The sequence below is a fragment of the Periplaneta americana genome, chromosome 13, assembly GCF_040183065.1.
Source record: "Periplaneta americana isolate PAMFEO1 chromosome 13, P.americana_PAMFEO1_priV1, whole genome shotgun sequence".
NCBI classification, from domain to species: Eukaryota; Metazoa; Arthropoda; class Insecta; order Blattodea; family Blattidae; genus Periplaneta; species Periplaneta americana.
Window position 1 is genome coordinate 168,295,102 of NC_091129.1, and position 144,179 is coordinate 168,439,280.

Sequence of the window (144,179 nt, forward strand, 5' to 3'; positions counted from 1 at the left end):
CACGTGCATATCTTTAAGTGTTTATTATTTTAAAACACGTTGCAATTGGCTCCTACGCCCGAGGTATAACCAAACCTTCCGCTACATGATGTCCATATTGCACCAGTTTTAATTCGGTTAAGGAAATGCAAATTAAACAAAATGTAGTGTACAGGAGGACCTCACAGGGACACAGGAACACAGATAGATGCAATTTGACGGCAGAAATCGCGCCGGACCTGCAAATTGCATCATCTCAACCAGCAGTCAATTTAAAACAAAGTGGGCTCATTTTGATTGTTTGGCTGCGGGGTAAACTAAACTGCAAGCAATGCTGAAGATCCAAATGAAGTTGACAGTTTGAAATGAAATTATAATTAAAAATTACGACTACTAATGAAATGAAAAATGAAGCCTAATAACATTTTTATTGTTTCATTATCAATTGCCCGGGGCGTGCACACATGCAGCGACGAGAGGGACTACTGTCGCAGCACGTTAAAATGGACATTTCACCAAAAACCGGTGTCGTGTGCACACGGTACCTACAGTAATGCGAGATTTCGAATGCACTAAAATATCGTCAGGAGAATATGGAGTTAATACGGAGCTCCTAAGCTTTGGATCTCTTTGCATATACGACACGGATCTCTAAAACCGGAAGTGTAAGCGTCCTCGAGTACAAGACTGCCAACACTGCCCGGCTGCTAGCGAGCTACACAGTTGTTTTCTAGTTTATTCGCAAGATAATCGTCTGCCTGATTTGGTCTAAACCGCCTTTGCTTTTCTCTGAAAAGACATACTTCACGTGTATCATTCCAGAATAAATTAAGTCGTAGGTAAGGAATATCAATGATGATTCTTTAGACAACGCTCTAGACCAGGCCTGCACAAGTTTTGCGCTCTCCGAGCCGGCTCACAGCTCATGAGCGGAATGCAGATATTAGCTGCGCTCTGTATAAGGGTGGACTGGAAGAAGGGGTGATCTCGTACAAAATATACACAAAAGGAAGTACTATTACGAGTGCTTATGAAATGAATTCCAGTTCAGTGTTTGCAAAACTATCTTGCACTATTATTAATTAATAAAGAAATATGTATTTTACGAAATAATAGAAATTATATAGCTACTTAAATGTATAATATCTTTCGTTATATTTTTATTTATCAGTACATCAAAACGAGGTTTTATGCTGTTGGCAGCTGAAAGGAACAGTAGCCTACTGATCGTAATGAAACATCAGTTACAGATGTTCGATGTCTGCCTTTATTAAAGTTGATTATAGAAAACAGTTGCTCACAAATATGAATGTTGAGCCAAACATAGCAATCATTTTCACAGTCAGCATGTGTAGTCGTGGATATTATTGCTCATGTTTAGTCTTGTAAAACTCAACCAGGCTTGTAGTATTATTCAAACGATCTTTAGCCCTTAGGTCAAATTGAAGATCAATAAGTTCGAGCTGTAAATCGTTAAATGTTAAATGTTATGTTCCGTCTTTTAGATTCCTCCATACTGTACTGTAGCAGTAGGTAAGCAACGTGAAACAGTTACTGAGAATAGGCCTACACACTGCACTCCACTAGATAACTGAGTGGTCGTTTCCCTCTCCTCTACCTACAGCAAGACTATGTCATTCTGACGTATCTTCCTCTCCGTTTCGGCGAGCGGTAAACTCGGCTCTCCCGCTCCGAAGGAGCTTGCGCGCTCGTTGAGCGCTGTTTGTGCAGGCCTACTCTAGACAGACATAGGCCATACTTAAAAACAACTTTTTCGTGTGACAGAAGTTGAAAACGTTTGCGTACTGTACTGCTTTGGAAATCATGACACCTATTCTTGTAGCATACAAAACTTCCGTGTGCAGTTGGTTTAAAGGAGAAATTAGTGTATTATAACTATTATTATTATTATTATTATTATTATTATTAACATTATTATTACTACAGAGGCTATCTTTCATTTATTTTTTTCTTTTGAAAAAAAAATGCGTTACCTTCAAATTTGTAACGAACTTTTCCATAGCAATAGCTTAATATTAAACGGCGATCTATAAGTAAAAAAAAAAAATTAGTAACACTAAACAATTTAATCGAATTAACATTGTACAAATACATTCATGAACACATAAAACACGAAACAGCACACTGAGCGCTGGACAAGAAACTGCTTCTGAATGCATTGTTGCGGCGTTTTGCACCGTAGACAGAGAAAGCATTCGTTGTCGCAATTTTATTCTACTTTTGAACTACGGTTTGGCGACATTCCGTACACTTCAGTTGGCAACAATGCTTATAGTGTAATTTTGTCTACCGTAAAGCTTTAATGCTCATCGGTCTATTTAAGCAGAGTGAGGTCACGATCATCATCATTTTGCATTCACCGGCACGTTGTAATATATTAGACTTAAATAAATAAATTAATAAAAAAATAAATCGATGAAAAAACTAAATGAGTAAATGAAAAAAATAAATGAATAAACGAAAAAATAAATGAAGGAAATGAATAAATGAAAGAAATAAATGAAATATAAAATAAATAAATAAATAAATAAATAAATAAATAAATAAATGGATGAAAAAACTAAATGAGTAAATGAAAAAAATAAATGAATAAACGAAAAAATAAATGAAGGAAATGAATAAATGAAAGAAATAAATGAAATATAAAATAAATAAATAAATAAATAAATAAATAAATAAACAAAGAAACTAAAGGACCTAAATGAAAAATAAATGAGTGAAAAATAAAGAAATATAAATAAAAAATAAATGAAAAATGAAAAAAAGAGATAAATAAATAAATAATAAAAAATAAAGCAATAAAAATAATAACAATATAAAATACAAAATAAATTAATAAATAAAATTGAATAAATAGATACAGTATGTAAATGAATAATGAAATTAAATAAACAAATAATATATAATAATAATCCATGGCGCTACAGCCCGTGAAGGGCCCAGACCGGCCAGCCGGCTGCTGGCCTCACGCCCACGTGCCGAAACAGAGGTGGACGATCATCCAACCCGAATGGAAGTATCATGTGGTTAGCACGATGATCCCCCCAGCCGTTATAGCTGGCATTCGCAACCGGATTTCGTTACCTATCGTAGCTCCCCAAGTGCATCACGATGCTGGGTGGGCACCGGTCCCATACACTGGCCGAAATTTCATGAGAAAATTTCTTCCCTCATGAGGACTCGAACCAGCGCGCATTCCGTAGCGCGAGCCCTAGGCGGGATGCCTTAGACCACAACGCAACGGCGCGGGACTAAATGAACAAATAAATCAATAAAAAAATAAACAAAAGTTGGTCGCATTCAAGTACCTACATTACTGCAATACTGATGATAAACAGGTTGAACGGGTGTGGAAAACTGGATGGTAAACGTGCAAAATAAGAAGTAAAGCTTTACGTTAAATGAATCGGGTTAGCGTGTTGCGTTAAATAGTTTGTCGTTACAGGAGAGCGACGGATTCTTAGAACATCAGTTAACTGACGTTAAGAGTTTTACCGTAAATGATAGCAAAATCTGTCTATTGTTACTAATTGGAAAGTATCTATGTGTCCTGGACCTTTATTGCCTATGCTTACTGCATTGGTATCTTGCAATACATTAACGTGTTTGTAAAGAAATTTTATGCCACAAAATTCTAGATTTTTACTAGGTATATGACACTCCGGAGGAAATTAAACGCAGAATAAATATGGGAAATGCCTGTTATTATTCGGTTCAGAAGCTTTTGTCATCTAGTCTGCTGTCAAAAAGTCTGAAAGTTAGAATTTATAAAACAGTTATATTACCGGTTGTTCTGTATGGTTGTGAAACGTGGACTGTCACTTTGAGAGAGGAACAGAGATTAAGGGTGTTTGAGAATAAGGTTCTTAGGAAAATATTTGGGGCTAAGAGGGATGAAGTTACGGGAGAATGGAGAAAGTTACACAACGCAGAGCTGCACGCATTGTATACTTCACCTGACATAATTAGGAACATAAAATCCAGACGTTTGAGATGGGCAGGACATGTAGCACGTATGGGCGAATCCAGAAATGCATATAGAGTGTTAGTTGGGAGGCCGGAGGGAAAAAGACCTTTGGGGAGGCCGAGACGTAGATGGGAAGATAATATTAAAATGGATTTGAGGGAGGTAGGATATGATGGTAGAGACTGGATTAATCTTGCTCAGGATAGGGACCAATGGCGGGCTTATGTGAGGGCGGCAATGAACCTCCGGGTTCCTTAAAATCCAGTAAGTAAGTAAGTATATTTTATTCTACCGCATTATTGTTCAAACAGCCACAGTTTCTAACATTGTAACTGGATACCTACCGTGTACTTTGCAAACTGCGTTTAAACATAACCACATTTTTAGCCACGCTTTGGATAGCCCTAATCCTGTAAAAACTGGACAGGAAAATATGGCTATAATTTATAATACGCACTTACATCTGTAAGATAATCATTGTTTTTATAATAAATGCACGTATTTAGAATCATATGACGCGCACCACTGAGTTATGTAGTAGTGCCCTGTAATGTTGGAACTTGAGGGGCAACCAAGACATCACAAACTTCGTCTCATTTCATATGAGAAACTAATCTCAAGATCTGTGCTAAAATCCTTAAGCGGTTAAAACACAAAGGGGTGGGAGTGCAGGACAGCGAATATCTTATTACATGTGAAGCAAACACTACGAGTCTCCTTCTGCAGAGTGGGCATCGAACAGCAAATATCGAAATTCGCCATACTTGACAAACCTCAACTAAACATAACGTCTGTAATGCACCATGATGTGTGTTATTGAGGTCTGCTACAAACGTCTTCAAAACCAGCAGAATCATATTGCAAACAGGTTGCCTTTTTTAACGCAAGTACGTTAAGTTTCTTGCAAATTACTGCAAACGTGTTTCCCCTTGCAGTGAATACTAAATTCGTAACTTACTGCATAAATTTATAGACTAACTGTGCGTAGGTGAAACGTTTCACCGATACACAACAACGTTAAATCATTATACTTGCAATAAATAATACAATACAGGACGTCAACGCTCGACTTACCAGTGAATTGTTGTTGCAACTCGTTTCTACTCAATGGTCACACGGAAAATCACCATAAAACTTACACAAACACATCCGATACATCCGTCAGCACAAAACGAACTCAGTAATTCAAGGGAACTAAGCGAGATGTCTCTGGGTGGGTATCGGTTCCTTCCTATTGGAAGTTCGTGAGTACTACTGACGATCTGCAACAGGGTAGTTATAAATCTACTCCCTACATTTCAGTTTATGCTATTATTTAATTTTTCAAGAAAGAAAGATAATTCGTATCTTTCATAACACTACTGGAAAACAAATTACTGGAATATGACTTCATTCTGATAATTTATTCTCGTTTTTCTATAAAGTGGTTTCCATGTAAAAATAAGAAAACAGCACATTCATGACAAAACTGTTTCGTACTGCAAGGAATCTGAACTCGATACTTTGAATTATGCCTCGTGAACTAAAACCTAGACATTTGCAGATCAACTTAGGCCCTACTTTCATTTGCTTATTCATGAATGTATTTACATTTTGTTAATGAAGTAGTAAAATATATTGAATGAAGTAATGTGTGTCTGTAAAAATTATCCATCTTACAAATTGTAGATGGATGGAAGGTCTTTGGCAAATATTTAAGGTTGTGTGAAAATGGTTAATCATATCATAAAATATTAATATAAAAGTAATTATTTGCAGCATCTAAATAGCCACCGGCGTAGCTCAGTCGGCTAAGACGCTTGCCTGCCGATCCAGAGATACCCTCGGGCGTAGGTTCGATTCCCGTTTGGGCTGGTTAGGCCTATCTGGATGGGTTTTTGCCAACAGTAAGGCGAATGTCAGGTAATGTATGGCGAATCCTCGGCCTCATCCCGCTATCACCAATCTCATCGACGCTAAATAACCTGGCAATTGATGCTGCATCTTTAAATAACAAAATAAACAAATCAAAATTCTTAATCTCCCGAATCCTGAGAGTATATTATACTATATCATATTTCATACAAGATGTATGTGGAGAGACCCGGAGTATAGTATAATATACCTGCATTTGTGCCTTAACTGTAACCTGCAGAATTTTCCCAGCATATTTCCTCATTTCAATGACTTTTTTTTTAAGTGTAGAATTATATTTAACTTCAAAAATGAAACAACAAACGAACCGTTCAGAGCAGAAGTGGTGTAAGTCAAAATTAGGTAATGAGGTTTAAAGTAAAAATTCTGTAAAATACAGCGCAAATATAAAACAGTTATATTACCGGTTGTTCTGTATGGTTGTGAAACTTGGACTCTCACTCTGAGAGAGGAACATAGGTTAAGGGTGTTTGAGAATAAGGTGCTTAGGAAAATATTTGGGGCTAAGCGGGATGAAGTTACAGGAGAATGGAGAAAGTTACACAACGCAGAACTGCACGCATTGTATTCTTCACCTGACATAATTAGGAACATTAAATCCAGACGTTTGAGATGGGCAGGGCATGTAGCACGTATGGGCGAATCCAGAAATGCATATAGAAACCCTCATTACCTATTTTTGACTTACACCACTTCTGCTCTGAACGGCTCAAATGTCTCAAGACTGAGGAGGTTAATGCAGTAAGACAGCCGTGGCGAAAATGTGACTCGCGAGCACATTGTGGCTCGCAATGATAGCTATGCATTTCCCTTGTTTCCTACCTCCCCCAACCCCCACCCTCTCACTCACTGGAGTCAAACTCCGTTCCATTTGTATTTTTCTCTGACCTGCGAGTGGCGTATCGTCGCAATGTCTCTCTCGAAACCATGCACCCCTACAAAAACGAAAGTTTCAAGTAGAATGGGAGGACGCAATATGATGAGAATATTAAATGTATGATTTGTTTACAAGTATTACGAGGAAAACGGTTGTATAACATAAAACGGCATTATACATGTTACTGATGAAACATTAAAAGGTTAAGTGTTGTTGTTATTATTATTATTATTACTATTATTATTATTATTATTATTATTATTATTATCATCCGAAGCTTCGTTCTTTCGCTTGCTCTGTTGAAGCCATGTTCGCTACAACTTACGTTTGTGAAAAATTATTTTCAACAATGGAAATAGCAAAAACCAAATTTAGATCACGACTGACAGACAAATACCTTCGTGATCAACTACGACTGGCAGTAAGTAACATAATCCCTGACTTTGAAACTCTGTCGCAGAGACATTCTGAAGACAGTTAATTTTAGGTTGTGATAATGTGTCCTACGTTTTCTCATTCATTTCCATCTTCGTTACACTTACTAAACATTGGTTTGTAACCTAGTATAAAATATTATATTATTTAAGTGCTTGACGTAAGGAAAATGAAAATCCGTTAATAAGTCAGATAGTAGCTTCACTTCCCCTTCGGGTGTCCGCCTCCCTCCATAGGTGCTATGCACGTTGCAAGTTACACAGTGGCTCGGCGCACGATCACATTTTCGCCATGGCTGCAGTAAGAAATATGTCATGGACTCATGATTGTGAACAGGATGTTATCTTACATTTCTCTCCCTTCACGTAAACTTTGTCGATCCTTCCGTTGCTATGGTTTGCAGTCTTAGAGCTCATGTCAGATAAAATCGTTCGCAACAGCTTGCGAGATCAGCTGAAAGTCATTATGAATATTTTCCTTCCTGTTTTTTTCTATTTTCAATAAATTACTACAAGACTAATGGCCATAAAGGTGTACAGCACATCCTTGAGACAACACACATTGACATATAGCGCGCAAGGAAGGAAATTAATGTCATTTCGACTGGAAGGTACCTGCCACCCTGGTTGAGTGCAACGAAGCAGTAAATCACGCGAATCTATTAAATATCAAAGAGTGACTTGGTGAACTAAATCACCGTCCGCCGCGGGTCGTAATTTGTGGCCCAGATCGTCGTCGCTGTTTACTGACTGCGCCGAAGTCTTCATTACGCCTGCTCATGAGCCGATGACAATAATGGCTGGCCGCCATTAAGGCAGCATGATTTACTGCAGGCCACACCCGCCAGAGCGCTCTGAGTAATACACATATTTTAAATTGAATCCGGATATGAAGAAGGGGCCAAGTCCACATTAGCAAGTGCTTAGCAAGCCATTTTAACTAAACAAGTCCAGCAAATGTACTGATATAAGAATATGTTTTATATCGCGTCCAAAACTGCTTTCTTGCCGACATATCCACCCTTCCACACATCTATATACGGGCTATTCCATATGAAATCGATCAGTAAAAAAACCTCGCATTCTTTTAATACTCTAGTCCACATCTGTGGAGTAACGGTCAGCGCGTCTGGCTGCGAAACCAGGTGGCCCGGGTTCGATTCCCGGTCGGGGCAAGTTATCTGGTTGAGGTTTTTTTCGGGGTTTTCCCTCAACCCAATATGAGCAAATGCTGGATAACTTTCGGTGCTGGCCCCCGGACTCATTTCACCGGCATTATCACCTTCATATCATTCAGACACTAAATAACCTAAGCTGTTGATAAAGCGTCGTAAAATAACCTACTAAAAAAATTTAATACTCTAATTTTTTCCCTATTTATACTAGGTGCTGAGGATAATCCATTTTCAAAAATATACTATCGAAAGTCAAACGGTTTTCGTACTATTGAGCGACAAATTCAGCGTATTTTATAAAAAAAAACAAGCCTCTTTCAGCGCTCAGAACTCTGGAACCATTTACTGCTGAACATTGAACGAGAGCTCATTTTGAAGCTGACATTTGGTAGGTTATGTTAAGAAGTAATCCTTATTTCTATTGTACACAGAGAGACAGATAATCTGATTTTACTTACTTTTAGGCTTTTTGCCTATTTGAAAAAATTTAAAAAATATTGAGAAAAAACCTTGCATTATTAAGAGGGATTCGGCATTGTTTGCTTAGTGGTACGGCAATAAGTTTCGAGGGTATTAAATAGATTATTTTCACACGCCTAGACTTGAACGGCGCAGTACCGCATGCACTGGTCGAGAGCTGAAGATAAGCGAGCGTTGGGCGTCATTTTACTCCTGTGTTTATGAAAACTTGTGCTATGCGCTACTAGAAGAAACATCACGTGTTTGTCTCCTGGCCTTGCTTGTCTCGGCTACCTCAGCTGGTTACTTCACGCGCGTACTATTTATTTCCTTTATTTGATATTTTCAATACTTTCTTATCAACGGTACACCAGTAAAAAATATGTGTTTATATGTACTTTCAATGCGGAATCTAACCATATATTTTAAAAATATTTTTTCGTGGTCAAAGGGTCTTAATGAAGAAAAATCTAAATTTCTTCATTTCCATAAAAAGTAAGAAAAACAGTTTACATGTGAATATAAACTTTAACTTTTCAGCATAAAAATAAACCATGATTTTGATCATTGGGTGAAAAGGTTTCGGAGCCACAATAGTTTAAAGTTGCTAATTTTATGAAAATACGATAAAAATTTAAATATTTTTAATTTAAACACTATGAAGTTCTGATGCCTCAAACTTTGCACAAAGCATTGTATCACAGTTGTCAACGGACAGAAAAAGTTTCATTGTATTTAAAAATTGCAAGGTCAATTTTCTCCATATTTCGGTCGATTTGAGATGGAATAGCCCATACGCATCTGCAGGTTTTCATATTCTTACCGGAATTAAATGTAGGCTATATAGACATTTACTTCGACGATATCAAACGTGATGTCGGATTCACATTACGAATGAACACACAGGACGTAGCAAAGACGAACCCCCAAAATATTTTGCCCCCTCCCCACCAAATTTTAAAGCAATTATCTCTGTTTGGATTAATGTGCAAATTTAAAAAGAACTGTAGCGACCTATTTGAAATAAAATATTTTTAAAATAAAATAATGTTCGTGATTACTTGAACGATTATTTAGTTCATTGAATTTTTTAAATTACGTTCATTATTTATTTGTTTGCTCATAGTTCTGTATTACTTACTTACTTACAAATGGCTTTTAAGGAACCCGAAGGTTCATTGCCGCCCTCACATAAGCCCGCCAGCGGTCCCTATCCTGTGCAAGATTAATCCAGTCTCTATCATCATATCCCACCTCCCTCAAATCCATTTTAATATTATCCTCCCATCTACGTCTCGGCCTCCCTAAAGGTCTTTTTCCCTCCGGTCTCCCAACTAACACTCTATATGCATTTCTGGATTCCCCCATACGTGCTACATGCCCTGCCCATCTCAAACGTCTGGATTTAATGTTCCTAATTATGTCAGGTGAAGAACACAATGCGTGCAGTTCTGTGTTGTGTAACTTTCTCCATTCTCCTGTAACTTCATCCCGCTTAGCCCCAAATATTTTCCTAAGCATCTTATTCTCAAACACCCTTAATCTATGTTCCTCTCTCAGAGTGAGAGTCCAAGTTTCACAATCATATAGAAGAACCGGTAATATAACTGTTTTATAAATTCTAACTTTCAGATTTTTGGACAGCAGACTGGATGATATGAGCTTCTGAACCGAATAATAACACGCATTTCGCATATTTATTCTGCGTTTAATTTCCTCCCGAGTGTAATTTATATTTGTTACTGTTGCTCCAAGATATTTTAATTTTTCCACCTCTTCGAAGGATAAATCTCCAATTTTTATATTTCCATTTCGTACAATATTCTGGTCACGAGACATAATCATATACTTTGTCTTTTCGGGATTTACTTCCAAACCGACCGCTTTACTTGCTTCAAGTAAAATTTCCGTGTTTTCCGTACATAGTTCTGTATTACAACTATTATTCTTAATTACTTCATACTTTGGAATATTCTTCAGATCAATTATTTTTTTTAAGTGTTATTTTCTGTTGTGAGCGGCCGGGTAGCTCAGTTGGTACAGCAGCTGGCTACGGACTGGAAGGTCCGAGGTTCGATCCCAGGTGGTGACAGGATCTTTTCTCGTTGCCAAACTTTCAGAACGGTCCCGAGGTTCACTCAGCCTCCTATAAAATAGAATACCGGGTCTTTCCCGGGGGTAAAAGGCGGTCAGAGCGTGGTGCCGACCACACCACCTCATTCTAGTGCCGAGGTCATGGAAAGCATGGGGCTCTACCTCCATGCCCCCCAAGTGCCTTCATGGGATATTAAGCTGATACCTTTTACCTTTTATTTTCTGTTGTTATTTTAATCAAAGGCATCAAATATCAAAGAAGCACAGTGGTGACGCAAATAAGAAAACATTTTATGCAGAAGCACGATAAGCCAAAGTCTTGCATGTTGCAATTTATTAATTGTTATTTGCGTTACTCAAATAAATAAAATGTCATGTCACATAAAGAAATGATATTTTGCCTGGTGCTATTAATTTTAAATTTGTATCTTCTGTATCAATTCAGATCTCAAATTACCTTTCGTCTCATTTCTCTTATCTATACTCTAACCACGACGTAAATACCAGATCACTTATCTGTGGCACGCTAAGTATACCTCTTCATAGAACATCTTGTTATTCATCATCTTTTACAGTATCCACCTCGCGTCAATGGAATTCCTTGTCACAAAGTATTAGGGGCTGCAAGACAATAAACACCTTTAAAAACAGCTTAAAAGATAACCTTATTAGCATTTCACTCCAATCATACTGATTTAAACTATCACTGACTACATTGTTACTTTTTTCTTTAGACATCATCCTGATAGTGCTGTATTTTCAAAATTGTCTCATAATAATCTCTTTCTATTATCTAATATTATTTGACATATATTAACATTCTATGTATTTTAGCTTAATTCTGCTACACAGTTTATTTCAGTGTTTAATTAATAGTTCATAGTATTTTGTTGTTTAATTCGTAAATAACTCTTGTATACATGTAACTCTAATCTAAATCAAATTGTTGAATTCTTTGTAAGTTCATGCATATGTATATACTCTTTTTGCTGGTTGAGTGGAAGAGAAGGCCTTACCGCCTTAACTCTGCCAGGTAAAATAAATCATTATTATTATTATTATTATTATTATTATTATTATTATTATGTTTAATATAACCTACAAATAGAAAATTGCCTGCTCTCTCTCTCTCTTTTTTTTTCGATCAAACTAGCCAGAACATATTTTCATAATGACTTCAAAACAGAAATGAATCCTGAGCTTTTTCTGAGAAAACACCAACACCATCCTGAAGGTCAGCCACAAGGAAAAAAGGTGGACGGACCTTTGAAAACTTCCAAGGACTTGGGTGCACAAGCTGAAAGCTTAGTGCTACCCAATGCCTGTGTCAGTTTGCCCAGCATTATTCAGGATACAGAAGTATCAAAAAATCTTCAGACACCCGAAGATATTAATAATAGTGGCCATACTCAACCTCATCTTTCTGCCTGTCCAGGCACTGTCTCAGAAGGCTATAGCTGGACTTTTCTGCATTCTTGGTGTAAGGCATGGGAGTGGCTTGAGTTATGTTATAAATAATGCTGCATATTGCTTTGCACGCAGAAAATTTTCCTCTGGACACTCTCAGTCAGCATTTATCAAAACAGAGTTTAGGAATTGGAAGCATGCAGCAGAGGAAGAAAAAGGGTTGTCCAAACATGCAATGCTAGAGGCCCATAATGTTGTAAATAAACCTCTACAGCAAGTGAAGAGAGCAACTATTTAAAATCAGGTGTTCGTTAACTTTGTGGAGGAGAACAGATATCACATTCGTTCTATTGCCGACGTTGTTCAGTTTCTAGTGTCTAATCAGCTGTCATTTAGAGGTGACAAAGGATGTGAAATGTTAGGCAACGATTCCAGTGGTATCTTTTTACAGCTTTCTGAATCTTCAATGAAAAAAGATAAAAGACTTTCTGAAATAACAAAAAATACACCTCAAAATGCAAAATAGACTAACCCGGACATTCAAAATGAAATAATTCATATTGAGATTGAGACAATAATGGAGAAAATTATTTGTTTCGTTACTGGCTGAAGATCTTACAATTGCTCTTCGATATATTACGTACAACATGAAGCTTTCAGAAAGATGTACAGTTCTCCAACCAGGAGATCAACCGTGAAAGAAATGTACTTACTATTGCGTCATCTACTGGAGCGAAGTAGATACATAATATTATCGTTATAACGTCAGTTTAAAAACCATGCGCTCTCCTGCATATGTTATTTCCTGTATGGAGGGATTAAAAGACCAGGAGATTAACAGTGATCTAATTTTGTAACTAAAGTAGTATAAATATGTGTGCATCAATGTTATTGTTTCTGCTGTGAGAGCTAGCCATAGAGATACGAGTACCCACGTGTGTGACCTTATTAGGGCATCTTATAACATCAACATTCATTCACAGCATTACCCCGCTTCGTCTCATTCCGCAGAGACTTTTTCGTGGTTGGAGTATAGTATTGCCGTTTTAGGATCTCAAATCTCAATATGAAGAGAATAAACTTGCAAATATTTTGGAGATATTACGTGAAACAGAATTCAATTTGGGCAAAATAATTTCACACTCATATGATGGTGCATCAGTGATGAAAGTTAGGTCTGGGGGTGTGCAAGTTTTAATTTAAAGAGCTCTAAATCGACACATCCAATTTCTTCCTTGCTTCATTTAGTTATTGTTAATACAACAATTGGAGCGTTCACACCTGTGGAGTAACGGTCAGCACGTCTGGCCGCGAAACCAGGCGGTCCGGGTTCGATTCCCGGTTCGATCCTGGCCCAGGAGATGGCATTTAAGTGTGCTTAAATGCGACAGGCTCATGCCACTAGATTTAGTGTCATGTAAAAGAATTCCTGCGGAACAAAATCCCGGTACACCGGCAACGCTGATACAACCTCGGCAGTACAAGCGTCGAATGTGAACCAAGTGTCAGTTGTGCCATAGCAGAGAGCTTCATTAGGAAGGACTGCTGGAGCTGATTAAGGCTGCAGACTGCGTGCTCCGGCTCCAAGACGCATGTAAGTCAGATTGATACAGACGCTGCAAGAAGCCCGACCTCTGAGTCGAAATAACACACCTGTTATAATGGGCGGTCATTAGTCATGCCGAGGAAGAACGAAGCCTCGCCATTTATATGCAGATAAGAGATCAAACCCATTCGTCAGCTGTCAGCTGCCACCTCCATCATCGTCAGCGCTGACAGAAGCCCTGTTATTCTTCCAACAACAGGATGTGGCCAACCCCACCATTTCTGTTTTGTCAGTACAATACATTATTAATAATCATCTACAGGATGAGGCAGGCAAAGACCCTCTAGTTGTGTTTCCTCAATGTAATATGCAACAAGATCTCGATAGGGACTTTCGTATAGAATACAGGGTGATGCGAACAAGTCATGACATGTATTGCTGTTAATTAATACATCTAAGTCTTTATCTTTTCTCAGTGTCATAAGATCTCAGTTTCTGTCAGATGCGTTTCCAATTCACTGTGGGCTAAAGCAAGGAGATGCACTATCACTTTTACTTTTTAATTTTGCTCTAGAGTATGCCATTAGGAAAGTCCAGGATAACAGAGAAGGTTTGGAATTGAACGGGTTACATCAGCTGCTTGTCTATGCGGATGACGTGAATATGTTAGGAGAAAATCCACAAACAATTAGGGAAAACAAGGGAAATTTACTGGAAGCAAGTAAAGAGATAGGTCGTGGAAGTAAATCCCGAAAAGACAAAGTATATGATTATGTCTCGTGACGAGAATATTGTACGAAATGGAAATATAAAAATTGAAATTTATCTTTTGAAGAGGTGGAGAAGTTCAAATGTCTTGGAGCAACAGTAACAAATATAAATGATACTCGGGAGGAAATTAAACACAGAATAAATATGGGAAATGCCTGTTATTATTCGGTTGAGAAGCTTTTATCATTCAGTCTGCTGTCAAAAAATCTGAAAGTTATAATTTATAAAAACAGTTATATTACCGGTTGTTCTTTATGGTTGTGAAACTTGGACTCTCACTTTGAGAGAGGAACATAGGTTAAGGGTTTTTGAGAATAAGGTGCTTAGGAAAATATTTGGCGCTAAGACGGATGAAGTTACAGGAGAATGGAGAAAGTTACACAACACAGAACTGCACGCATTGTATTCTTCACCTGACATAATTAGGGACATTAAATCCAGACGTTTGAGATGGGCAGGGCATATAGCACGTATGGGCGAATCCAGAAATGCATATAGAGTGTTAGTTGGGAGGCCGGAGGGTAAAAGACCTTTAGGGAGGCCGAGACGTAGATGGGAAGATAATATTAAAATGGATTTGAAGGAGGTGGGATATGATGATAGAGAATGGATTAATATTGCTCAGGATAGGGACCGATGGCGGGATATGTGAGGGCGGCAATGAACCTCCGGGTTCCTTAAAAGCCAGTAAGGAAGTAAATGTCATAAGATCAAGTTGTAGATTGAATAAGAATCAAATACATTATCCGCCCGACCAGCACCTATGCCGACAGAAGCTGGAATGAAGCTTGTAGGCTGTTAGGTAAGGGATAGTCATTGAAACTTCGATATCCTCTCACACCACACACGGAACTGATGTCTTATTAGCATTACGTTATTTAATGATCAACTGAAAGTGACAGACAAAATAACTTTGCAAATATACACGCGATGCATCTTATCAAGTACTAATTATTCTTTAAGGCGGCGGTTCCCAAACTTTTTCGACTCGCGAAACCCTTCCACAACGACCTGAGTTGGGTGAACCACTGACTTTCAAATATACATACAGTAGACATGCATAAAATTTTATTCCAAGCAAAAGGTTTAATAACCTTAAATTAACTTAACCCTTAACGGTTAAAACCTATAGTTACTCTATTTACGGCTTAAAAGTTACACAACGTGTAGGCCTAGTTGCAATAATAAATACAAGTTTTCATTGTAATTACTCACCTCTTCCTTGCAATTCAGTGAGAAGGTTGCGCCTGCACAGAGCTTTGAGTATTGCTTCCAGACCATCTACAAAAAATGTTTAACATGCAAGCAATGTAGTACAATTCCATTTTCTTTGATTGTTATTGTTTCTTTCTACACTATTTTGTAATTTCACTTCTAAATATTATTCCACTTCGATAAAACGTTACCGCAGTGGCAATTTTATAAACATTCGTTGAATAAAATCAGATTTTATTGTAATTTGTTCTGCACTGGTTCCGATAACTAGACTGGCTGTCTGTTTCATTCTCTATTTTATTCCACAGATCCTACGTTACCTTTTGAAGCTTCAAGATACGCAACAAGTCAAGACTTAAACAATTTTTTTCCGAGATGAAGTGTGGCATTTATTGTGAAAAGGCCTGCAAAATGGACTATAAACTTTTAACTAAAACTAATAACGGCACATTTTAAGTAAAAATGTTGTTACATATGAATGCCACAACTGCCAAGCAAACCGCTCTCACTTGTTCTGTTATTTATCTGTAGTAATGTCACGAGAGGTCTGAGATCTGCCGATAAATCCACGAGCGAAGCGAGTGGATTTATCTGGGAAATCTCAGACCTCGAGTGACATTTATTAGGACTATTTCGTGAATAAAATAAAAATGTAAATAATATATCCCTAAAATTCGATCACAAAATGTTAATAATTGTATATTTACGAATACTTAACCTATTCAGACATTGTGAAGTTGAAATACTCGTAGATGAATATCGATTATGCAATAAAGAAATTCGATGTTATTAATCAGTAATGCCAATTGCGAAAAGCGAAATACAGATTTAACAATGTTAATTACATGTACTGCACTTTTCTCTTTTTATTACAACATAAATACATTTTCATTATCTGCTGAAATCATAATTTAATTTAAAATTTTACAATATAATTATAGTAACCTAATTAATACATTAATTAAATGAAGAATTGTTGAAAACGCATTTATCTAATCTGAATGAAGGAATGCAATTTTTTTCAAATTGCCTACAATGGGCATGGAATTAGAAGATGAAGATGTATTTTATAGGCTACAATAGGTAAGGTTACCTGTGTGAGCAGGACCAATGTCAGCTGTGTCTTATTTCGACCGTTACTACGTGCTACAGGAAAGCATTTTTTATAGCTCGACAAATGCATTCTCGCTGTAGTGTGTAACGGAACTAAAGCTGCATCTACACAGTTCAATATTCCAATCGCGTATGCGTGCAATCTGGGAAGAATATTGAAAGAATCAAGTTTAAAACGTACGTTAAATTAAGATGCATGAAGATTTTGTGTCTATATTGTGCGTTGTTTTGAACTTCGTCTTCACTGCGTAAATATATTAATTAATATTAAATATTAATCTTGCATTCATTGCTTTAAAGTTGAAAGAAACGTTTAACCGTGTAGTTGCATCTTAATGTATTCATGATCATCAATTTACGGGGAAACAGTTGGCGACAACGACTAAACAAAAGAACGACCATGCGATAAATTGATAGCGATAAATCTAGCTGCAAAAATTATCGCAAAGTCTGACTGTGATTGGTCGGAATTCAAAATGTCATTACACTTCATTGGTCGAAAATGGAATGACGTCATATAACGTAATAGTCATTATAAATATCTCGCTCTGGCTCTGATCAGGGATCAGACTAGGCCATTTTCGGCTTTCTCCTTCAAATTCTCTAGAGTTTCTTCAGTGTAACAGCGAGACTTGGGGTGAGACAAGTGGCCAATAGGTTTGGAGCTCACATATTCTGTTTTCCTTAGTCCCGAATTTCCTTAAAATCAGTAGATTCTCCAAAGAGCCAATTGGCCAGAGTCCTGCATTGAGACAACTCTGCCTGTGGTTTTCCTAAAGTGCTAAGACAAAAAAAAAAACGCTATGAGCTCTAAAGGAAATGGGCCACGGATCTACATCCCCTCCCACAAGCATTTTTTTCATCATCATCATCATCTCCTTCATGGATTAGATCATTACTGATCTGTCCCGGCTCCAAAGTCTAGTTGATCACTCCATCTTTTGGTTGGCCGTCCTCGACTTCTGTGACCTTGAGGCTTATAATTTAGGATCATATGGGGCAGTCTTTCTTCATTCATTCTGCTGACGTGTTCAAACCATTTATTTCTATATTCTTCTGTTTTTGTTACTATGCTGACTATTTGTAGTTCTTTGCGGATATCTTCATTCCTTTTCTTGTCTAAAAAAGTATTTCCTGCTACATATCGAAGAAATCTCATTTCTGCTGCTTCCACTCTTCTTATCACGCTTTTATTAAGGGTCCAGCATTTCGAGCCATACATCAATACAGGTAAAGCTAAAACGTTATAGAACTTGAGTAGAGTTTCTCTTCTGGTTTTCCTTCTTAGTGTTGTCTTAATTGTACCACAAATATGTTGAAACAGATTTAATTTTCTGTTAATATCCTTTGTCCTGTCATTTCCTAGGAAAACCCCTAAATAGTTAAAATCAGTCACCTGTTCTATTAAAAGATTATTCACTACTATTTTGGCTCTTTGACATTTTTTTCCAAACAAAAATATTCGAAATAGGAGTCTTGGCTTTGGATTTTGCATATTACCCTTGGTACTGCGGCCCCTTTCAATGTGCAGATTTACGTCTCCTCCCAATGCTGCTCCGTAGGGGGGAACTGACACACTCGAGTAGGGGCCCGGTTCGATTTTTAGATACTGTTTTGGGAGACAGAGACACGACATATTCACAAAAATTTTTATTATATGAAAGAAGAATTCCGTTGACTCACACATTACTGAAATAGTAGCCTAATGTTTTCAATCTCCCTGCTAGTGTAGTACCTGGTGAACGTGGGTTCAGTAAACTGAAGTTAGTCAAGAATCACTTGTGAGCACGTTTGGGTCAAGGAAAACTCAACAATCTGACAATTCTGTCCACTGAGTGTGAGCTGGCTTAAGATGCCGTCTGTTTCGAAACCTCAAACACCAGAATTAGAATATAACTGAAGTAGCCTACTTCTCAAGAGTTTCTATAAATAAGATACTTCAGTTAGGATAATACTGTAGGCCAGTGATGTCAAAGCAAGCGCATTTTTCTGACCTTGATGTCGTGCGCGGGCAGCAAGCGCTAAGTATGGAGAGACGAAGGGTTATGTCTATGAATAAGCAACCTGTTGGATTAAGAAAACAGTGGTGCACAAACTTCAAACGGAACGTGAAATTTTATGTCGTTATTTTTATATGGCTTCTTTCTGTTTAATATTATCTATATTGTCTGCAAAACAAAAGTACTAACACTGATTTCTTAATATTGCACTTGTGTTTTAAATCTTAATAACATAATAGAGAGTTAAGAAGGAATATTCACTTAACTTCCATAGTAGTATAATATTATACTGTATTAAGTGAATGAAACACATCATTCATAAAGAAAGTGATATTCCAAAGAAAGAGATTGAGTATGACATGATAAGTTGGAATTTATATCGATGGTATCTTTAGCCTTACAAAAGTAATCAATAAACTAATCAAAACAATATTACAGTACAAAGCAAAGTTGCCTACGTACTGTATCTGTTTTAAGTGTAACTAATATTACATAACAAAACTCTTATCGCATTATGCTTTTAAGGTGATATTTGTGAGCAACTTCCTATCATCAGAATATTAAATTATTTTCTCGAAATCTGCTGAAGCTATGGAGCTGACATTTTTACAACACATGGGCACGTATCTTTTGCTTATGATGTAACAGTAGTTGCTTTCCTTACGAACAATTTCCATGCGAAAATTTTCAAAATTTTCAATACACTATCTTCAGTAATAAGTATATACGGTATATTATATTTATGAAAACATTCTGTAAGGCTACTAAATAAATAGGCCTATATCTGAAACGAAAAGTTGAGAAAATATTTCTTTTGAATAAAAAAATCAAACTTGTGAAAAATGAGCATTAAAATTAAAACTTACATTCTTATAATGCACTTATACTTCTCAGGCAAATGTAAAAAAATTAACATGGATACAGTTTTAATAAGTCCTCTTCCCTTTAGCCATTGAATCAGTGCTGGCCATCCCTGAATATAGCTCGACCAAGCGGCATATACCACCTCTTTCGTCTGTCAATTTCCTTTCTGCTGTAAAGCGCTCAGGCTCTCCTGGGCTCTAAAGCGCGCGCTTGCTCCTGTGGGCATCAATTTACATGCCTGTTCTATGCGATTAGAGACTAGCAGAACGCTCTGTTCATACAGACAAGGAAATTTAGAATATTGCGTTACTGGAATGTAAACAACTGCGGAAGGTAGAAATGGATTCCTTTGGGCAGAGCCCGCAACAAAGGTCAACGACACAGAGACGGAGGAGAATGTAACAGGTCGGGTAGGAACTGAGAGTCTTTCATAGGGGTAAAAAATGAATTGTATCACAGTGATGATAAGGAGGTAGGCCACGATAGTCCAGGAAAACAGGAATGCGGAAGGATATGAAGACGAGTAGAATGGACGATCGAAGCCTTGTATACAACTTTCTTGACGCACTGGAATACATGGGAGAGAGTAGGGGAGTATGTTCCAGAATGAATTAAAAGAAGATTCTTCCAATAAATGTGTTATAATTTATTATTTTCATCTTTGCATCACCACTGACTTCTTCAGAAAAAACAATCAAAATAAGAAGGTAACAATTAAAATACACTTTAGTATGATTTTCAAATTACAAATATTCTATAATAATTATAAGAGAATAAAAACGAAATCGGACTAGCTAGACTTACAACAGCGTGACAGAAGTACACTTGAGAACGGGGCCGAGTTGTAACACAAGCGCAAGACAATCCGAAACCTCTACTTGAATTGACAACACTGCTCAACTGTATACTGATGTCCGTAGCAAATCAATACAACTATTTTCAAGTAAGAATATTGTAAGTTCAAAATGTCTGGGATTCTTATGTTGTCACGTATCTTGAAATGTAAATAATTTAGAAACTAAAATTATTGTATGAAATTTCAGTCACTACGACGATATTCCCTGTTGACTTGCAGTTTTTTCCCCCCCATTTACAGCGATAGTAACTGCATTTTGTGCGAGATCGTGCGTATTTGCTTGGTTTCCGCACAAAACCAATCCGCGGAAAGTCTAACATTCCACATTCAGTATTCCCAACCTAACACACATATCAATTTCCCTCTTCTTACCGCTTAAGTGACATATTGATTTTACTGCTTTAGGCTTTTAACATTATTTTTAGAGACGTTCAATATAGTAATAATTATAAATTGCAAACTTACCACTGCAATTTCACCTAAATTGCACTGTCAATTATTGTTTTTAAATATTTGAAAAAATTAAGTAAACTCTACAACTCCATCAAAGTTACTGCATTCGTGATACAAGTAACATTAAGGAAGCCGTGAAAAAATCAACAAGATTCCAGACTCATCATAGACTGGGGGGGAAAAAAAGACAGACGTATATCACGGCCTGCTGGAGTATAGTAAACACAGAAAACATTTTAAAGCAACAATGTTGAAGATAGATATTTTTGTTTTGTAAATTTGCCGTCATTGAACAGAAACCAAGATGGAGATTTCATTGCAACTAATTAGAAATTCCTCTTTCAGGTATGTAACAAACGATCTTCGCACAAAATAATGTACGATCCACGAGCGGTATGTTTTCTTTCAATTCTCGGAAATTAAAAAAGCTCAACTACGTTTCGCTTTTTCAAACGTTTCCTCGAACATGAAAACTTCAACATACCGCTCTTGTAACGCATATTACTATTGTGGGACACGTGTTCTCTATGAAATGAAGTCAAGAAATGTGAAAAATTAAACCAATGTGGAAGAATTAATTATATTATTCATTCTAGTTAATGATTCAAATAGTTAAAGTACGTAGGATATGTATATTTGAATGTATGTAGGCCTACGTACGTACGCGATTACAAGCTTCATTTGTAGGAAAATAGTGTCAAAGACGGTCAGAAATTTTACCGATCGATCTGCTTCCGTGTGCAGTGATTGCTGTCTTGCTTGATTTGTGTTACAAAGCGGCCGTTTGTGTTACATCGTACACAACAAGGATTGAGCATGTTCCAACGCAAACATCTGTAGGCTCGAATGGCGTTCTGTACTATGTAAAATAACAACAATTTATTTATTTTCAGGTCTGAGGTTGAGAGGACAAGCAGAATGTGGACGAGGTACGACTTGAACCGAAAGTAATCGTGATATTAGAGAATACATACAGCAGCTCGGCTTGATATCTGAAACCACACGCAATCTAGAATAAGTCTTGAGTCCACTCAGAGTTCAAGCGAGTCCCAAAATATGGCATCAACATCAAGATAAAATCCTTCAAATATTTTAATTAGAAAGAGATTTTACTTCGTGAGTTTAACAAAAACATGTATGATGTAGACATAATAATCAATGTAACAGGCTAAATCCTGAAATAAAACACAAAGCAACAGTTTGGATTCGTCAACTCACACGAGATACACAGTCTTGAGTGCCAGGCAGAAATATTTAATTCACATTTTTGGCTCTTTTTAGGCCCACTGAAGATTTCTGCCTTACTGTGGCAGGTCATATTGCACTGTTTACCTTTTCTGTTCTCTTAGACTGCAGTCTCAGAGTGGACTGTCTCTAGTCTCCACGTTTTATAGAGCCATCTGTCCGCATAGCAGGAAAATTCGTAGAGGAGAAATAGCTGGCCGATAAGTTAACGGTTCCTTCGTGGCTAAAACAAGTCACTGTCATCAATGTAACTGCTTGATTTTAGATTATAACATTAAAGATGATGCATAACATCAAAAGAAAATGTATTCCAACTCATGGGAAACAAAATGGCGTGTACAGTGATGTGCCGGACTGACTAGCGCGTCTCTTGCCGGGAGTCGAGTTCGGACCTGTGCATTGCAGTACGGTGCAGCCAAACGAATTCTTTGGAATGTGAAGCCCACTTGCTTGAAATCCGTGTCGTGGAGAGCTGGACTTGATGACAACGAGACGTGAGAGTTACAGACGTGAAGACAGTCTTCAAAGGGGAACACAGAAAAAATGTATTTTATTTAAATTAATATCTTGAACTTTGGCTACACGTATCAAACAATAATATACAGACGGCCGTGTGCACCAGTCAAATAAATAACTTTTTACAGGGACTCGGTACGTCGCAGTCACACTCACTCACGCGATGCTATGTACACTCGGTTACAAAACCTTCTGCTCCCAGGCAGTCTTTGCGCAGACTCAGGGGTGCATGCCCGACGCCGCTCCCAGGCGCTGGCCGTACAGCGAGTAGGGTGAGAAGTACGGCGGCAGGCCCGGGTGCGGGTGCAGGGGGAACCCCAGCGTCGAGGGGGGCAGCAGCGGCGGCTTGCTGTACGGGTGGTAGCGCGCCGTGGCCAGCGGGCTGAGCGGGGGCGTGGGGTAGGTGCGGTGGAACAGCGCCGGGGGGCTCAGCAGGGCGTCGCTCGCGGACCCCAGGCTCGTGTGCGTCCGCAGGTGCTGCAGCAGCTCCTCGGAGGACGCGAAGCGCTTCCCGCAGTAGGCGGCGTCGCCGGCGATCCAGCTGCACACGTAGGGCAGGTGCGACGCCGCCGCCAGGGCCGCGAGCTGCGCGTGCGCGTAGGCCGCCACGGCGCTCTGGTGGCCGGGCAGCAGCTTGCCGGCGGCGTGGTCGCACTGGGCGCAGCCCCCCGGACACGCGGAGCCCGCGCCCTTGGCGCCCTGCGCGGCCAGCAGGTGCGAGCTGAGCTGGCAGCCGCTGCAGTAGGGGTCCCTGCACACCGGCACCAGCGTGTCGGCTCCCGACGGCGTCTTCATGCGCGCGTACCCCACGTAGGGGCCGAGCCCCCCCGGCTTCAGGGGCTGGTGGGGCGCCAGGAGCGAGCCGGCCATCACGTCGACCGGGAAGTGCGGGGGGTAGCCCCCCAGGTAGCCGGGCTTGAAGGTGCCCAGAGGCACGTCCTTGAGGGCCGGATCCGACGCCGCGCTCGGCGGCAGCAGCCCCGCCGCGTAGCCCACCTTGGGGCTGGGCACCGTCCGCGAGGCCGACGTCACTTCCGCCGCCTTGCCAGAAGCCTCCTGCGCGGGGGCGGCCGCCGTGGCGGGGGTCTTGCGCCCCACGGTGGCGGGGGAGGAGCGCGGCGACGAGGCGCTGTGGTTGCTGCTGCAGCGCCCCGAGGTCGAGCCCGGCGTCGTGTTGCTGCTGCCCTTGTTGGGGGTGCGCACCCGGATCCCGGACGACGCCGAGCCGCCCCTCTCCTCGGGGCTGCCGGTCTTGTCCCGGCCGCAGGACTCGTACGGCTTGAAGCTGGACTTGACGACCACGTCGCACACGGAGTTGCTGCCCACGGACGACGCCGGCGACGCCTTCTCCCGAGGAGTCTCTGCCTTCCCGCTCTTCGCGGGCTTCTCCAAGGGCGGGATCAGCGGCTTGGAGCTGGGGGTGTCCGCCCCGATCTGGCTGCACGTCTGCGCCAGCAACGCCAGGGGACTCTTCTTCGCGTCCAGCTGCAACAACAACATTGCACAAACATTATAATGCACATTTAGTATTTCGTAAGTAGCAGAAGGTAGAAACTTTGGGGCTATACAGTGCGGGTAAAGAAGTTTAATTTTATGCAGTTTTCCTATCAGAATCTTCATTACGAAAATTCTGACAAAGTGACAAGGGACTCTCTTAAACAAGTTAATTCCATCTAATGAATTTTATAATGACAGTACACTATTGTTACTAGTAAATACGTGTTGTAACCGGTTGACATCAAACTATAATAAAAAGTAAAACAAATAATGTATTATACATTAGCCTTGAAATTATTGTTTATTTCAGTGTAATCACAAAGACCTCCTAGACCAGGGCTGGGCACATCACGTGATTCTGAGAAATGAGAGCTGTGTGCTTTAAAGATCGGTTGTTCCGAGCGCTGTGACGTATGCATACTATACGTCATTCAGTGTCGGTGCAGTGGTGACTCTGCGAACTTTGAGACGGAGCTTCCGCTCATACACTAAAGCGTCCCTCTACTCCCAATGCTTTTAATGTATCATGGGAGGAGGAGTTCTTTTACGTAGAGAGCAGTGGATTAGCAAAGTGTTTAATTTGTCATAAAACACTCCAACTTATTAAGAAGAGTATCTATTTGATATTTATATTGCATTATAAGTTATTATACATTTAGTAATATATAATTTTAAATTATACAAGTGTTATGTTATATCATAGTATAGTATATTACAGTTTATGATATATCATATCATATCATATATCATATCATATAAAGTTACATATTATGTTATGTTATGTTATATTACATTACATTGTATTGTATTATATCATATTATATTACATTATAATATATTTTATGCTCGACCATGCCGAAATGTAGTAATTATACACCTGGTAGCAGACCTTTAATGCATGTCATTAAAGTACACCTACTCATTAAAGGTCAGGTCTTTCAGCCAATGACGACTCAGGTTACAACTGTTCAGCCAATGACAGGTCACCTTTCTACCGTTATAAAACCGCAAGTATCGATTATTCTCGGATATGCAATCGAAAGAGAATTAGCGAAAAGTCACGGAGGCTGGAAATCCAATACTGTCGCAGAAGGTTATGTTCTGTTACTATAATAATTAGCGTTAATTGTAAATAATATTCAAATAAATTCAATTTGTCATCTCGTTTTTCAATGTCTAATTTTATTTCAATGTTATCTCTGTAGGTTCTTATGGCCTAGCAAGGTCAATGTGGACATCTGTTCCTCGGAAAAAATCAATACTTTCGCGTCTGCGCACATCTCACAATATACGGGACATTGCTCAAAAATTAATAATATCAAGTTATAAATATGGTCGAGCATAAAAAGTCGTATGAATCTCGCCTATAATGGTAATTAAGAAGCTCGTATGAAAATTATGAAATTCGCTTGCGCTCGTTTCATAAATATCCATACTCACTTCTTAATTACCTTCATTATAGGCTCGTTGCATAATGTACTAATATTACATTATATTATATTGTTGCAATCCTTTATTACATATGTTTATATTATTAACACCCTATCATTATGTAATTGTTAAAGCACTGTGCGTATGGGTTATGTAAATAAGCCTAATGATTTGTGTGTGTGCGTAGAGCGAAGTTTATTCCATTAAATTAATAAGAGTGTTATAAATTCTGTACTGTACAATGGATTGATGTAATATCCTTATAAACTATTATGTACTGACAGACTGAATGACTAGAACAACCGTGGCTCTTGTTACATTAATGCAGGGAAGGTAGCTGTAATGCGAGTCCGCCACTGCGAGAGCGTTCTGCTCTGGCTTGCCTTGAGGAGCGAGAGCAGCTCTGGCGGGCTAAATGGAGCCGCTCTCATGCCCGGGCCTGTCCTAGACATTACGGATTCATCGATTGTAACTGATCTTCCACAAACCCCACGTCTCATAGCCGCTGCTAAGCGGTAAGGCACCTGCTGATTTCTATAAACGTCCATCAATAACAGACATATTCGTACGTAGCACTAAGCCCGTCAACACGACGCACAGGTCGTGAGATTGTCCGTTGCAATCAACGAGTTAGATACTATAGAGAGGCTGAAGACCTCTGATAAGCGCTCCCTGCGGAGGCCAACAGTACTATGGATCGTTCCCTAAAAAACATGGCGGTCTATAGTACCTCCAGCCTCCGCAAGGAGTGCTTATCAAAGGTACACTGCAACGAGTTGGTACATGTATTATATTTTTCAGATACATCAATATTTAATTTAAACATTTCGCTATAGGTTTTGTAAAAAGCTGATTTATAAATGAAAAAGTAATAATTAAGACTTTAAAATTTCCAAAAATGTCTCATTCCCTCGGATTTAAATGCAATGTACCGTAAATCATAATATTCGTTGCTGGATAATTAAACCCTCTCAATACAGGTACCATTGCCCCAGAGAATTATAAGATAAGACGGACTGAGCATAAGCGAAGTATCTGTATTAATAAGTTTGTACCATCAAGAGTTTAGTATTTATTGTGTTTATAAGGGCTTACTCCAATTTTCTTTTTATTAATGCGTAGGGCTCTTTTTGTTAACAAAGAGGAAAGTTAGCACTTGCATCACACACAATTTGTCATTATTGTTGGAAATAATGTAAGAACAGTTTTATTCTGCAAAAGCCTCTGCCTAGTTGCGAGACACGTGTGAGATCAATATTTGTTTCAAATTATATTAGACTACATGATGTCTCCATCACGCGACAATATTTGTTTCAAATTATATTAGACTACATGATGTCTCCATCACGCGAAAAGAAGTGTAGCTAGCTGTGGCTCCTGTTGTTTCTGATAACAATGTTAATCGTAAGTATCTTATCGTTTCAATAAATGTGGTGAGTTATGATCACGAGTAACTTTCTATTAGTGTCATTCTTTAATTATTATGTTGCATGCTAAGAGGTTATTTGTAGTTTTAATAATTGCAGTTTTCAAAAGTTCTCTGTGTTAATTCCAATTTCAAATTAATTTTTCTCAATAACTTAATTACTGGATATTTTTTTTAATTTTCGCCACTACCTTTCCTATATTTTACTCCTATTAGTTACATACGTCGTCTCTCTTGAAATCACCTGGTGAGCACTGAATTTCGTATTAGGTTAGATTAGCTGTAATGTAATTAAATTTGTGACGAAGTCAAAAAATTATTTATTTTCCTTCTGCCGATTAAATTCATCCGTCTTTAGGTGCTTTGCTTTGGTAGCATCGAGTATAGCTTGTCATTTAATATCTGGGCTATATTTAGTGAAACTAATAAAACATAGGCCTACAGCTGTTATAAAACGTAAAGTTTTGTGTGTATTTTATTTTTTACTTATTAACATAGTCTTAATATGTAACTCAATTCACAATAATACTAACTTCATCACAGTCATTTCCTACAACATCCAAGCCACGCCCCTTTGTTTTGACTAACCGAAACATGGCGGACCAATGTTCAATTGTCTTCAACTTTCTGAGGTCTTTGTCCTCTCTATAGTATCTAACTCGTTGGTTGCAATGAACATCATCAACCTGCTTGTCATGAAGACTTTGCAGTGATTCACGGTAACAGAGTGAGCATGCGCATACCGATTGATAATAGGTTCGTTCCAACAGTCAGGAACCGTCCGCAACCATCGTGAGCATGCGCAGTACAGAAAAAGCTTTCCAACACAATCCGAACCGGAAACATGTACTGCAGTCAGGCGTTCCAGCAAGCTTTTGACACGGGTTCGGAACGGTCAGAAATAGTCCGTGGATTGAGGCATGTACGGAAGAGTACGCGAGACGCGCATGCGCATAAGCTCACCAACGTCTCCTAGATACCGAAGAAAGACATGACCGACCGTTCACATCATTGAGGTTAAAGATGAAAAGTGACAGTACAGACGAATAATAAAACTAGAGATTTAATTTAAATTTTCGCCAAAAAGAAAGGGAATGGAAATTATTTGGGTATTGAAACAGTTAATTACAATTTCAACATGCAGCTTTGATTAAAAATATAATAAATAACATACATTAATAATTAAAAAAAGAACTATTTTTAGATGAGAGTCCCCCAGTACACGACGTTGAATTATCGGAATTCTTGCCTTCCATATTTTGTCATCTTTTTATAGAAAATGATCGAAATTCTATTTTCTGCAATTAGAATTAGCTGCGAAACGATAATAATAATAAGCTTCCCGTTCTTAGCAAAGATGATCACAGTTATAGCATCTCTGGATTTAGTACATAACGATCCGCGAAAGCGTTCCAACAGCGTCCAGTCCAGTTTCAATCCCATAGCAGATGCTCAACTAGCGCATGCGCATAAGATGGTACAGGAACCGCACATGAACTGATCCATGAACCGCTTGTTGGAACCAAGCCCCTACAGTCTCGGCTGCGCGGAACGAGGAAACCGGGGCAAATTGAACGCTGCGCTTGCCGCCATGATGATGGAGAGCAGACGCATCATAGCAGTACGTAAATCGCGCAATTTAACTCTGTGATGATCTAAATTTGACAGATTATGTCCATTTTCGACGTTTAACGTAAAATTAGGACGAAAAAAATATATTCAAAGTTTCATTGATATGGGTCAGAGCATTAAAGGAAAGAAAATACGTACGCAGCAATTGATAGAAAACATGCTCATACATTCATAAATAGGCCTACGCAATACACATTATAGAATGTATAATTTTACTTTAATCAGCATATTCTTAGGTTTCAGAGAATGGAAAATTATATTAACATACATTACTCTTAGATCACAAGACGTAAATACATGCACCTTGATTACACAAGTTCTTATTATAATCAAATTCTTAAATGAAATAAATATGTGATGTTGTTAAGTTTTTACAGAATCGAAAATTATATTACCGGTACTTTTAGACCACAGGACATAAGTAACCACGCAAAATGTAATGCGCAAAGGTAGCAAAATTACATCGCATTTATAAGTAATTCTTCAATTAATAAAGGGAATGCTATCAATTATAAAAAATAGCCTACCTGTATCTAATACATTGCAAATAATAGGTAACATGAGGACCTAAAAACTAAACATAATCACATTATGTAAAAAAACATACTTTTTATGAGTGGATTTCTTTACATGATATATTGTTATTTTAAATAAATATATATCATTGCTTGCGGAGTGATAGTACGTAATTTTATGCACATATGTTATATCAATAAGATGATATTCCTTGCTTTTTTAATAATATATATCCGGCAAAATATAAACGGATTATTTGTATGTGAACTATATGCATTTATAACCCCCCAGTGAAAAATAATGCACTAGGAATATCTGCAAAAACAAAACAACAACAAAAATTGCTGTGCAAATGACAGCATAGACCTCTCACAAATATAAAGTAATTTTAAATAAGCACTTTAACCCAATTTGAAAAGCCAACATACCCCTTGATTCTTGAAAGGGGGGGGGGTAGGTAAATGCTGCGGCAGATGACTTAAAAATTGACACATTAAAATGTAAGATATTATAATAGGCCTTCATATAAATTAGGTAACTATTTACATTTATAACTACAATGAAAGATAATATTGGGAATGCCTGCAAAACAAATTCATGTGCAATTGACAATATAGATACCCCAAAAAAACCATTTTAAATAAAAAGATAACAACACAGGGCTACCTCTAAATTCTTGCAAGGATGGTTTCTAAGAGATGCTGCCAGATGACGTAGAGATTAACAATTACATTACGATTTAATTTATGTTATAATACTCATAGGTTTTTATTTACATTTACAATCCGAATGAAAAATAGATCTGGGAAATCCTGACAAGAGTGGAATAAATAAAAACTACATAGAAAAAATGAACGGTAACTAAGAAGTAACACAAAAAATGCACATGATAATATAGTTACATGCCTATCGATTCATGAAGAGGATGGATTTTGTTAGATGCTGCCTGACAATTGTTCTATGTAAATTAACGTTGTAAGATCTTGCTGTGTGATGGCATCTAATTTTAGTGTACATTTCAACTGTTAAAGATACAATTCTTAGATGTGATTGTCAGGAAACTCGTTTTCTAATACATGTTACTGCAGTTCAGGGAATATTTCATTTAGGCCTATGTTTATCTGTTCTAGAATAGTTCTCTTTATCTTTAGACCTACAGGACCTTTAAGTGGCATGCCATTTGTTTCCTTTAACAACTGTCTAATGCAACTTTCACATAATCTACAAATCTTTACGATGTCTGCTGATGGAATTGCCAAACCCCCATTGTCTTTTCTTAATAAAAACGCTATGTGTTTGAGGGATTTGTTGCTATACAGTGATTCCTCACATTGATGACAATGCTGTTTCTACCTATTTCATGGCGGCGTGAACATGCGCAGACAGGTTTCAATTTTGGACAGCACACCAGCGCTCCGTGTGAGTCTAGTATACTATATAACGTCTTTGGTTGGAACGAACCTATTGGATACTTTCCAAATGTTTTCCTACCGCAGCGACAGCTAGCTGTAGGCTATCAGTGGAGGCTCACGACCCACAGTTTCCCACCACTAAGTCAACGTCATTAGTAACTAGCTAACAAGTCGCAGTTGTACAAAACAAGGAGCGCTTGGTATGGAATACTTCTAATGAAAAAGAAGTCCCCACTACAAGACACAGGCACTAAATCTCCTCGCTGAAGAGTCTGAATCATTCAGTAGCTGGATTCCAGACGTTCCGAAATGTTCGACTACAAGAAATGGCGCTCGGCGAGGGAATTAATATAATTGAACTATAAATTAGCCTGTCGGGCTCGCTGATAAATAACGCCGCGGTGCGCAGTCAGCCATATTTAAATACGTATGACACGATTATAATCCAACCACGACTATTTCATGGCAGCGAAGTTTGGACTTTTCAAAAACAAGACTTGTCAAGACTAGACACACGAGAGATGAGTTCTCAGAAGAACAGCTGTACGCCAGCATCACCATGGCAACGCGTACCGCAAAACACGGCATTCCTCTGTGACTGGCATCTCAGTCCTGTTGTGGAGGAAATCAAGCCAGTGACGAAAACGTTTCACTCACTGTGACGCTATTACACCCAACTTACTTAATCGTAGGGTGCTGCACTGCAGAGTGGCACTTCCTCCCAGAAGAGTGGCTGTTGTGGTGCCTAACTATAACCGAAAAGAAAATGTCTCTGAAACATTTGACAGAAGGCATTAACTTGTTAACCGAAACGGATCATCAGGTCTTCTGGCCTAACAGTCAAGTACAGGGACATCATTTTATTTTTACTTCAATTTTTATTGTACCTGACTTTTTGAATGTACTTCACTCCCACCCCTTCTACAAATGGAGTTCAACCGTCCTCTACACAGATCCAAGACCGCATATACAGTCATAGTAGCCTTACGGTCATAGTAAACAGTACGTTCCAAAAATATGTTCGCGTTTTCCAGTGATAAAAGAGCTTTCAATATTGAATCATTTTCCATTTGCCTACGTCGCATCCCGGTTTCCCCCACCTGCTTCTATTCGCCTCTCTGTAAATGCCAGTGGCTGGGATGCCTTAGCTCTTTTCTGAGAACATTAATTTCTGTTAGGAATTGGACGTCTACGTAATATTATACCCATACAACTGTTTAAAATAACTTAAACAAAAAGGCCTCGTTAAGTAATTAACTATCACGTGATTTCCTCCCTTTCTGCGACGCTGCGACGTAACCACTTGGACGGACAGTAGATAGCAGGTCTGAGTAATTTTATCTTTTCGGATCGGGCAGAAGTGAAGATTGAATTTACAGTACGTAAGGTACTCTTTTATAGAGTAGGTACAGAATTATTTCAACATGACTTACTGATACGAAGTACGAACCTGGTAATTGGAATTACGTACAATAGTCTATAGTGCGATAATATGCACATTAGAACTGAAGCCTGTATCGAAATGAACGGCCACCATTTTCAAAAATGTGTGTTTAAATATCCATTTTATTATTATTTTTCAATTTAACTTTATTCTCTATAGTGTACGCTAATATGCTGTAGACAGTACAATATACACTCCAGTCCACACCTGTGGAGTAACGGTTAGCGCGTCTAGCCGCGAAACCAGGGTTCGATTCCCGGTCGGGGCAAGTTACCTGTTTTTTTTCCGGGGTTTTCCCTCAACCCAATATGAGCTGGGTAACTTTCGGTGTTGGACCCCGGACTCATTTCACCGGCATTATCACCTTCATCTCATTCAGATGCTAAATAACCTAAGCTGTTGATAAAGCGTCGTAAAATAACCTACTAAAAGAAATATATACACTGCATAATGAATACGTGCACATGGATAGCTCAGTTCGTGAGTAAAAATACTCATTGTTAATACTGTACTGTATTTTGATTAAACAAAAACCTAATGAAAATGATCAAACTCAAAATCGCGATATTTCCTAGTTTACGTAAATGGATGAACTACGTTTCTTCCCTCCTATACCTAGTAAAGTGATTTGTTTGTATATTACGCCAGTATCATCGAACGCCAGTTGTGGAAGGGGGTAGCAAACGGTGTTTCCGGTTCTTAATCGTTGATCCAAAGGTATAGCCAGGTTAATATTAGAAATGTTAGTAAAAATAAAATGATGTCCCTGTACAAAAAAGTCAAAGTTAGGTTAATGATGCTTTATTTATTTCTTTTTTTAACTTGGTTATTTAACGACGCTGTATCAACTACGAGGTTATATAGCGTCGATGAAATTGGTGATAGCGAAATTATATTTGGCACGATGAAGTCGAGGATTCGCCATAGGCATGGGCTACGCCACGCCAGTAGCTATATTTCTTTCCTTGTTTCTTATTTCTTAGTCAGAATTTAAAATGAGCTCAAATGCAAGGGTCCACAATATGCGTCCCTCTGTACTTTTAAGTTGTCATTTACGGTTGAAACCTGATACTGAGGAATAAGGTACCAAGGCTCTCGTAGGTTATGCTCTTTCAATGTAGACTACAGTTCTGGTCACAGAATGTCGAACGGCTGACAATTACCACGCCTATATGTACTGTACATCCACAACACAGTTTCACTTATGACTAGTATTCATCCACACTATGAGCACATTCCACTTAATCAAGGACATCTGCCACGCCAGCTTAGGACGAGCCTGTTCGCATCTCGTCTATCAGTGGGAACAATCTGTTTCAGAGGTGCACGCACCCTGGCGTGTCGTCACACGCATTGCGTTCGATAAAACGCAGCTTAGCAAATCACGCAAATCTATTAGCATCACAACAAAACTGGAAGCTGGGTGCAAAGGAAGTCCCCCACTCAAAAGTTGTGAAATTCTAGGTGATGAAAGATAGCGTTGCTTGGAATAAAGAATTAAATAAATAAATACATCATTTGGAATATGTTCCAGGAATAATTACAGTTGAAATATCCAATATACGTTGTCTATTATCGCGTACAGCTACCTTTCTTTTCCTGCCCTTACGTCATGACCAGGCTTCAAGATTCTGGATCCGATACAATAAGTTTACTGTGCATGCGCTATAGATTGTTGACTCGCTGCAGGTAGATAGAGATGTGTTGAGGTAACAACGTTGCTATTTGGAGTAGAGTACGGTAGTATGGGGAAAAACACACATATGTACATTCTGAAAGTAAATATACATTACACAATGATAATGTCAAAAGAATGTGAAAAGCATTTATTCTCCTGTCTTTTATAAGCATTTGTGTTTAATTATACACAGTGTTAATGGTGGAAATAAACATGTAGCAATTTTTTTTTTCATTTATCCTATTGGTTGTCTTTAGGAAGTGCAGTTACAGTACCGAATTGCAATGTACTACAAGATACATTCTCAGGTCTCAAACGTAAATCTTTTTCGGCTGTCTGCCAAAGTTTGTACTGTAGAAAGCTGCGCTCTACGTCGCATGACGTGATAGGAGCAAAACGAAGAAACCTAACATCATTGCAGTCTCTAAGAGACAGTCCTTTATTCTCGGGTGACTCTTATCCACTAATTTGCTGTTTATGTTACACAATTTTCCATATCCGTTATTTTTACATAAAATTGATTTCCACTTCTGTTTTACACGTTCAGTAACCGGTGTACTTGGTGTCTCATTAATTCTCTGCATTATTTTCTAAATTAATTTGAGGACTTCCGGCATCTCTTGCTCTGACTTTTCTAACCGTGTAATAGTTTCAGACACAGTTTGTATGAAAACCTAATTATTCGTCAGAACCTTCAAATCCAGAGCGTTTTTCTTTGCGTATTTGTTGGCATTCATTCTACAGTACCCCCACTGTACGCTTTACCACTATACTCAGTACGCCGTTATGCGGATTTCCCACTGAACTGCTCTATTGGATCCGAAGTCTCGAAGCCTGGTCATGACTCTGGAGGGGATTATGTTTTGATGGTCGAATCTACAAGAAGACAAGTTAGGTGTTAGTAACCTTAAGATTGCAATTAACTCTTCTGAATAATGAAGAAACCCGGTTTTACCCTTTATTAGCAGATAAATTTGTACTTTAGGTAATGAAAGGGGTGGAGAGGACTCTTTGGACAGAAAGTAGTAAATCTGTTAAGTGGCCGTCCAAAGAAGTCAGCGATGAGGAACAAGTCTATACGAGGGTCATCTTTCACACTCGTCTTGCTACCGTTACTACAGTGTTTTTATAATTTTAAAACTGTAGATATAGTATGTTGATCAATGTTGTGATTGGTGAAAAAAGAAGTTTCTAAGCCACTTTTTCGAAAAGAAACAGACAATTCAATAGCACAACTTTAGTCATCTACTGACGGAACATCTTGCTTCGTTATTGTAAAGAGGTTCCTTACTTACTGGCTTTTAAGGAACCCGGAGGTTCATTTCCGCCCTCACATAAGCCCGCCATTGGTCCCTATCCTGAGCAAGAGTAATCCAGTCTCTATCAACATACCCCACCTCCCTCAAATCCATTTTAATATTATCTTCCCATCTACGTCTCGGCCTCCCCAAAGGTCTTTTTCCCTCCGGCCTCCCAACTAACACTCTATATGCATTTCTGGATTCGCCCATACGTGCTACATGTCCTGGCCATCTCAAACGTCTGGATTTTATGTTCCTAATTATGTCAGGTGAAGAATACAATGCGTGCAGTTCTGTGTTGTGTAACTTTCTCCATTCTCCTGTAACTTCATCCCTCTTAGCCCCAAATATTTTCCTAAGAACCTTATTCTCAAACACCCTTCTCTGTTCCTCTCTCAAAGTGAGAGTCCAAGTTTCACAACCATACAGAACAACCGGTAATATAACTGTTTTATAAATTCTAACTTTCAGATTTTTGGACAGAAGACTAGATGACAAAAGCTTCTTAACCGAATAATAACACGCATTTCCCATATTTATTCTGCATTTAATTTCCTCCCAAGTATCATTTATATTTGTTACTGTTGCTCCAAGATATTTGAATTTTTCCACCTCTTCGAAGGATAAATCTCCAATTTTTACAGTTCCATTTCGTACAATATTCTGGTCACGAGACATAATCATACACTTTGTCTTTTCGGGATTTACTTCCAACCCTATCGCTTTACTTGCTTCAACTAGAATTTCCGCGTTTTCCCTAATCGTTTGTGGATTTTCTCCTAACATATTCACGTCATCCGCATAGACAAGAAGCTGATGTAACCCGTTCAATTCCAAACCCTCTCTGTTATCCTGAACATTCCTAATGGCATATTCTAGAGCGAAGTTAAAAAGTAAAGGTGATAGTGCATCTTCCTGCTTTAGCCCGCAGTGAATTGGAAAAGCATCAGATAGAAACTGGCCTATACGGACTCTGCTGTAAGTTTCACTAAGACACATTTTAATTAATCGAACTAGTTTCTTGGGAATACCAAATTCAATAAGAATATTAGACGAATTAAAACAGCACCAAATGTAAATGCATGTGACACTGCACTTTAAATAACATAGTTCTTAAATCACCGCGTCCAATTCGCAACTTCATCAAACAAGTCTCGTATTTTGTTCACCTGTGTCTGTAATTTGTGTTTGTCTTTTTATTTGTTACAATAAAATTTTCCTTCGAAGACAGTAAGTTTCAACGAGTGCAGTACCAAGACGGTCAGCCTAAATACAGATGTCGGAGGCGCAGATTGGGTTCTAGCAAGGAACATGATTTTTGAGAGAGATACAGGCAATATTTTCTAAACTATTGATCAAAAATAAAGCGCTGCATTCCTAATTTAGTCAGTCGTGCAGTTAGTCACTACTGCCACGAAGCCATTCTGTGGTTCGCATGGACGATAAGGCAACCTCAACATTGTGTGAAAAGTTGAGGCTCGCACAACAAAAAACGAGAACAGGAAGGTGGCTCCATCTCGTAGATAAGTGACAATCGCTTTGCTTTGTGCAAAACAAGTGACGACACCTGTCCGCGGGCCATTGTAGAACAGTGAGTGACTGTCGCCAGGTTCAGGCCGTGACGTGGAAAACTGCTCAACTGCCTTTTACTGAGCTACTTGATAGTAAATATGTGCATCTCAAGTTAGGGGCTTGAGTTCGAATCCCATATCATTCAACTCTAACAGTATCAGAAGCGCAATGAATTATCTCACCCTCGGAGTGGGGTGCGGCACCTCACTCACATAGCAAAGCAATTCACATTTATGACTACAGGCTTTCCTCCGAAGAAGCTTCATTTATCAAATGCAGAGGACATTAAATTTAATCTCCGCGTATTTCGGCGCTTGTAGCAGGATGTTCCACATGGAATGCATTCGTCACAATGTGAAGGAGTCATTATTATTATTATTATTATTATTATTATTATTATTATTATTATTATTATTATTATTATTATTACTTACTTACTGGCTATTAAGGAAACCGGAGGTTCATTGCCGCCCTCACATAAGCCCGCCATTGGTCCCTATCCTGAGCAAGATTAATCCAGTCTCTATCATCATATCCCACCTCCCTCAAATCCATTTTAATATTATCTTCCCATCTACGTCTCGGCCTCCCTAAAGGTCTTTTTCCCTCCGGCCTCCCAACTAACACTCTATATGCATTTCTGGATTCGCCCATACGTGCTACATGCACTGCCCATCTCAAACGTCTGAATTTAATGTTCCTAATTATGTCACGTGAAGAATACAATGCGTGCAGTTCTGTGTTGTGTAACTTTCTCCATTCTCCTGTAACTTCATCCTCTTAGTCCCAAATATTTTCCTAAGCACCTTATTCTCAAACACCCCTAATCTCTGTTCCTCTCTCAAAGTGAGAGTCCAAGTTTCACAACCATAAAGAACAACCGATAATATAACTGTTTTATAAATTCTAACTTTCAGATTTTTCGATAGCAGACCGGATGATAAAAGCTTCTCAACCGAATAATAACAGGCATTTTCCGTAATTATTCTGTGTTTAATTTCCTCCCGAGTGTCGTTTATATTTGTTACTGTTGCTCCAAGATATTTGAATTTTTACCTCTTCGAAGGATAAATCTCCAATTTTTATATTTCCATTTCGTACAATATTCTCGTCACGAGACATAATCATATACTTTGTCTTTTCGGGATTTACTTCCAACCCTATCGTTTTACATGCTTCAAGTAGAATTTCCGCGTTTTCCCTAATCGTTTGTGGATTTTCTCCTAACATATTTACGTCATCCGCATAAACAAGAAGCTGATGTAACCCGTTCAATTCCAAACCCTCTCTGTTATCCTGGACTTTCCTAATGGCATACTCTAGAGCAAAGTTAAAAAGTAAAGGTGATAGTGCATCTCCTTGCTTTAGCCCACAGTGAATTGGAAACACATTTGACAGAAACTGACCTATACGAACTCTGTTGTACGTTTCACTGAGACACATTTTAATTAATCGAACTAGTTTCTTAGGAATACCAAATTCAATAAGAATATCATATAAAACTTCTCTCTTAACCGAGTCATATGCCTTTTTGAAATCTATGAATAACTGATACACTGTACCCTTATACTCCCACAAGATAGTGTCTTTATTATTATTATTATTATTATTATTATTATTATTATTATTATTATTATTATTATTATTCAGTATTCACAAGTTCCAGTGTTAACTTTGCTGCTAAATTTCGTTTCATAAAATTTTACAGACATGCAAACCTGATGGCTCTCAGCTTTGGCTCGAACCTGTCGTCGTGAAGTTTACAGAGCATACTCTGCCCGTCCTTTGTACTCATAATTTGGAGATTGTGTACTTCATTACATGGCGTGATAAGTCGAAGTCCTTATGGCAGTGAAAGAAATGCAAACCCACATGACATCGTTGATTGAACTTATTAATTTGCTTCGTTTAGTTTCTTTTCCTCACTGTTACATTCAAACCACAGAATACAATACTTCAACAACAGAATGTAACAGACTTCAGTGTCCTTCATGGGGCTGGAGTGCACAATGATATAAGCCTCATTATGTTATCTTAATTTTGCATAAATCACTCAACTGCTGCCAACTCACTGGATTTCCCTACATTGTTGCGACACCCATAACGTGTTTAAACGAATGTTCAGCGTGCACGTATGAGTTGCTTTCTCTTTGCATCAAGTTGCGTTGCTCTATTCTAAGTAATACATAATAATAGAGCCTTATTTAAGAAATAAAACACAAAATAATGTGAAACTCGCATTGAAGATGGAGACGATAAGTCCTGTTAGAATTTAACCGCAGATTCATGCACAGCGATCTTCCGGCAGCGACTCTGTGCTGCACGCCTCTCGTAATTAGACCAATTCCGGGAAGTCCGGCACTTCGCGGTCACGAAAACAATGGACGAGCAATCAGAGTCATCGCGTGTCGCCAATATCGGATTTGTACGTCAACAAATGCAGAGTGGCATGGGACTCGAACCTGCTGAGAATCGAACCCAAACACTTCAATGAGAATCAGCAATCTGGCTGGCGATGGATATGGAAGTGCACAACGAAGTCCGCACCAACTACAAGGGGTCTGTTCAAACAAGTTTCCTGTGCAATAGACCTGCCTTTGGGCTATAGAGCTGTCTAACTAATTGCAGATATTAGGAATATGCCACAAATTAACCCAGATAAGACTGACGTCCTATATATAGGACGGAACGTTTTATTTTTTTAACATTGCTGTGTAAGATTTTCATAGTCGGCAATCATGATACCATAATCCTTATGTGTTATAAATTGCCTCCAATTTTGTTTCTTAAATTTAGTCTGTCATAGTCATTGTTATTAACATATTTGTGTGAAACGTCCGGTGTCCTATATATAGGACGTCAGTCTTATCTGGGTTAAACTAATTATATACTAATGCATAAAATAATACAATTTAAAGCAAAATTACACTAAAATAAGTACGGAATATGTATGATAAGAACTTTCTTGTGTTAAATTTTAACGTACCTTGTTAACATGTTTCGAATAATAGAATAATTGAAGAATAATAGGAAAGAAACAGAACTGATTTTAAAATGTTTCCTCTCTACCTAGAATAATAACAGAGAATTGATTTTACATCATCTCTTCTCCATCCAGAAAATTAGCAGAGAAATAACTGATTTCACAATGACTTCTCTGTACCCAGAAGAATAGCACACAAACAATTGATTGCAGTCTCCTCTCTACTCAGAATAGAAGAGAAACATCTGATTTCACAACGTCTCCTCTCTACCCAGAAGAATGACGGAGAAGCAACTCATTTCACTACTTCTCCCCTCTACCCAGAAGAGTAGCAGAGAAAAAGAACTGACTTCACGTCTCGTCTCTACCCAGAAGAATGACGGAGAAGCAACTGATTTCACTATCTCTCCCCTCCACCCAGAAGAGTAGCAGAGAAAAAGAACTCACTTCACTTCTCCTCTCTACCCAGAAGAAAAGCAGAGAAACAAATGATTTCATGTTTCCTCTGTACCCAAAATAAAAGGAAAGAAATGGAACTGATTTCAAAATGTCTCCTCTCTACCCAGAACAATAGAAGAGAATCAGATCTGATTTCACAACGTCTCCTCTCTACCCAGAACAATAGAAGAGAATCAGATCTTTTTTCACAACGTCTCCTGTCTACCCAGAACAATAGAAGAGAATCAGATCTGATTTCACAACGTCTCCTGTCTACCCAGAACAATAGAAGAGAATCAGATCTGATTTCACAACGTCTCCTGTCTACCCAGAACAATAGAAGAGAATCAGATCTGATTTCACAACGTCTCCTGTCTACCCAGAACAATAGAAGAGAATCAGATTTGATTTCACAACGTCTCCTCTCTACCCAGAACAATAGAAGAGAATCAGATCTGATTTCACAACGTCTCCTGTCTACCCAGAACAATAGAAGAGAATCAGATCTGATTTCACAACGTCTCCTCTCTACCCAGAAGAAAAGCAGAGAAACAAATGATTTCATGTTTCCTCTGTACCCAAACTAAAAGGAAAGAAATAGAACTGATTTCACAACATCTTCTCTCTATCAAGGAGAATGGTAGAGACACTGCACTGGTTTCTTACTGGTCCGAAGAATGCTAGAGAGGCAACAGTGATCCCGTAATCTCTCCTCTCTACCCAGAAGAACGGTAGGGACACAGCACTGACTTCGTCCCGTCTTTGAATGTGCTCATTCTGTAAAAGCCTAACTCAAAATGTCAGGGCCAACTTCGCACTGAAACCTGTAATAGCTGAGTTGATTTCCATACCTGATCGATAAAATAAATCAACTTCTCAAATTAAAGCTCCGTGTAATCTATATTTTCAATATCAATTATAAAGCAGCATTTGTGTCTGCTGAGACGTTGCGAAACGTAAATCACGCTTAATGCTTGCTCAATCAAGCAACACTTCTTGCCCTGTAATAAGTGCAACATGGCTACATCGGTTAGTGCTGCCACTGGCGATTTTCACTACTTTTTCTTTTTCCTTTTATACTTTTCCAAGTAAGCCCGCTGCGACACCCAACTGTAATGACGGCATGATCAACATTAATAATAATAATAATAATAATAATAATAATAATAATAATAATAATAATAATAATAATTTTAAGAGGTCACCATCATTGTCATCGCCTTGTTTTTCGTCTTTTATTACTGCTTTATTCTTTATCATTAACAGAAGTTCTCGTCACTGGAATGAGAAACAGAACTCGTGTACCCGAATGGTAAAGCGATGAAGAAAATATTTATCACAAAAGCTGATCAGGAAAAAGAGCGGAGTCCTTGCGAAAAAGAGCGGAGTCCTTGCAGATGCAGAAAAACAAATCTTGATTATACATCATGACTACACTAGATCACTGAGAAATATAATTTATGGTGATCACTTTCACGTGTTAGTATTGAACTAAGTTTATAGATACCTACAGAACTTTGAAGTTGGTTCCTACTAAGCTGAAACCAACCAACTATGTATTTATAAACTGAGTTCAAGCGTCATCATAAATTATACTCCTCAAATCTTGATTATTTGCATTCCTTTAGACTTGATAGCTAATGTTAAAACGACAATATTGTCTAGCCTGAAGACCGAGTAGCGCCGCTCGACAGGTCTGCCAACTGACAAGAAATGAGATTTGACGTTCAGTGTCAGAATAGTCTTCGATATTATTCATCAAGAGAACGAAAAACAAGTGGCAGCACTGACGAAGTATATTATAGTGAGTTACTTTAGGACTGGCTTCTCATGTCTGCAAGGATTACGAACCACCCAAATAGCAGGACTCCGCGACCATGTGGTTAGCACAAGGGACGCACCAAATTGCAATGTCTCCACTTTCTTCACGGCTGGGTTACAAGCTGTGCCCGCCACGCACCGCTTACCACATCTGACCTTCCAAGTTCAAGCTTAGAGTTCCTTTAACGGCCATAAACATGCGACTTGACTTGATTGGAATTCGCCATTCACATTTCAACAAGCCATTGCTTGGCTGTTGTAAATAACCCTTCATTACATATTTAATAGTGATATCAATCTATGTACTATTTTCACAACGTCAAAGCTAGATCTAATTTCAGATAGCGGTTGAGTGAAATATTGATTGCAATGAAGTGAGCGACTTGCTGAATATTGTAACAGTCGGTTACGCAATACATGTCGACACTATGTTCAGCAACATGACGACATTTGTCCAACAACTTCGAGGGTCGCCTAAGACCTTCCGTCTGCTCCTGGCCAATTTCTCTCACCTCTGGCTTGTTCTTCGCTGTATCGGATGTTATTTCACCACTCAACTCACATTTTGCTTCTTTCTGCCGATCGCCTCTTTCTTCTTGCCCGTTGTAATCTGCACATTATTTTCTTAATATCGAAATGTCACAAGACGGTAGATGGACGCCCTTACGTATCTTTTCTATGCACGATTCGATTTATTAGTCTTCTTTTAACGTCCGAGAAGTGAACCTTTCTAAACACTCAGGGTGCTATTCATAGACATTTCGCAGCACGCGCTATGAGCGTACTAAGCTAGCCCCGGCTATCCACTGGTTACTTGTACAGAATTCAAATCATATTCTATCGCTAACACTGGTTTATGAATACGAAAAACGCTGATAATCCACCGAAAGCCCGCGCTAAAAATGTCTATGAATACGGCCCTCAAAGACTTCTGGTTCCTCAACCGTATCCATCATCTTCAACCAGTTCAAGCTCTGGACCTACTGATCCGTTGCGGTCTGTATGGTTTCATGTCATCAGAGTCTTCCTATAGATCGTCTTCCAAAGGGTGATAACCAGGCTTCGAGACTTCGGACCCAATAGAGCAGTTCAGTGGGAAATCCGCATAACGGCGTACTGAGTATAGTGGTAAAGCGTACAGTGGGTGAGGGTACTGTAGAATGAATGCCAACAAATACCTACGCAAAGGAAAACGCTCTGGATTTGAAGGTTCTGATGAATAATTTGGTTTTCATACAAACTGTGTCTGAAACTATTTCACGGGTAGAAAAGTCAGAGCAAGAGATGCCGGAAGCCCTCAAATTAATTTAGAAAATGATACAGAGAATTAATGAGATATCAAGTACACCGGTTACTGAACGTGTAAAACAGAAGTGGAAATCAATTTTATGTCAAAATAACGGATATGGAACACTGTGTAACATAAACAGCAAATTAGTGGACATAGAATCACCCGAGAATAAAGGACTGTCTCTTAGAGACTGCAATGATGTTAGGTTTTTTCGTTTTGCTCCTATCACGTCATACGACGTAGAGCGTAGCTTTCCACAGTACAAACTTTGGCAGATAACCGAAAAAGATTTACGTTTGAGACACTGAGAATGTATCTTGTAGTAGGTACATTGCAATTCGGTACTGTAACTGCACTTCCTAAAGACGACCAATAGGATAAATGAAACAAATTAAAATTGCTACGTGCTTATTTCCACCATTAACACTGTGTATAATTAAACACAAATGCTTATAAAAGACAGGAGAATAAATGCTTTTTGACATTCTTTTGACATTATCATTGTGTAATGTATATTTACTTTCAGAATGTACGTATGTGTGTTTCCCCATACTACCGTACTCTACTCTAAGTAGCAACGTTGTTACCTCAACACATCTCTATCTACCTGCAGCGAGTCAACAACCTATAGTGCATGCACAGTAAACTTAATTGTATCGGGTCCAAAGTCTCGAAGCCTGGTGATAACCTATGGCTGTTTTTGGTCATCTGCTCTCTACATGGCTTTTCCAGCCACCTCTGTATTCACGTAGGAAATCAGTCACAGGTTTAATTTCCAATTCTTCCAAAATACCTTAATTTTTTTTTTCAATCCAAAACTGTAGGCCTATATCCTGCTCTTTTTCTCGTGACTCTCACTTCACCAGCTGTTATTCTCTGGATATCCCCCTTCGTCATTGTCCAGGCTTCAGATCTATAGGCTAGAGTAGTTCTTGCGAAAATATTGTACATTTTTAATGTACGGCGCTGTACCAGAGTGGGTTTAAAAATGAATTAATAACTTCTATGACGTATACATTTCATATTTTGTTAAGGCTTTCCTTGCTTGTATGAGACATTATGGCCTCAGTATTTAACTTGTTCTAAAATTTTGACATCAATGCAAATTTTGCTTCGTACAGGACATTTGTTATGGAATGTCGTTATTTTATATTTTTCCACAGACATTTCCATATTAAAATATTTTACAATATTAATTTTAAAATGTGTTGATATCTGAAAATCATCCTCTGTGGTGACTCAACAATTAAAGCAGTTACTGAATTTAAGTACGTTGATTTTCCGAACAGGAAGAAATTTTGAAAGAGATATGACCATACAGAGTGTACCAAGAATAGTCACAAGTAAAGTCGCGTTTTCACATCCCGGGGACTGCAATCTGATAACAGAAACCAACACGCATGCAGCTGCTTCATGTCATTCGGTGTTTATTTTTTTCCTACCTTCTAGTGTAAATTTCTGTCTTGCACTATAATCTTACCCTTTAACACTTTTGCTCTTCAACAATATCGATTAATTATTATTAAATGAAATCAAAGTCTAAAACATTTAATCAAGTTCACCTTTCTCCGGAAACAATAAACTTTATGTTATATCAAGGGATTATTCAAAATAATTGTCCACCGCTGCGGAGCAATGGTTAGCATGTCTAACCGTTAAACGAGCGGGCCCGGGCTCAAATCCTGGTTGGGACAAGTTACCTAGTTGAAGTTTTATCTGGAGTTTTCTCTCAACCAATTAAGAGCAAATGCTGGGTAACTTTCGACGCTGAACTCATTTCGCTGGCATTATCACCTTCATATCACACAAACTAGACTCCCATCTCAGTTGAAAAAGCGTTGTAAAATAAGAAGTTCGTGTTTGTCCTCTTAACATTCGTCAAGGGAAAGAAAGACTCGATGTCAGGGAATGAAGTTACGCTTCGCCATTCAACAAAGCAGCGAGCAGAAGGGAACTCCTAGCTATGCACAGCGACGGTTTGCATTGCTTCCCATTATTCGTTAATTTCATTGGCTGTCAATTCTATTATCATAAAATGATTAAATGATGTTTGTGGTAGTCGGATTTCCAAAAAGCTGCAAAAAGCAAAGCTAGCCAGATTTCTTTGAATCTCTGGACTAGTTCCTGACAATTTTATTTTATTTTATTTTTTATTTTATTTGGTTATTTTACGACGCTGTATCAACATCTAGGTTATTTGGCGTCTGAATGAAATGAAGGTGATAATGCCGGTGAAATGAGTCCGGGGTCCAGCACCGGAAGTTGCCCAGCATTTGCTCGTATTGGGTTGAGGGAAAACCCCGGAAAAACCTCAACCAGGTAACTTGCCCCGACCGGGAATCGAACCCAGGCCACCTGGTTTCGCGGCCAGATGCGCTGACCGTTACTCCACAGGTGTGGAGCAATTTTATTTTCATTGCAAAATGTTTCATAATATGTCCCAGAATATTTTTGTCCTCGTAAAATGCACAGGAAACGGATCCAAGACACCTTTGTTTCTGTCACTCAGTCCAAGTTATCTTCCGCCACATCCACCGGTATGTGACTGAATAACACGAATCCTATTTCTTAGAATGTCCACACTGTGGTCACGTCCGAATGTCAAAACGTTTGCGATAACCTGACTGTAGGTTTGCTACACTTTCAATTTTATTGTTTCGCTGCTCTACAGCGTATGACTTGACAGCGATTGATGAAAAATGGATCTTCACAAGTCCTATACTATTATGAAAGAAAGGAATAAAAACCCGAATTCATACTTGGCATAGAAAGAAACCCAGGAAACATATTTCGGTCATTATGGTGGAGGTAGTTATCACGAACACAGAAAACAGAACGAGAAAAAATGGAGTTGGATGTCGGCCTGCGTGTAATGGGGCGATGGGGTGCATTTGCAAGTCCGTTTGTTGCACTCGCAAGTAATCACATTACAGTAATAGCAACGCGTGCGGTGAAAATGACACAAAAATCGAAATGTCTCCCACAGGCCGGGCTTCCATTCCAGATCCAACGCAAAAAAAAAAAAAAAAAGAAAAAAAAAAAGAACGCAGCCACAACTCATTTCTGAACGTTCTGCCCTGCACAACCACGCACAATTACTGAAGGTGGAGAAGCTCACCCTTCCAGGAATCGAATCCTGGTCCTCATATAACCTATCCTATCAAGTCTCTCCACTCCCCTTCACGTCATCTGGCCTTAACGGAGAGAATCTTTCCCCATATTTCATAAGGTTTCCATTCCCTTTTTAAGGTCTCTTATTTCAGCTGTGTAGACTGTTTTTAGTTCGTTACATGTATAGTCCGAGTCTTTTTACTTCTTACCCTAACATATAAAGACACTGGAAAAGATTAAAAAAACGGGCTCTCAAGTGTTGTCGGAAAAATTCACCATTAAAATGGGACACACTCACGGAGAGGAGAACACGAATTCGATTATGCGCACTGTTCAAAACATACAGAGGTGAGCCTGCCTGGAGAGAAATAAAAAATAGGTTGCAGCCGCCAAATTACTCTTCAAGGAACGACCACTCATATAAATTGAGGGAAAGAAGACAGAGGACGGACACTGGAAAGTTTTCTTTTCTCAATCGTACTATCAGGGACTGGAATGTTTTACCTGCAGACTTACTAAAGGCTTTACCAATAACCAAAAATGTATTTAAAAATAGGCTTAAGGACTTTACTAATAGACGGTAATTATACACAGTATTTAAAGGGTGTAAATGATATTTTGTTATTGAAGTGTTATATCAGTAAGAATTATGTTGTGTCAGTGAAGTGTGTTGTGTCAGTGAAGTGTGTTGTGTAAGTGAAACGTGTTCCTGTCAGTGAAGATTTATAGTTTATAGTGGCAATGCAAAGTATTTGAACAGTGAAATGTTTTTGAAGTGTTAGTGAAATCAGGACAGAATCAGTGAAATGTGTCGTAGTTCCAGTGCAGTGAGTGAGTTGACAGCGAAATGAGTGTAGTGTTGAAAAGTACTTGTGCAGGTATGAACATATCATACTCGTGGGTTTTAGTTCGAACTTAGGTTTAAGATACAAATTAGATTTACTTTAGATGTTATTTTAAGTGATCGTGCTTCATTTAATAATAATAATATTATTATTATTATTATTATTATTATTATTATTATTATTATTATTATTATTATAAATTATTGTTACTATTAATTATTAGTATTATTATTAATTGTATTTTTAATTAATAAGTTTATTATTGTCATTATTGAGTGTAATTAGTTACCACTGCCACCGGGTATATACCCATTGCAGTGTGAATAAATACATACATACAAGGCAGTGGTATTCAATCTTTTTGCTAGCGTACCCCCAAAATACATATTTTTTACCTTCGTATCCCCAAAATGCATTGCAATTAAATAATAAATAACAGAAGACTTTGACGTACTAATACTCTATTGCTGTTCTTCTTCTTGTTTAAGAACCCATCTTTCCACTCCCTAAGAATTGTAGCTACATGAACTCAAGCGGCACAATACCCAGTCCTGCTGTTAACATGACATGAGGACCTTCCTTCTCCCCAAGAAAACAACCCGGTTCCACTTGGCTGATAACTGGCCTTCATAATTAACCTACGTGAATGCGTTTCGAAATGTGACTATGGTCGGTGAAAGCGGACAAGCCCACACGATTCACTTCGATTTAATTCAGCGATATGATCGATCAGGTTGCAAGGCGACGGGCCCGTGCTACTGTGCGAGCCCACCTTTCCCCTATAAATAAACTGCAGTGGGGCCATAAAACACTGCCCGTTCTGCCCACTCCGCAAGTGGGAGTTTTATGTGCACACATATTTCTTAGTCTCGGTGCATAAATTAGTTAACCGCTGCAAGCAATATGGCCGCCATATCCAGCGCGCAACATCGGCGACGAGGACAAATCAAGGCACAATAGTGTGTTCGTAGTGCTGTGTTGTCTCAATAGTTGGTCTCTCGCATGCTGAAAAGAGCAGAGACTTAATCCTCAATAAACTGTTAGCAGAAAGGTGGACGAACACCCTGTACTCGATATGCCATTTTTCCTAAGATTTATTGCAAAACCATTTTCAGTCATTACAGAACATAAATTTGGAAGCTGTTAGTATTTATTTCAGGAAAAAATGTAGTAACTTGCAAATAAAAGTTAATTTTTAGTAATAGGCGATAAAAATAAACATCAAATCCACAATCATGTAGACCAGCGTTTCTCAACCTTTTTTGAAGTGGGGACCACTTTTTTAAGTCACAACAGTTCCGCGGACCACCTTACTCTTGTTCCCTTCGAAAGCAAATTTATCATTTATGTAGCATATTTTAATGCCAGTATACTTATATTTTAACATTGAATTAACGTTCGGTACTTTGGTCCTCGGTTATGAATTAGGGTGGTCCCTGGCTGAGTTATAGGTGCGGCGCCAGATGTGCAGGGAAAAGATATCGAGAAACACAATGTGTATAGTGCTTTAAATCCCTCTTTTGTTGCTGATAGTAGAGTGGGAAGTCGATAGAGGGTAGGGTAATAAATTTCATAAAATGTCAGTACTGGGAGAAAAAGTGAAATTCGATTGCCATGTGTCATTTCCAAACTCTGAGATTTTAAGCTATAGTGAGACACGCAATTCGTTTGAATTTTATTTTTTCTTCTGTCTTTTTTGAAGGACCACAAGGGCAGACCTAGAGGACCACAGGTGGTCCGCGGACCATAGTTTGAAAAACGCTGATGTAGACTATAGTACAGGCCTAAAAAGCGTCAACAAGCCAAATATTGTTTCATTTTATTTTTACTAACATTTCTAATATTAACCTGACTATACTTTTGGATTAACGGTTAGAGCCACAAACTGGCGTAAAATACAAACAAATCAATTTACTAGGTATAGGAGGGAAGAAAAGTAGTTCATCCATTTACGCAAACCAGGAAATATCGCGATTTTCAGTTTTATAATTTTCATTATAGGTTTTTGTTTAATCAAAATATAGTACTGTATTAACAATAAGTATTTTACTAACGAATTGAAGTATCCATTCGGACGTATTCATTATGCAATGTATATTATACTGTCTACAGCACATTAGCGTACAATATAGAGAGTGAAGGTAAATTGAAAAATAATCATAATATTAAACACATTTTTGAAAATGGTGGCCGTTCATTTCGATACAGGCTTCAGTTATTTTGTGGATATTATCGCACTATAGACTATTGTACCTAATTCCAATTACCAGTTTCGTCCTTCGTACTAGTAACTGATGTTGAAATAATTCTGTACCTACTCTATAAAAGAGTACCTTACGTACTGTAAAATTCAATCTTCACTTCTGCCCGTCTGAGGAAACCATTGCTTGAAGATGAGGATCTAAAATGCCACCCTACCTATCAACTTCTGCCACGCGTATCTTACCCCTTAGGGATCGTGAGCCGATGCAGCCCGTAACACACTCCCGCACTGATAGGCTCCGCCTATTCGCCTGTCATCGGCTCCATCCAAATGCTAGACCTCTCTAGAAACAGTGTGTAGTAACATCCTTCATCTTTTTAGTGACATTCTGCTTTGCTGAATAATGTCGCTCAACTCCCTGTCAGGTCACTGAGGTATACTCTATTTTATTTCAAGGACTGCAGTTCGGTGGCTCCTTTGAACACCCACTTACAGATCTATGACTTCCTACACAAACACCTCTGACAATTCCATCCTGTCCCCTCGTCCCAACATTGCACAGTTGCCACAATCCTGGTGACCATGAAATGAGACTGACGGGATTCTTGGAATTCGGAAAAGATGCAGCAACTCTGTCTCCACGTGGATTTGACGAGTGCCTGTCAATTTTTCTGAACAAGAGTTGTGATTGGTTACTGACAGGAGAAGACAAGATTTCCGTCACAGTAAGGAAGACATTTATTTATGACTACCAATTAGTAGGGGGCAGTAGGTCTGTCGGCAAAGTCCTTTCTATGAAACTGCACTCCGTGAAAAAAAAAGGGGGGGGGGTAAAGTCATATTGTAGAGTGCAGCCTTCGACTCTTCGTTATGCCTGTGGTAAAATCTGACCACAGGAGCTCCTGGAGCTGTACCACGCAAGCAAACACGCAGCTGCCGAAATGAAATAGACCCTATTAGTTCCGCAGTCAGTAAATGGCAGAGTGACTCAATTTACTTACAATTAGCAAGGAGCAAAATATGCAATCAAAGTCGAACAAATCGCGAAAGCAGCGTGGCAACGAGGTGCGCCGTGATTAAGAACACAGCTGTCACGCCAATGGCGCTCATTTACGTCTCAAAGACTTCACCCGAGCGTGTCAAACTAGTAAACATATTTTTACACTCTTGGATAATATAAATATCAATGAGACGCCACTGATCATTGAAAAATGACATTCAAGCAACGTCATACATCACAATAAGTAAAAACGCTTTCTATTTAATTCTGATATTATGCAATTGGTTTTCAAAGCCTTTTAATGGCATCAGAGTGTCGGGTTGCTATGGAAATACAGAACAAAAGTTTCATCGGTGACAAGGCTAGTGCAGGCGAAGGGCAATGAAAGCTCAGCGAGGAACACCTCTGGCTTTACTCAAAATCTCTCTCTTCCCCGCTCTCCTGAACAACTTCCTCTTCACTGTAGTCCATGCATTACTTTGTGGTAGCCTGTTGGATTATCTATTTATTTTGAGCAACTCAGAAAGAATAAAATCGTGTAAATATGTGGCCAATTCTCTTAATGTTTCAATGCATTTGGGTGCATATCTGTGTACCTCACTAGTAGCCATAATTACATCTATCCCAGCCTATCTCTTCGTAATTGAGTGAACATAAAGCCAAATGGCTGGTCTCTACTTTGAGACGATTCAACAAGGTTCAAGACATAATCAATCACCCTCTACCTAAAAGTCAAATTGGCTAGTCTCTTATATGAGACAACTCATTCTGCCTAAGATATTCCGTGGTTTTCCTAAGGCGTTAAGACAAATGTCGGGATGAGCCCTAAAACAAATGGGCCACGGACCTATATGCCCTTCCCCATATTCCCCCTTTTCTAACAAACGACCTAATGCCCTAGTTCAGAACCTATAAATTGCCTATTTAATTTGCGAGGTCACTCATTTAGTCGCAATGCGAAAGGACAGGGAAGATCAATTTGCAGATTCAGAATTCACAGCGTCTCTCCTGGCGGTCTTCACCTGCCTTGTCATCGAAAAACAGACGACAGAGTCTTCTCGACTCCTCCTGCACAGCGATGACACAGTTCATTTCAATGTGCAGATGTACACCAGCCATTTCCTTCTCGTCCCGTCCCTTGATCACTTTGGTCACATTTCCGTCCCCTCGCGTATGTGGTACCTAAGAGGTTACGTCCATTTTCGGTTTTCCCCTTCAAAATTTTCTAGAGCTCCTTCAGTGGAGCAGCGTAACCCGGAGTGGGACTAGTGGCCAACAGGCTTGGAGCTCACATATTTAGTGTTTTACAGCCCCGAAACCCTTGCAAGGACGCGTTTTACGTACCTTTTAAATTTGTCCTCCAAATTCTCCTCTTTCAATTCAAAAAAAAGTAGTCGGTACTCATATTTTTTGGAATTTTTAATGTCTATTCAATTACATTGAAATTCTTCAAAATGTGTATTTAATAGCAAACTAGGGATGTCGACAGCAGTGCAACTCGTTAGCTATAATGAAATGGTAATGCTCAACATTCAGTACTGGAAACTCCAACATTACGTAGGCTAGTTCTTTTCAGAATTGGCGAACTGGTAGTACGGGTACACACTTTCCAGGGCACGTTAATGTAGTAGGAAGAAGTCCTTCTATTCCTCAATTTTCGCCAAATGAAATCATGTAATGGCTTTTTGGAGGGGGGGATGTCTTGAAGAAGAACAAAATGTTTTGGTGTCCAGACTTCGAAAAATAAATTTTGTATTATTACATATCTTGTTTCCCCCCCCCCTAGTGGCCACGGTTATTATGACGTCGTATTAAAGTATGTAACGCTTTATCTAGAGCTCTGAAGCACAAAGTGGCAAAACATGGCAAAGCATGAACGTTGATATTCAGATCTGAATGATTAGTTTAATAAATGCAAATCAGACCTGCATAAGTATGTATAATGAGCAGATAATTTTTAACGAAAGCACTTTCGCAGCCTGCCTGTTTACAACGCTGAATTACGCGACGTTATTACGTGGTTTTTCCTGTTCTGGCTGTCATTAACGTGGCCGCTAGTTTATTAAAACTGGGAAGGAGTCCATGTTAATTCTTGTAACACGGGTTTCAGAAACCACTGCTGAACAAACAAGTTGTGAGCCTATCAGACGTTTCTACATCTTCACCACGACGTAATGGCTGCCAGTAGCAGGGCAGCTTCATTCACGACCTGGTTAGCATTCAGACTTACGAAATTTTGAAATACGACTTGACACAAATCCCTGCTGAGTGGGTTCCATTTCATTCAATTTTGTCTTTCGATAGGTCTATCAATTGTGGGATGTTGTGAAACTCGTCATTTAACGTTGTAATGCACCACAGGACAAACTGTGGTCCAAGTTAAGATCTATCGAGGTTTATTTTACGCCTATGTATACACAATACAGGCACAAAGTGGGACTCCGGCTCTGTGAGCTCAGCACGATACCATGCTTATCACTTTGACAACGGAAATTAATATCCGTGTACTGGGCGAGAGTCAACCCTAGAACCATATTAGAAACTAGCCGTACCCGTGCGCTCCGCTGTACCCGTTAGAAAAAATATAAAGTAATTACATAGTTAAAATAGGAAATTTGATCCAGGGAACATTCGTGTTTGATAGAAGGATAAATCGTTTTATATGTTACTTAATTTAAATCGCATCCAAATAATTAAAATGCGATCATTTTGGTCCAGAGACACTCATTGGTGCAATGACAATTCCTTTAACATGTTTCTAATTTTTATTACATGCAGCCATAGTTTAATGAACATTGACATCATTTAGATTTAATGTGTATACTTTATTTTACTTGTTATAGGTTTCCATTGAATTATGGTAATAACTTAATTTTAACCCTTGTTTTCTACGTATTCAGTAAATGGCATTTGGCCCAGTATGGTTCTGAACCCTTCAAATAACTTAAATTATATTATATAATATTACATTACATATATTATATTATATTATATTATATTATATTATATTATATTATATTATATTATATTATATAAGCAGTTACTGTAATAACATTATAGCATTATGTCCATCTAGAGAAACTACACTTTTCAATGGTGAAATAATAATTAATTATACAAATCGGTTAATTTAGCTTCCGATATTACTTCATACAAACACAGAAACATTCTCTGTAGGCTATCTTTCATAGCTTTCGATTGTTGCTGTCCAAGTCCCCTTATAGACGAAGTCATTTGTTTTTTATTTCATTATACGGTCTTAGATGGCAGTTATTTTAATTTTAAAACTCATTTATGTCATTAAATATCAGTCCTATCAAAATTTTTCAAGGAATAAAACTTATCACAAATTATTTTTAAAGAAACTTTTGTTATGTAACATTTTTCACAAAAATCAATAATAAGCGAGATATTTCGATTTATTTAATTCAGGCCTCCTTATAACCCCCTTTTAAATAATGTATTTTGAATGCCATATAGCCTAAAATCTACGACGAACATAATTTATATTCCAATTTTCATCGAAATCCGTTCATCCATTATCGCGTGAAAAGGTAACAAACTTACAGACAGACAGACAGACATACAAACAAAATTTTCAAAAAAGCGATTTTCGGTTTCAGGGTGGTTAATTATATATGTTAGGACCAATTATTTTTGGAAAATCGAAAATTACCAGAAAAATTTCGGCTACAGATTTATTATTAGTATAGATTGTACTTGCCTTAGTCGTTGCATGCATAATGCATAAGGTAAATACATAATTCTTAACAATAATAATAATAACAATAATAATAAATATTATAAATAAATAAATAAAAATGACAATTTCCCATTTCTATCACATCATCAATCGCATTGCCTGTACTTTTATGTTCTCGGACAATCACAAGACATAAATAAAATTGAAATTTTAAGAACGGCGATCGTAGTATCAGTCTTTATCACTAAAATGCATTGTGAAGATTCTGCGAGGCATAGAGTTTAATCATACGGGCTATTCCATATGAAATCGATCAGTAAAAAACCTCGCATTTTTTTATACTCTAACTTTTTTCCCTATTTATACAAGGTGCCGAGGAGAGTGCATTTGCGAAAATATACTATCGAAAGTCAAACGGTTTTCGTATTGTTGAGCGACAAATTTAGCGTATTTTATAAAAACAAGCCTCTTTCAGCGCTCAGAACTCTGGAACCATTTACTGTAGAACATTGAACGAGAGCTTATTTTGAAGCTGACATTTGGTAGGTTATGATAAGAAGTAATCCTTATTTTTATTGTATACAGAGAGACAGATAATCTGATTTTACTTACTTTTAGGCTTTTTACCAATTTGTAAAAATGTAAAAAAATATTGAGAAAAAACCTTGCATTATTAAGAGGGATTCGGCATTGTTTGCTTAGTGGCTCGGCAATAAGTTTCGAGGGTATTAAATAAATTATATTCACACGCCTAGACTTGAAAGGCGCAACACAGCACGCACTGGCCGAGAGATGAAGATAAGCAAGCTTTGGGCGTCATTTTACTCCTGTGTTTATGAAAACCTGTGATAAAGCTAGTCCAGCTATGCGCTACTAGACGAAACATCACGTGTTTATGTCTCCTGGCCTTGCTTCCCTCGGCTAGCTCCCGCCTCACAGTCAGTTGGTTAGCTCACGCGCGTACTATTTATTTTCTTTATTTGATTTTTCAATACTTTCTTATTAACGTTGCACCAGTAAAAAATACGTGTTTATTTGTACTTTCAATGCGGAATCTAACCATATATTTTAAAAATATTTTTTCGTGGGCAAAGGTGTCTAATTAAGAAAAATCTAAATTTCTCCATTTTCATAAAAAGTATGAAAAACTGTTTACATGTCAATATAAACTTCAACTTTTCAGCATCAAAATAAACTATAATTTTGATCATTGGGTGAAAGGGTTTCGGAGCCACAACAGTTTAAAGTTGCTAATTTTATGAAAATACAATAAATTAAAATATTTTTAATTTAAACACTATGAAGTTCTGATGCCTCAAACTTTGCACAAAGCATTGTATCACAGTTGTCAACGGACAGAAAAAGTCTCGTATTTAAAAATTGCAAGGTCAATTTTCTCTATATTTCGGTTGATTTGAGATGGAATAGCCCATATATAGTCCGTAAAATGCAATATAAATAAGATGCAGGTCTTCCCTGATAGTATGCATATGTACCTCTGACACGAGCAAACAATGACGTCACGCCAATATAGTCTATGAACAACTAACCTATCTCCGTACGCCTTTGGTCTAGTCGTGGTACTTTCTACATACACTCACAACGACTAATAGTAGGCTATACAGCCTTTTTAAAGTAAACCTGCAGACTTTTCAATCTAATTTTTTTTTTCCTAATAGGTTTCGATTACAAGCTTAGGTCTGTACACAATGATACATTTTTGTGACACAAACATTTTTGAACAGATAGCCTAGAGAGAAGAATCCAAAAAGGATAGCTGCCCTTGAAGAAGGGGTACCGAGCGGTAACAGCACCTAAATTAATTGTAGATCAACAATATTCTATTTTAAATTTAAATGTTATTTTTATTTTATTTTTATTTAATTTATTTTTGGGGGGCAGCTATCCTCGACATGAATAATTTATTTTTCATATATAGAACTATACAGATGGTTATTTACAATTAACAAGGAATGTCTTAAAACATTAATGGCTATATCTTGAAGTTCCAAAAGATCGATATGGAAACGATGAAAGAAATTGATACAAAATCTTGATATAGTGCCCCTTGCACTAAAGAGCAAGCCAATTAGTTCCCAGCGACAAACGGGTATGCTGTAGACTTTAATTGCTGCAATACACAAACATTCAAACTGTCATGTAATGGTACTAATTTTGGGGGTAAATTTTACAAATCACACTATATTGTAATTTACCACTTAAAATGATTTATATAAATAAAATCTGCAACACCAATTTTTCAATTTCTCGGCAGCTGGAGACCCACGGTTTGGGCAAAATTAATCTTCATAAATTTTCGCCACGGATGCAATCTTCTGTGAGAACAGTTGACAAGCGTTACAGCATGTTTCACTTGTAACTCCGTTACTATGGGAACATGTCCAATTAGTTACATCTGACTTGTATAATTACGCATATAAATTTTAATGTCATAACGCTTTATTTACACCACTTCATAAGTGTGAGAACAGCGCTACGTTACTGCTGAAGTAGAAGAATCACGTGTGAAGGCATTTCAGTGTCCAGGATCCATGGGGCGTCGCAGACAAATTGCTCTCTTGTAATTTCTAGTTGGCTCGAACTGAACTTCGTTTCGTTATTCTTGCTTACTGGAGTATAAACAGTGCGATGATGATGTGAACTAAATGTCGATATATTCACGACACGCACGTTGCCGAGGAAGTCTGCCATGTAGCCGTGTAAAACAATTTATTTCTTCCAACTTTTTCCTATTTCATTTTTTTTTTATTTATTTATTTTTCGCTAATGGTGGGTACTCGACTGTTCGTCATTCAACCATATGAAGCCAGTTGTGTAGACCAATTTACCGACAGAGTCGTTGTCCAGGCGCGCCATAGGATGCTAGTCTACGCTACATCCGCGATGAGATCAGCTGATAATCGAGATTTGTTGAGATAACACAAGGGAACCGGAGCAAACCACTGTGTTAGCACGAGTAAAGGCTGTAAACTAGAAACGAGAACCAGAACGTCAACGAGAAATGAATAACGTGAAAGTGAATATTTTTTATTCACAATAAACCGAGAACGAAAACGGCAACGTATATCGATAAGTAGGTCTATATCAATAATATCTATCTATCTATCTATCTATCTATCTATCTATCTATCTATCTATCTATCTATCTATCTATCTATCTATCTATCTATCTATCTATCTATCTATCTATCTATCTATCTATCTATCTATCTATCTATCTATCTATCTATCTATCTATCTATCTATCTATCTATCTATCTATCTATCTATCTATCTATCTATCTATCTATCTATCTATCTATCTATCTATCTATCTATCTATCTATCTATCTATCTATCTATCTATCTATCTATCTATCTATCTATCTATCTATCTATCTATCTATCTATCTATCTATCTATCTATCTATCTATCTATCTATCTATCTATCTATCTATCTATCTATCTATCTATCTATCTATCTATCTATCTATCTATCTATCTATCTATCTATCTATCTATCTATCTATCTATCTATCTATCTATCTATCTATCTATCTATCTATCTATCTATCTATCTATCTATCTATCTATCTATCTATCTATCTATCTATCTATCTATCTATCTATCTATCTATCTATCTATCTATCTATCTATCTATCTATCTATCTATCTATCTATCTATCTATCTATCTATCTATCTATCTATCTATCTATCTATCTATCTATCTATCTATCTATCTATCTATCTATCTATCTATCTATCTATCTATCTATCTATCTATCTATCTATCTATCTATCTATCTATCTATCTATCTATCTATCTATCTATCTATCTATCTATCTATCTATCTATCTATCTATCTATCTATCTATCTATCTATCTATCTATCTATCTATCTATCTATCTATCTATCTATCTATCTATCTATCTATCTATCTATCTATCTATCTATCTATCTATCTATCTATCTATCTATCTATCTATCTATCTATCTATCTATCTATCTATCTATCTATCTATCTATCTATCTATCTATCTATCTATCTATCTATCTATCTATCTATCTATCTATCTATCTATCTATCTATCTATCTATCTATCTATCTATCTATCTATCTATCTATCTATCTATCTATCTATCTATCTATCTATCTATCTATCTATCTATCTATCTATCTATCTATCTATCTATCTATCTATCTATCTATCTATCTATCTATCTATCTATCTATCTATCTATCTATCTATCTATCTATCTATCTATCTATCTATCTATCTATCTATCTATCTATCTATCTATCTATCTATCTATCTATCTATCTATCTATCTATCTATCTATCTATCTATCTATCTATCTATCTATCTATCTATCTATCTATCTATCTATCTATCTATCTATCTATCTATCTATCTATCTATCTATCTATCTATCTATCTATCTATCTATCTATCTATCTATCTATCTATCTATCTATCTATCTATCTATCTATCTATCTATCTATCTATCTATCTATCTATCTATCTATCTATCTATCTATCTATCTATCTATCTATCTATCTATCTATCTATCTATCTATCTATCTATCTATCTATCTATCTATCTATCTATCTATCTATCTATCTATCTATCTATCTATCTATCTATCTATCTATCTATCTATCTATCTATCTATCTATCTATCTATCTATCTATCTATCTATCTATCTATCTATCTATCTATCTATCTATCTATCTATCTATCTATCTATCTATCTATCTATCTATCTATCTATCTATCTATCTATCTATCTATCTATCTATCTATCTATCTATCTATCTATCTATCTATCTATCTATCTATCTATCTATCTATCTATCTATCTATCTATCTATCTATCTATCTATCTATCTATCTATCTATCTATCTATCTATCTATCTATCTATCTATCTATCTATCTATCTATCTATCTATCTATCTATCTATCTATCTATCTATCTATCTATCTATCTATCTATCTATCTATCTATCTATCTATCTATCTATCTATCTATCTATCTATCTATCTATCTATCTATCTATCTATCTATCTATCTATCTATCTATCTATCTATCTATCTATCTATCTATCTATCTATCTATCTATCTATCTATCTATCTATCTATCTATCTATCTATCTATCTATCTATCTATCTATCTATCTATCTATCTATCTATCTATCTATCTATCTATCTATCTATCTATCTATCTATCTATCTATCTATCTATCTATCTATCTATCTATCTATCTATCTATCTATCTATCTATCTATCTATCTATCTATCTATCTATCTATCTATCTATCTATCTATCTATCTATCTATCTATCTATCTATCTATCTATCTATCTATCTATCTATCTATCTATCTATCTATCTATCTATCTATCTATCTATCTATCTATCTATCTATCTATCTATCTATCTATCTATCTATCTATCTATCTATCTATCTATCTATCTATCTATCTATCTATCTATCTATCTATCTATCTATCTATCTATCTATCTATCTATCTATCTATCTATCTATCTATCTATCTATCTATCTATCTATCTATCTATCTATCTATCTATCTATCTATCTATCTATCTATCTATCTATCTATCTATCTATCTATCTATCTATCTATCTATCTATCTATCTATCTATCTATCTATCTATCTATCTATCTATCTATCTATCTATCTATCTATCTATCTATCTATCTATCTATCTATCTATCTATCTATCTATCTATCTATCTATCTATCTATCTATCTATCTATCTATCTATCTATCTATCTATCTATCTATCTATCTATCTATCTATCTATCTATCTATCTATCTATCTATCTATCTATCTATCTATCTATCTATCTATCTATCTATCTATCTATCTATCTATCTATCTATCTATCTATCTATCTATCTATCTATCTATCTATCTATCTATCTATCTATCTATCTATCTATCTATCTATCTATCTATCTATCTATCTATCTATCTATCTATCTATCTATCTATCTATCTATCTATCTATCTATCTATCTATCTATCTATCTATCTATCTATCTATCTATCTATCTATCTATCTATCTATCTATCTATCTATCTATCTATCTATCTATCTATCTATCTATCTATCCTAATCTAATCTAATCTAATCTAATCTAATCTAATCTAATCTAATCTAATCTAATCTAATCTAATCTATCTATCTATCTATCTATCTATCTATCTATCTATCTATCTATCTATCTATCTATCTATCTATCTATCTATCTATCCATCTATCCATCCATCCATCTATCCATCGATCTATCCATCTATCCAACTATCCATCTATCCATCCATCCATCCATCTATCCAACTATCCATCTATCCATTTGTCTACCCGTCTGTCCGTCCGTCCGCCCGCCCGCCCGCCCGCCCGCCCATCCATCCATCCATCCATCCATCCATCCATCCATCCATCCATCCATCCATCCATCCATCCATCCATCCATCCATCCATCCATCCATCCATCCATCCATCCATCCATCCATCTATCTATCTATCTATCTATCTATCTATCTATCTATCTATCTATCTATCTATCTATCTATCTATCTATTTATATATATATATATTTATTTATTTACTTATTTAACCTGGTAGAGATAAGGCCATCAGGCCTTCTCTTCCCCTCTACCAGGGGATTACAACTACAATATTAAGAATACAATTACAATTATAATTACAATTAATATTAAATTTACAAATACAATAAAAATCGAAGTACTAAAAGATTAACTGATTAATAAAAGCTAGACAGTTTATTGTAAAAGTTAAGAAGAGAGGAGCATTTCTTTTATTGATTAAGTAAAAATTAAACCTACTCTACGCAGTAAGAAAATGCTTAATAAGCTTGCTTTTGAACGCTACTAAATTCCGACAGTCTCTGATGTCACTGGGTAGGGTATTCCACAAGCGCGAGAGCGAGATATGATGATGAATACGATGATGTCTTATGTGTTGGTATGGCTAGTATGCGGCTATTTTGCGTGCGTGTGAAGAGATGTAAAGTTAAAGTCGATATTACGCATTCTGATATTGTGTATAACTGACCAATGGCATTATCTCATGAGTAGGTCTACAAGTGAGTCAACACAAACACAGGTTAACCAACTTAGAAATTTAAGACACGGAATCTTTAAAAGTTCAATTCACGTGGCAGTCTGGTCACATATACACGTAGCATGTGTGAAAAGTGATTCTACTGAATTTCTAGATTGGTTACTAGCAATGAATGGACAAGATATTATGTCTTTGTTACAAAATATACGACGACCAAATAGCTCTTTGATAACAACAGAATACGCTGTGATCGGAAACGAGAACGGCAAAGTTAAAACTTGGCCAACTCTCCATTCCCGTTCCCGGGCTCCGGCAAGGTTCTCGTTAATTGTGAATGCTCACACTTCAACACGTTCATTAAAAAAAATTTCCTTTCTGGATCTCGTTGTCGTTTCCGTACCCGGTTTTTTTGTGAACTAGCCTTAACCTATTTTACAGAATATATTCGCATTCAATGTAATTAGATAGGCCTATATCCTAGTCAATCAACAAGAAATGACGTATCCGACATATAATCTGATCTTATAATTAAAAATTGATGTACTTAGAAGGCAATAAAAAACGACGACATAACACAAAGTGTAATATGAAAGTGCACAGCTGAATTATATTCTGCAGCACATCCGAAGTTCACCATTCACAAAGCATGTGTTCAACAGGGAACTGTCCACACCTTTGGAGTAACGATTAGCGCGTCTGGCCGCGAAACCAGATCGGGGCAAGTTACCTGGTTGAGGTTTTTTCCGGGGTTTTCCCTCAACCCAATACGAGCAAATGCTGGGTAATTTTCGGTGCTGGACCCCGGACTCATTTCACCGGCATTATCACCTTCATATCATTCAGACGCTAAATAACCTAGGGCCCAGTTTCTTCAACCTTTGTTAAAATGCATCTAACATAGTGTTAATTAACTGTAAGTTAAAGGTATGAATTGCTGTTAAAAATATTGCGTTTCTTCAACTTTACATTTCACATTTTAACAGTCTGTTTGTTAACTCTCTGATAGGACCAGAGATTCTAGAGTTTAATCATAGCCTATAACCAAGTATAGGCTCACTTCTGTTTTCTGAACTCTGACAATTGCGATTCTCGCTTGTTTCCGTGCGTTGTTTGATTCAGAGAGGATAGAAGTCTTTCTATTCTCTCAGTTTGATTTCTGCTTCTTTCCTCGTCTGTATCACAATAGCGTGGAGCGGCGTATTGGTATTGCTGTTATGAAATGGAAAACACTGGAACAAAAAGAAATCGTGGGACTAATTTCTCTTCGTTAGAAAGAAACCTTCTGCTGGAAATTATTTCGCAGTATAAACCAATTATTGAGAATAAACAAACAAACGGATCTACCTTGAAAGCGAAAAGCGAGACTTGGCAGAAAATAGCCTATACCTTTGTATGAACTTCTGTTCTGTCAAATCACAGAAATCATCCGCTCTGTTTATGTATTCATGGATATAATTTTCTAAGTAATCCAGATATATAAGTTCAGCATCTAACGCACCAGCCATATTGGATACTTCTATGTTAACAGAGAGTTAAATGATTTAACTGCATGAAAGTGGGCAGTTAAATTAACATAGGTTTTAACAGTCTGTTAGTACTAACAGTAAAATGAAATAACACACTGTTATAATTTAACAAAGGTTGAAGAAACCGGGCCTAGATATTGATACAGCGTCGTAAAATAACCCAATAAAATAAATAAAAACAGGGAACTTCTTTAAACAAGAATTTTGGGGCAAAAAAATAAATTTATGCAGACAGTTTATCAAAATTAGTTTAATCCTGCTTCAGAAACATTGATAAAGTACTATTCTTTATGTTTTTTTATGATATTTCACTTTTCTGCAATAGTAAAAAACGTGCCCACAGGAATCGCTTCTGTTCAAAATAACTTAAATACGGCTGAGCCGAGCATTACTTTATGGATTAGTCAGTAATAGTTAAGATCTTTGTCACGTGACAGGACATAGTTTCATGTCCGAGTCCACGGCTGTGCCCATTACTTGGACATACTATAAGCATTTGTTTCCTTGACTCAACAGCTACTCAGAATTCTAAATGGCATTACAATTTTTCGAACTACAGATAAATTAGTGTCCTGCTTGACAGGAATTACACAAACTTCGCAGTTCCGCGTGGGTGTCACACAGCACATAATTCTGTCAGCCGTATGAAACAGAATAAATGCACTGACAACTACTTTAAAAGATAACTTAATTTACGAGTTAAATAATTCTTGTCTTCATCAGTCAAGATAACGGAACATGTCGGCCACGGAAACTCTTAACTAAGCGGCTTGACAAGCTGTTGAAATATGGCAGCCCGTTGCGATAAAGTCCTGCTAATGGTTTGTTTCGTTTCCAATAGCAGCTACAGTTGATGCAACGTCTAGACAGCTTGTCAAACAACTCCCCGTGTAAATCAAGTCATAATGCAGCAGCAGCAGCGGCCCTTCGCGGACAGGAACTTCCAAGAAAGGGAAGTAAAGTAGGGGGATCCGATGTGGTAGATTTACGTCACGAGGAAGAAGCGTGTCAGGCTTCAATGCATTTTGCGGATATTCCTCAAGGACAGACCAATCAGTTGCCGGAAAGGAAAAGTTCTGGATCACATGCGTTTCACCAGACTTCCAATCGCATGCTTCTACGTAAAGTAGACAATTATTATTATTATTACCTCTGATTGAGTTTCTGGATGATAATAATTCTTTATTTATTTATACTGGCAGAGTTAAGGCCATAGGGCCTTCTCTTACACTCTACCAGGTCAACAAAGTATACAAGCAATTAAAAATTAACAAAAAGTTAAAGAACAGAATATTAACATATTACAAAAATAATAATAATAATAATAATAATAATAATAATAATAATAATAATAATAATAGCATAATAAAATCGACACTAAACAACGTGAAAATAATACTATAATAGAGAAAAAAAAGAAAGTAAAATGCATTGGAATATAGTGAAAGCAACTCATTTAATGCAAATGGTTAATATGGAAAAACGTAAGGAAGAATATATCAAAATGGAATGTAATAAAATAATAATACAAAAGAAAAGAAACACGAAAATTAAATAAAATTCACGATAAAAAGGCTATGATAATAAATTCATCGGCTGATAAAGAGAACAAAAAGGGGAAGGGGAAGGAAAAAGAAATATATAGCCTATATTTTTACAAAACTATGGCAGAGAAAAGGGCTTATAACTGAAAGGAATCTAATTCAAAAAGTGCAATTTAAATTTATTTTTGAAACTAGACAATGTCCGACAGTCTCTGACATGTTGTGGTGAAACTAGACAATGTCCGACAGTCTCTGACATGTTGTGGTAGCAGGGACGTCGCTAGGAGGATGCGAAAGGGTGCACAAGCACCCTATAAAAATCGGAGTACCCCTTTCCGCACTCCAAGGGGCAATTTATTAACAAAATACTAGGCATAAATTATTTTGAAGAACAAAAACAAACAAGCAATTTCTTGGATTTGAAAAAACAACTACGTCCCATAGTGTATCATAATGGATGTGATGAGCAATAATAATAATAATAATAATAATAATAATAATAATAATAATAATAATATTAATAAACAGATGTATAGTATGAGCGCAAGAGCATGAAAGAACATTTTGGATTTTTTATGTACCACATTTTTAAATCTCGCACCCCATCCGCACCCCCCTTGCTCTGATCCTGGCGACGTCACTGTGGGTAGAGAGTTCCAGAGATGAGCTGCAGAGACGGTGAAATATGATCTGTACATCTATCACATTATCAGGCAGTACATCTCACTTGAAGATATGTGTCAGAGGAAGAACAATTGTTTGTATGCATCTGAAGTCTGACTAGTGTAATATGTAGCTAGTCATGTAATATTTGCAACGGAGGGGGAAAGGATCTGGCCATGCTACCCTATTATCTCCTGGCCTAGTTGCATCATGAGTGATGCCTTGTTGGTGTCACTTGTGAGGTTCAGACCTGTGTTCGGACAGTTGACTAAAACAATATTAGATTCTCCAAGCTGTAGAATGTTATCTCTAGGAGACGGATTTTAACATATTTGTATGCTTCATTCCTTAGTCCAAAATCATATGGTACCATTATTTAAATCCGTTTCAAGGATGGGTATACTTCCGATTTTAGGAGATATAAATACATGGTTTTTTGTTCCTTTTTTATTTCCATCAATCATTTCTCAAAATAGTATTTAAAAAAAATGGAAGATCGTAATATGCAAATTACGAGAAACGGAGACAATGGAGCCATTTTTCAGTTTCATACAACTTACTGCGATTTGACGACATACAGACGGTGGCGCCACAACAATCAACAAGACACTCATTTGTTCAGTACATCTCAATAATTCATCATACATCCATGTGTAGTAATGTAGACCCCCTCTGGATAGCCTCTGACGATATAAGTGATCACGCTTTTCGGCACTAGTGACATCTATGAGCCGCGGTCGTAGAGTCGGGATGAATGCGGAAAGTTAAGGGCCCTGTCATTGTAAAACAAAATTTGGAAAGTGTCAGCTTTCTACTTTCCGGCTCGTATAAAAACATTCTTATAGACCACAATATCTTTGTTGTCTTGAATTTGAAATAAAATATGTAGCAGTTTATTGCAACTTCAATTCTAGCAAAAAATGAAATAACAGATCTTAAAGTTTCTTATGTGCACTAAGATAACTTCATTGGCTTATTTGTAAATGAATCGATAGTTGCATAAACAACATTAGTCCAAAAAGTAAATTTTACAAGAGAGACATAAAACAAGTTTTCATGGAAACTGTGAAGGTGGGTGTCGTCAATTGGTAAAATATTGGACTACTTTAAGCATAAAATTCAGGATAATAATTCTTATTGCTATTTTTCCGTTGCAATTTCTTTCTTTTTTTTTTTTTTTAATTTTGTGGACTCGTCTTGTTATTGCAAGAAAATGTTTTAAAGCAAAAATTGATAAAAATGCACACTGTCGATAGACTGACCAGACGTCCGGATTTAACCTGGACAGACTTAACTTTGCCCAGGTGTCTGGACGCCTTTTTGTCCGAATTTCAAAGAAATTGCACTTTAATGAGAAACTGGCTGCTTTATAATGTTATATTTATAACACGAAACTAGTTTCTAAAACAAATAACATGATGTGAAAATCGCTTGCTTCAGAATGTCTTACGGGTGGAGTTGCAGGCACGAGACTTTGTAGCTAACTCAGGCTACTTTTAATAGTTTCTCGGCGACAATGCCTTTTAACTTTTCCAGTTCTTAAATAGGGATTTAACTTCTTTTTCAGCTCCCTCTAGTGACAAAATAAACCTTTCTATATTGATAATAGAAAGGAATGTAGCACTTCCATCCCCTTGACATGCTCACATCATTTCATTGGTTTTGTTTTAATACCATCTAAAAGGGACCTAATTACGTTTTTTTTTTTCTTTAATAAAATTGTTGTGTTCTACATTTGTCCTTCCTGGAAATTCTAGCTGACTGTCGTCAAAAATCCATTTCTTGCTTTTAAATTCCAAGCCCCTCCTACGTATGCGTTGTACTTTCAGGCAGTCTAACTATTGCATGATAAATATGAGTCTTTGTTTTAGAAGTCACAGAAAACCTGAGTTTTGACACAGTTCCTTGTCCTTTATTAAAGCCCTCATTAACTTCTGATTCGTGATTTCAACCTCGGTCTGTTTTCACCCCCAGACAGACATATTCACTTACATGGTTCGTTATTCCTTTTCCCCTTCCAATTGCCAACCCGTTAACGTGTTCTTTTTGATCATATATTTTGTTTCCGTTATATTTAATTTCATAGCGATAACCCATATTCTATCTGTTCACGTATTCTCCATCGTCATACTCCTGCTCAATTAAAAACCGATCGTATGTAAAGAGTAAGACTACATAGTGCTATTATGTATCATCAAATCCATTCTTGCACATTTCTTCTTCCAATTTTCTCAAGCTTTTGTACATACGTATATTTTAAACAGAGTAGGCGAAAGACCACATTTGTCATAGTTCCTTTTTTTATACAAAATCCTGACGACAATTGTTTACGTACTTTAATTTTTCAAAAAGAATTTTGGTAAAGTGTCTTCGTTTCATTAATAATATTCACTTTTTCTTTATCCACAAATACAGACGTGGACAAATTATTAACAAAATGGACGATTTTTATGATAATTCTGTTTACAAAATTTGACTTTTCAATTTAGACTACATTTGACAATTTTGGATATTTCCATCATTACAGTAGACAGAAATATGCAAAAATGTTAACTGTAGTTTAAATTGAAGAGTCAAGTTATGTAAAAATATATAATAAAAGTCTTCAATGTTGCTAATAATTTGTAAATTAGCAAAATTGTCAACTGCATTGAAGAGTCAAATTTTGTAAAAATATGAAACAAAAATCTTCAGTTTTGCTAATAATTTCGGAATATCCAAAATGTCAACTGTAGTACAAATTGAAGAATCGAATTTTGTAAAAATATACAACCAAAACCTTCAGTTTTGCTAATAATTTGTAAATATGCAAAAATATCAACTGTAGTCCAAATTGAGGAGTTAAATTTTGAAAAATATTCAATACAAATCTTCAATTTTGCTAATAATTTGGAAATACACAAAAATGTCAACTGTAGTCTAAATTGAAGAATCATATTTTGTAAAAATATATAATAAAAATCTTAAATTTTGCTAATAATTTGTCCACGTCTGTATTTGTGGATAAAGAAAAAGTGAATATTATTAATGAAACGAAGACACTTTACCGAAGACCGATCCTATATCCTGCTGGCGTTCCCGTTTCTCCTGAGAAAATTCCTGTTCCAGAAAGTATTTTATTATTTTTCCATACATTCGACTAAAAGTGATTACCACCGTAAGAGATACCTCTATAATTTCCACATTCATTCTTCTTTACTTTGTTTCGTATTGTATTGTATTGTACTGTATTTATTAACATTCCATGGTATTCATACATGCTTACAGCTAGAATATGGAACAAGTCAAAAAACTTAATACTATTATAAAATCTTAATTTATAGTCACAGTCTAGATGAAATATATAGTCGAGCTTTACAATATAGTCTACTAGTACAACACAAAGTTTTAGTATCAATTTCATGAAGTGTTATTGAATGTCATGAATTCACTTACAGAATAGAAGGCGTGAGAAATTAGGTACTTCTTTAATTTGGCCCTAAATAATTTTATGTTTCGAGTTTCATTTTTTATATCGATAGGGAGGCTATTAAAAATTTTTACTGCCATATAACGCACTCCTTTTTGATAGCACGATAGACTTGCCGATGGAGTATGAAAGTCATTTTTTGACGTGTATTTATACTATGAACTGTTGAATTATATACAAAGTTTTCACGATTACATATGAGGAAGATTATTAATGAAAAGATTACTTACAAGCCATGGGCATTATTTGTAGTTTTTTTTTAAATAGTCCTACACGATTCCCTAGATTTGGTACCTACTATTATTCTAATTACTCTTTTTTGTAATAGAAATACACTTTTACTATCTGTGGAATTTCCCCAGAATATTATTCCAAAACTCATTATCGAGTGGAAGTATGCAAAGTATATTGTTTTTAAGGTATTGATATTTACTATCTTTTGCGTAGATCTAATAGCAAAACAAGCTGAATTTAATTTGGGGGTAATTTCTTTAATATGATTTTTCTGTTTTATACATTACTTTTTTCTTACGAACAGCTGAGATTATATCCAATTTTATATAATAATAATAATAATAATAATAATAATAATAATAATAATAATAATAATAATAATAAACACAGGCCTAATACTGACAACAGGCAAACCACAGCATTTGAAGCTGTGCAACGCACTACCAGCACCACAGAATCGACTACGACAGACCCTGGTCACATCACAGAACATTTTTGAACAATAAGCTTCTGTGAAATTCTTATGTTAAAATATCTTTGTATTCTGTATACTAACTTTCTTGACATCCCATAATAATTTTGTCAATTTTTAACATCTAACGAATTTGTTAACTGTTTGAGATAGTCACAATGCCTAAGTGCGTAGGCCTAAATTTTTTACTGCAATAGCAATTCTTGCTTATAAATTTTTATTGTACAAAATACGCTTCGCCGAAGATAATCATCATCATCATCATCATCATCATCATCATCATCATCATCCTTCACGAATTAGGCCTCTGTAGATCTGTTTCGGCCCCATCTAGCAGTCTTCTAAAAGATGTTCCTGGTCGACGATGTCCTCTAGGTTTATACTGCATCATAATTTTTGGGATTCTTGAATTTTCCATTCTTCTTACATGATCCAGCCAATTGAATTTGTATCTGCTGATTTTTTCTTCTACTGACTATACTTCTAATTGTTCTAAAATTTCTTCATTCCTTTTTCGGTCTAAAAGAGTATATCCTGCTATCCTCCTGAAAAATTTCATTTCCATTGCTTTGATTCTGTTCATGTCTTTTTTCTTTAATGTCCAAATCTCGCTTCCGTATAAAAGGGAGGGTAATGCTAGTGTATTATTTTTATTCTTGTAGATTTTTGTACTAATTTAGCTTTTAATGTATTGTTTATTATTCCTAGAATTTGTGTAAATTTGGTAATTTTCTTGTTCACATCTTTTTCATTTTGATAAGATATTTCACAACCCAGATATTTGAAATTTTGTACTTGTTCGAGGCATTGGTTATTGTGTATTATCTTACTTCTGACTGGGTCTTGTCCTAAAAATGCCATTACTTTTGATTTTTGTGCTGAAATTTCCATCCCAAAATCTTTTAATATTTTAGTTAATGTATATAATCCTCTTTGTAAATTATCCTCTGAAGATAACCATAATTTCTAATCCTAAATTATAAATAAATTTATGAAAATAATAATAATAATAATAATAATAATAATAATAATAATAATAATAATAAACAGATTTAAATGCCATTAATTGAAGGCAAGGAGCTATGCACTATGTGCACCCCTGCTAGTTCACCAGCCTCTAAAGTCGGAAATGTTTTATAGCCCATAGAAAACTGCATTCTTAATGGGGGAATAAATCATCTTTATTCTCCCCATCCTATCCCTCCTAAAGGGGTGATCGCGATACAGACTCGCAACTCAGTTTCCCGGGGGGTGTATACCCTCCCAAAGACATTGCGTATCTCGGATCCTGTAATAAATGGTCCACAAAAACTTTCATGGTAGACACGGGGTGAGCAGCAGGCAGTGGCGACTCCAAACTGCTTCCCTTGTAACTGAGGTACAACCGCATTATTATTATTATTATTATTATTATTATTATTATTATTATTATTATTATTATTATTATTCACGATGGTCATATTTTACAGTATTTATAAAATCTCTCAATGTTCTGCAGTAAGGCACGTGACAGATGAAAACAATCTACGAGAACAGAGGATATGCCTACTCAGAGATTAACTGATGCTGTTTTTCTCAATCAGCGAATCAACGCAAGGGCCGGCTTCTGACATTCGTCTTAATACAGAGTGTCCGGATGAAAAGTATCCCAAATTAAGAATTTAGGGGAAGGTTGCCTCTATCGTACCAATTTTCAGTTTTTCTTTAGTTATTTCTAAATGGGAAGGAATTTTAATTGCATATACTGTTAAACATTGAGACAGGACCTTAGGACACGAAATATATATATTTTTTTTCAGAATTTTAAAATAATTATCAATTGTTTTAAAAGACATTATTTAAAACTCTGCAAGTGGTACGATTTGTGCGCCTAGTTTCCTAAATCGTACCTAAAGGTTGCTTAAATCGTACCCATTTGTAAAATCACAATTTTCAAAATAAGAACTACATAAAAATAACTTATTTCATTATATTATTGACATTTACTATTGACATATTATTGACATTTACTATGACCTTTTATTAATACAAATGAGAAACAAAGATGTTTTAAGATACAAAGCCTTTTGTAATATATAAATCTTAAATAGGCTATTATCAAGATCTATTTATTTTATTGGGTTATTTTACGACGCTGTATCAACATCTAGGTTATTTAGCTTCTGAATGATATGAAGGTGATAATGCCGGTGATATGAGTCCGGGGTCCAACACCGAAAGTTACCCAGCATTTGCTCGTATTGGGTTGAGGGAAAACCCCGGAAAAAACCTCAACCATGTAACTTGCCCCGAACGGGATTCGAACCCGGGCCACCTGGTTTCGCAGCCAGACGCGCTGACTTTTACTCCACAGGTGTGGACTTATCAAGATCTAATAAAACGAAAACACGAAGGGTCACACAAGATTAAATCATAATTAATAGCTATATTCCTCCCGTTGACGGATTCATTTGCAGGACGATCCAGACGTCTCTTCATTTTGTCCATCAAATATCGCTTGAAAATCGATTTTGGGATTTCGTACTTACGGCAATCCCACTGCTCCGGATCGAATTCATCCACTGCCTTAAGTACAGCACTTGGTTTCGATTTTCCATATTCTCGTTTGGTCATTACGTATTCTGGAATTTGAAAATATTATGCACCTAACGTTATTTGTTCACGCTGCCAAAATCGTACTGGTACGATATGAGCAACCTTTCAAAGGTACGATTTAGGAAACTAGCACTAAAAGCAAACTATTCACATTATAACCCAAACAAAGCTGTTACAGTGACCATTTTTACCGTTTAAATAATGCAAACAATCTAATATACTAGGTGTAATAAAACACATTCATTAAACTAACTCAATGTTTCAATAAAAGCTTCTGAAAGAGTAACAAAATCTTATATGAGAAATCAGAACTTACTCTTAAGCAGGATTTAATACAGCTGTTGTCTTGGCTGAAAGGCGGAAAACTGAAGGAATATCAGTTTCTATTTGTATTTCATAGAAAATTCCCCAGATGGTCCCTACATGCAATACTTTCCTCAATATTAATAGTGGTACGATTCAGGCGCCGGTACGATTTAGGCTACTTTCCCCTATATTTTGGAGAATAACTGGTATAATAATAATAATAATAATAATAATAATAATAATAATAATAATAATAATAATAATAATAATAATAATAATAATAATGATTTATTTTAGCTGGCAGAGTTAAGGCCGTAAGGCCTTCTCTTCCACTCAACCAGCAAAAAGTGTATATACATACGCATGAACTTACAAAGAATTCAACGATTTGATTAAGTGAGAGTTACATGTATACAAGAGTTATTTACGAATTAAACAACAAAATACTATGAACTATTAATTAAACACTGAAATAAGCTGTGTAGCAACTGTGGTATGTCCTCGTACAGGTTACATCAACATAAAGGGAATGTCTGACAGTTTCTTCCACACTACGTAAGTGCGTACGTCGGCTGGTGACGCGCTTGCGCAGATCAGACACCGCAACCTGAATAGGTCCAATGTGTGTTGTGGCCAGCACAGTGCAGTCTATTACGTCTGTGCAGCCTCGACATGGACGTGAACCTCCTACACGGAAAGCATTCTGTCCTGGGACAATAAACTGACGACCACGGATAGTCTGCTGTGTGTAAAATCTCCTGGAAAGCCACGACCTGGAGAAAACGTCAATCGCATTAGAGAGGCATTTCAACAAAGTCCGCGCAAATCACTTGGTGCTGCTAGCCTGCAGCTACAAATTCCACGTTCAACAGTGCATGACAAGTTACACAAAGGCTTACAAGACTGCGATGATTCATGCACTGAAAGCTAATGACAAAGTAGCAGTACTGTACAATCTTCACTGTGGACAGACCTGATGTGTCACCCGACTTCCTCCTCCAAATGTGCTTCCCGGGGTTATGTGAAGAACATCGTCTACCAGGTTAAGATCAACAATCTTCAACTCCTGAGATACAGCTGAATAGCGACGCTGTAGCCAAGGTAACACCAAACATGGTTCAAACCACATGGCACGAGATCTAGTATGGTATGGGTATCAGCCCATATTGAAATCTATAGAGAAAGTTATATACCCAGAGAAGACTTTGACAGTTTCTGTATTTGAAGATACATCCATAAATGTGCATAATAAGTGGTTTGTAAGATACAGACGTGGACAAATTATTAGCAAAATTGAAGATTTTTATTATATATTTTTACAAAATATGATTCTTCAATTTAGACTACAGTTGACATTTTTGCGTATTTCCAAATTGTTAGCAAAATTGAAGACTTGTATTGTATATTTTTAGAAAATTTGACTCTTCAATTTGCACTACATTTGATATTTTTGCATATTTCCAAATTATTAGCAAAACTGAAGGTTTTTATTATATATTTTTACAAAATTCGATTCTTCAATTTTGGAATACAGTTGACATTTTGGATATTTCCAAATTATTAGCAAAACTGAAGGTTTTTATTATATATTTTTACAAAATTCGATTCTTCAATTTTGGAATACAGTTGACATTTTGGATATTTCCAAATTATTAGCAAAACTGAAAATTTTTATTTTATAGTTTTACAAAACTTGACTCTTCAATTTAGACTGTAGTTGACATTTTTGCTAATTTACAAATTATTAGCAAAATCAAAGATTTTTATTATATATTTTTACAAAATTCGATTCTTCAATTTGAAATACAGTAGACATTTTGGATATTTCCAAATTATTAGCAAAACTGAAGGTTTTTATTATATATTTTTACAAAATTCGAGTCTTCAATTTAGACTGTAGTTGACATTTTTGCTAATTTACAAATTATTAACAAAATTGAAGATTTTTATTATATTTTTTTACAAAATTTAACTTTTCAATTTAAACTACAGTTGACTTTTTTGCATATTTCTGTCTATTGTAATGATAGAAATATGCAAAATTGTCAACTGTAGTCTAAATTGAGAAATCAAATTTTGTAAACAGAATTTCATAAAAATCGTCAAATTTGTTAATAATTTGTCCACGTCTGTATATCTATTTTCGTATACGTTTTATCCGGACATATTGTAGCTATTGTTATTTATGTGAACTCTAGCCTCAAGGTCAGCTGTTTCACTTTGACCACACGATAATACTTCAGTATACGTTGCAGGAGGAAAAGTCGAAAAACAAACGTTACATTAGCAAACGTTTTTGGGAATAGCCGGCCATATAGTGCCGCATCCCTAAACAGCCATCGACAGTCGTCGAGCCGAAGAAGGGAAGGAGCAACACTGCCAGCAGAGCACAAGTGAAAACATGCGTGCGTAAAGGTCAGCGGTTCATTTCTTTTAAAGCTCACCCCATTCGTCAAAACGCCTTGGGAAACTAGAGGCAGAACGAGTGGTCTCAATTTAGGAGGAGCCGATTTATTTCTAGCATTCTAATAAAATTGATGTTTCACTGAAAGGGAACACTGATATTATTATGCAAATAGAAACTACGAGTACATACGCCATGATTAATATAACCAGACTTAGGAGAGATGTAATGGCTAGGAGTGGGATGATTGCCAACCTTGTCCTGACGATTAATTGGATTCATCGCTGATAGCAACATACTTACTACCCAACGCCATGCGCCTAGTCCAGCCCCATCAGTCTCCAAGTGGGTGAAGATAAACGTATCCCTATTATAGCTCAGAGGATAGCGGAGGTTAAGACTGCCATCTTTGCTAGACAACCGGTATTAGTAACAGTAGCGATGTCCGTCTTTATCTCCAAGGAAATATTCCTGGTGCTGATTTCTATTAGATGCTGTGTACGCTCCAGCACCGGAGAAAATCCGTCACCCTATAGGGAATCGAACCTGCGACCTTCCTAATTTGCAGTGCACTACCTTAAGGGTATATGTACGTGAACGACCACAATTGAGGGGTTGGGTGCAAGAAAGGGCTTCTCTCAAATGCAAGTTTTGAGAAAATTGATGTTGAAAATTCAAACCGTAATAATGTTACCTATGCACGCCTTTACATTTTGGGTAGTCCTGACCTCTGTGATCACAGTATTGAACTACAACTTGGTGATCATATGCATAACAGATCAGAGAAGACAATAAAGCGTTTTACTCAAAAAGGGCACATCCTCTAAAATGCCCTTCTTGCACCCAGCCCCTCAATTATTATCAGAAAATGAAGGCTCTAAATTTCTAAAATTTTGTAAGAAAATGAACTCGCAATTGGACAAAAATTACAAGGTACAACAACAAGACTTATTAGAACTTAAATATCTGATAAAAGTGTAAAAAAGGTTACTAATAATATTTTTAAGAATTTACTTTTCACTTTAAATTAAATTTTCCAAATTTGAAAATTTTCCCACATATTATTTCATAACTGTACAACCATTAGAGATAGAATTCTGAAATTTTGTACTCTGATTTAACATGAATTTATGCAAAAGGTAGACTACAATAATGCCCATTTCTTTGAAAATAGAAAAATTAGGTCACAAAACATTATGTAAATTTTAATATATTTTATACAGGACAAATAAAAAATTAATTGTATTAAAATAAGCAACTCTACACGTCTGAGAGTAGTCTACTTTTCAGAAATAAGTGTTTATTACATGCAGGAAAAATATTAAAGATACCAGAGAGACCATAACAGTGTTATGCTTACCAAATGGTGTAACTGCAGAATTTTTTGTTGTTTTTTTTTTCATACTCCGATAAAACTGGTTTGAAAAATATTATTAGTAACCTTTTTATACTTTTATAAAATATTTAAGTTCTAATAAGTTTTGTTGTGGTACTTTGTAATTTTTGTTCAATTGCGAGTTCATTTTCTTATAAAACTCTAGAAATTTAGAGCCTTTTTTTTTCTGATAATATTTGTGGTCGTTCACGTACATATACCCTTAACTGCCACGCAACGGCGCGCCCTCACCATTATTTAGAAGGAAAATAAGTATTCATCTTTCTTGTGTGCAACTGAACTTAATGCAGAGCCCGGGTGAACGAATGACATAAACTGTGGAGGAGGAAATGGGTTTTACGTTATTTCACAGATCTCACGTCACAGCTGAAGACGTCTTGTAACTGTTCAATTGTTTAAATTAGTGCCTACGTGATCTTCTTTATCAGTGAATCATAAAGTGTTCCGTATAAGTGTTTGTTATGTTTCACAGGAATGAACATTGCCATAAAATGCTGTGCGTTTGTCAAGGACAGGTGAAACCCGTCAGGACCATAACCGCTCCGTCCTTCACTATTCTCAGTGTGTGCTAGGATTCAAACCCCGGTCCTTATCTTCGGCGAGAAGCAGGTGCGTGCAAGCAAGGGGAACACACCGGCGATAAATCAAGTGGCAAGGAGGCCCCGAGGGGGCAGGGGGCATTGAACCGCGGCCCCACGGTCAATTACAGGACGGCCAGCAGTTCTATCTGATAACAGTGCATTAGCTGCACTCCGACTTGGCTGTACACATTTTACGCTTCAAAATTTGTAATTTGACTTTCGCATTACATGAAAACGCTTAGACAAAAGAGTTACAAAATTATTTATTAAAAAAGACCAGCGCTCAGTGTTGCCAACTGAAGTGCTACATTCCTTTCTATTATTAAATATAGAAATGTTTATTTTGTCACTAGAGGGAGCTGAAAAAGAATTTAAATCCCTATTTAAGGGTACATGTACGTGAACGACCACCAAATTATTTAATATTATCAGAAAATGCAGGCTCTAAATTTCCAAAATTTTATAAGAAAATGAACTCACAATTGGACAAAAATTACAAGACTTATTAGAACTTAAATATCTGATAAGATTGTATAAAAGATTACTAATAATATTTTTCAAACCAGTTTTATCAAAGTATGAAAAAAAAATCTGCAGTTACATCATTTGGTAACCATAACACTGTTATGGTCTCTCCGACATCTTTAATATTTTTCCTGCATGTAATAAACATATATTTCTGAAAAGTAGACTACTCTCAGACATGTAGAGTTGTTCATTTTAATGCAATCAATTTTATATTTGTCCTATATAAAATGTATTAAAATTTACATAATGTTTTGTGTCCATGTATGGTGGGTCCCTATCACCACGGCATGGCGCGTCCTCAGGTTGCGGATAGAGGAGACGGCCTCCAGATATGGAGGGTAGCTGCGAATATATTGAATAAGCAGTCGTGGACAGCCGATAAGGGGTGGTCCTCCAGCTTGGGGGTTGGGCGAAGGGCTAACAACCCATCACCGTAAAAAACAGCTTGTTACGAATTCCTACAGTAAGCCTCGGAATAGGACTGATTCTCTGGCACGACCACAGCAAAGGAATAAGGTTTTGAGATTTGGCACTTGGAACGTAACTAGTCTTTATAGAACAGGAGGGGTAACATTAGTAGCAAAAGAACTAGCTAGATATAGAATAGACTTTGTGGGAGTACAAGAGGTTAGGTTAGATGGGAATGGAATTAACTCCGTACGTAGATGAAATTATTGGGGATCATCAGTGCGGTTTTCGGCGTAATAGATCGACTATTGATCAGATTTTTTGTATTCGGCAGATAATGGAGAAAAAATGGGAGTATAAGGGTACAGTACATCAGTTATTCATAGATTTCAAAAAGGCATATGACTCGGTTAAGAGGGAAGTATTATATGATATTCTTATTGAATTTGGTATTCCCAAGAAACTAGTTCGATTAATTAAAATGTGTCTCAGTGAAACATACAGCAGAGTCCGTATAGGTCAGTTTCTATCTGATCCTTTTCCAATTCACTGCGGGCTAAAGCAGGGAGATGCACTATCACCTTTACTTTTTAACTTCGCTTTAGAATATGCCATTAGGAAAGTTCAGGATAACAGGCAGGGTTTGGAATTGAACGGGCTACATCAGCTTCTTGTCTATGCAGATGACGTGAATATGTTAGGAGAAAATACACAAACGGTTAGGGAAAACACGGAAATTTTACTTGAAGCAAGTAAAGCGATCGGTTTGGAAGTAAATCCCGAAAAGACAAAGTATATGATTATGTCTCGTGACGGGAGTATTGTACGAAATGGAAATATAAATATTGGAGATTTATCTTTCGAAGAGGTGGAAAAATTCAAATATCTTGGAGCAACAGTAACAAATATAAATGACACTCGGGAGGAAATTAAACGCAGAATAAATATGGGAAATGCGTGTTATTATTCGGTTGAGAAGCTCTTATCATCCAGTCTGCTGTCCAAAAATCTGAAAGTTAGAATTTATAAAACAGTTATATTACCGGTTCTTCTATATGGCTGTGAAACTTGGACTCTCACTCTGAGAGAGGAACATAGGTTAAGGGTGTTTGAGAATAAGGTGCTTAGGAAAATATTTGGGGCTAAGCGGGATGAAGTTACAGGAGAATGGAGAAAGTTACACAACACAGAACTGCACGCATTGTATTCTTCACCTGACATAATTAGGAACTTGAAATCCAGACGTTTGAGATGGGCAGGGCATGTAGCACGTATGGGCGAATCCAGAAATGCATATAGAGTGTTAGTTGGGAGACCGGAGGGAAAAAGACCTTTAGGGAGGCCGAGACGTAGATGGGAGGATAATATTAAAATGGATTTGAGGGAGGTGGGGTATGATGATAGAGACTGGATTAATCTTGCACAGGATAGGGACCGATGGCGGGCTTATGTGAGGGCGGCAATGAACCTTCGGGTTCCTTAAAAGCCATTTGTAAGTAAGTAAGTAAGTATAATGTTTTGTGACCTAATTTTTCTATTTTCAAAGAAATGGGCATTACTGTAGTCTACCTTTTGCATAAATGCATGTTAAATCAGTGTACAAAATTTCAGAATTATATGTCTAATGGTTGTGGAGTTATGAAATAATATGTGTGAAAATTTTAAAATTTTGGAAAATTTAATGTAAAATAAAAAGTGAATTCTAAAAAAAATATTATTAGCAACATTTTTTTATACTTTTATCAGATATTTAAGTTCTAGTAAGTCTTGTTGTGGCACCTTGTAATTTTTGTCCAAATGTGAGTTCATTTCATTATAAAATTTGAGAAATTTAGAGCCTGCATTTTCCGATAATATTTGTGGTCGTTCACGTACATATACCCTTAAGAAATAGAAAAGTTAAAAGGAATTGTCTCCTGGAAACAATTAAAAGTAGCCAGAGTTAGGTACAAAGTCTTGTGCCTGCAACTCCACCCATAAGTCATGTACAGTACCTTATGCTACGGCCAAGTAAACCTTAGCCACATTATGTCCCGAAGCTTGTGTCCGTAACATCAGCGTGGCCTCCTTCCAGTAAAGCAGGAGGTATGTGCTTGCTGCTAATTCCTAGTCCGGGTTCAAATTCAACTCACACATGCATATCGCAGTGTCATGGGGTTGTCAACGCAATCCCGCCTTACAGATTTTCGCACCACATGAATATACTTCCACAACCATTACATTAGCAAAGTTCAGAAAAGTCATCGCTGGAAATACATTAAAGTGTCAACAACCAACCAACAAACCAAATCAACAATCCTAACAACAAAGCCTAACAAACCTAAATAACAAACGAATTTCACCAACCAGCGAAATCCAACCAAGCTAACCAGAAGACCAAATTCCAACAACTCAAAATGCATTATTACTTACTTACTGGCTTTTAGGGAACCCGGAGGTTCATTGCCGCACTCACATAAGCCCGCCATTGGTCCCTATCCTGAGCAAGATTAATCCATTCTCTATCATCATATTCCACCTCCCTCAAATCCATTTTAATATTATCTTCCCATCTACATCTCGGCCTCCCTGAAGGTCTTTTTCCCTCCGGCCTCCCAACTAACACTCTATATGCATTTCTGAATTCGCCCATACGTGCTACATGCCCTGCCCATCTCAAACGCCTGGATTTAATGTTCCTAATTATGTCAGGTGAAGAATACAATGTGTGCAGTTCTGTGTTGTGTAACTTTCCCCATTCTCCTGTAATAGCCCCAAATATTTCCCTAAGCACCTTATCCTCAAACACCCTTAATCCCTGTTCCTCTCTCAAAGTGAGAGTCCAAGTTTCACAACCATACAGAACAACCGGTAATATAACTGTTTTATAAATTCTAACTTTCAGATTTTTTGACAGCAGACTGGATGATAAAAGTTTCTCAACCGAATAATAACAGGCATTTCCCATATTTATTCTGTGTTTAATTTCCTCCCGAGTATCATTTATATTTGTTACTGTTGCTCCTAGATATTTTATTACTAATAATAATAACAATCATGATAATAACAATAATAAATGACGTATATTATGGGGACAACCTACCTGTGCCTTAGACTGTGGCTAATATGTCTGCCTACAGTGCATCTCACTTGACGATATGTGTCAGAGGAAGAACAATATTGTTTGTATACATCTGAAGTTCATTAGTGCAATATGTAACTAGCCAGCGATATAAGCAATTGAGGGAGAAAGTAAATGGCTACCCTACACCATTATCTTCTGCCTTAGTTGCATCAAGGCGATGCCTTATTGGTGTCACTTATGAAGCTCAAACCTTCTTCGAACAATTGACTAAATATCATGGAGACGATTGTCCGCCCATTCTTTACTCTCGGAGGATTTTTCTGCGCAAATTATGATCGGGACTAAAATTCCACATCGCTGTTAGCAAGCCAAGGCAGCCAATTTAAACTGAACATTAGGTGTACAGTGTGTAGAGATATGAATGAGTGAGTTTCGATGATATCGATGTGGAATTATAATGAATTAACAGACGAAGATGTTGCCGATATGGGATTATAATGAATTAACAGACGAAGATGTTGCCGATATGGAATTATAATGAATTAACATACGAAGATGTTGCCGATATGGGATTATAATGAATTAACAGACGAAGATGTTGCCGATATGGGATTATAATGAATTAACAGACGAAGATGTTGCCGATATGGGATTATAATGAATTAACAGACGAAGATGTTGCCGATATGGGATTATAATGAATTAACATATGAAGATGTTGCCGATATGGGATTATAATGAATTAACAGACGAAGATGTTGCCGATATGGGATTATAATGAATTAACAGACGAAGATGTTGCCGATATGGGATTATAATGAATTAACGGACGAAGATGTTGCTGATATGGGATTTTAATGAATTAACGGACGAAGATGTTGCTAATATGGGATTATAATGAATTAACAGACGAAGATGTTGCCGATATGGGATTATAATGAATTAACCGACGAAGATGTTGCCGATATGGGATTATAATGAATTAACAGACGAAGAAGTTGCCGATATGGGATTATAATGAATTAACAGACAAAGATGTTGCCGATATGGGATTATAATGAATTAACAGACGAAGATGTTGCCGATATGGGATTCTAATGAATTAACAGACGAAGATGTTGCCGATATGGGATTGTAATGAATTAACAGAGGAAGATGTTGCCGATATGGGATTGTAATGAATTAACAGACGAAGATGTTGCCGATATGGGATTATAATAAATTAACAGACGAAGATGTTGCTGATATGGGATTATAATAAATTAACAGACGAAGATGTTCCTGATATGGGATTATAATGAATTAACAGACGAAGAAGTTGCTTATATGGGATTATAATGAATTAACAGACGAAGATGTTGCCGATATGGGATTATAATGAATTAACAGACGAAGATGTTGCCGATATGGGATTATAATAAATTAACAGACGAAGATGTTGCCGATATGGGATTATAATGAATTAACAGACGAAGATGTTGCCGATATGGGATTATAATGAATTAACAGACGAAGAAGTTGCCGATATGGGATTATAATGAATTAACAGACGAAGATGTTGCCGATATGGGATTATAATGAATTAACAGACGAAGAAGTTGCCGATATGGGATTATAATGAATTAACAGACGAAGATGTTGCCGATATGGGATTGTAATGAATTAACAGAGGAAGATGTTGCCGATATGGGATTATAATGAATTAACAGACGAAGATGTTGCCAATATGGGATTATAATGAATTAACAGACGAAGATGTTGCCGATATGGGATTATAATGAATTAACAGACGAAGATGTTGCCGATATGGGATTGTAATGAATTAACAGACGAAGATGTTGCCGATATGGGATTATAATGAATTAACAGACGAAGATGTTGCCGATATGGGATTATAATGAATTAACAGACGAAGAAGTTGCCGATATGGGATTATAATGAATTAACAGACGAAGATGTTGCCGATATGGGATTATAATGAATTAACAGACGAAGATGTTGCCGATATGGGATTATAATGAATTAACAGACGAAGATGTTGCCGATATGGGATTATAATGAATTAACAGACGAAGATGTTGCCGATATGGGATTATAATGAATTAACAGACGAAGATGTTGCCGATATGGGATTATAATGAATTAACAGACGAAGATGTTGCCGATATGGGATTATAATGAATTAACAGACGAAGATGTTGCCGATATGAGATTATAATGAATTAATATACTGAGAAAGTGTCAAATGTATGTTGAATGTGTACGTTACCTATTTAGATTTTTCTTCAAGTTCTCGTCTATGTATTCATAACTTGTGCTTGTGGTTAGATCTATATTGTTCTGAGGAATGTGCGCCCAAGTTGCTTAATGTTGATGAAATAATAATAATAATAATAATAATAATAATAATAATAATAATAATAATAATAATAATCATCATAATCATAATAATAATAACAGTAATTCCCTCTGCCTTTCTTTTCCCGAAGACTTTACTCAAGCTACAATTCGAAATTTTCGAGAAGAATTGAGAGGTCGTGAATATGAATCATGGAAGACCCTTTCAGGACGGGGAAAAGGTGTTGAGATGTAGCCTATAGCGAAGTAACAGCCGCCAACAGTTGGATTACAAACAAGAAAGCACTTTCGATTAGTGAATGGATATCTAGCCTGAAAATGACAGCAAACTTAGCAGCTGTTCGTTCCGTTCCCGGCAGATCTCTCGACGGTACCCGGTGCAGACATGGCTGCCCGGAGATTGAAACTTTAGCACACGTCTTGGGATTTTGTGTACAGGGATTGCTCTTGAGGAACTCTAGACATAATCTTGTAAGATCCAAAATTGCTGCCGCATTAAGAACTAAGGGCTGGATAGTAGAAGAAGAAATCTCCTGTCTAGCTGAAAATGGGTCAACGAGACGAGTAGATATTTTAGCGTACAATGCTGACACTAAACAGGGCATCATTGTGGACCCCACGATACGTTTTGAAGTAGAATGTCATCATTCAGCCGAGGTCCACCTTGAGAAGAAGTCGATCTATGAGCCTACAGTCAACTATTTCAAGCTGAAATATGCCTTAATTCACGTTGAGGTATTCGGCTTGCTCATAGGTGCTCGAGGGACTATACCAGCTTTTTTCGAAGAATTTCGACGGCAGTTTGCTCTGCCAACATCTCTGAGGGATGACATTGTGATAATTGCGTTAAAAAAATCCTGCCAAATTCTAATTAATCACATGGTGCCACATTAAGAGCAATTGTAATTTTTCACGCCCTTTTCTTTGTTTCCCTTCTTTAAAATTTAATATCTATGTTTACATATGTACATATTTTTTTTAGGATATACTGAGTCAGTAAGGTCTACCCTCAATGGGAGCAGTTTACTCTTATTTATTATTTGTTAGTGATCGATTTAATTCAAAGACATTTTCATATTCAATAAATACTCTACTACATATTTTCGTTAAGTTGCATAATTATCTTTGTTATGTGTGGAGCAAAGCTTTCTTTTTCCAAATCCACGTTGGACATCACTCACTGCAGCCGGTGTCAATCTCGTAACTAATATCTATGGACAATTTGTAGGCTAACAGAAATAGGATGGGTTACACCAATGTAGATTTTTGCAATTCCTACCAATCCCCTTTTGCTCGTGGGATCCTCTTTACCCTGATTAAACTACAAGTGATGTTTCATAACCATAGAGGGACACACACACGTATGGGCTTCTTCACCACGTGCACAAAAATATGGAACGTATGACATTATGAAATAAAGCAACTGCACACCATTGCCATGGACACGGGATTTATAAGCAACGCTGTACGTTTGATCGTATCGCTGCTATGTTGACATTCAAACCGAAAAAAAAAAATGTGCAAATATAAATGAAGCACGCTGAACAAGGCCAGAGATTAAAAAATATATAATAAATCAACAAAAATGTAAATACGGCTTCGGAATTTACATGCATTTTATTTTTAACAAGTCTGTAAAATCTGTTTCCAAGAACACCAGGCGGGCGGCGGGCAGTTCGATTATGAATTTTTTTACATTATAAACTGTCGACCTGATTACAATCAGATTTGCAGCTTCCATGCCGTGTGCAGATGCAGTTAGGAACAAAAACCAGCCCAGTTCACCAGAAAATCTCTTTCATTTTTTAGCCACGATCGATCAATATTTTGTAGCATCAGTCACTAAGCTATTTGACAAAGTTAATCAACATTAGAAATTTAGAAATCTTCTCACTATTTGTGAGCTGCCACAAGGGACAAAGAGTACTTAACCATATAAATGTTTACAAGTTCAGTGAACCATTAATTTTGTTTTGACAATGCAACTCCTACAAGTACATAGCTGCAAATACATTTTGTGATTGGTGGAAATATACCTAGTTTTAGAGAGGCAAAAAAAAAAGTAAAGAATGCTAATGAACTTGGTTTCATTTCGAATATAGGTGATGCTTCAGGAGAGCAATTGATCCTTTGAATGCAGCTAAAGTTACAATAGGAATAATAGATGTAGGTATTCCAAGCCTCTTAGGCCCGATTGTATAAACCATTTAATCTTAGATCAGAGGTTAAATTGATCCTTGTTTCAGCTGAACTTGGAATTTTGTGTTGTATAAAGTCTAATCTCACATTAATTTGTCTCAAACTAAAGTCAACTTTGACTGAAGAAATTTCTCCGATTAAGTTAGATGATCCAAGTTCAGTTATTTATTTTCTGTTTGAAATATACGAGTGACAGATTGTGCAAATAAAATATCCATTATTATTAATTTTAATAGATATGTTAGGTACATTTATATATATTTCCTTCAATTTCTTGCCTTAATACACAAACATTCTTATATTTTATAAGGCTCTATCGTGTTCAGAACTATCAAATAACATAACCTATAATTATATTATGTTTATAACAACCATTAATTATTAATGGATATGATAGGTATATTCATAAATGTTCAATTAACTGTATTAGTAAACGAAAATTGTCGTTTTATAAAGCTTTATTATGTTTAGCATTATCAAACACCATAACATGATAACAACTTGGAGAACAGTCAACCTTCTTCTTATTGTCCGCCATTATTTACATTGCACAAAAAAAAGTGTCTCCAACAGAGTGTACGGAAAGTCGCCAAAAAGTAGTTGTAAAGTCGCTAGATTTCTCATTATCAACAAAGAAAGATTAAATTTTGTCACTAAATCCCTATTTAAGCAATATAAAAGTTAAAAGAAATTGTTGTTGAAAAAGAGTTAAAGTCGCTAGATTGGCAACACTGAACAAACCTGTGTAACATGGTCCGCGCATCACGTATTTCACCTGTTTATGCGATGTTGCCAAATCCTTTTCACGTGAACTTTGATTGCATTTGAACCAAGGTAATTTGATCGCAGAAAAGTTTTATACAATAGAAGAACTGTCTGAACTCGGTTCACTTTTCGATCTTCGATCAAAGTTGATCTTTAGTCAGGGAATTTTATACAATTGGGCCTTAAACACTTCTTTCATGAAGAGAGTAGCGGTACCTCTTGCTCCAACCAGAAATCAGATTACTTCAAGCTCTTCTAGCTGGTACTTTTGGAGATAATATGGAATGGTAGGATTGTAGATATTCTTTTTTTTCTTATCCACTTCTGCTGGCTGTTCCTCATTCGTTTCGAAACGCACAGTGGGATCAATTATGAATCCAGATCTTGTAGATTCCTTGAAAGCTATTATATCTATGCCCGTGTACTGCCAGTGACGGAGAGACCATGTACTTCTTCAAAGGTGTTGTAATCGGCACCTTTAAGGGCAGTGGCTATAATTGATCGTACTTGGTGGTGTCTAGCGTTTCGCAGACCTTCGTCGTGCGGACAGGATCCCAGGACGTGTGCAAGAGTTTCAACCTCGTTGTGGCAATGCCTACAACGGTTGTCCTGAGATCTTCCCGGCACAGCACGTACTGCAGCAACATTTCCAAGTGCTTATTTAACTTCTGTTCACACTGCTAGAAAATGCTTGAAAAACTGTGCTACGGATCTCAGGAAGAAGAAAATAGCATCAAGTGCGGCTGCACCCTGGACAGAAACAGTCTGCAGCGAATATTGTGGCATGCAAATATTCAACAAAGACGCACTGAAAGTTTGGGATATTGTTTGAGAGATGGTTTAGTTAATAATCCAGCAAAAGTTTGTATTTTTTATGAATTCTCATGCTGATCTTTTATTTTAACAGATACAGTTTGATTTGAAATCGAAAAAGAAAATTATATACACTACAATAAAATTATTTCACTTAGATATAAACTTGCGTAAATGTAACGTATCCAGTGGCGGCTGTTATACTCATGTCAGTGTCTTTGCCGGGAAGTTGAAATTTTGACTTTTCTTTCGCCCACCTTTTGTCCACAAAGCTATAAAACACGGAAATTTCAGAAGATTCCATTAACCTAACTTGTTTATGATAGCTCTTTCCATGCTAATGAAATAACAAATTATAATAGACAGCTATAATCTACTATCGATAATTATCTATATAAACTAACGATTTACGATGGACAATTTTATTTAGGGCGCATACAAGATTCTACAACTCTGGCATATCATTCGCCTCATTTTCCGCATCTCAGCAATAGATTCCTCACAACAGCCTATATTACTGAAAATATGCGGGATAAGATTCATTGTTACACAAATTAATCCTGAAGTATTTGGTAGATCAGTATTGTGTGGAGGAAGCGCAAAAATTACAATTCCTAAGAAAAGACCAAAAGGTATTACTTACTGATGAAATAAGAGGCCTACAAGATTTTGTAGTCTCCCGATCATTTCAGCAAGATCTCTTAGTGGGGAAAAAGTGATTCTGTCCTCTACATTTCAGGATAGTTCACGAAACATGCAGCAGCTAGACCAAAATGCTAAGTCTTTTGTTCAAAGCATGACAAACCTTACATTTTCTTAACTTTCACCTACAATACGCAATGACCTGAAATAGCTACTGCATTACTCCCACAGTATTTGGCATATAAAAACCATTCAGAGGGAGTATGTCTCACTATTTATGGAAGCAAATAACTTTCAAAATGTCTGGTATTCTGCATTGAAAATAAATTAGAACAATTTTTATTTGGACTTCTTATGGACTTAGTTTGCAGCACTTGCTGCACAAGCCACTAGTTATGTATATAAAGTAAATGGAATTAGTTATCGCGCATGCGCTGCTAGAATTATGAAAAGCTGAAAATCTTCCGGCGTGGAGTCCCGATTTGGACAAGTTCCCTCACTCCTGTGTAGCAGACGTCTCCCCGATCATTATTGCGTAGCAATGGCGGCCTGAATGTTCGATTATCCCATTTTCCATCCCTTTATAAGCCTACAAATGGATCTTTTGTACATATGTATATACGCTGTTAAAATTTTATCATAAAAATCGTAATAAGTTTGTATTACAGACACACAATTATGACACAAGACGAAATATTAATTCAACATTAGTAGAACCTAAATGTCTCACATCTGCTGGTCTAAAGCATAGCATAAATTTTGGCCCTCGGTTGTACAATGCTTTAACTAAATTACACCCAGAACTTCTAACATGTAACCCACTAACATATAACAAGAAAATTAGAAACGTGTTAATATCTTCAATTTGATTAAATAAATTTATAGCCTATGTGTATGAATTAATCAACCTATATTATATTTGTATTCTATAATTTTGAAATATATATTAGTCCTACTTTTCACGTGCGATGTTATTCTTCTCTAGTGTTAATATTATATTATATAATTCCATTGCCGCTGTAATTATATTTTAGTTCCTATTTTATTTTACTTATTTATTTTTATTATTATTCTTTTTTATTTTAATATTATATCTGAACTGCGACCGAGCACGAGCGCTGCTCATTCGGTCTCAAATTTTGTTAATGCTACTGTATCTTCTTTTTATATTGCTTGTATTATTTTATTTCTATTTCTCTTGTTTGTTTTGTAATTATATTCTTTATTCTGTATCTTTAAATTTAAATAAATAAATAAATAAAATACGTAATAAAATAGGCTATCTACTGCATAGAACCTTCGGTTTTGCTCCCTTGTTTAATGAAAGTTCGGTGAGTTTCGATGGTTTGTGCAAAAATGTGACGTAAGAATTTTCAGAAGCTTTCTCCAGTAACTAGAACGTCGAAATTTGCTTTTAAATTTTATCGTAAAATTAATTTTCTACGTCATCCTTTCGTAAATTTTGTCGTCTTCTTAGCCCAAAGGCTTTGCCACAACGTACTAAAATTTCTTAGATTACAAATAAATTGCATGGAATTAAGTACAGCTTGAACATGCTTGCCAGGTGCAAAACAGCAGTGACGTAGGTTTCGTCACTTCAACTAACGCTATTATCGCATATGTCAATATGCTGATTCTGAAAGTAAACGAGAAGGAAGGCGCATTAACACGCAGTCATTGTTCATTGCGCGGAGGTTATTTCGCGGTCAGAAACGCGTGTTCTTCATCAGTTTGAGTAATAACTACGACAACGACAGAACTCTTTGCAATCAGTTCCTTCGCCCTGAGCTATCGGCGCCGTAACGAGCCTGATAAATCTGTACTTTCGATTCTTGTCCAGTAATTAGCGGTAACAAGGACAGTGCCGCAACAGAGCTTCCAAGGGTGCCGATAAGAGCGCCAAGTCAAAGGAAAACGACACATTTCTTCACGCAACGGTTTTCCCGTCCAAAATGACAGCGACACGTACTAAGTGCTTCATATCGTGATGGACGGACTTCAACGAAATGTCGTATCTAGACTTTTTCACAGAACGTCGCTAATAAACTCTTGCCATGATTCATATTTGTCAAGGAAAATAATAGGCTGCATGTAATAACTCTGGAGGCGAATGACAACTGAACGAACCTTGCATCCACGTGACCGATATCCTACGGTGGTGCCAACCACATTCTTAGACTTACTGACGTCTGCTACGCAAGCGGGTTTAAAATATAAACAGCCGACCTTTATTCCTACTTACCCAGGCTGTGATGCATGCGTAGTAAGCCTATCATACAGACGGTCCATGTTCGATTCCCGTGAGGTTTGGGATTAGGCCTAATAGTGACAGTTGTGGTAGATAAGACTTTTCTCCGGTTTCCCCACGTTAAGTGAAACTGGTTGTTATGTTATAATAATAATAATAATAATAATAATAATAATAATAATAATAATAATAATAGTGATAGATTTATTGATATTAGTTCACAAAAGTACAAACTTAATAATTTAACAAAAGATCTATATACAAAATATATATACATAATAAATATACAATTTCCTAAACTAATTAATTTATCGCAAATCTCAGTAATTTATTGGTTCAAACTTGCACTTACGTCTAGTTTTAGTGCATGTTTAAACCAATCATGATAACTATTAAAACTTTAAAACTTATTTATCTGCTCCCTTTCACAATTTTCTACCATGAACATTTTTAAATTAGTTTTTCTTCTTTTTTTTTCTTTCTTTTTTTTTTTACTTTAAACATCTAAGCTCAGTTGGTAGACCAGCTGGCTACGGACTGGAAGGTCCGGGGTTCGATCCCAGGTGGTGACAGGATTTTTTCTCGTTGCCAAACTTTCAGAACGGCCCCGAGGTTCACTCAGCCTCCTATAAAATTGAGTACCGGGTCTTTCCCGGGGGTAAAAGGCGGTCAGAGCGTGGTGCCGACCACACCACCTCATTCTAGTGCCGAGGTCATGGAAAGCTTGGGGCTCTACCTCCATGCCCCCCCAAGTGCCTTCATGGCATGTTACGGGGATACCTTTACCTTTTTTTACATCTAAATTTATTCTATAACTCTCATATTTATGTTTAATTATAGGTTCACTTATGCCTATTAACTAACTCTTCCATGTCATCAAACTGCATCCAGGTTAACAGTTGTTGACATATAGCCAGTCGATGAAAGAGTAATGGAAAGGAGAAAAATTCTCTCCGGCGCCGGGATTTGAACCCGGGTTTTCAGCTCTACGTGCTGATGCTTTATCTACTAAGCCACACCGGATACCCACTCCGGCGTCGGACAGAATCGTCTCAGTTTTAAGTTCCAACTCTTGGGTTCCCTCTAGTGGCCGCCCTCTGCACTACGTCATAGATGTCTATGAACGTAGGACCAAAGTCCACACATGTGCTGAGGTGCACTCGTTATGAGTGACTAGTTGGCCGGGATCCGACGGAATAATATATATAGCCAGTACACTGCAATAGCTGAATCGGTATTTCTCAGTGAATACAGTAGGTCAGTCTAAACTCCTGCTACATGCTTGCAGCAAGTTATTTGCTTATTTAATAATAATAATAATAATAATAATAATAATAATAATAATAATAATAATAATAATAATAATAATAATAAATTGCCTGATATCAGATTGTCATAGATAATTGTAGATTTTTCACATTTTTTGTGCTGAATAAAGGAACGCTTTGCAATTGAATTAACCTACAATGGCAGTTATCTAATACGTTGCAATCTAGAAATAAATTTTTTAACTTAAATAACCAGGAAGTGCAAATCCACTATAAAACACAACAGTCAACATTTTGATGTGTATCTCACCAACATACAAAACTAACCATTAGAAATTTATGAGACAGATATAGTCAACTCTGGTGAATATAACATGTAAATTTTAATATCCCAGTGGAAATATAAAAAAATTAATAAAATATTTTTGAATAAGTCTTGTGAAAAAATAATAATTGAAAACATTGAAATATAAGAGCTAATTTTTCTCATAAACTAGTGGAAGGATTTGAATGAATTACAAAGCCTATAGACACCATTTGATTTTGATAACTATAATCATTTTCCTAGGTTAGTCTGGGAATGAGATATGACTATTTTAGATATGTGAAAAATTGTATTAATTACATTAATTTATATATAAATCCACTCCCATAAGACTGCAGAAAAAACATATGACAAACACTGGAGATGGGGCCTTCTATCAATACCTAACGGACCAAGAAGATTGGCAAATGCTTGGCGCAGCATCTCCACCGTTTCGGTATTTATCAACATCCAACCTGTGTCCTTTGTGACCTTCAAGACGCGATGAATAGGGATCATCTCCAACGCTGCCCAGCTCTAAAATCACTGACTGAATGTGCCAGATACTGGGAAGCGAGAAGCCTCATGCCTGTTTAGCTCTTGGTTTTTAGTTCCTTAAAGATTTTATTTAGTTAGGTACTTTATTAGATTTAATTTTAAGTTGTACCAAGTTTTATTCTTTTAATTTTGAGGTGTTTAGGTCAAAGATAACTTATCTATATACCTGCCACTCGAATAAATAAATAAAATAAATAAAATACATAAATAAAATAAATAAATAAATAAAATAAATAAATTAAATTAAAATAAAATAAATTAAATTAAAATAAATTTAAATAAACTAAAATAAATTAAAATAAATTGAAATAAATTAAAATAAAATAAATAAAATAAAGTAAACAAATAAATAAATAAAATAAATAAATAAATAAATAAATAAATATGGCATATAAACTCATATCTACATTATAATACCTATGACAGTATATCATTTTAAATTGGTACACTTCTTCCATTTGCTATAATTCTGATCGTAATGATTTTTCAGCCATTTACTATTCATTCATTCATTCATTCATTTCATTTAGCGTTCTGCCCAAGGGTACATCCTTCACTACAAACCCAGCTTTCGCCAATCTTTCCTATTTTCTGCCTTCCTCTTTGTCTCCTCATATGATCCAAATATCTCAATGTCGTCTATCAACTGATACCTTCTTCTGCCCCGAACTCTTCTGCCATTCACCATTCCTTCCAGTGCATCCTTAAAGGGCACTAAAGTAAAACCACGCAGTATCTTCCTAATATGTTTATTATTTTTACTAAGCCTCTAACTAATATCACACGTTCAAAGAAAATTAATTTTGTGGGACTATAAAAATGAACATACATCACAACCTTGTTGAGATGTTTTAAAATAACTGCACCCCTATGACTATCAGATACGTATTAAGGGGGAGGACCTATTTACAGGAAATCTCTTTCTCATATTATTTTAAGAAGATCCTCTATTTTCCTAATTTAGTTTCATATCAATGTATGAAGCCTTTTAAATACAACATTTTTACTTTTGCCCTTTATGGTACAGTGAGAGACATAAGAAATGCAACAGATGCGGTATTATTCAGATTCATCAGTAATGCTCACAAATTTGACCACATTACACCCTCGTTCAAATCTTTATCCTGGCTGCAACTTAGTAACCGTAGAACACTTCATTCGCTGTCCCTTCTGTTTCGAGTTCTCCACACTTCTACTCCAAATTATCTCCGTTCCCGGTTTAACTACTTATCCTCCAATCACAATTAAACACCAGGTCACAGGAGAGCCAAATCCTAGCAGATCCTGCCCATAGAACATCCCACTATTCATCCTCTTTTACTGTCTCAGTCCACCGTGAATGGAATTCTCTACCTCAGGAGATTAGGGGCTGCCAGACAATAACCACTTTCAACAAAAGGCTAAACGATTTCTTACGGGCGCAGTCAAATTGAAGTTATAATTGTGATAAGTTTAATAATTTAGTTTAATTTAGGTATGACTATTATTATTATTATTATTATTATTATTATTATTATTATTATTGCATAATTATTTTATTGGTGTTGTGAAGATGAAAAGAATTGTCATTGTATTATATGAATTATGTATTGTATTGTCTTGTATTGTAGTATTGTATTGCTTTGAATTGTCTTGTATTGTATTAATTATGTTATATTCATAGCATTGTAGTAATTTTCTATCATACTGGTTGAGTGGAAGAGAAGGCCGAATGGCCTTAACTCTGCCAGTTAAAATAAACCATTATTATTATAAATGGAAGGCAAATGGAAAATGATGCAATATTGAAAGCTCTTTCGTCACTGGAAAACGCGAACATATTTTTGGAACGTACTGTTTACTGTGACCGTAAGGCTACTATGACCGTATATACGGTCTTGGATCAGTGTGGAGGACGGTTGAACTTCATTAGTAGAAGGGGTGGGAGTGAAGTACATTCAAAAACTCAGGTACAACAAAAATTTAAGTAAAAATAAAATGATGTCCCTGTACATCCTGGTCCTAGCAATAAGTATTGCCAACAACTGGACGGACAGAGTTAGATTAGCTGTTTGTACTGGAATTCCTTCAATTTGCTGTTTAAAAGTCAAACTTTTCATGCAATTCAGAAAACCACTCACTCTTCCTTTCCATCACAGCGCCCTCAGTAGCAATCGTCACTTTACAACCAATTGGCCAGTCTCCTAAATTGGGATAACTCATCCTGCCTGTGATTTTCCGTGGTTTTCCTAAGGCGCTAAGACAAATGTCGGGATGAACCTTTACATCTACCTCTTCATAAAAATTAATGTCTCCTGAAATCTGAGCCTTCGATACCTGGGACTTTACATTTGCACAGCGCAAGGGCTCGGATCGCTTCTCTTGCGAGGACTGCGGAAAACAAGCACCACACGCTTACATAACAGTTCTGATCACGATCTTGGGTATGGAAAGGCGTATGATCCGACATTTTAGTTCATCCGACTACGGTAGTAGGCTACATGACTTGTTCCGTTTAGCAGACAGAAAACAGGTTTTTCTTTTACAACTTTAATTTAAAAGCGACTCATAAAACAAATTCTGTATTCAAAACTGACAGAAACTGGAAAGCCGGGCGCCCATTTCCGCTCAAAGGTGCGTTGACTCGGCCTGTTAATTAAGGCATAATGTCGGCTGGTTTCTAATTTCACCCACTTCCGTGAGCCGCCTCCATATTTGGCTGCGGACAGATCGTGGAAATGGCGGCTTAAAAACTTACCGGTCTGTCAATTCCTTGTCGACTAGGCCATAAATAAACCGCTTGCTACAATTTATCTCTAATGCTGATAGTCAAACAGTGACACGAATTTACGACCGGGCAATATTTCACTCAATATAACTTATCGCAGTGACCTAAGAAGACTGGAGATAGCGGAGCCGTGTGTTTCACAAGCCAACCGCCAGACAGCAAAATAAGAATACTATTATTATTATTATTATTATTATTATTATTATTATTATTATTATTATTATTACTACTATTACTACTGCTATTACTATTATTATTACCGTACTATTATTATTATTACTATTATTATTACCATTACTATTATTATTATTATCGGAAAACTGCTTCCCTAAAATTTAATTATTCTCTTAGCAATGTCGTAATTACTAACAAAGATTGTATTAGAGATCTTGGTGTCCTACTTGATTCAAAATTACATTTCCATGATCATGTGGAATATATTTATACCCATTCATTAAGAATGTTTGGTCTAATTAGATCTATAACTTATTCTTTTTCCACTCCTATGTGTTTATTAATTTTATACTATACATTGGTCAGATCCAAGCTTGAATATGCATCTGTTGTATTGAACTCCATTACTTCCACTGACTCGGCTAAATTGGAGAATATTCAAAGAAAATTTATTTCCTTGTGTTCTTATAGATTTTTACCAAATTCCGATTATAAATATGAGATTAATTGCAAATATTTCAATTGCGGTAGCTTGTTCACCAGACGTCAGGATCTTGATTATTTATTTTTTGTAAAGTCATTAAGGGTAATATTGATTGTGAATCATTCATAAGCAATATCAGTCTTCATATTCCTGCTAAGGGTTTAAGATTTCATAAAATGTTTTATAATAGATATTCTAAATCTCTGTCTCCGGTCTGCAGATGTATTAAATATGCTAATTTGCATCGATTGAACTTGGATCCATTTTATATGTAGTACATTCTTTTTGAGTTTTTATGTCAGTTTTATTATTTATGCCATTTGTTAAGATGTGTATCATACTATTCTTGTCAATTCATATCTTTACAATATTACTTATATTATTCCATGTCTGCATAGCGATTTAACGTAGTTAAGGCCTGGTTCCTTCAACCTTTGTTAAAATGCACCTAACATAGTGTTAATTAACTGTAAGTTAAAAGTATGAATTGCTGTTAAAAAATATTCCGTTTCTTCAACTTTACATTTCACATTTTAACATTCTGTTTGTTAACTCTCTGTTAGGACCAGAGATTCTAGACTTTAACCATGACCTATAACCAAGTATAGGCTCACTTCTGTTTTCTGAACTCTGAAAATTGCGATTCTCCTTGTTTCCTTTGTTTGATTCAGAGAGGATAGAAGTATTTCTATTCTCTCAGGTTTGATTTCTGCTTCTTTCCTCGTCTGTATCACAATAGCGTGGAGCGGCGTATTGGTATTGCTGTTATGAAATGGAAAACACTGGAACAAAAAGAAATCGTGGGACTAATTTCTCTTCGTTCGAAAGAAACCTTCTGCTGGAAATTATTTCGCAGTATAAACCAATTATTGAGAATAAACAAACAAACGGATCTAAGTTGAAAGCGAAAAGTGAGGCTTGGCAGAAAATAGCCTATATCTTTATATGAACTTCTGGTCTGTCAAATCACGGAAATCATCCGCTCTGTTTATGTATTCATGGATATCATTTTCTAAATAATCCAGATATATAAGTTCAGCATCTAACGCACCAGCCATATTGGATACTTCCATGCTAACAGAGAGTTAAATGATTTAACTGCATGAAATTGGCAGTTAAATTAACCTAGATTTTAACAGCCTGTTAGTACTAACAGTAGTTGAAGAAATGCTTCAACTGTTAAGTTTACAGTTAAAATGGAATAACACACTGTTATAATTTAACAAAGGCTGAAGAAACCGGGCCTAAGTGTTCCAAGATCAAGGAAAGTGTCGAAGTTACGTGTTAAATGTTCTGCTTCAATATCAAAAAACGAGTTAAGTTACAAAGAAATTGCTATAGCTAAGTAAACAAAAGGAATAAAAATCGCAATGTGGAACACATCGCTTGATGGATTTATATGTGTTTTCAAGCATTACTTTGCATGCACGCGTTGTCAGTGAAAGTGTTGACCCCACTTTGGATTTATAGCTTTGCTTTCCAAGTCATTCTCCATACTAGTGCATCTGACCCAACATGGCGGCTTAATTCTTCTTCATTCCAAGTAGACCTATACACAACCCACAGGCCCATAAGCTCAAGCACCAACAATTATTTTACAATATACAGTATAAATTTTTTGTCCGATATGCATATATCTGGAGGTGTGTATGTATATATGTATGCATGTATGTGTTTATGTATGTAATAAGAATAATAATAATTTATTTATTTAATCTGGCAGAGCTAAGGCCAGTAGGCCTTCTCTTCCGCCCAGCCAGACTCTAATTCTAATTGAATACATTTGCTTACATAGTTATTACATTAATATCTAGATCATAAAACAACATGAAAGTAAATAATGAAAGTTGGATAAGTAATGTTAGTGTGACAATAATAAACATTGGTAAGAAATAGTTATAATAATAATAATAATAATAATAATAATAATAATAATAATAATAATAATAATAATAATGAAATAATTTAGATATTTATCTGTGATATATATAACCATTAAACATTGAGAAACCTGAAACAGCTATTATTGTTAACATGAATTGTTAGAAAAATATTTCGTTAGTCTATTCTTAAATTGGTTTGATGTCTGACAGTCCCTGACATTACTCGGTAGGGAATTCCAAAGCCGAGGAACAGCCACAGTGAAAGAAGATGAATATGAGGATGTTCGGTGGGAGGGAATGGATAATATTGAGGAGTGTTGTGATCGTGTGTCTAGGTTATGATGGGTGGATAAATTTTGAAAACGAGACGCAAGATAGACAGGAGTGGAGAAATGCAATATGTGAAAGAGAAGGGAATGACAGTGGATTTTCCTACGATCTTCTAGACGGAGCCAGGACAACATTTCGAGGGATGGTGTTACGTGATCAGCCTGGCGAATATTGCAGGCGAAACGGACGCACATATTATGAACACGTTGTAGTCTCTGCGCCGAAGTAACGCTTAGGTCAGTAAGCAGAATATCACAGTAATCGAAGTGGGGCATCACGAGTGTTTGCACTAACATTTTTTTCATGGAAAAGGGTAGAATATTTTTCAACGCCTAAACGAGTGGATTAATGAAAATACTTTTTTTTGCAGGTTTCTGCACCTTGAATGTTCCAATTTAAACTTTTATCCATATATATTTTTTTATTGGGTTATTTTACGACGCTTTATCAACATCTAGGTTATTTAGCGTCTGAATGAAATGAAGGTGATAATGCCAGTGAAATGAGTCCGGGGTCCAGCACCGAAAGTTACCCAGCATTTGCTCATATTGGGTTGAGGGAAAACCCCGGAAAAAACCTCAACCAGGTAACTTGCCCCGACCGGGATTCGAACCCGGGCCACCTGGTTTCGCGGCCAGACGCGCTGACCGTTACTCCACAAGTGTGGACTTTTATCCATATAAATACCTAGATTCTTTACTGATTCACTGAACGGAATTTCGGTGCCGTATATTTTAATCGGGGACAAATTCGGTATGGTAATAGTGCTTAACAAACATGGATGGCCCACAATGATTGACTTTGACTGTGATTTTTCTGGATTTAGTTTAAGTCGGAATTTCCGTGTCCATGTCCAGATTAAGTCCGGATCGCCATTAATTTTAGTTATTGCATCATTTATTTCGTCAGTGTGGAATTTTATGTATATTTGAAGATCGTCTGTATGTATGTAGCCTATGTATTTATATGTTTATGTATGTATGTAAACTATCCTTCAACGATACTGCTTCAGAAGTGGATAATTAAAATTTCCTTAATGAAGTCAATTCATTATCCAATAAATTTGATTCACTCCGATTTTAATGTTTTTTTTTAATATTATATAAATGTTCATTATTAAAATATTACCACAAAAATCGTCAAACATGAAGAAGAATCTTATGTTCTTTCTTGCTTACGAATGGCTTTTAGAGAACCCGGAGGTTCATCGTCGCCCTCACATAGCCCGCCATCGGTCCCTATCCTCAGCAAGATTAATCCAGTCTGTACCATCATATCCCACCTCCCTCAAATCCATTTTAATATTATCCTCCCAACTACGTCTCGGCCTCCTCAAAGTTTTTTCCATGTTTATTCTACCACAATAAATTTGACATGTCCCATCCTTCAGCTCAACCTAAATGCTACACAACCCAATGCTGCGGGCCCAGGTTACATACATCTCCATATTGATAATAATAAATCCAGACCTATGTAAGTTTAATTATGTTAAATTTCAAAATAAATTCAGCACATTGTTTAGTATTCATGTCATTTTTCTCCTCATTATCCAAATATTTATTCACGCAAACTTATATTCTGTTATTGATTTCAATCTCTGATTTTTATCAACAGTGATCTCACTAGACATTTTGATTTTATCGATAAATCTGCGAGTGGAACACAAGCAGATTTATCTAGAGAAAATCAAAACTCGAGTGGGATTTAATTGACTATTACACGATTAGAAGAAAGTATATAAAGATTAGAAGTACGAAGTACTCCAATACAATAAAATATTAATTGACTTACGAAAATACAACTGTCTTCAAATGTATTATTGTACCATCTCAACATTACAAATATTACGCTAGATGCATGCTAGATGGCAGTAGTGAGCAATATCTTCTCGTCGAGAAGTTCTCGATCTATTATACACGATGGCAATGTTACTAGTCAAGAAGGCTTTGTTGATTCAGTTTCATTTTTATTAAAATGCAACATTCCACTTCAATTATCTGAATCCCAGTAATCAACGTCACTTGACAGATGATTTTCAATAAATCTTAATATTAAACAATCTCTGATAAGTGACTATCCATAATATCATATAGCAGAAGCTATAACATAACCTAACTAATATACTGTACACAAGTGTTAGAAAAGTTTTAATTAACGACGATGACATAAAAAATAAACATGAATAATTTTAAAAGGAATAATTATTGAATGTACAATTTTCAAATTTGAATGTGGTTGGTGGTTCAATTGATTTTATATTGGACGTGTGCGTAATAGAAGTGGAACTCGTTGATTAGGCCTACATGGTGCATTCAACTTATTCAGAATTTCCGAATGAATAATTTTAAAAGGAATAATTATTGAATGTACAATTTTCAAATTTTAATATGATTGGTGGTTCAATTGATGTTATATTGGACGTGTGCGTAATAGAAGTGGAACTCGTTGATTTAGGCCTACATGGTGTATTCAATTTATTCAGGATTTCCGAATGGTGCTCTTCATTTATTTGTAAATCGGATTTCAGAAGATGCATAGGTATGATAAGTGATTTTTATTAATTCTTGTTCTTGAATGCCAATGCGAGTCATATTTGAAACTGCTGTGCATCGCCTGGAGTGGTTTGTAATTATTTATATATATTGACGTCCACAGACCAGCGCAGTTTCAAATGTTGGCAAACAAAGAAACAAATGTTAGGGACGCGATAAAATTCAACAAATGCTAGGGACGCGATAAAATTGTGCGATAAGCAGCCATGATTGGTTGAAATACGTCCTTTCGTACCGTTTTATTGGTCAAAAGTAGTGTGACGTAGTAAGAGTGTAATAGTCTTAGTAATTCCTTTTTTGTACCTGCTTACTGTACTAAAGTTGGTAATTTTATTGAATTTGTTGTTATATTTTACTACAAAATAGACTTTTATAGGAGTTGTCACCGAACACGAGCTTGCTTAGATGGGTGTTTAGTCTGTGTATTAATTTCATATTTTATTTTATGTGAATATGAACAGGATAAACCCAATTAAATGTTCACGTATAAGCAGAATATTAATTATTTAATACAAAATAACAAATATAAATTTATACATTCAAGGAAACAAAGAAATAACAAATGAAGATCTAGTATCAAAGACGAACAATCACCATTTTTATCTAAATTTGGTTAAGGAGTGGTTGTTGAAGTATTTTTCGCGCCCTTTCCAAATTCATGGACTGTTTACATCAGAGACGGACGTTTACATGCTATTGTGAACGTTAAAGTTTGTTGTCACTTTCATAATCGGACGCCTCCATACTTAGTTTGTTTCAAAAGCGAACATGACCATTTCAGCCAATCAGATTTCTGGAAATGGTTTAAAACTCTAATGGCGACCAGTTAATGTTTATATTTTGGATGTTTTAACCCAGATTTTCCCGCCGTCCTTTTTTAAGGACAGTTGCAGTGCCTTCGGATATTATGTCATTGTTAGTGTTAGGGACATTTTATAAGTTGTGCGATAATGTTGGTAGTATTTGTTAGCTTTAGAAAATATACGTTCCTTGTTTCAGTTTATTTCAACATCATTTAACCGATTTTTGAGAGTAACTAATGTGCTACTGTATTTTTATCACAAAAAAATTTTTGGGCTTATCTGGGTTAAAGATTATGTTCCCTTTTATTTCGAAATCTAAATCAAATATAAGGTATTGGGGCAGCTTTGTGTTCATTATGGAGTGCAATGCGTTGGAGGGTACGCCTACCTGAACTGACTAGAAAACATAACTTTAAGCCTGAGCAATGGAAACGTGCTAAAAAACGATCAGAAATGAATCTTTCACCAAATAAAAAAAGGATGAAAGTAAAGCCAGAGAAATTTGCGGATGTTCAGAAGTTACTAAGTAAACACTCAGGAAGTGAGTGGAAGGAAACCCCTGTCTTTAGTGGTGTAGTACTGTATGAGTAATCCAGAGTTCTGATGTAAATGTAGGCACTCATCATGAATGTGACTGTTTTGAACACTCTTTAGATGAACCACAAGTTGTCTGTGCAGGGAAAGTAAGAACTAAAAGTGAAAGTGATATTGTTATAGAAATAATATTCTAAATTTAATTTTTCTAAGTTTTCCGGTTAAATATTCGTTCTTGAATAAAATCACAGCTTCCATAGACTTTCTCACCATTATCCTGATTCTGGGTTGTGTGTTTCAAAAATGGACACTTGCATTATTGTTTCAAAAGCGGACAAAAGTCAATCTTAGTGGACAATGTAATTTTAGGCATGTTTTAAAGTGCTTTGAACTAATATTTTTAAGTGAAGACTGATATATTTTGTTAATAAGGTTACCAATATGACACAAAAATGTTCATACCTTTTAATAAAAGTTAACATAATGAAAGAAAAATGTGTTTCTCTGACGGATAATAAAAATGACTTGTCCATCTTTGATACAGGTGAGGAGGCGAGATCTGACATGTGAGCTGTGAGAGAAAGGAAAGAATGAGCTATCAGAAACAGAGTTTCTTTTATGACGGTTAATATTGTACGAATCTACTGGCATGGAAGTCCATCTCAGACTAAAACCTATCTTCCCTCTCCATACCCATTGGTGATATAGCCACGATATTATACATGATAAGGTCCCAGGACAGACCTTGCCTCCTCTACTGTACTGAGTTCCTCAAATACATTAAACATAAAAATGTACAAAGAAACAGAAGTTGAAATATCAAAGCCAAAATCTAGTGAATATAGGCTAAGTCTTAATACAAAAATTAATCTTAATGTAATAATAATCTTAATACAGGACAATACAATGTAATGTAAGCTATATAATTTTCAAGAAAGAATTTATTACAGGTGTGTTTGCACTATTTAATATTCATATAATCTATCTCGTAAATTATGCAATTTATTTTAAGCACGAAGATTTCGACAAATAGAACAACAAATGTAATAATAATAATAATAATAATAATAATAATAATAATAATAATAATAATAATAATAATAATAATAATAATATGAATTCGTATTTACTTTTTGAATAAAAAAAAATTGACTTTTCTGAGCAGCACTGTGTGGGACATTAACAAGATATTTTATCATATTGTATAGTAATATATATTACTTAAATGAATTGCAGTATGTAGTAGCCTATGCAGATAATCCGCATGTTAACATGGTGAGACAGATGTCGAACTCAAATCGTCGTGTGATTCCCTCTGCCTTTCTTTTCCCGAAGACTTTACTAAAGTTACAATTCGAAATTTTCGAGAAGAATTGAGAGGTCGTGAATATGAATCACGGAAGACCCTTTCAGGACGGGGAAAAGGTGTTGGGATGTATAGCGAAGTAACAGCCGCCAACAGTTGGATTGCAAACAAGAAAGGACTTTCGACTAGTGAATGGATATCTAGCCTGAAAATGACAACAAATTTAGCAGCTGTTCGTTCCGCTCCCGGCAGATCTCTCGACGGTACCCGGTGCAGGCATAGCTGCCCGGAGATTGAAACTTTAGCACACGTCTTGGGATTCTGTGAACAGGGATTGCTCTTGAGGAACTCCAGACATCATCTTGTAAGATCCAAAATTGCTGCCGCATTAAGAACTAAGGGCTGGATAGTAGAAGAAGAAATCTCCTGTCTAGCTGACGAGTAGATATTTTAGCGTACAATGCTGACACTAAACAGGGCATCATTGTGGACCCCACGATACGTTTTGAAGTAGAATGTCATCAGTCAGCCGAGGTCCACCTTGAGAAGTCTATCTATGAGCCTACAGTCAACTATTTCATGCTGAAATATACCTTAATTCACGTTGAGGTATTCGGCTTGCTCATAGGTGCTCGAGGAACTATACCAGCTTTTTTCGAAGAATTTCGACGGCAGTTTGCTCTGCCAATATCTCTGAGGGATGACATTGTGATAATTCTGTTAAAAAATCCTGACAAATTCTAATTAATCACATGGTGCCACATTAATAGCAACTGTAATTTTTCACACCCTTTTCTTTGTTTCCCTTCTTCAAAATTTAATATCTATGTTTACATAATATGTATAATAATTTTTTTTGAGGATATACTAAGTCCGTAAGGGCTACCCTCAATGGGGGCAGTTTACTATTATTATTATTTATGTAGCAATCAATACAACAGAAATACAAACATGATCATGTTTTTTATTTCTCAAGAACTTCCTTCTATAATTTCTGAACGAGAATTAATAATAGCCTAGATTTTAAAATATATGTAAATAAAATAGGCTAATGCAATATAGAATAATGGTAATAGTTTTGTAAAAATGAACACTGCAAAATTGCTTATTATTATTATCATTATTATTATTATTATTATTATTTATTAATTAATTACTTTTCAAGAACAAGAATATTAGGCACTGGAAGATGTGTACATATTGTTAAACCAGTGTTAGATAAATTTATTATTATTATTATTATTATTATTATTATTATTATTATTATTATTATTATTATTATTATTATTATTAAATGGAATTATACAAAAGACCTTTATTATCTTTATGTCTTATATTGATGTGAATGCAATTTTAAAATTAAATTCTATAAAAAAGAAAACAAAAACGTGCGTGAAATCTCCTTCCTAGCTGAACCATCATCTCCTGTAATAAAAAAGTTCAAATTATTCCTTCAAATGAAGGCAGAATCGTGTGTAGGCCCAAACTTAACATGCAGTCTCTTATAATCGTGAATTTAAATTCATTCTTATACAGCCAGTGTATACGACTCCTTCAATTTGGAATTCGTCTGGAAGGAAGTGGCCTTAGGGACGCATTTAAGGGCATTCCATGGCAGCACAGGGAGACAAACTCTAGCAAGCCAACCATTCCCGGACTTCCATTTCTTAGCAGGTTTCAGAGGCAAAAAAATTCACGTCATGAAGATGGAGGAAGCAGTCGTGTCTCTGGCGATAAATTAACATTCAAATGTCATAAATAAATAAAACCATTCACTGTGTATTAGGAGTCTGATCAATTTCATTTTCCCTGTATTGCGCACACACGCTATTTTACATAGCATAAAGATATTATATTAATGATGTACTTCACTTTATAAACTGTAAGGCCTCGGAAGTTATTGCGCACAAATCACACAACATACTCGAAGGTCTACTAACTGGGGCGTACCTAGATCTAACAACAGAGTGGCTGAAGTGGCGTATGTCAGGAGCCCACCCATTATTATTATTATTATTATTATTATTATTATTATTATTATTATTATGCCTATTATTATTATGCCTATTATTATTATTATTATTATTATTATTATTATTATATCATCACATTTTATCTATTTTTTTTTGTTGCCATAGCATTAATTACATATATTAAATATGTGGCATTTATTTCTGTGTACTCAATGCTTTGATAAGTAATAGACTGCCATTAAAATTTCTGATTTGGTCTACTACAGTGATGTCAAAGCAAGCGCATTTTTCTGACCTTGACGTCGTGCGCGGGCATCAAGCGCTAGACATAGAAGGAGGAATAAGCAGCCTGTTGGATTAAGAAAACAGTGGTGCACAAACTTCGAAAGGAGCGTGTGGCTTCTTTCTGTTTGATATTATCTATATTGTCTGTAAAACAAAAGTACTAACACAAATTTCTTAATATTGCATTTGTGTTTTAAACGTTAGTAACGCAATAAAGAGTTAAGAGGGATTATTCACATAAATCCCATAGTAGTACAACTATACTGTACTAAATGGATGAAACACATCATTCATAAAGAAAGTGATATCCCAAAAAAGAGACTGAGTATGACATGATAAGTTGGAATTGATATTGATGTTATTTTTAGCCTTATAAAAGTAATCAATGAACTAATCAAAACAATATTATAGTACAAATCAAAGTTACCTAGGTACTGTATAATATGTTTTAAGTGTAACTAATATTCCATAACAAAACTCTTATTGCATTATGCTTTTAATGTGATATTGGTGAGCAACTTCCTATCATCAGAATATTAAATTATTTTCTCGAAATCTGCTGAAGCCATAGAACTGACATTTTTACAACACATGGGCACAAATCTTTTCCTTATGATGTACCAGTAGTTGCTTTGTTAATTCACTTCTTTGCAAACATTTTCCATGCGAATATTTTCAAAATTTTCAATACACTATCTTCAGTAATACGTATTTACGGTATATTAGATTTACGAAAACATTGTTTCAGTACATGTAAAGCTACTAAATAAATAGTCCTATATTTGAAAATTTCACTTTCCCATTAAAAAAAAGTCGAGAAAATATTCCTTTTGAATAAAAACAAACAAACTTGTGAAAAATGAGCATTAAAATTAAAACTTACTGCACTCATACTTCTCAGACAAATCTAAAAATTACCATGGATACAGTTTTAATAAGTTCTCTTCCCTTTATCTATTGAATCAGTGCTGGCCATCGCTGTATATAGCTCGACCAAGCGGCATATACCACCTCTTTCGTCTGTCTCTTTCCTTTTCGCTGTAAAGCGCTCAGGCTCTCCTGGGCTCTAAAGCGCGCGCTTGCGCCTATGGGTATCAGTTGACATGACTGGCCTACTACATAAGATACGTACAGCAAAGACAATTCTTCAGTATTTGCAGATGCAATGACACCTCAAAAGAGACGACAATCGGTGATCTTCTTATAGTACAAAATCACTTTCTTTCATCCAGTTTTCCGGAAGTTGGTACAGCTTTGATATTGTTCTCGAACATTCTTGTTACAACTGCCAGTGCGCAGAGCTACCTAAGAAGCATTCCTGATCAGGAGAGATTGAAAAGATTGCCACTTCTATCCATCGAGCAGTCCGTGGTTAGGAAGCTGGACTTCGAAGAAGTAACAGACAACTTTGCCAAAATTGAAGCAATGAGGAAAGAGTTTTAAGGTCTGAATACTATTGTTCATATAATGATATTTAACAGAAATAGTCTAAATTCTGAACAGTTATTTTGTATCCAGTAATTATGACCTACTGCCCGTGCCTCACTTCCCGAGCTGTTTCTTTGCGGGGCGAGATGCAGAGGGGGAGAGTAGGAGGTGCTAGGTACCCATGTGCCTACTACCCTACGTTCAACACATCGGCCTTTTCTGGATTCCTTTCGTCAGCTATGGAGCAAAATCAGCCATGGACAAGCGAATGTATAGGCTATCCCCTCACAAAACAAATTATGTCCTTCTCATCAATTCCTTAACTAAACACTAATACCAGTGGGAGACTACAGTCTCTACTCGAGATTATCGACCTAATCGCGATTACGGTTGTCATGTGTACACGTCCGTAAACTCTTTCTTCAATGGCGGTGTTTCTCAAACTTTTTCCACCGCGAAACCCCTTTTAATCTAAAGTGTAACTGTGGAATCCTTGTAATATTTTATTAGTGTTTAATAATTAACAGACAAGTGAAAGCTAGTATCTCAATAATTCTGTTCAGTGGGACGAATGTATTTGCTTTTTAAGCCTGCAATCTGGTTTTATGGCGGAAAGTTGTAGTCTCATTTCTACTGTACTTCTGCATTTTGTCTTTTCGATATTTTGTTTTAGTGAACACATACACAGAGAATCCAGTGATGAACGTGATAAGTATTATGGGTATTTTCCGTTTTAGATGTTCATTAAACATATTATTATTATTACGCATATTATTGGAATATTATTATTACGCATATTCTTGGATTATTATTATTACGCATATTCTTGGATTATTATTATTACGCATATTCTTGGATTATTATTATTACGCATATTCTTGGATTATTATTATTACGCATATTCTTGGATTATTATTATTATTATTATTATTATTATTATTATTGGTGGTTTCATGTTATTATTGATTCATATTTTCGTAACATTTCTATGTATTTTTATAGTATCCACTAAGTATAAAATAGCCACCGAATTTTATCTCCACAACAATTAATATAAAACCCATTAACATAAAACCAGAACGAATTCCCCTTTTCGTATGATCAGTAGCTATTACAGCATTATTATTATTGTTATCTCTACCAGTACTTGCTGGAGCAATTACTATATTATTAACTGATCGAAATCTAAATACATAGCAGCCCAGTTGGCTAAGGCGCTTGCCTATCGATCCAGAGTTGCGCTCGAGCGCGGGTTCGATTCCCGCTTCGGCTGATTGCCTGGTTGGATTTTTTCCCCGAGGTTTTCCCCAACCGTAAGGCGAATGTCAGGTAATCTTTGGAGACTACCCGACTTCATCTCGTCAAATACCATTTCGCTATCATCAATCCCATCGATGCAAAATAACTAGTAGTTGATACAATGCCGTTAAATAACCAAGTAAAAAAAGTATAACATAACATTTAAAATCATATAGGGCTCGCGGAACCCCAGAACATACTTTGAGAAATGCTGCTCTATGGTAATTCAGCAGTTGTCCAGACTGAACGAAGAGTGGCCTAGTGTGTACATACATTTTAGGAAATCGCCATCAGAGATAATAGCGATAGTGGTAACCACGATTACAGTATCCAGTATTACAACCAGTAAAGATCCCTGCGATGGCATAGGATAATGTTTTCAGAACATATAATATGCTGCCGTGCCGCCACGTTGCAGATCCCATGCCGGTCCGAGCAGACCTAAGAGGCGTGGTTATAAGCACTAGGGAACTCTCGGTTCAGGATGTGAGACACGGGCAGTAGTATTAATTTAGACTTACGTAGCTTATTTCTAATATGCGTGGTATAGGAATGATTCAAGTATTATACAACATATAAAGATATTAGTTTGTAGCACTCAGAAGTAGTGGAGGGCCCACCTTAAAAGAAGCTTTTACAGGGGTCCTTAAGTCTTTAATTACGTCACTGCCTACTAATATTTTTCTTTTAATGAAAAACGGCTTTTAAAATCTATAGGAATAATGAAAGACATTTAAGGTTTGTAATGAGATTCTAAGAGAGGACTCTCGGGCATGGGTTACGATTTTTCCTGACGCGATTATCTGGTTGGGGATTCCGAGATGTTCTCTAACTGTAAGGCAAATGTCTGGTCATCCCTGGGTAATTCTCGGTCTCATCTCGCTATCACCAATGACATCGGCACTAAATGACTTTGTGAGTAATAAATAAAGAAGGAATATTATTCAGAGAAGCTCAATACAACCACCTGTTATGAACACGCGTTCATCTGAACTAAACGTATCATTAAATTCTTCAACACAGTGCTGTAAACGATAACTACTTGCCGATGATTAATCTGAAACGGAGCTTTCGCCGAAAATTATTCAATGAAAACGGAATTTTTAGCCTATTCGTTTTAATGTGGATGTATGTATTTACACAAAAACATTTTAAAATCTGTGTTTTACGTGAAATAAAATTAAAAATACATGCTGAGGTGACCTTGTCCGAAACTTACAGCTCAAAAGTTTCTATTTCAGTGCAAATAAAATATTTATTTACCTAAGAATCCTAGTCATGATAGTGAAAGCGATGGGGGCGTGCCTCTGCCTTCATGGAAGAATTCAGGCAGACAGTCGCATGCTTAACGAGCCTATGCGAACAATTTAAAACTTTCACGGAAATCCGTACTCCGACTTGATTTCTACAAGAAGCGTGTGGAATGCGGGGCAGATACGTAACACCGGAATCCTGACGCCAGCTTGTAAAACAACCGACAGTCGAGTCGCGGCGTGGCGCGGCGTCCCTCCCCATCCCACCGCCGCTGTTCTCTTGTCAGTCCGCGCCTTGCGACGGGTCTGTTCTTCGTCGGAAATGACCGCCCAGTAGAACACCTGCCGGCACCCTGCCCTCCGCGGCGGAGCAAGAATTGGCACATAACAGCGGGCCTCAATATTCCAGCTGGGCAGTTAAGTTGCTACGTTCTCGGGAAACACGAGAATTCAGAGTGGAAAGTTAAACAGGAATGACTGTAGATAGCGAAGTCTGTTTCAATGAAAATGACGCAAAATTTAGTATTAAAATAAATTAAATCTCTGTGCAAATGACGGTGTAAACGATGAGCTTATAGTAGACCTATACGCATAAACGAATTTTCATAGAAATTTTTTGTTTTTGTGTTTTTAATAAATGTTGGCTAAATAAAACTACCTGAACAACGGAATCTCGGAACAGCTAAACCAATTTCTAAAAAATAAATAAATAAATAATAATAATAATAATAATAATAATAATAATTTATTTAACCTGGCAGAGTTAAGGCCATACGGCCTTCTCTAACACTCAACCAGGAGCAAAAACTGCGTTACAAAAACACTACAAATTTACAAAGTACACTACAATTTTACACACAAAACTGAATAAGATAATAATAATAAAATGTAAACAACAAGTAAGAAGAAATAAGACGTAATATATAACATACAGAAACAAAGGAAATAGCATAATAAAATGTGAACAGCAGGTCAAAATAAATGAGACTTACAAAGTATAAAAAATAAGACAATTATTGATAATAATAGTAATAATAATAATAATAGGCCTAATAGTAATAGTAATACTAATAGTAGTAATTAAATAGTGCAGTACAAAGCATATAATGAATACAATAGTTTTAAGTACATACAGTAAGGAAAATTATGATTATATATAGCTCAACTTATCACATTAGAGATATACCATTATCGGAAAATATGAAAACAAAAATATAAAATAAGTTAGATATTGCTAGAACATTAAAAAAAATGCGAATACGTGGAAACATGCAATACAACACTTGTCATAATAGTAAGTTAGTTGGGCAACTCGTCATAAGATAATTTTGTAACTTGGATTTGAAAGATTTCAATGTTCGGCAGCCCTTGACTTCAGGCGGCAGAGAGTTCCAGTGACGAGAGGTAGCAACAGTGAAAGATGAGGAATACAGAGATGATGTGTGAAGTGGAATTTCTAGGTGTTATCGCGCTGTGATCGAGTATTAATATTATGATAGCGAGAGAGAGAGTATGAAAACGAGCGAATAAATAAAACATTTAACATGGGAAACTTATAGGGAGTATAGTTCATTCAACACCGGACTTATACTGGGCGAATCGTAGGTAATGTCATATTTCAATTTTGCTCGTTTTTTCTTCCTTTTCGAGACAAATTATTTTATATGAAACATTTCATAGCGTGCTTTGGGAGAGCCATTGATTTAATTCCCAAAATGCTCATCAGTTAGTCTGATTAGTGTAATATGTAGCTAGTGGTCGATGTATGCAATGGAGGGGGAAAGAAACTGCCCACCCTACCCATTATCTCCTGGTCTAGTTGCCTCATAAGTGGTGCCTTCTTGGTATAACTTGTGGGGTTCAGACCTGTCTTCGAACAGTTGACTAACAACAACAATGGTCAGTTAATTTAAGAGAGCAGTGTACTGTTCTCCAACCAGGAGATCAACCGTGAAAGGAATGTGCTTACTATTGCGTCATCTATTGGAACGAAGCAGATTAATAAAATTACCGTTACAACGCCAGTTTAAAAACCATGCGCTTTCCTGCATATGTTATTTCCTGTATGAAGAGATTAAAAGACCAGGAGATTAACTGTGATCTGATTTTGTAACTAGGATAGGGACCGCTGGCGGGCTTATGTGAGGGCGGCAATGAACCTTCGGGTTCCTTAAAAGTCATTTGTAAGTTTTTTGTATTTGTAAGGTAGTATCAATATGTCTGTATCAATGTTATGGTTTGTGCTGTGAGAGCTAGCCAATAGAGAAAAAAGTATCCACGTGTGTGACCTTATGACATCTTATGACATCAACATTCATTCACAGCGTTACTCCCCTTCGTCTCATCCGGCAGAGACTTTCTCGTGGTTGGAGCACAGTATTATAATAATAAATTACTGAAATAATTTTAGTTATTCCTATAAGTGTACAGAAATTTTATCAGAACAAAAATGCAACACTGTAAAATACCTTTGCAGAACGAAAAGTTGCATGACTAACAACAGCAAGTACTGGCAACAGATCTGACTGTGCTGCCATGACCAACAACGGTCGGGAGAACCACAAAATTCATTTGCAGCTCTGTTCTCTGAAAAAAAAAAAAAAATATCACGAAAGGTTAGGCTTGAGTCCTGACAGATGTGATAGACTTCAGCACGAAAGAATCCGTTATCATAGATATTTCTGGGAGGAGATAGAGAAGTGATTGTCGGGAGGACATGAAGTATCTCTCTGCACAGAAACCTTTATAATAAAAAAAAAAAAACGTTATATGCACCCGTGATGGGATGAGTTGCGTGCAGACTCTGCTGTGCTAAGTCGGCCCCACCATCCGCTACATGACTTATTCTTCTCCAATCTATAATCCGTAGACCACAACTCTAGTGGTTATTTGCGTTCCTCGTAATCTACACTGAGAGGCAAAAAACCGCTCAAATTAAAAAAAATATATAAAAATAATATTCCAAGCTAAATTACTCCGTTGAAGAAAGCATAAAGCTCTCCAGACTGTCCCTGCCGTCTGTACTCATCAGTATTTCGGTCCACTCCCCCACTGTCCATTCTGCAAGTTCGCCGGATTAAATGCTGAACCTGTTGCAGGTCAACATGATTTTAGGGCTACTTGTCCTCGAGTTCTCCAAGCTTATATTGACACCCATCACATTTTGGAGTCTATTTCGGTCTCCACCGAGGTTGTATGCAGCACTATAAATCGGTTATCACAGGCTGTAGTTTTCCGTTTTCGGCCAGGCTTCCCAGTGCAATTCTCCATTTCTCTGAACCTTTTTACTTCATCTCTAACTACATCAATATTTTGCAACTTCTGCTCTCAGCGGTATTCTTGCAAACTAATTTAATTTTGAAATGACAAAATCAACATTCATCACCAACGTTTCTCACAACAAAAACACAATTAACACAACAATAACACTTAAAAACACGGGAAGGATTGTGGTCACGAAACTCCTTTCTTTTTAGCGGAAATGGAAGAAAAACAATGGACTTTTACTACGCTACGTCATACTACTTCTGACAAATAAAACGGTACGAAAGGACATCTTTCAACCAATCATGGATGCTTATCGCACACTTTTATCACTTCCCTATCATTTGTTTATTTTTACCGCTTCCCTTGCATTTGTTTGTTTTTATCATTTCCATAGCATTTGTTTCTATGTTTGCCAATATTTCAAACTGCAAATTTTTCACGGCATTATAAAAATTGCTTTTCGATCGTCACTTGTTTCCGGTACAGATATTGGACTGAAAATGGCGGCTCCGTTCAAACGTTTTGGTGAAAGTAACATTAGTGAAATAGAATTGTAGTAAGTCAATTAATACTTATTTTACTGTATTAGAGTACTTTATTTCTTCTAGTATTTATATACTTTCTTTTGCTTTTAGCACCTCTCTACCATTTGTTTCTTTGTTTGCCAACATTTCAAACAGCAAATTCTTTACGGTACTATAAAACATGCTTTGCGATCGTCATCTGTTTACCGCATAGATAGTCAACTGAAAATGGCGGCTCTGTTCAAACGTTTTGGTGAAGCTAACATTAGTGAGACAGAATTTCACTAAGTCAATTAATATTTTATTGTATTATAGTACTTTATTTCTTCTAATCTTTATATACGCTCTTCTAATCGTGTAATAGTCAATTAAATCCCACTCGAGTTTTGATTTTCTCTAGAGATTACGATTTAATGCTGCAAAGACTGAAGGTCGCGGATATGATTCTCGATACGGTCACGGGTCAATGCAAAATACTTACAATTCGTCACTCTGGCCCAAATCTCTTCGCTTAAGGACGCACCTATCGCTTCTTGTGACGTATAAAGATAATTAATTCTGTATTGAAGAATGCACTGTCAGATTAAGTGAAAAAATTTGGAGAAATTAGTTGTAATACACCGTTTCAAAGAAAATAAGAATGCAACATACTGTAGAACTCAATTGTGATTTTTTTTTACCGTTTTTTTCACTTCATTGTGCATGTTTCAGCATATGATGGTGCAGTAAAGCATGCATGTTTTAAGATTTGATATGCATGGAAATCATAAGAGTTCTCAATCATGAGGCACATCAGGAAAACTAAAAGTACATTCTGTAGTACAAAGGAAGCAAAGTCAGATACTTACTTATTTACTGGCTTTTAAGGAACCCGGAGGTTCATTTCCGCCCTCACATAAGCCCGCCATTGGTCCCTATCCTGAGCAAGATTAATCCAGTCTCTACCATCATATCCCACCTCCCTCAAATCCATTTTAATATTATCCTTCCATCTACGTCTCGGCCTTCCCAAAGGTCTTTTCCCCTCTGGCCTCCCAACCAACACTCAATATGCATTTCTGGATTCGCCCATACGTGCTACATGTCCAACCCATCTCAAACGTCTGGATTTAATGTTCCTAATTATGTCAGGTGAAGAATACAATGCGTGCAGTTCTGTGTTGTGTAACTTTCTCCATTCTGCTGTAACTTCATACCTTTTAAACCCCCATATTTTTTACTAAGAACCTTATTCTCAAAAACCTCAATCTCTGTTTCTCTCTCAAAGTGAGAGTCCAAGTTTCACAGCCATACAGAACAACCGGTAATATAACTGTTTTATAAATTCTAACTTTCAGATTTTTTGACAGCAGACTAGATGACAAAAGCTTCTCAACCGAATAATAACAGGCATTTCCCATATTTATTCTGCGTTTAATTTCCTCCCGAGTGTCATTTACATTTGTTACTGTTGCTCCAAGATATTTGAATTTTTTGCCACACACCTTAAAACTTAATCTCTCTTGCCACCACCACGTTCACACAAGTTTGAGTTAACAGTTTTCCTATAGTTATTACTTCATAAAGTTTTAAAACAATACATCTTTGTAAATTTTATTTGCCCCATAATAAACAGCTGGCATGCACTATCCCGTGTTAACTGAATAGTAACTGCGGCTCTTTCACGCCACGCGAGCAGATCTGAGAGGTGGGGCTATGATGGAAATGTCAGCGGGTTGACAGCTGCTGTGATTGAGGTAGACATCAGCGCCCGCTAGCATGGTGACCTCCTAGCTGGTGTCTTAAATTTCTTGGGCAGAACTACACAACGCGTGAATCACACTTTCGTGTTTAGTTCTAGCAGCAGCGGACTGGGCGCTATAGGAAACGCTGCGTGCCTACTTCTAGTGGACAGTGCAGCACTGCACTCCCTATTTTGAAATTTATAATACAAGGAGAGTTTTATTATTACTTTCACTGTTATGACAAGTGTTGTATTTTAGGTTTCCGCGTATTGACTACATTTAGATATCCTAGTGATATTTATTTCATTTTATCTCTTTTTTTATTTCACATTATAATGTGAGAACTCGAGCTAGTCATTGTCATAATTTTCTTTTCTTGTGTGCCTAAAAGTTATGTTTATTGTTCACTATCTTTTTATTATTAGGCCTAATATTGCCTAATATTTCTATGCAATGCGTATGTCTCACTCGTTTTGACTTACTGTTCATACTTTATTATGTTTTCTGTCGTTCTTTATGTTTTATGCAGGTGAGCCGTAAGTAATGTCATTGATTTCAAGGTGTCATTCTTTGAGATATTTCCAACAAAAAAATTCCATACACCTTTGCCCGTTTTTGTTTCCTTTTCAAGATAAAAATGGTATTATATAAAATATTTCATGGCGTGTTTTGGGAAAGACACTGATTTAATTTCCAATATGCCCCGTCAATTTAAGAGAGCAGTGTATTATGATAACAAATGATTTTGTTTTGTCCTTTAAATGTGCAGAAATTTGATCCGCACAAATGTAACATTTAAAAATTTGTTTGCACAACGAAAAATTACATTTCTTCGGATCAAATTTTTGCTTATTTAAAGGACAAAATAAAAATTCTACCCTCAAGAAACATAGAAGATATTGAGGAATATGCAGGCAGCGGGGTGTGCACCGACTGTCTTGGGTACAAGAGGCCGATTTTAAAACTGAACGTCGTTCGAGATTATATTAAAAGTTAATTAGGTGCATTCCTTGTTGTAATAAGGACAGTCCAAATCTCATAAGGAAAACAATTCGCATACGTTTATAAAATTCTGTCTTCAAACGAAACTCTTACGACATGCCAGATAACTCGATCGTCCCTTCTTAGGAAATCAGTACACTCCCGGCAACACACTAATTAGTATTAAAAACCAAATGACAGAGCTTTCCACTAATTTCGCAAACTGAAAATTACTTAATTTGAATTACAATTACAATTTCTACGGAATGACAACCCAGAAATTCTTACTTCTTGTTTCAAGATTACACTGAACGTAAGCAAAACTTTTGTGGCACCCCATAACACCTAATTCGCAGAATTCAACACGAAGTCTTCTAGCACCGGAGTCTATCAGTTTCTTCATCTCCTCTCACGGCTGTTCGAAAATTGAACGTGGAACGTAACTCTAATCTATTTCCCACAAGGGGTTCAGAAAATTGAACATCTTTAATATGCTACGTCTTCAATTACCAAACGAAAGTCAGAAAATTGAGAGTCAGTTGTGTCCCAGGATTTAGGTAGTGTTGTGGTCGTAACTTTATTGGTAGTCATAAAATGTCAATACGGTTCACATTTTAGGACTAATCTCTATTGAAGGATAACAATGCCCTCAAACGAAGAAACCACCAACATTTACAGACTTATTATTTCTGTTTGTACAGTCTCTTTTCTTTTTCAGCCCGTATAAATATTGAATTTAGGACAAAAGAAACTTCAACAACAGGAATGTGTTTACACGAAAGATAATCTTTTTAGCTTCGTGTAGGCCTAAGTATGAGGACAACGATATACGCCGTGTGTATGCAATGTTAGTTTTATACAAACCACACACATAGGTACTACCAGGTGTCTGGATTGTCCTAATTTTTATAATACCGATGAAGAATGTACGCCTAGTATATAAAAAACTTGATATATGTGTACACGAATCCGTTACTTCCGCTCCGAAGTCAACGGCAATATAAAAAATGAAGTTGTGTTGCTTCTCGGCATAGCAGAAAGAATACGCTTAACCTGAAGACACCACATCGTCGCACAGAAGCTACAACAGCAAGTCGCGAACCGAACACAGTTGCTGTCAAGACCATTCAGAGAGACCGATGAAGCTCCAGACTAAAAGATCTGGGGAGTGTTTGAAGAAGACCTTCACACAGACCCGGCCAACATTTTAAAAAAGCCGGTGAAAGTTTTCGAGACAGGATTTGCAGATGAAGTACGATGTCACTCCTTTGTCCCGAGGAAGACCAACACAAAGCAATGCGAGCAGGACTTACCGTGGTGGGCAGGGGCGTGAGGTACTCGGGGCGGAGGTACTGGTTGGCGCTGGACGTCAGCATGGCGGTAATCCGGCACGTCACACACTCATCCTCACTCACTACACTCACCACCGCCTCGCTCTGAGGTTGAGGCTTCACTGAGGCCCGACCTCAGCCAGCGCCGCGCCGGCCTGGAGGGGCGGTGACGTCACATCCCCACCATCTAGTCCCTTGTCCTCCCCTTCCGCCCCTCCGACAGACACGGAGTGAAGAGTGTTATTCATATATTAGACGTATTTGGGGCTTACTGTTTATTAAGCTTGTGAATAATACAGCGTCCACTTACTATTTATTTGTAGCCTATTTACAGTATTCAAATTGACTTCATTTATTGTTCTTCATCATGTTTAAATTACTGGTCTCTCTTCATTTTAGCATAATTGTATATATTATATATACATATAGAACTACAGTATATGTTTACTTATTTATTTAAGTACTCATTTACTTATTTATATTTATTTATTCACTCATTTATTTATTTACTAGCCGTACCCGTGCGCTCCGCTGCACCCGTTAGAAATAAATATGAAGTAATCACATAATTAAAATAGGACATTTGATCCAGGGAACATTCGTGTTTAATAGAAGGATAAACCGTTTATGTTAAAAGGTAAAGGTATCCCCGTAACATGCCATGAAGGCACTTGGGGGGCATGGAGGTAGAGCCCCATGCTTTCCTCGGCACTAGAATGAGGTGGTGTGATCGGCACCACACCGGGAAAGACCCGGTACTCAATTTTATAGAAGGCTGAGTGAACATTCTGAAAGTTTGGCAACGAGAAAAAATCCTGCCACCACCTGGGATCGAACCCCGGACCTTCCAGTCCGTAGCCAGCTGCTCTACCAACTGAGCTACCCGGCCGCCCCGTTTATTATGTTACTTAATTTAAATTGTATTAAAAATTAAAATGCGATCATTTTGATCCAGAGACCACTCATTTGGTCATAAAAATTATTTTAGGAAATACTGCAAACGAATGTACAGAATAGCATAAGAAGCTATTTTAATCTTACCTGTCTTCGATTCATTCAGAAGTTACTGTAATTACATTATAGCATTATGTCCATCTAGAGAAATTACACTTTCCAATGGTGAAATAATAATTATACAAATCGGTTAATTTAGCTTCCGATATTACTTCATGCAAACACAGAAACATTCTCTGTAGATTATGTTTCATAGCTTTCGATTGTTGTTGTCCAAGGCCCCTTATAGACGACGTCATTTGTTTTTTATTTCATTACACCGCCTCAGATGGCGTTGTTATTGTAATTTTGAAACTCATTTATCTCATTAAATATCAGTCCTATCAAAATTTTGCATAGAATAAAACTTATCGGAAATTATTTTTAAAGAAACTTTTGTTATGTAATATTTTTCATGAAAATTAATAATAAGGGAGATATTTCGATTTATTTAATTCAAGCCCCCTTATAATCCCTCTTTTAAATAAAATATTTTGAATGCCATATAGCCTAAATTCTAAGTTACAACGAACTTAATTTATATTCCAATTTTCATATAAATCGGTTCAGCCATTATCGCGTGAAAAGGTAACAAACATCCAGACAGACAGATAGACAGACAGACATACAAACAAACATTTCAAAAAAGCGATTTTCGGTTTTAGGGCGGTTAATTATATATGTTAGGACCAATTATTTTTGGAAAATCGAAAATTACCAGAAAAATTTCGGCTACAGATTTATTAGTAGTATAGATTTATTTATTTAATTTGTTCACTGATCTCTATTTGTGATAAGTGAAGACATGTCGAATGCAAAGTGAGTTGTAATTATGTTTAAAAACTAGGAAGAAATAATGCGACAAAATACGGTACACTTCTTATTTGTAAACTTAACAAAGTCACAAATAATGTCTCATAAAATAAAATGTTTGGAACTTTGAACGAAACAAATATTAATGCATTAGGCTGTATCACAAATAATGTCGGTTTGGTATTTTGTAAGATTTTGATGATTTTCTTTATTATTGTATATTGTGAGCATGCGGTAGTCGTCAACGGTTAATACAAAGAATATAAAATGCAAATGATAAAGTTTGAGGTTAGAGTCCTAAAGCAGTCCTAGAAATAACTTCATAGAGCTGCTCCCGCGATTTCAAAAATATGTGAAATCGAGGGTGAAGGTATCGTTTTTGTGTGTGTGTGTGTGTGTGTGTGTGTGTGTGTGTGTGTGTGTGTGTGTGTGTGTGTACACTCGCACACTACAGTTTATTCTGATGATGCGTGCACGAGCCCAGGCAGGAGTATGTTAGAAATGATAAGATACAACGAGCAGAAGAGAGTACAATTAATATACAGTATATATACATATATTATTATTATTATTATTATTATTATTATTATTATTATTATTATTATTATTATTATTATAGAAAACTAAGGCCCGGTTGCAGAAACGCAAATCAAATCAGTCCCTGATCGCCAATCAGTTGATGTCTGATTTATTTGATTGTTCATTGCGTTGCACAAACGTGAATCTCCAATCAACTTGTTCCGATTTACTAATTGCTGATTTGAGAATGAAATGCATTTGGCAACAGCGCTATTTAGCAACCACAGCCAATTTGATGCTCTTTAAAAGTCGCGAAAAGAATGCGTCAAGTGGGCGATGACTAGGAAAACAAGTGAATGCTTTGCTGTTTTGTTTTGTTTTGTTGTTTTTTGTAGAAAAGAAACAGGCGGATTCTATTTGTATATAGTCTACAAATATAGTGAAAAAATGAAGCAAAAAAAAAAACGTAAGGGAGCTTCTGTCGAAAACAATATTGTTACGCTGTAACTATTTACTTTTTACTATATAAATTACAGTAACTGCACTATAAAGAGAATAACATAAATAATTTATCATTGATCAGTCACTTAACCAGCAAAAATCTGTTGATCATATCTGATGGAAGACTGATCTCCGATCAAATACTGATTGTTCTTTCTGCAACTGAAATAGAACTGATGGCCAATCAAACCCTCCTTGATCGCCAATCGTATTATGATCGGTGTTTCTGCAACCGGGCCTGAGAATCCATTTGAGTGATTGTTGTTGTTTAGTCAACTGTCCGAAGACAGGTCTGAGCCTCAGAAGTGATACCAACAAGGCACCACTTATGAGGCAACCAAGTGAGGACATAATGGGTAGGTGGCCAGTTCCTTCCCCCCTCCATTGCATACATCGCTGACTAGCTACATTATACTAGTCAGACTTCAGATGCATACAAACAATTGTTCTTCCTCTGACACATATCGTCAAGTGAGATGTACTGCCTGATAATAGATGAACATATCAGCCTGAACCTCAGTCAGACGTAATTTGAGTGATATGTCAATATATTTTATTTAACAATTAAACTCATGTTAAGGCTTTATGCATATAAAGCAATATCTGTATAACGTAATGTAACACACGGCAAGTCCACACCTGTGGAGTAACGGCCGCGAAACCAGGTGACCCGGGTTCGATTCCCGGTCGGGGCAAGCTACCTGGTTGAGGTTTTTTCCGGGGTTTTCCCTCAATCCAATATGAGCAAATGCTGGGTAACTTTCGGTGCTGGACCCCGGACTCATTTCACCGGCATTATCACCTTCATCTCATTCAGGCGCTAAATAACCTAAGATGCTGATAAAGCGTCGTAAAATAACACACTAAAAAACACACGGCAACTGATTTAGATTCGGTATATAAATTTTTATAGAAAAAATCGAAGCTGAATTTAAATTAGGGCTACACGAATCGAATATTATATATGACAAGCATGACCCTAATTACACGTATGTATACGTTTATATCATCTAACAAGGATTAAACCGGCTCCAAGTATCATGCCTACAGCTGCTGAATCCATCTTTTTCGTGGACGTCCCTGGTCTCGTTTTCCCTCTCTAGGACGGTAGTTGAAGCTTCCCCAGAGCATTGTACCAGTACTGACATGTTCTATCACTTTTCCTATAGCTACTCTTATATTTCATCTTTCAAACTAAATACTTGTAGTTCATTTCGAATATCTTCATTGTGTTTTTTTCCATTAAAGTTTATCGTGTCACAAATCGCAGATATTTCATTTCGGCAGCTTCAATTCTTTTTATTGTTTGTTTATTCGTGGTCCATGTTTCTCGGCCATAGAAAAGCTAATACTTTGTAAAATTTCAGGAGTGTTTCCTTTCTTACTTTCCTTGCCAATGTTCTTTTGAATGAACCGCATAAATATTGAAAAGCTTGTAGTTCATTGACTAGACCTTTTCCTTCATTATAACGTACAGAGAGGCATACTCGTAAATATTTAAAATCTTTTAATTGTTCTAGTATTCTGTCCTTTAACACTATTTTGATTCGTTGTATTTCTTTGTCCTTTTGGGCCATAATACAGTTACACAATAATAAAATTAATTTAAATTTCCAGCATATGGACGTATAAACAAACAGGGAGTTTTATTTAAAATGAGCCTACACTATAATTTAACGCTAAGCACTTAACATAATTGATATAAAAGATATCAATTCAAATTTTAGGTATGAAACTAACATTTGGTCTAAGGGAATTGAATGTAACAGACCTGTAAGAGACAATAAGACAGAACATAATAGTACATTATGCAACGAGCCTATAATGATAGTAATTAAGACGCGAGTATGTTTGTTTATTAAACGAGCGCAAGCGAGTTTCATAATTTTCATACAAGCGTCTTAATTACCATTATAGGCAAGTTTCATACGACTTTTATGCTCGACCATATTTATAACTTGAAATTATTCAGAAGTATTCATTTTATTCGCATCTGACTGAAGATCGGAAGTGACCTTGTGCATAGCTCGTAAATTGTGAGATGTGCGCAGATGCGAAATTATTGATTTTTTTCCGAGGAACAATAATGTCATTGACCTTGATATAATTTAGAGAATAACATGAACTAATTTTGATATAACCTGGAAATTGATTTAGAATTGAAAAACGAGATGACAAATTGAATGTATTTGAATATTATTTACAATTAACGCTAATTATTATAGTAACAGAATATAACCTTCTGCGACAGTATTGGATTCCCAGCCTCCGTGACGTTTCCCTCGTCTTTCGATTGCATATCCGAGAATAATCGAAAACCTGAACTTTAATGAATAGGTGTACTTTAATGACATGCATTAAAGGACTGCTACCAGGTGTGTAATTACTACATTTCGGCATGGTCGAGCATAAAAACAAATATATGTGCACCCAAATTAGAATAAAAATAATAAGAAAAAAGTAGACTTACCAAATTGAAGTGGAGTATCTGCGCCTTCTTCCTCGCCACGCCGCCTGCTTCGCTGCTCCAAGAGCAGAAGGCTCTCCTCAGAAATAAAAATTCACCTCGTAATGCCTCTCACTTCCACAAAACAGATGAATTAACACTCTTCCAGCTCTCATTGCAGGAGAAGCATAAACGTTAGCAAACGTCACAAAAAAAATAACAATTGAAATAGAGAGTATCACACAGGAAATACTATGAGTATTTGATTGATACCGTTATCGATTATGACGTGAAACCACCGGGACGACTCAAAACGGAACCTTACATGGAAAACAGCTACATAATCAAAGAAAAAACAACGACCTTACATTTAATATCGCCATATGCAAATATAACAATTTTTCGTGATGTAGTTAAACAATGCAGTAATTCATTATTAATTACATTTTGCACATGATTACGAGCACAAGATAATGATTACTGAACGAGAAGAGCACTACATAATTTATCAGGAATAGTTTAGAGCTAATGGTCAAAGTCTTAATTTGAGCTGAACTCAAACTTTTGTATTTAGTCCTTATCATAATGTCGGCAGTAAAAAATATTTATTATTTTTATTTATTTATTTATTTAACAACAACATATACTGTACATAAAAACGTTACATTAAAATACCCCGAAAGAGCAAAGCTCGTGTTCGGGGACAGTTCCGTTACATAGATATACATACTTTGTAGACAAAATACTTAAGAAAAAAGGTCACATAAAGATGATAATAAAATTAGTAAGTAATAATACTAGTAATAATTGAGTGAAAAAAAGAGACGATGTTGAGACTGGTGAATTAATATAAAATTATGATTAGTAGTATAATTAGTACAGGTCATGTTCATATAGTAATCAAGATAAGATAGAAAAATATACTTAGGATAGAAATAAACTTGTTTTGTGCGAGATCGTGCGTATTTGCCTGGTTTCCGCACAAAACCAATCCGTGGAAAGTCTAAAATTCCACATTCAGTATTCCCAACCTAACACACATAACAATTTCCCTCTTCTTACCGCTTAAGTGACATATTGATTTTACTGTTTTAGGCTTTTAACATATTATTTTTAGAAACGTTCAATATAGTAATAATTATAAATTGGAAACTTACCACTGCAATTTCACCTAAATTGCACTGTTAATTATTGTTTTTAAATATTTGCAAAAATTTAGTAAACTCTACAACTCCACTAAAGTTACTGCATTCGTGATGCAAGTAACATTATGGAAGCCGTGAAAAAATCAACAAGATTCCAGATGCCGATGTTATTACTGCAATATGTTATATAAATAATATTGTTAAAATATTAAAATGAAAAATAAATCATTACATAACCTTACCGTTTGTTTTAAGTTCGCATTTATAGACTGGGGGGAAAAAAACAGACATATATGACGGCCTGCTGGAGTATAGTAAACACAGAAAACATTTTAAAGCAACAATGTTCAAGATAGATATTTTTGTTTTACAAATTTGCCGTCATTGAACAGAAACCAAGATGGAGATTTCATTGCAACTAATTAGAAATTCCTCTTTCAGGTACGTAATAAACGATCTTCGCACAAAATAATGTACGGAAATTAAAAAAGCTCAACTACATTTCGCTTTTTCAAACTTTTTTTTTTCGAACATGAAAACTTCAACATACCGCTCTTGTAACGTATATTACTATTACAATACACGGTACATAATATAAATACAGCGAAGTCTGTCATATAATTTTTTTTAATTCTGGATCTGAAATTTTCATTGCTCAAAGCAGTCAATTCTGGTTAAAATTTTATTATCGAATTATATAGACGTGGACCATAATTTGTACTGTGTAGTAAAGCAGCAGATGTGAAATATTTAGGTTCAACTAATTTAAGAATTTAATTTCGTCTTGTATTATGATCATGTGGCTGAGCTACAAAATTCATTCTATTTTTATGATAGAATTTCATTACAAACTATTTATAAATTTGGTCGATTCTAAAAACATTCAATTCGGAATGGATCAAATTTGTTCGATAATCCAGTCGCCTTTTCAAACAAATTTTGATTATACGTTTTTGCAACATAATTAACATATGTTATACTTATAGGCTTTTATCTCGATAGCAAACATGTCTGGAAGGAACATACTTGAGCGCTGTTTGTCAAATTGTCAAACTTCATTTAACCTACTTATTAAGATAAAAAACAATTATTGCTTCCTGCCATGCCTCATTAAAAGCCTGTCAGGGTCTTTTCCAATCCCATTTCAATTACGGAATCTTACCGTGAAGAAACATTGTCACTGCAAAAGATGTTTGTACTTAAGAATTGTGGCCCAGAAAACATTGTAAGCCCTTATTCAATGGATCTGAAATTTAACTGTTTCTTCATGTATGTTTTCTCTAACATAATGTTCTTATATGAACATTTACATGAATATGTTTCTGGTAATACGGAACTCATTTGATTGTATATGTTTGTATAGTTTGGCTGATGAATTGTATATGCTTTTAAAATGATTACTAGTCTGTGTAGCTCTAATGATGAATTGTATATAGGCCTAGTGTAAATTGAATAGTAGTCTGTATAGCTCAATTGATGAATTGTTTATGATTATAAATTGAATTAATCTACTTGATATTAATTGCATAAATTTGTATAGCTTAATGAAAGTATGCTACTTTGTATTGTATATATTTGTATTGTTTTGGCCGATGAATTGTATATGCTTTAAATTGAATAGTAATCTATATAGCTCTATTGATAAATTGTTTGTGTTTGTAATTTGAAGTAGTTTTGCATGATATGTATTATCAATTTCTGTATATCACAACTGGTTGAATTGTTTATGCCTTAAATTTAATTAACTTACTTGTTTTGTATTATACATATAGCTCAACTGATGAATGATCGTTTGCGTTTGTAAATTTAATAATCTGATTGGCTATGTATTGTATATTTTTAGTAGAGCCATCGATGTAGCTCAGTCGGCAGACTCGCTGGGCTGCTGATCCGGAGCTGCGTTCGGGCTTGGGTTGAATCCCTCTTTGGTCTTTGGTTTCTTCCGAGGTTTTCCACAGCCGTGGGACTGAAGCCGGATGGTCTATGGCGAGTCCTTGGCATCAACCCCTTTGATTTGATTACCCCCCTTTGATTTGATTACCTGGTTGGGTTTTTCCGAGGTTTTCCCCAATCAAAAGGCAAATGCCGGGTAATATTTTGACGAATCCTCGGACCTTACCTCATCTCACTACATCTCACCAAAATATTGTAAAAAATTGCACAAAATTGTAAAAATTGTAGAAAATTACTAAATTGTAGAACTATAAATATTCATAAAAATTTCAATTGTAATATCGTAAAATTTTGACTTCTTCCACACCTTAAAGCTTCATTGCTCATGTAAGATCTATGAAATAAAATGAATGAATGAATGAATGAATGAATGAATGAATGAATGAATGAATGAATGAATGAATGAATTCTCATGGGATTCGAAATAACCTAACTGTTCCCAAATGTGGATTAGTCAAGACTTGTAACAGCCATTTTGTTGCGGTGTGGGGCATTTTAATAAAATTCCATTGAATATAAATCGCAATAATAATAGTTTTGAAACCCAAATCAGAAGATATGCCTATGCTTCTCAGCAAAAACATTTAACTATGAATGTAATTAATTTGTATGTAACGTAATTTCAATTTTGATTAGTCTATTGCAGTTTCTTAATTACTATTTAATGACTTGTTAAATAAACCGTGAACTATGGCAAGAAAATAACAAAAATGGGGGCAAATGCAAACCAAACCACTTATCCATATATATATATTTGAAGTGGTCAAAGAAAATTCACATATGTTAACACATAGGAATGATTTTCATATATACAACACCAGAAACCGTGACCTTTTTGACATACCTAAGTGTAGGCTAACTAAAGCAATGAATAATTATTTTATTATGTCGTTAAAATAGCAAATAAATATCCGAGATATCTTTTTAATCTGGAAAGGACGTCTTTTAACAGATTTGTCTCTGGTTGGTTAACCAACAAACCATTTTATGAAATTAATGAGTTTTTTAATGTCAACGTTGTTGAGAGTTTTTTAATTAATTTTATTGTTTTGTTTTTTATTACCGACTTTGTCAATTTGCGCAATGTTGTGTGCTCTGACTGTACAACACTGAATATACTGAATAGTTGTAGTAGTGGTTGCAAATGTGCTACTTGCAGTAGTAGTAGTAGCATTGGTAGTGTTTTATTTAACAACTTTCACTCAGTGTCAAATTCAATGTGGCGAGAAATATCCTACAAATGTTACCTGAAGCCCTCTCACAGATTTATGGAAAATTTACGATACGAAATCTGCAGCTTTATTTCCCTCCTGCATCAAGTCGTGCTCGCCTTGGTTCAACCCTCGAAACTTGCGTGATATCCTTCAGACTACTGAGCACTAAACGCTCACAGTTACCCATGGCCTCCCCTCTTCTTGGTGGCGCTCTCCTCATCTCCTCTCGGCTAATTGGTAGTCGTCGAAGACATTTTTAAAATAGTACTAAAGTAACAGCTCTGCAGTCCAGAGTGTCTCGCTGTTCCGAAGATGCCTGCTCCTTCCACCACTGCTCCATCTCGCCGTTCCACAGAAGTCGTCCGTCCTCTTTTTTTTTTTTAGAAAACAAATCGTACACGTTCTGCTGTTGTCAAGTTGTTGATCGATGCTGCCACCTAGCGCACATCAGTCGTACTCGAGTTTTTTCATCAAAGATGCGGGCCGACAAGCGCAGATAAAGTGACGGCTTGGATTCGGAGCAGCAGTTGTCATGGCAACGAAATTTACTTCTCTGCGGTGTCGGCATAAATCGCACACAACCATTCTTACAGACAATTGCTCCGGTCGCTCCATCTCTTTCGCCCTCTATTTTTTTTCTTTCTTTCTTGCTTCTGTGGAACAAGTGAGCGCTTGCAAGCGTCGCCGGGCAACCTTTTACAAACGCCGCGCTTGTTAAGCAGATGAAAAGATGAGACTGTTAAATGCCTTAGAAACATCAGCGCGCTCCGGCGAGAACTTACATTGACTCAGGCGTTGGCATCAATTGTGGTTACTCGGCTAACAATTTGGGAGGTGGTTCACCAACCAATGGTTCCTTTCTCACTTTCGTTCATGCTCCTATCAGTGGCGGCTGATTGACTGAGGCAAGTGAGGCCGGGCCTCAGTCACTTGGCTTAACTGAAATCAAATTTTGTGTTTTTATATAATGTATTAGTTATTTGAATGAAGCATATATCGCTGTAGAAGCATTTGAAAACTTTGATGTATATAAACCTGTTTTGCAGAAAAATTTGTTCCTGAGGCCGGGATTGCTCGTGCCGGGTCTGGCTTGTGATGTATATAGACCTGTTTTGCAGTAAAATTTGTTCCTGAGGCCAGAATCGTTCGTGCCGGGTCTGGCTTAATGCATTTCATGTCCTTTCGCGGGCTTTGAGTTTACGCTTAAAACGTTGTAGCTGAGGCTGGCCTGGTCAGGTTTCACTCGTCCCATCCATGGGCCGGCCTCAAGGGTAGAATGGGGTGGGAATAGCAGTGGTGACTTGTCTTCCTAAATAGGCCATAAATAACAAAATTCCAGCTCTTTGGCAGGAAGAGACCCACTCGATTCTCTCCCCTTATGTCTCAGTTCATGACATAAGCGAGGGTGTTCTACTATTGTACTTCGTAGTACAGTAATGAATCTGGGCCAATGTTGTTATGTATTTTGGGAAAATATAAACAGAAACAAGTGAGAGAAATAATGGTGGTGTAGTTAATTCATTGTTAGAGTGTCCTTTTTCGAGAAGAAATAATACTGAAAGAAAGGAAGTTTTAAATAAAGAGAGAGACTACCGAGATACCTACGACATCGCTGATAATTTTTCTGACACATAATCTTAAAACGCGAGTTTCTATTGCATCCTGGTATGGGCAACATAAATGGTTATGTGGTAATGTGATGCAAAATAAACTTCTCTTGGCCTTGTTTGTTGCTGTCAAAGGAAAAAAAATAAAGAGAAAAGAAAGAAAGGGGAATTTCAACACATAATATGGGATGCTTCATCACACTGAAACAATCACTGAAACTCACAGCATAACAGCTTATTTGGTGAGTGAAATTATTATTTTTCATTGATAGTAATAAGAATAGACTAATAATAGTAGTAGTAATAATAATATTATTAATAATATAATAACAATAATAATTAATATCATAAACAAACATTTCCTATCGGAGGCACTTAAACTAGTTGCATCTGGCCTCACCGAGGATTTCGATCACCGGCCGATACTGGCTCCTATCAATACAGTCTCAGCCGTTAAGAAGTGCGGATCTTTAAGAATCCTAGGCCAGTGTTTCAAAACCAGCTGTTCAAGTGACGAAGCGGTGCAATTTGGGAACGATGCGTGCGGTTGTAATTATGGACATATGCGTACTTCTTTTCTTTTCAGAATGTAGCAGAGTATCAAGTAATGGGGGGGGGGGACTTTGTATGTACTCGAGTGTTGTAATGTACCGGTAACTTTGACGCCGGAGTGACAACTTTTATGGAAATCATAGGAAAATGGATATTCTGTCGACTTTCTATATTTATGAATTCCTTCCCGGGTGCCCACATCTCTCGAAATACCATCGCACTATCATCAATTCCATCGACGATAAATACAGCGTTGTTACTTAACCAATTAAAAAAATTTATATTTTTTTATAACTTTTGACTAGTTCCATATCTTGAAGCTTCAATACTGTCGTAAGATCTATGAAATAGAATAAATGAATTGAATTCAAAATGAAATCTAGTTTCTTATTGTTTTAAGTATATGAGAAAAATTCTGAGAGATGCAAAAAAAAAATCGATACATGTACAGAATGTTTGAAAAGTGATTGTACTTTTCGTCTGTAAATTATTCACAAACTGAAAGAAGCAAAAAAGCTTCAGTAAGCATTGGTCCGCAAATTAACAGTTCACACGATATTCACTGAGGCAGAAGAGGGCTGTACCGTGGCCTCCTAGATCACCGGATTTAAATCCGATTAGATTTCTGTGTTTGCGGTTTCGGACTGAAAGCGCCTCTCAGCAAATAAGGAATGATTCAGGACTGCCTGAGAGGATTTGCACCTCATTACAGAGAAGAGAACAACGTTGCGTTCATGCATGGACAGCATTTTGAAAACCTGCTGTAAATAGAATTCAGTTAGGGATGTCCGCACGTCTACTCTTAGTCAGCGAGGCATCCTAACACAAAATGTGCATTATCTCGAGAACGGTTAATTTGTGGACCAATGTGTATTGGAGCTTTTTTGCTTCTTCTTTCAGTTTGTGCTCAGTAATACTTGCAGTGTTCGTTTATGAAGAAGCCTAATAGTTTGCTGGATGTGTATTTCACAATTAAGACACTACTGACGCCTTTTTCCTGGATTTAGTTTGCTGTCCCTATATTTGTGTATCATCATAAAGCATCCCTAACAGATATTTTAATACACTATTTGCGTTCATGTTTACAGTTTGTTTTCTGTGTGTGTAGTATCTCGCACACCTCAATGATGAAGTGTTTTAACAGCAAATTTTTTCGACATACATAAATGTTAGCACGAAGTTGATGTTTGGGGTTTCTCTGTGCTTAGGCCTATACTTTTGTCCGTGACTGTAAGTATCTACGTATTATGGATCTAGTCCAGAAAAAAAAAACTGTCACTGGCAACACGGTGAACAACTAACTGACTTGTTAAGACGTGTAGTGACTGAAGACTAATGCTGTATTCACAACATATTGTGTACGCCAATATTTTTGTGCGAGATCGTGCGTATTTGCTTGCTTTCCGCACAGAACCAATACGCGGTAAGTGTGAAATACCACATTCAGTATTCCCAACGTAACACACATAACAATTTCCCTCTTCTTACCGCTTAAGAGACATATTCATTTTACTGCTTTAGGCTTTTAACATATTATTTTTAGAGACGTTTAACACAGTAATAATTATAAATTGGAAACTTACCACTGCAATTTCACCTAAATTGCACTGTTAACTATTGTTTTTAAATATTTGCAAAAATTAAGTAAACTCTATAGCTCCACTAAAGTTACTGCATTCGTGATGCAAGTGACATTAAGGAAGCCGTGAAAAAATCAACAAACTTGCCGATGTTATTACTGCAATATGTTATATAAATAATATTGTTAAAATATTAAAATGAAAAATAAATCATTACATAACCTTACCGTTTGTTTTAAGTTCGCATTTATAGACTAGGGAAAAAAAGACAGACGTATATAATAGCCTGCTGGAGTATAGTAAACACAGAAAACATTTTATAGGAACAATGTTGAAGATAGATATATTTGTTTTCCAAAGTTGCCGTCATTGAACAGAAACCAAGATGGAGATTTCATTGCAACTAATTAGAAATTCCTCTTTCAGGTATGTAATAAACGATCTTCGCACAAAATTGTACGATACACGAGCGGTATGTTTGTTTTCATGTTCTCGGAAATTAAAAAAGCTCAACTACGTTTCGCTTTTTTCAATCTTTTCCTCGAACATGAAAACATCAACATACCGCTCTTGTAACGCATATTACTATTATGTGACCCACAAATCCAAAGGGTCCGGCACGATCTTAAGATTGCTTCCCTCCGGACAGACGGAGCATATGTTACCTTAATTCAATTCAATTCAATTCAATTCAATTCAATTCAATTTATTTGGCCATTAGACATACAGTTTTAGGCTTCGTCAGAATACATTGAAAAAACATATAAATACATTTTTTAAAACACTAATAAAAGAAACAGTAAAATTTAAGTAATACAATGAAAACGAAATAATTTGAAACTTTTAAATTGAAGAAAACTAACTAAATTGCAATTAAACTTATTTATTAAAATACAATTTCATACAAATTTGTGTTGAAAAACTCAGCAGCAGAATAAAAAGGATTATTTAACAACCAATTGTAAAATCTAGTTTTGAAGCTATTGATTGGTAATTTATAATATTGACTTGGGAGATTATTATACAATTTCATCCCCATAATTAAAAAGTTTGTGTTGCTCCTGTGTAATCTACAATATGGAATATTAATTTGTTCACTATTTCTAATTTCATGATCATGTATGTTGGCCACTAATGAGTAGGCCTAATTGTCGATATTTTGTCGAATGTAAAGTACTAGATTATATATATATATATATATATATATATATATATATATATATATATATATATATATATACACACAAATTTATGATTAAGTAGCCATGGTGCATGGTGGCTAACAGAATAAATCGACATAGAGGAAGTGATCCGGAAGGAAACGTATCTGTATCTGAACGGAGAGATTGCGACGTAAATCTCTGATACCTGAAAATCGTTTGTGATACGCAGTGCTGGGCCGTTGACGTCTGCAAAGCTATAAAAGCTTCCACAACTTTACAACCGATGTGGGGCCACATAACAACAAACCCAGCCTAACGACGGTGATAACGCGGTTAACTGCTGATATCTGGTTCGATTCCAGACGGCAAAACAAGCGCTTCTATTGCATTATGCGTTCTTGAAGATCCCGGTTTGATAACTTTCATTGTGTCCACTTCATATCTGACATAAACAAGGGCATAAAATTCGGAGTACCAAACACTTCCGCGTGCAGAACTCAACACAGCTTCACAGTATGATTGTTTTTAAGGGCAGAGGATGGTATTTTTTGGTGAAAAATGAGTAAATTTTCAAAAACAAATTCTTTAAAATACTCTGTGATATGTGTGGAATGCATAGCATAACATTTTGTGGGTTTTTGTGCCCTTATCGGATGTTGAGTCGCCATTTTAAACTTCCTGGATTTTTAAATCACTCGCACACTTTTATTGTTGTTTCCGGTAAATTAAATTTTCAAAACATTTTTTTTTCTTTAAAATACCCTTTGATATGTGTGGAATGCATTGCATAACATTTTGTGGGTATTTGTGCCCTTATCGGATGTTGAGACGTCATTTTTAAACTTCCTGCGCTATGGATTTTTAAATCACACGCCCGCTTTTATCGGTTTCCTGTAACTTCATTTTTTTTTTTGCTACATTTCCAGACAAAAATGGATATAATTTCTGAACTATTAAAGATACATGCATGAAATTTAGAACACACATTCTTTAGACTATTAGGAAACTTTTCTCTGTAACAGAATTTTGTTAATTGATTTCATATTAAAAATACGTCCGTTTGTTTGCAAGAAAGGAAATAAAAAAATTGTTATTAAATTTTAATTGTTTATTTTACAAACGTAGGGACTAATATCAAAATTATGTTACAGACAGTTTGTAGAACAAGCTTTTGCAAATACATTGCAAAAAATTGTTTGAATCTATCTTTAAAAACGGTTTAGCTATATCGGTTTTAGCACAATCCTGCATTGGGTATATATATTTTTTTCAAATTTGGGCCCCCAAATAATTTTTTTAAATATTTTTATTTCGTTGAGTTGCCACAGCTATGAGCTCTCTACATACAAAAAATTAATATTTTACACCAAATAGGAAACAAGTTTTAAAAATTGCCATCCTCTCCCCTTAATGTAGAGTATCTCGCCGCTGTGCATTTTTCTTATAGGCATATAGGGGAAAACAAGGCATGTTCCATATGGTTGAAGTTTGTCATGGAAAATATTTTCTAGTAAAAACGAAACTGACTGGAAGCCATTCACGTTAGCAAATAAATCACGTTGGTGTAGGCCTAAACATCTCGACTGATGCTGGGTATCTCGTGGGGCCGCAGAGACCTGTGGCGGTCAAAGCACGGAACAAAGTACAGTAGAAAGCAAGGGATTTGGACCAGAAAATTATGGGATTGATTTTCAGTCACTTTATTTGGCTCCACTAGTTATTTTTTTTAAGTCGCTGGTGCCTGTAGTAGTGACTGCACATGATTGTTGTTTCATTGCTTTAGTCAACTTTGCTTACTTTAGAGGTCGACAACAAAGTGTACCCATTTTCTTGAATCTTCTCCCTAGAGTTTGGGCAGAAAGTGATGCATCATTATTTACAATCTTCTCGATTACACCTTTTAATTTTCTTCGGTTTTCCAAAGTGATTCGTCGAATTTTCCTATCTGTTCTTCGAGTTGTTATTCATTTTCAGCCACTTTTTTCTTTCCTACATGATTGTAACTCTTCATGTTCCTGGTTTTATCATTTATATTTCTTACTGAAAACCGTGACACTCCTCACATCACAGCATTTTGTAGTTGGGTGTATTCCTTGGCGTTAGGTCAAGACATTTCACCACTCATACAATGAGAACAATTCACAGTTTGAAGGTCATATGGATTTCAAAGTCTGTCAAAATTTATTTGCATTAATGTTTTTCGATGTAATGAAATCCATGATTATAAGCTATTAACAACAACGATGTCCCCACAATACTCCAATCGCAAGACTGGAATGATTAACAGTATGCCAACAATGCAGCATGGCATTTCATGTTACAAAATCAACAAACACTCCTTCACACGGACCACAACAATGTATTCAAACATTCTTCATTAAATGTGATCATACCATCAAACGGAAACGAGAAATCGTTCAGTTTATATGCTGATTGTATTAATTTGGCACACCTGTAATAGTACATTATGCAACGAGCCTATAATGATAGTAATTAAGACGCGAGTATGTTTGTTTTTGAAACGAGCGCAAGCGAGTTTCATAATTTTCATACGAGCGTCTTAATTACCATTATAGACAAGTTTCATACGACTTTTTATGCTCGACCATATTTCTAACTTGAAATTATTCATAAGTATTCATGTTATGGTTATCTAAGTGAAGAGCGGAACTGACCTTCTAAATTGTGAGATGTGCGCAGACGCGAAAGTATTGATTTTTTCCGAGGGACGAATGTCATTGACCTTGATATAATCTAGAGAATAACATGAACATTAATATTGATATCACCTGGAAATTGATTTAGAATTGAAAAACGACATGACAAATTGAATTTATTTGAATATTATTTACAATTAACGCTAATTATTATAGTAACAGAACATAACCTTCTGCGACAGTATTAGATTTCCAGCCTCCGTGACGTTTCGCTAATTGTCTTTCGATTGCATATCCGAGAATAATCGATACTTGCGGTTTTATAATGGTAGAATAGTGATTTCTCATTGGCTGAACAACTGAACTATAATGAATAGGTGTACTTTAATGACATGCATTAAAGGGCTACTACCTTACTTACTTACTTACTTACAAATGGCTTTTAAGGAACCCGAAGGTTCATTGCCGCCCTCACATAAGCCCGCCATCGGTCCCTATCCTGAGCAAGATTAATCCACTCTCTATCATCATACCCCACCTCCCTCAAATCCATTTTAATATTACCCTCCCATCTACGTCTCGGCCTCCCTAAAGGTCTTTTTCCCTCCGGTCTCCCAACTAATACTCTATATGCATTTCTGGATTCGCCCATACGTGCTACATGCCCTGCCAATCTCAAACGTCTGGATTTAATGTTCCTAATTATGTCAGGTGAAGAATACAATGCGTGCAGTTCTGTGTTGTGTAACTTTCTCCATTCTCCTGTAACTTCATCCCGCTTAGCCCCAAATATGTTCCTAAGCACCTTATTCTCAAACACCCTTAACCTATGTTCCTCTCTCACAGTGAGAGTCCAAGTTTCACAACCATACAGAACAACCGGTAATATAATTGTTTTATAAATTCTAACTTTCAGATTTTTTGACAACAGACTGGATGATAAGACCTTCTCAACCGAATAATAACACGCATTTCCCATATTTATTCTGCGTTTAACTTCCTCCCGAGTGTCATTTATATTTGTTACTGTTGCTACAAGATATTTGAATTTTTCCACCTCTTCGAAGGATAAATCTCCAATTTTTACATTTCCATTTCGTACAATATTCTGGTCACGAGACATAATCATATACTTTGTCTTTTCGGGATTTACTTCCAAACCGATCGCTTTACTTGCTTCAAGTAAAATTTCCGTGTTTTCCCTAATCGTTTGTGGATTTTCTCCTAACATATTCACGTCATCTGCATAGACAAGAAGCTGATGTAACCCGTTCAATTCCAAGGCTACTACCAGGTGTATAATTACTGTATTTCGGCATGGTCGAGCATAAAATGATTTACCGTATTACACTGCCAGTCCGTAGTCAGTACTTAAGTTCTGTGTCAACGTAACAAAATAAAATGCTTGTAAAAACGTCTGAACTGAGGCAAGCGACTCAGAAGCACTGGGTACGCAGCACGCAATTGCCACCAAACTGCACACGAACTCTTGAAACGAAGCACTTCTTGGAATTCTTAAAGCAGACACCCTGTACATGAGTTTTTAAACTAATTACCGCTCTCGCGCGAAGTGCATTACCGACACAATGCATTCCAGCCCCCCCTGTAAACACACATCCTTTCCACTTACAAATGTTTCTCGAAATGGCTACATCCTGTACTCTCCGCCAGTTGTTTTGACAATAATTCTGGTGGCTAAAGAATTTACACGAGTAAAAGAGAAACAAGCGGGAACACAATACGTCTGTGTTAACAGCCGAACAGAAAAGGAAGAGACTGAGTAGCAGGCGAACAAAGCCAACAAGAACGCGGGTAACAGAGAAGAAAGAGATATGGGGGGGGGGGGGCCGAGACAAAAGTGTTTGTGTCTACGTGAGGGTGGAACAATAACTCAAGCTCCCGGAACCGGGCACGCCTGACTATCCGTCTTCTAACGCCGCGCCGCCATTATGTAAGGCGGGTGGTCTACAACTTTGCTCGCCTGTCTTCGTCTTGGTTTGTTTTTATTTCTTATACCTTTCCTTTCTTTTTTTCGCTCCTTTATCCACATTTCCTTCATGTTATCACTTCCTTTTCCCGTAAAAAAGAAAGAAACATAACCACTAACGTTTCCTTTGCAGTAGAATAGGATCTCAACAAGTCCAACAAAATTGACTTTACACCACCAGCAGTCTCTGCCCATCAGTCTCTGTCTCTGCCTGCGCATGCGCAAGACATGTAGTGATGGCAACTCCAGCAAGAATTACCTTTTCTCACTATCCTATCACTATCATCATCATCATCTTCATCTTCATCTTCATCATCATCATCATCATCATGAACGTTGATCCTCAAGACGCTCTTGGTGTGAAAAGCGTTGTTCATTTGTTTGTTTCCATCCAGATATTCTGCGTCATCCTACGATGAAAGAGGAATGGAACGGAGAAAAATTCTCTCCGGCATCGGGATTTGAATCCGGTGCCGGAGAGAATTTTTCTCCTCTTTCATCGAGATTTGTTTAGGTTTTCCTCTATCTCGGTGTCATTGGAACGCTTACTTTGGTAAACGTACTTCGATTCCATTCTAACCGTTCATCAAAATGGGATATCTTATACTATGTTTCAAACTTTTAATTTCTCTTGAGTGACTATAGGTATTTCTCTTTTTTTTTTTTTTTCAAGCGGACATAAAAATCGCATTTGGGTTGCCTATAACTTGGATTTATATTTGGAATACAGGATCCAGATTTCACTACTAGCCTATATGTCAGAGAACTTTTCGTACCATATAAAGTCATTGTAATTTTGTATCTAGGCATTTATTTCCAAAATGCCGTTTTACAATTCCATTTATTTTGGTGTATTCTTCTGACCTACTTCGTTATTTATACCACAGATTAGTTGACCAAGTTAATTAAATTCAGAGGCACTAGTTCGATAATTTTCCCTTCCAACTATATTTTTAAATCGTCTTAAATGTTTTCAGTGCATGTCCATAGCTTCTGTTTTTTCCAAGAGAAAATTTCATGTTGTAATTTTGCCAATATTGCTTCATTGGTATGTTCCCCTCTGTAAGTTATCTTTTCACATAGAGAAAATAATCATATTATTACCTGCGTATAACAACATTTGGAGCACTTCTGATCAGTTTCAAAGTGAGGTTCAGGAAAGAAGTGTGGTTTCATTTGTGACTGTTGTTTAAGGTGACTATGTTATTTTCTTGAATATGAAAGATGACAGTGTAGAAGAAATTCCATCATTAATAACTATACAAAGGTGCTGAACGGGGGGGAAAACATTTCAAATCATTTATCGAGAAAAGTGAAAAGAAGTCATGAAGAGTTAGGCCTAAGTCTAAAAGTGACAACACATGAAGAAGTGAAATTCAGGACGAATTAGGCTAAGGACCCTAGATTGTCAACATCAATCTATTAAAAATATCAAATATAAGCTGATTTATTATTATTAGTAGTAGTAGCAGTAGCAGCAGCAGTAGCAGTAGCAGCAGCAGTAGCAGTAGCAGCAGCAGTAGCAGTAGCAGCAGTAGCAGTAGCAGTAGCAGCAGTAGCAGCAGCAGCAGTAGCAGTAGCAGCAGCAGTAGCAGTAGCAGCAGCAGTAGCAGCAGCAGCAGTAGCAGTAGCAGCAGCAGCAGTAGCAGTAGCAGCAGTAGCAGCAGCAGCAGTAGTAGTAGTAGTAGTAGCAGTAGTAGTAGTAGCAGCAGTAGCAGCAGCAGTAGCAGCAGTAGCAGCAGCAGCAGTAGCAGCAGCAGTAGCAGCAGCAGTAGCAGCAGCAGTAGCAGCAGCAGTAGCAGCAGCAGTAGCAGTAGCAGTAGCAGCAGTAGCAGTAGCAGTAGCAGCAGCAGTAGCAGTAGCAGTAGCAGCAGTAGCAGCAGCAGTAGCAGCAGCAGTAGCAGCAGCAGTAGCAGTAGCAGTAGCAGCAGCAGCAGCAGCAGTAGCAGCAGTAGCAGCAGCAGTAGCAGTAGCAGCAGCAGCAGTAGCAGCAGCAGCAGCAGCAGTAGCAGCAGCAGTAGCAGCAGCAGCAGTAGCAGTAGCAGCAGCAGCAGCAGTAGCAGCATTAGTAAACCTTGTAGAGCTAATATTGAGTGACCTTGTTTAATTGTGTTATTGATTTTGAGTATGTGCTTTCCTTTCGTATGACCAACAACTATTAGTGAACGTTTGTATTTACTCCAGGAACTTATACGGAGTTCAGGGTATGATTTTCAACTTATTGAAAACTATTTTCAGGCGCATTTGCACTGTCAAGTTCATAACTTCATTGCAATTTGTTTCTACTTTATTTTTATTAGGTTATTTCACGACGCTTTATCAACATCTTAGGTTATTTAGCGTCTGAATGAGATGAAGGTGATAATGCCGGTGAAATGAGTCCGGGGTCCAACACCGAAAGTTACCTAGCATTTGCTCATATTGGGTTGAGGGAAAACCCCGGAAAAACCTCAACCAGGTAACTTGCCCCGACCGGGAATCGAACCCGGGCCACCTGGTTTCGCGGCTAGACGCGCGCTAACCGTTACTCCACAGGTGTGGACGTTTCTACTCGTATCGTACGTATCTTATTGTCTCGGTTTTGAAATTTAACGTAACATCATAAATTAACGCTGGACGTTTATTTAAGACAAAATTTATAGTAATTCAGCTTATTAAATACGAAAAATTTAACTATTATGACATAGAGATATGACGAAACAGTCTATATAAATGGAAATGTTTGGAACGCAGCGGTGGCTGAGTATTGGAGATGCCTTTTTTAAAACATACTCCCCGTACAACTGGCCCTTTCTGCTATGACCCACGTCCTTCCTGTTCAGAAGAACTTCTTCCACCGGCTCACGCAACTCAGCGGCTCTTAGGACACTCTCGCTCTGCGCTGGCACGCGTCTCCATGGTAACTGCTGGTAAGTACGTTGTAAAGAAGCGTTGTATTGTTCGCACGACAATAACCGTGTTAACACGGCCTCCGCGCTCCGCGGCATTACGAGCTGTGAAGAGTACATTTCGGCAGTTTGTCGGCGGCGCAACTTCCCACACCCTCCCACGCTGACCGCGGACCTCGTCGAGATATGATCCCTGCGTCAGAGCATTGCGTTCCACAGATTAATGACGGAACTGAAATTCCCAACGATTTCTGTGTCGTCCACTTTCAGTTTTCGTCAGGTGCAGATGTCCCTGCAGGCTGTAAGTGAAGATAGCAACGATGTGAAAAGTCGGCATGAATCAATTTCGAGGCGATGGAGTCCTAAGCAGGACGTCGAAACGCGCCACTGTTATTGTACCAAACAATATACGGACCATAGAAACGATTATAGGTGCGGAAGAGTGCGTGAAAAGTTCAGAACGTGTGAAATATTTACAAGAAAGGAGCCCGTAGCCAGTGTTGCCAACACATAAAAAGTATCCCTGTCAGTATAACACCTGGAAATCCGTCAGAATCCGTCAAAATTAAAAAAGAAAAAAAGTAATAAGACCCAATATATACGTGCATAACACAACTTATCCTGATTAAAATAATAATTCTTCAAAATCTAACTTGATTACGAGAAAATCTGAAACAGGAAATTCTTAAACATAGTACGGATCAGGCAGGGCTGTTCAAATAAAAAGTAGGCCTAAAATCTCTAAGGGTAGTATTCGTAGACATTTCGCAGCACGCGCTACGAGCGTACTAAGCTAGCCCCGGCTATCCACTGGTTACTAGTACAGAATTCAAATCATATCCTATCGCTAACACTGGTTTATGAATACGAAAAACGCTGATCATCCACCGGAAGCCCGCGCTAAAAATGTCTATGAATACGGTCCTAAAAAAATTAAACAATTAAAAATGACAGCAGCTGAAAATGTCAAAAGACGATGTAAATCGTAATTTCCGCCAGAAAATTCGTCACCCGTCATAGCCATTTTTTCCCCGTCCGCTACGTTGAAATTCCGTCACTTTTGACGGAATTTCCGTCCAGTTGGCAACACTGCCCGTAGCCTACAGCCACTTCGGCAACCATTATGGCGGCCAGCGCAGCTTACGGCTTCAACGCCATCTGTTGTCATGACCTACGATCATGGGTACAACTGTAGAAATACAAGGCGTTTCTTTAAAGCGAATTTTCATAAGGTCGATGTAGATTAGGTTTGGTTAGTGTAAGCTTTTCGTATGCCTTGCATATACACAAATGCATGCGTCCTGGACAAAATAGGCCTAATTTAAACCGGAAGTACGCAATGAAACCTCTGAAGATTGCATCATTACCTTCTTTTACTTTTCATAAGTTGGTAACACTAGTATTGTAGCTCGATTAATCCATCACGAGTACATGGACGAACATTTCTCCGTGAAACACACTGCAAACAATCGGATTTCTTACTTTACAGTTTTTTTTCTTCACTATAGAAGATTTGTTTGCAGTAAATTATACACACATAGATATTTCTTCTTCAATTGGTAGGAAAGATAATCGGCTAACATTTCAATCAATTCACTTTTTTCATAGGCCTAATTATTTACTTTAAGACTTCGATTTAACTGCTTTGTTAAATCCGCTGTTAATCGTACGTTTGTTTGATAATTCATTGTTTTTTAGTGAATGCAAAAGGGATTAATTTATAAAAATGCCTTGCAGTTGTGCATAAAAAAACATGTAAAACAGAGGGAAAATTGTGGTGATAAAAACGTAATTTACAATCGATTTACTTCCTATACATACTTTAAGTAACTTCTTTTCAATTTTACTTTGACAAGTTAGTAGTCAGTATTTCTTAGTGAGTGTAAAACGGATCAATTTATAAATATTTCTTGCACTTGTGCAATAGCAACATGTAAAAACAGACGGGAAAAATTGTGGTGATAAAACGTAATTTACAATCGATATCCAAATGCACAAGCTGTTCGTGAAAGGTGGATATATTTGCTTAATGTAGCAGATAGTTTTAGACCTGAAATAACGCATATTTGTTCGATCATTTCGATAATTCTGATTATCATCGCGATTTTAAAGCAGAAATGTTAAGATTACCACAAAAACTGAAACTAAAGAATTCAGCCGAACACAGCGTGATATCCGAAAGGACGAACGTGATACAAGGTTTTATTTAAGCAATAGGAAAAACTCTTGTGTGAAGTTTTGAAGCCAGGTACATCAAGTACATATAGTGAAAGTGAAAATACCGAAGAAAACATAAATTAAAAATTTATTAAAATTCGAGCAAGCAAGCTGCAAAAATAACTACAATAATATTATTATTAATATTATTATTATTATTATTATTATTATTATTATTATTATTGACCACTAAGTATATGTTTCTATAATTCTTCTGTACGTGCATGAATATTGATATTTTTAGATCTTCTCCCTATTAGGTTTTATCTCAATTTTAATCTTCTTAATCTTTGGATGAGGGAAACTATTTATTAATAAAATTATGCAATTAATAATAATATTGTAGAAAAACTGATTCATTTTGTCTATTCGTAAAAAAATCAATGTTTTCTTTTTAATCTGTAAACCAGTTTTCAATCCAACGGTGGCTGGTCAGATCAGTACCAAAAAAAAAAAAATGTGTTAGCTACTAAAGCAAAAATTTCCTATTTTATTCCTGTAAACTCTGACAGTATTTTTTGCGTGGTTATGATTATTTTTGTAAATATTTAATAACCAGTATTAGATACATTTCAGAGGTTGACTCCCTGCAAATTTAAATTAGCAATTCAAATAAAATTTTCACTCTTTGACCATGTAGCTATTCATTCAGTCCGTCCGCTCAGCTACCAATAGCGTGGATGCTGAACGATCTTTAGTAAGTTAAATTTAATTGTCACAGACAGGCGAAGCAGATTAAAGGAAAGTAACGTTGAAATTTGTTCCGTGTTGAACTTTCAATGAATGTCTTGAAAAGAAATAAAACAATTCTTTGTTTTGAAAACTGATTTGATTTTGATTGCATATCGCCCTCTCCGTATATTTTGGAAAGTTTTTTAATGTGCATCACTTAATTTTAATTTTATATCTTCCTTTACTTTATTATTATCTGGAATTTTGTCTGCAAATGTAGAAAATTCACTTGTTATCAAATTGAAAAAAAAAAAATAATAATAATAATAATAATTATTATTATTATTATTATTATTATTATTATTATTATTATTATTATTATGGCTTTATTTAACCTGGCAAAGGTAAGGCCGTAAGGCCTTCTCTTACACTCAACCAGGATTAAAACTTGCTTACACAGTTGAGCATAAAACTGAATCGGAATTAAGTAATTGCATACTGATACAATTTAGGTAGATAATGAGATCAAAAGAGGTAGTTACATAAAATTTACCTCATAAAATAAAAATAAACATAGTGAAATACATATTAATGTTGTTAGAATGAAATATGAATCACATAAAAACAGAAGCCGATAATTCAATTTAAAAAAATGCACACACTAAAAATAAAAATAAACACATTAGCATACATATTAGTATTAAATTACAATTAAATAGGATTTACGTAATTAAACCAGAAACCGACAATTGAATAAAATGTACACAAAAAATAGATTAATAATAAAAAACAACACAGTGGGATACATATTGGCGTTAAGTGATAAATAAACACGATTTAGATAATAAAAATAAGAAACAAAAAAAATAAATAAAAATAAATACAGTGGAACACATTCCATTAAATATTTGCAACGCGTTAGGTCTGGCAACTCATAAGATATTTTTCTAATTTACATTTAAAGGAAATTAAAGTTCGGCAGCCCTTGACTTCAGACGGCAGAGAATTCCAGTGACGAGAAGTAGCAACAGTGAAAGATGAAGAATAAAGAGATGATGTGTGCAGTGGTATTTCTAGCGTGTTATCATATTGTGACCGAGTATTTAAGTTATGGTACCGAGAAAGACTGTAGAATCGGACAGATAAGTAAGAGGGAGTAGAGGTGTGCAAAATTCGGTATAAGAGAGAAAAGGATGGTGTTGAATTGGTACCGCAAAACTTTTCATGAAAATCATCCATCACAAAACGCAACAAAATGCTAAATTCTAACATAAAATACCACAAAATGCTCAATTTCATTTTTAAAGTGCTAAAGTTTAAGCTGCTAAATCTACCATCTCGAACCACGAAGCAAGAAACGGTTCAGGAGCAGAGCGATGCGACCCCTATTTGTAAGGAAGATCACAAAGGTATCGATGAGTGGCAGTTGCAGTGGACCAGTTTTGACTGTGTATTATGATGATCAGATGTAAGCGGCACGCCGCAGGTGCGCGTCTGGAGAGCGTCGCCAGGTGCTAACGACCAGCAGTCATCACCGCTTTGTGAATCATCATGACTGATGTCCTCGCTGACAACGCCAGCACCAGTCCTCGTCGGCATCTCACAGGTCGCCGGTTTGATCCTCAGAGCTGTCGTGCCCCACCTTTGACATCGTCGCCAGGGGTGTAAATATCTACTTCCTGCTCAAGAGTGTAGAGACCAAGCTGCAGCTCAGAATGTCCGCTGAACAACTCTGCTGTGCACCAGCGACCCGCAGGCCACGGAGGTATCGAGATCGCCATTCTTCCTCTTCTACTCATTTTTTACTTTCTCCGTCACTCCTTGTAATTCACGTCGTGGTATGGAAATACTGTTTTTCAGTTAAATAAGTTTGTTTTGTCAATCTTTCCTCCAGTGCAGCGTTTCTCAAACTTTTTTGAAGTGGGGACCACTTTTTAAAGTCAAAACAGTTCCGCGGACCACCTTACTCTTGTTCCCTTCGAAAGCAAATTTATCATTTTCGTAGCATATTTTAATGCCAGTATACTTATATTTTAAAATTGAATTAAGGTTCGCTACTTTGGTCCTCTGTTATGAATTCGGGTGGTCCCTGGCTGAGTTACAGGTGCGGCGCCAGATGTGCAGGAAGAAGATGTCGAGAAACACCACGTTCATAGTGCTTTAAATTCCTCTTTTGTTGCTGAGAGTAGTGTGGGAAGTCGATAGAGGGTAGGGTAATAAATTTCATAAAATGTAGTACTGGGAGCAAAGGTAAAATTCGATCACCATGTGTCATTTCCAAACTCTGAGATTTTAAGCTATAGTGTGATTCACAATTCGTTTGAATTTTATTTATTCTTCTGTCTTTTTTGAAGGACCACAAGGACAGACCTCGAGGACCACTAGTGGTCCGCGGACCATAGTTTGAATAACACTGCTCCAGTGTGCCCCAGTGGTTATAGGCACAGTGTGTAAGATCAGGGAACCGTGGAGGCCACACATTATTGGTAACCATTCTATCTCCAAACATCACGAATTGCGTAAATATTGGCGACATGCATTGATACAGAGAAGAACAGAATTTTTTCATTCAGTCAGTTGATCAGCAAAATCTGGGTAACCTGCCCATTGCCAGTTATTGCCCGCTGAAGTAAAAATGGTCCCATAATACGTTCGCCACCAGACATCGGTTTTCTAGTCGTCAAGAG

General features: G+C 36.4%; 1 protein-coding gene across 1 annotated transcript; it reads right to left on the bottom strand.

The window, feature by feature from the left end:
* Positions 1-22,649: 22,649 nt before the first annotated feature.
* Positions 22,650-116,726, bottom strand: LOC138712620 (zinc finger protein Elbow-like). The gene is made up of 2 exons (XM_069844590.1): positions 116,568-116,726; positions 22,650-24,391 (listed from the first exon to the last, which is right to left on the bottom strand). The coding sequence occupies exons 1-2, from the start codon at positions 116,628-116,630 to the stop codon at positions 23,126-23,128; spliced, it is 1,329 nt and encodes a 442-aa protein (XP_069700691.1). The 5' UTR covers positions 116,631-116,726; the 3' UTR covers positions 22,650-23,125.
* Between the last annotated feature and the right edge of the window lie 27,453 nt (positions 116,727-144,179).

Excerpts from the sequence above, each read along its gene's own strand:
- LOC138712620 (XM_069844590.1), bottom strand. The coding sequence starts at position 116,630 with ATGCTGACGTCCAGCGCCAACCAGTACCTCCGCCCCGAGTACCTCACG. Across the intron at positions 24,392-116,567 it reads TCACGCCCCTGCCCACCACG|CTGGACGCGAAGAAGAGTCC; the intron begins GTAAGTCCTGCT and ends TTGTTGTTGCAG.